Source organism: Mixophyes fleayi, chromosome 6, assembly GCF_038048845.1.
Source record: "Mixophyes fleayi isolate aMixFle1 chromosome 6, aMixFle1.hap1, whole genome shotgun sequence".
Lineage (NCBI taxonomy): Eukaryota > Metazoa > Chordata > Amphibia > Anura > Limnodynastidae > Mixophyes > Mixophyes fleayi.
Genome location: NC_134407.1, coordinates 11,459,308 through 11,561,007, shown reverse-complemented (window position 1 = coordinate 11,561,007; position 101,700 = coordinate 11,459,308). Strand labels below are relative to the sequence as shown.

Genomic DNA, 101,700 nt, shown 5'->3' with positions numbered 1-101,700 from the left:
AGAGGGCACAGCGGAAACAAGATGAGCAAGTGTGGCTTAGATTGAAGACTGGGTAGTTAGGGGTGCATTAGTGTGGTAGAAGGGTAAGCTCTAATAGAGAGATGGGTTATCAGAGAGCGTTTAAATATTTGAAGCCTGTGGGAGAGTCTGATCGGGTATGTTATGGAATCCTATAAGTGGGGAGCAACATGGCAGAAGTTTTGTAGGTGTGAGTGGGAGGTGGTTACCAGAAATGAGACAAGGCGCAGGGCAGTGGTAGATCTAAGAGGGTAGGAATGAGAGCATTTTAATATTAGATTTGAGATGTATGAAGGTGTTTTTGTTGTTGAGGGCTTTGTAGATAAGGGTGAGTAAATTGAATTGGATTCTGGAGGACACAGGAAGCCAAGGGATCTACAATGTGGAGGAGCGAGAGAGAAAGATGAAATTTAAGTGAGGAGAGATGGGTGAGGGAATGCTAGCAGGGGGTTGCTGTAGTTAACGTGGGATATGATTTTAAAATGGATAAAAGTTTTAGTATACAAAATTGGATAAGAAAAGGACGTGATCTGGCAATATTCTTAAAGTGTAGGTGACAGGTTGAAGATGTGAGCTAGAGGTGGTCATCCAGAGGAGGAGAGGGAGCGGAGAAGCTGGGAGGTAATAGGGTCAAGGGGGCAGGTTGTAGGGTGAGATGATGAGATGAGTGCAGAGACTTCATCTTCTATTATAAGCGAGAATGAACTGAGGGTGGATTCAGGGCCGGTGCTAGGGTCCACGGCACCCTAGGCATTTTTAAAAAAGCGGCGCCCTTCCCCCCCGCAAAAATCGCCGCCCTCCTCCCTCCTCTCCTTACCTTGTCTCACCACCGCCGCCTCTATGCTCCGTCTCCTCCCCTCCACTCACTGACACTAGTAAGTGGAGGGGCGGAGACGGAGCAGAGAGGCAGCGGTGGTGACAAAATAGCCTCTTCCCCCCCTCCCCGTGCATCTGAATGCTGTGCGGCGGCCGTGACAGGTATGGTCAGCGGTCGCCGCACAGTTTTAAAGTGTTTTAGTATTCTGTGGCGCCCTCCGGAGCCCGGCGCCCTAGGCAAGTGCCTAACCTTGCCTAATGGGAGCGCCGGGCCTGGGTGGATTGGGAAGTGTAAAAGGTGAGCGGGGTGTGCAGGAATTGCTATGAGGAACTATCTTGTTGTATGTGTTGATTGTGCCTTTGTAGTAGATGGAAAAATCATGGGCTGTGAGGGAGAAAGGAGGAGGAGGTGCAGGTGGGCAGAGAAGTGAGTTGAAGGTAGCAAATAGGTGACAGGGTTGAAGGACTGGGTGGATATTACAGAGTTGATGTATGTTTATTTGGCAAGTGATACAACGTTGACTCCAGATTTCTTGTTAGATACAAAACAGACCCAAGATTCCTGGTGCTAATATAATGCAGAACTCAGATCTCTGGTGGTCATACAATGCAGACCCCAGTCCTCTGGCAGGGATACAATGCAGACCCCAGTCCTCTGGTGGTGAAACAATAATTACTGAAGATCTTTGGAGGTTCTACAGTACAGATTCCTATCTCTGCATAACAGAGCAGTAATAAGTATGTGTTGCATGAGGTCATGTTTCCATCGAGACAAGGCAAAATCTCCACCAAGAAGGCTATTGTTTCACCCAGAATGCTTGTGGCATCATGCTAAAGTATGGTGTCTGGTTTGGCGGTGAGACTAGGTATTAACTTGTTTTTCTTTTATTATCTTTCTTCTTTTTAATAATAATTTTACTTTATTATACCAGGGGAGACCATTTAGAGACAAGCAACATTCTGAGAGATTTCTTTCAATAATCTAATACTGGCTGATGCAGCAATTATTTTGCCCCTTCTACCTTGCTGTGCTTTGGCAAAAGCGCATGGCATTATTGAGATTTTAATTATGCACAATTGAGCCAGTGAAAGCCATCCTTCTATGGGTGTGTCTATGTTATTCAGAAAATCTTCGTTAGAATGTTCATGACAGGGCTAATTGTGTTGCCTGATCAGCATGCAGAGAGCCAGAGTATGTGGAGTAAAGCCCCCAGTAACACCACTGAAGACAGTCTATCAATTTGCTGTGAACCAGTGACACCTCTGAGAAAGCAGTCTATCATTTCACTAGTTAACCAGTGGCATCTATGAGAGTACAGCCTATCAATTCACTAGGAACCAGTGACATCACTGAGAATGCAGCCTATCTGTTCCCTAAGAACTAGTGACATCACTGAGACATTCACCAGAAACCAGTGGCATCACCAGGAAGGCAGCCTAACAATTTAGTGTAAATGTGTGACATAGATGGGACATGAGGCACTTTGGAGTAAAAACAAATTATTGAACATATAACTATTAACAGCATTTCATGTTCTTGGTATTTTCCATGTGTGAGAACATGTGGGACAAGTTCTGACCATATCAAAAACATCAATTTTCCTATTGATCATAAAATCTTGAAAACATGGTTGGTGGAAGATAGCCGAGGAGAAGTTTGGGGCTTCTGTGCTAGACTCTGGATAATTCTGAGTTACTGGTACATTGCTGGCCATCTGCTTGACACAGTCATGCTCTACAGATCACCATCTCTGTGGAGCACTGCCAGTGTTATATTGTTATATATCTTATAAACAATAGAAGCAGTGAAGGGTAAGAGATTCTGTAGGCGCCTATCTGGTTTATAATGTGGCAGTATTCTGGATATAAACATGAGGGACAGGCTTCGGCTGGTTTTAGAAGGACATAAATAGGAACACTTGACACCAACGTTGAAACAGAAGATCTGACTAGTGGGAGGACTAAGCTGTAGGAGAGAGACGTTGTGGAATAGTGAATAGTGTCTGCAGACTGAGGAGAAGAGGTGACGTGTGTCAGATAGAAGAGGAAGATGCCCAGGCTCCTGGATTATCACATACACAGAGGTTGTACTCTGGGTCTACTTTTCCTACATTTTCTGCTAGGAGCATCAAATGCAGAGTCAAGCGCGTAAGTAACTCATGGGTACTGGATCTAGGGCGCTGTCTTGTACAGGATCTTTCCTGCCTCAGTGTTTAAGTTTTATATTGATTGTTATGAGTCCTAATTTTAATGAGTAACACGTTTGTCATATCTAACCTTTATCTCAATTCCTTACTTTAAATTTACACCATAATTTATTTTAAAAATGTTTAATACACCTATATTATTTAATGTAAATGTTCAGGTTACCCCACCACCTTAAATATGAGTGTGCGTCCCCATGGACCACCTCCTTTGCATTGTTGGGATCTATGATTTTATGGAAGTGATGGGCAACCTGATTGCACTTAAGGCAACATGTGCATCCCTTTAACATTCATAAGTGCCACAAATTACCCTTAATCTCAGAAATAAGTTAAGACAATGTATTTTTTCAAAGTGTTTCGAAGTGTTACAGTCAAGTTGTTATGAGTGTTACATTCTATAGCAAACAAGTCTTTAACATTCAAAGTAACTTCTGGGTGACCAGATTTTCTACCAGCTGTTAATTGTTAGGCTGGAACAGGCAGAATTCTACAGAGAGGTTTCAAACCATCATCAGGTTGTGATTGTTGTTCTCATTCTGCCCCATGACAGAGAATGTCTGTTCCTATGTGTAAGTGGCACCAAATATAGACAACTTTGCAGCAAACTGGTGAATAAAACTACTTACAAATTCTCCACCTTGATCTAATGCAATAGGAAGGAATCATGTAGCTCTTTCCTACAGATGAAGGAAGGAGACCATATTGTGCAGACTGCACAGCCCTCCTCCTCTAATGTCACATGTGCTGTTAGCGGGATAAGCCCCTCTAGCTACTCCTTGATTTAATATCTTATCATATATTTCAACAGTCATGCAATATATCACCTCTATTTTGTCAGTTAACTGCTTCTGACCCCTTTATCTGTCACAAACCACCCTCTGTGCATACGTGACTTGGAAGCTTACTGTAAGGGAACACACAGGATTTCAGTCCAAATCTCACACTCACCTCTTTCCCTAAGCCTACAGATTTGCTAAATCTCCCCAAACAGCCCTTACACAATCACACCCACTTCGGTCTTGCCACCATCTATTGAATACGGGCAATAAGACCCCAATATTCTGTTTCACTCTGGCACGCAATGAGCACTCCTTGTTACACACAGTAAGGCACCAGCAATCAAAGGGTTAACCCTTAACCCCTTCAGGCTCTATGACACAAATGTACATGCAGGCACACACTGGGCTTGGTATACAAATGTATTCGCAATTCACACCTCAGCAATGAAAGGTTTTAGCATGATCAAGCAATCTTTTGTCTTCTACACAGGCAATGGATTCGTTTAGAGCAATAAGGACAGAACTATTAAATTGTTTGATTTAATATACAAAAGGTACAATGCTTACAGATAATAAAAAAAAAATCCAATTAGATGAAGATTTGACATACAAATAAAAAATTGCAAACAGTTATAAAAACAAATGGGATGAAAGTACAGAGCATCACTTACATATAATAATCTGTATGCCTGGGAATAGGCAGAAAAAATGGAAAGTCCTTCAATTAGATTGACCTCCCTGCGTTGTGCAGAGGATGTTATGTGATGCAAATGAGGTCACATGATGGGGAAGATACGTGCTCCGGGTAAACAAAAAGATCAAGTTCAGTTTTCAGGCATATAGCAGAGAATAAGATTTGGGGCTCATGAAGAAAAGAGCAGAGAAAAAGACTGAGGGCAAAAAGTACAATGGAGCTGTGGGCTCCAGGTAAAGTCACAGTTAGCCACCTACACTTCCTCTCCATTCTGCTGATGACCTTCACCTCTCCTCCTCTCTTATAACCACCTCACACTCCTGACTGCAAGACTTTGTCTGTGCTACCTTTGATACCTGACCAGACTCACCCACCATCTAATCTTTCAAGCAACCCTTCAAAACTTACCTTTTCACACTTGACTGGCTCCTCACACTACACCTATCCATTCCACTAATTTTCCTCGCCCCTCTGCTCTCACAAGCAGGCAGTGTCGGACTGGCCTGCCGGGGAGCCGGGGTATCCCCCGGGAGGCCCTGTTGCCTGATAACCCCGCCCTCTTTGTTGGTGAGGCAGAGCAGAGAATTACCGAGTTGCGGTCAGTCTACATATGAAACGGAGACTGTCAAACTAATCCCTGCCTACAGCCAGCACGTGAGAACACTTCCTGCTCCTGAGACAGAGAGAGGCAGAAATGCTTCACAGTGACACAGATCTCAGATTACTCCTTCTGCTGTAGTTGCAGGCGTCCTGTAGTCATAAAGTTGCCATCCTAACTGCAGTGTGAGTCCGTGTAATCAGTAAGTAATAAATCGTGCAAACTTCTCTAGAGCTCTCCACTGTGTGACCTCGGAGGGAGGGAGATAAATTAGAATGGCTTCATTGCAATATACGTCTTCAGTGCCTCTATAAAAGGATCCTATTGCAGCTGACCAATGAATGGATTCCTAATAAACTAGTAACCAAATTCACTGTTTATATCATGTTCCATGTTTATTTGTTTTCAATCAATTGTGGGACTCTATTCCCTATAGAAGCATATCTTAATCAGAATAAAACACATTCAGACAGTTAGGTCCTTATAGGATTGCATCTGCTATATGCTTTAATATTAATGTTTTGCTTTTGTCCTTTGTAGTGGCATTGGATTATTATTGAGTGTACATTTTGTGGGTAGATCATTTTTTAGAGTCCTGTTTTTATTTGCCAGTGTCTAGAGTGTAATTAGATTTATGTAATATTTTAAATGTGCATATATTTTTATGCTAATAATTTTGTGGTCTCCATAGTGCTTCATGGATATATTAATTTTTAGTCTATACCCTTATATTGTGGTTTTCATATGATGAATGGTTGATCTCTAGTACTGTAGTATAGCATTTGTTTTCTGTGTACACTATGAGGGGAGAGAACACTAACCACAAAGAATGGACAGCACACAAATAGCTGATGATGATTGATTGTATTCAATTCATCCCTCCCCTTTCCCTGTCTCCCCTGTTTCACACAGTGCCCTCCATGCTGCATTTGCTCCCCTTCACTTACTTTCCTATTGACTTCTTTCTTCTCTTCTGTCTTTTCCTTCGCGGCTCCTCACTGCAAATGTCCTCTTTTTCTTTATGGACCATACTAAGGTGCTATACGTTGTCCTCCATGGCCTGACCCCATCCCCTTTAATGACTGACCACAACCCCTCTTACAGTTGGCCACACCCCATTGTAGTGGGCCCCTACCGCTGCATTTCCCCCGGTGGGCCCTTCATGTCCCAGTCCGACACTGCAAGCAGGTCCCTCTCTTCCTTCCGTCTATTGTCCTCTTCTCATTGTTCCATTGTAAAGATTTCTTCATGTTCTAAGTTTTGTCTTCTGCTATTGTTTGTTCTCTTGTTCCAATATTTATTTGTATTTTGTTCTATTTGTGTATTGCTGACTATATGACGCTGCAGAATCTGTGGTGCCTCATAAATAAATGATGGTGACGATCACTGTTATATCATGTCCCTACAATATAGGGCCTGATTCATGAATTAACTGTAAGCCAAACACTATGCTTGCACTTCCTTCCGCTCTCATCAACTTGCCAGTTTATGCTGATGACATTACAGGTCCCAACACCAATGGCATTATGCTGAGACATCAAACATTATTGTCATGAAGAGGAACCATGGTGAGGTCAGGAGGTAGAGCTGACATAGCCCTCAGGTTGCAGTATGCTTGTACATCTTGTTAATATGGAGCGCTATGCTCTGTCTCCTATCTTGGGAGTGATGTCTCCTGTGATCTAGTGAAAACTGGAAGTTGGGTAGCCTCCAGCCATCCGTATCTCTCTACTGAGCATCCAGTGACAGTTGAACTGTGAAAGACGTGATAACTGGAGCGGCATCCTTTTGTGTTCTCTTGCTTATATTTAGAGATATAAAGTGACCAGAGGCACAAAAATATATATGAACAACCTGTTCTCTGACAATGCCCACAATATAAGCTTACTACCATCTGTATACATTAATGCACTATAACAGCGTTAAGTACATTAACTGCATAAGCTTGTCATACTGCCTGTCTGTTACAGTCCGTGTCATCTATGAGAAACTGTATATATGAATATATATCGTCTGTTACAACTAGTTCTGAGTTCTAAAAACTTCTAGTGGTTTAACACCTACCACCAATGTCGCTGACACCTTTTACATATAACAGCACAAGTGCCCAGATAATAGGTTTCTGCTAATACATCTGGCACGCTGTTGCGGGGACCTAATAAAAACATGAACCCGTGACAGGGCAGATAAGAGGATGCTGGGGGAGGAACACTCATAATTCAGGTACGGGGGAGGAAGGGAAGTGGAGGGTATCTTTTCAAAACATATACTACCAACTACTATAAAGGGGTTATTAGTCTTTTGATTAATTTATGTATTTAAAAAATTCAGGTAAGAAGCAATTATTCTTTTCTTATTGTTCTACTAAATATGTACCAATAGTTTATTTTACATGCATCAGCTCAACAATGTCAGCTTGTGTTGAATGAGAAATCTCTCAATTACAGGGATACATTGTGCTCACCTCAACACTAGGGTGCAAGAAGGGTGTGATAACAAATGAAAACACGATGAAACGGATTCTCTGCGCTCACCTTTGGCAATATATAAAAAAACACTTGGATATATTTGTTGCTATATTACTAATTTAAAATCATCATCATCAGCGCTTATTTGAAAACTCCATAGCGCCCAACCATCACTTTAACAAATTATGCATAAATACAGAGCAAGAATATGTAAGATTGGTGGAGAAGATGCCGACATGAGGAAGCTGCTAGTGGGAGGTTACAGTCTAAGGAGAGAAGGCCATGCTGGGACAATAGGAGCTAGTGGGAAGGGTTGGTTGCTGGTAGAATCCTAAGAGCATAGTATCAGGTGAAAGATTTAAGGTTGGGGGAGGGTCTGGTCTGGCATCGTAGGGAGCTCTGGGGAGCAGCACAGGATATGTCTTGTTGGCAGGAGTGAGAGTAAGTATTTTGAGTAGGCGAAGAGCAGGTTAAAGACAGATCTAAGAGGGCGAGAGGGAATGTAAATCGTGATGAACTCGGAGATGTAGATGAGGGCTTTGAAGGTGAGGGGTGAATAGCTAGAATTGGATTTTGGAGGTTATGGGAAGATGTTGTAGGGATTTGCAGAGTGGTACAGATGTTGAGTGGCGAAAGGGGAAGATCAACTATGGCGATACATTAAGAATGGATTTTAGAGGTGATAGATGGGTAAGGGGAATGTCAGATAAAAGAAGATTACAGTAGTCATGGCAGTAAAGAATAAGAGCAGGGATAAAGGTTCTGGTAATGACCTGAGTGAGAAAGAAGCATATTCTAGCAATGGTTTGAAGGAGGAGGAGATAATACGGCGGAAGGAACTGGGTGTGTGGAGTGAAGCTGAGGGAGGAGTTACATTTTACACCATAGCAGCAGGCATGGGGGACTAGGGGTGGCATGATACTGGCCCCCCTCACCTCCGGTCCTCATAGTGGCCACACCCCCTGCTGTTGCACTGCCCTGATGTCTGTGCATGCTGAGAACAGCAGAGTGGGGTCCTCCGGAGGGACACTTTCACGGGGCCCACCAGAATGTTGATGTTGATGACTGGTTCACTCCTGATTCAACCTATCAGCTGACTAGGAACTAGTGGCATTACTGAGGTATGAGGCATTTTGTGCAATCAACCAATTGTAGGTCGCCTAAGGGGCTTAAAATCTACATATATTTAATGAGGAGCTTTGTATCCATATAGATATCCTGGATAATTTATACACCTCTCTCTCCTCTAGGAATTATATGGTGCTGATCCCAGCAGAGTTACACTTCCCTTCCACAGAAACGGTCTGCCTGCTGTGGGACTATAGCAACGAGTGTGACTGTTCTGTAACGGTGACCTTGGAGGTTCAAGGTCAGGTGATCAACTTGTTTCCTTTTGAAAACCAGCCAACGTCTGCCTTTTCCTGTCGTACGTTTATGGTGAGTCGACTGTTTTGTGTTGAGTTACCCCAAAAAGTGCAAAAACAGAGAAAATTATATTATTAGTATACAGAGGGGTTAGACATGTCAGCTTTATCTACAGCTTCAGCAGCAGCCAAATTGAGCAGGGTGTATGCCTGCACCTTCTTTGATTTGTCTGAGAGTCCAGCACACGCCATTTCTTCTTGAATTTGAGCCATGGCGTCATCAAAAACAAGTGGATCTACGTGTCAGAGACCTTGTGCCATCACAGCCAACCTTCTGACACCATGTAGAACTGTCTGAGTTCAAATCAAAAGCAGAGGCTGGAGAGCTGTGAGAACATAGCTTTACTGTGTAGTATATACGGAGAACTGAAGATGGCTGCCAGGTATTTCCTGTCAGCCAGCACTTGGATTGGCAAGTGTACGGCAGTGATGTCACTTCCAACAAACACACATAGCGTACATCTACACATATAATAAGTGGTGTCCCCGTGATAAATAATTTTTGCCCCGGTTAGCAATCAAATATCATTGCCCATTAATATAATTATATTTTCATATTGCCCTCATAATATAATGATACAATAATACTGCCAGGCTGTCAGGAAAAAAAGTCACACAAAATACAAACATAAAAACAGCACAAGGCCATACAGCAATGGCGATGAAGGTGCAGACATTAGACAATAGGTAGATAAGGTCCTGCTCATGAGAGCTTGCAGTCTAGAGGGAGAGGGCAATGCAGAGACAATAGGAGCTAGTGGAACTCAGAGTGAAGATTTAGAAGCTGAAAGAACTTGCAGAGGGAATAGTATCAGGTAGGGATAGAATAGGCTATAGTAAAGGAGGTGGGTTTTGAGAGAGGGCTTGAAAGGTTAGACGTTGAGGGAGAGTCTGGTCAGGCTGGGTAAGGAGTTCCATAAGTGGGGGGCAGCACAGGAGAAGTTTTGGAGGCAGGAGTGAGAGATGGCTATGAAAGAGAAGGCGAGGCACAGGTCAAATGCAAATCTAAGGGGGCGAGAGGGAAAGTATCTTGTGACGAGTACGGAGATGTATGGGGTGGGGTTGTTGTGATGGCTTTGAAGATGAGGGTTAACTAGATTGAATAGCATTCTGGAGGTAATAGATCCCACTGTAGGGATTTTCAGAGTGGTGCAGCGGATGTTGCAGTAGTCAAGGTGGGAGATAATAAGAGTTGGGTGTTGGAAAGCAGCAATGACATGACAGATCTTCTGAAATATTTAGTGACCATGAATCAAGGAACAATTCAGTATGCTGCTGACTTTATAGCAAAGTTCATGATCTCTACCCCCAGGTTCCACCTCCTTACCAGGGCGTCTCCGAAGTTGCAACAGTTAAAATTTCCATTCAAGGAAATATCAATTTTGAAGAAAGTAAAAACGTCCTAATCCAGAGAATACCACGTGGCGTTGTGATCCAGACGGATAAACCCACTTATCGGCCAAGCGATACTGGTGAGGTGGGGAATAAGACAGGGGGAGGTGGAATGGGATGAAACACTTATATCTTGTTCCTCTCTCTTCCCCAGTTCACTTCCGCATGGTGACATTGAATGAAAATTTTTTATGTGCAAAGACGAAGGTAAATATGGAGTTAATGTGAGTTAAAAGAGGCTCTCCACCTACAGATAACTGATTTATTTTACTTGCTCTTCTACATTGTAACTAAATACATTGATTTGTCTTTTTGGTGTTCTTTGGTGTTCTTACCAGCCAGGTCATTAAACCACCCGGCAGAGTTTTTGTTTGTTGCTACCCTGAGATACAAGACAAATCTGCACCTATGTTTATTCCAGGCCAACACAAACACCTCTGGTGATATATATATATATATATATATATATATACATACATACAAGTTAACCCGTGCATGATACTCATGCATTCTAGTCAAATCAAGCTACTTAAGGTGTTAAAAAGGTTCTTGTCATGCATTTGGGCCATAGCCCAGGCCTCAACCACCAACCACTCCCCACTGTCACCCCCTGCAACCACCAACCACTCCCAACTGTCACTTCTCCTTCAAGAAATATATATATATATTTTTTAAATCTTTATAAACACTTTTAACAATTAACAAATTAAATTAACAAATTAAAAACATCTTAGTATACCAAATTTCAGCCCTTTCTGATTTTTTTTTCCACACACACTAAGGATTTAGTAGGTCAGTGTATAACTCCGCCCAGCAGGTGGCGCTGCAGCTTGGTTTTATTTTTTCCACACACACACAGACAGACTAACACACGCCACTAGACATTTATATTATATATATATATATATATATATATATATATATATATGTAGCTGAGGAGCACCCCAGAACATTAAAGCAAAGTACTTATTAAAAGCTGCAAGTAGCCTCTTATAACCCCATGGTTATAGTCATGTGAAGATAGATACATTTAAGGTAGGTGAATGAGAAGCACTTGGATAAACCAGCACAATGGAAACCACTAATTATTTGTTTAGAGCAAAGAAAAATAGACATTTAAAATGAATACAGTTTTTGGTCTCCAGAACATGCACCACATACTAGATTCATGTTCATGTTCCATCCTGATATTATGGTTGACCAGTCTCATCTGTCCATTTCTTCAGTCAAAACAAAGCAGTAAAGGAGCGATCTCTGATTCCAGGTGTTTACCATCTAGGACAGCAAAACCCTTACATTTAGATCCGATTGACAATTGCTCTCAATGCAAATTTCAGTATCTGTTATTAAAATGTATGCACTGTATGGAGAACTGCACAGTGCCATTTCTCTTGTTTGTCCCCCCCGGTTACAATTCTCAGTATCTGCCCTAATTATGTTAATATAAAAAAATGTACAGTACCATCTCTCTTGCTCAGGTGCGTTTCTCGTTATCTATTCACATTATTTATTTAAGGAAACCTGCATAGCATAATTTTTCTTGTTCTGTATGTGGTTATTATTATCATTTATTTATAAGGAGCCACCTGTGGTCCACAAAACCGTACATAGATGGTTTGACCCAAAAAAAAATGACACAGATAAAAGGCAAAACAAAATTACATAACTACAAACATCAAAATTACATATTTGCAGCCCACCAAAATATAATATATAATTACGTAAAGAAAAAGGGCCCCGTTCATGAGTGCATACATTCAAAGGCAGGGGTGGGCACACAAAGGGTGAGAAGCTGAGTGGGGGCACAGGTGGTGAGTTAGGAGAAGGCCCGGTAGGTTTTGGTTTGGAGATTGGTGGGTAGTCTAATTGGACATGGGAGTGCGTTCCTGAGGTGCGGAGCAGTGCAGGAGAAGTCCTGAAGGCGGGAGTGGGAAGAGGTTATCAGTGGAGAGGCGGTGGTGATTGGCAGAGTGGAGTGGGAGAGAGTGTGTTTAGATATGAGGTTGGAGATGTAGGGTGAAGAGAAGCTGTTGAGGTCTTTGTAGGTGAGGAGTTTGACCTGGATTCTGTAGATCGGGTACAGGGAGCCAGTGTAGTGGCTGGAAATGGGGGGCGTTGAGAGAAGAAAAAGAGATGGACAGCAACGTTGAGGATGGATTAAAGTGGGGAGAGACGGGTGTAAGGGAAGCCAGAGAGTAGAAGGTTAGTCAAGGTGAGAGATAACGAGAGAGTGGATTAGAGTTTAGTTACTTCCAAGGTGAGAATGGGCCTGATCAAGAGATATTAGGAAGGTGGAAGGGACAGGATTGGGAGAGGGACTTAAACATGGGGAAGAAGGAGAAGAGAAGTCAAGAATGACAGGCAGAGGACTTGAGGGACAGTTCTCAGTATTTGTTCTTATTCATGTATTCTGCATCTGCACAGTGCAACTTTTTTCATCATCCTGGATATTATATGCGTCCACAATCATGCTTTCTGGTGGCCAAATGGGTGTGGTCTACCAGTAATGGGGTGTGGAGTTGCCTAAAATGGGTTCAGCTTGAGTGGATCAGGCCATGGTTAGGACAAGCCATGGGTGTAGCGATTTAGCATTCCGGAATGTTGGTGGATGTGTGATAAAATTCTCAGTATTCTCTAATTGAAATTTGAATTCTCTTATACTGTACATGTGCAAAACTGTGCCGTGCATCTTCCACTGTACATTATGCTGTAAGTAGAAATTATAAGATCAAATCTTGAATTTGTCTCTTTTATTTCTTGCAGTATTTTCTTGTTGAGTTAAAGGTAAGTGATGTGATTTCATACCTGCTTAGAAGGATGGCACAAGTTTGCAAAAGCATCTACAGCACAGCAGATAATGAGATATGGGAAGGGATGTACCCCAGGTTCAAGGAAATGCATAAAACTATAATTGCTCAATAGCAATCTGTCACCTGTCTTTATTAATGGCTGTTTAAAGAAGGACAGATAACCACTCATTATCTTAACTGTATATCGAGCAGCACACTCCCTCCGGCCCTGGGCTCTCACCTTCCTTGGAGGGGGGCAATAGTCAGCATTATTGCCATTCTAAAGGGGCAGCTTAGCATAATAATCACCTGACCCATCAAATCCTCTCCTGAGCTTTTTCTACGTGGTTTGAATAGTCTTCAATTAATAAAACATTACCTGTCACCGGTATTTAAACCTTTGCACCGTTATATTTTAAAATCATAAATGGTTTCATGTTAAAATGTAACTAAACCAAATCAGTTAGAATACAATATATGTATATAACAGATAAAGCTAAGTTATAAAAGCCTGTTGTTCAATGTACTGTTGTTATTGTGGCATTTAATCAATTGACCATAGTTAATGAGCATAGAGGTTTCTGCACAAACGCCACACACTGACTCCACTTAAGTTTTTTTCACAAGTGCAAGAGTTCACACCTGCAGCACAAATTCTCTCTTGTGACATCACTTGCTCACTTTGCACTAATGCACTCAAGTTACAGGTAAGTGCACGGATTTGTAGACAAAGATCCCTTTGTCTTCGGGGATGCAAAAGTTTGAACGGCCTGATAGGAGGATTTGGGTGGCTCAGGGGTGCAAACACAAGCTTTTTCTGGTGCACCCGTGAACCTACAAAGCAAAGCACAGATTGATCTTTCAGGGAAAGTTCCAAAGACCGTGAAGTGGGTGGAGAAGTAGGTGCAATTGCGCAAAATAAAAAGCAATGTGAGGCTTCATTTTTTTGTAGTTCCGAATTGAGCATCAGTATGTGGCATTAAGGCTTAACTTTTATTTCAGTGTCAAAATGTCAGGAAATGACTTTTCTGTGCACAAATATACCTATTTTTCCATGTTCACACACACACACACACACACACACACACACACACACACACACAGGTGCACAAGCCAAGTGCATTGTTTTTTTATTTTAATTATATATCGCCAGCATACTCCATAGCACTTTACAATTGGGAATTAGCACAGCTATAAAACAACACTGGGTAATACAGACAGACAGAGAGGTAAGGGGGCCCTGCTCACAAGCTTACAGTCTATAGGAAAATAGGTGTTATATACATGAGGATAGTGCTCTACATAATGCATATTGGTCCAGCCAGAGAAAAAGGTCTTAGTGGGGTTATGTGATGCAGTCACACACAATGTTGGCTTGGGGATCAGATAAATTACAAAACATTACTGAGATCTATCTGCGCTCCCTCCAAATGCAGCTATGCTAATCTATACAGGATATACACTTCCTATAAAATTATTATGAAATGAAAAATTTATAGAAACTTCAGACGTTCTTACTGTTCTAACATAGATGGAGATAAATGGAAGGTAAAAAAAAATATATTTAAGTTCGTTGAAGATCAAATTCTTCTTGAATGAAATTCATTCTCCACATAGGAATCAAATAGAAAACAAATGATAAAGAGACAACATAGCGTAATATTGTTTGATATGAGAATTGTAACAAATAATAAACAATAAATAAAGAAGACAAATAAATAATGTTCCACCCCAGAGGATTTTAAGGAACTTTATTTATTTGTCTTCTCTATTTATTGTTTATCATTTGTTACAATTCTCATATTAAACATAATAAACAATATTTATCATTTGCTTTCTATGTGCTTCCTATGTGGAGAATGAATTTCATTCAAGAAGAATTTGATCTTCAACGAACTTAAGTATAATTTTTTTTACCTTCCATTTATCTCCATCTATGTTAGAACACTAAGGGCTAGATTTACTAAACGGCGGATTTGAAAAAGTGGAGATATTGCCTATGGCAACCAATCAGATTCTAGCTTTCAATTATTTAGTACATTCTACAAAATGACAGCTACAATCTGATTGGTTGCTATAGACAACATCTCCACTTTTTCAAACTCGCAGTTTAGTAAATATACCCCTAAGAGCGCTTGAAGTTTCTATAAATAGTTCATTGCAGATCAGATAGTTGTTTGAATTTAGAAGGAGAATAAGGGGTAGATGTATCAAATCTTACAAAAAAATGAAATTAAAATGATGCAGATCACCCAGCCTTCATTTGTTGAAGCTTCTCAATTTAGAATTAAAAAACTCTACCCAAAACTAAAAATGATTATTGAGTGGAGTTCATTGAGTTCAATTACAAAAACAAAGTTGTACTTACTGGATACGCTCTGTTTGTTGGATTGACTGGTGTCTTCGATGTTGCCTTGCCAGACGAGCATCCATTCAGGGGCCCATGACTGCCCGCTGTGCCTTTAAACTCCGTTCAAAACTATAATTTCTTATTTTGGATGGGGTTATCCTTTAAATTGTTACATTTTATCTTAATTGATCGTAATGCAATACCCAAATTATTCTATGGTTATCAGTAATAGCAAGAACTTTGTGCATTTCCATAGCTCACTAGAGCTTTTAGAACTATTGCTGGGAATTGCAGTTTCTCCGCAGCTAGAAAGCAACAGGTTGTACACTAGTGTTTTACATGAGTATGGTGTTGGACTGTACATTTCTGCACAAGAGTAATGAATAGTAGCGGTGGTTGGACACTTGAAGTCAATAACTTACAGGACAATGGTGAATATAATCATGTTGCAGTGGGGCATCAAGATGGTACAGGAATTAATGCTCTATCTATATTTATTTCTTGTCATTAAGGATCCTAAAAATAACCGAATCAATCAATGGCTGGATGTGAAGACCACAAAGTGCATTGCGGATCTGAGCTTCCAACTAACCTCCGAACCCATTCTCGGCACTTACACCATCAATGTGGAGAATGGACAGGCGTTACAAACCTTCCTGGTTCAAGAGGAGGGTGAGAATATATTATCATGTGTAGAGTTCACACTCTGCCTCTGACTGATGTTAACTTTTTATGTGCAAATATATTTCAAGGCTTGTTCAGTTACATTACACATGTCATAAGACATTGGGTAGCAATTGGTAATTTGATGCATAAATAAACACCCCACAGAACCTCTTCTATATGTGAAAGAACAATTGATCACATATTACTATTGTCGCCCTACACACTTTGCATTTTTGTTGTGTCTGTTACATTTTCTGTACCACCATATAGGCAAAAGATAAGCCCAATGTTTTGTTCTGCAAAATCAGATGGGTCTATTTATGGGTGATGGCTGGTGTTTGAGCCATTGCATAATTCCAGCCTTTGCAGAGCTGCTATTCATCACCATCATCATCATTTATTTATATGCGCCACCAAATCCGCAGCGCTGTACAGAGATTATTTTGCCATTCACGTCGGTCCCTGCCCCAATGTAGCTTACAGCCTAAATTCCTGAACACACACACACACACACACACACACACACACACACACAGACTAGGGTAAATTTGTTAGCAGCCAATTAACCTACCAGCATGTTTTTGGAGTGTGGGAGGAAACCGGAGCACCCGGAGGAAACCCACGCAAACACGGAGAGAACATACAAACTCCACACAGACAAGGCCAAGTTGCTGCCCCATTAATCAAACATTCAGAAATATAAAGTCAGGTCAGAGCCCATATTGACTTTAATTATGAGATAGAGAGGGATTGATTGGGTCTTGGTCTTCTTAATCCGTATCAACACGTCTACAGAAGATCTTATGAAAAGTGAGCCAATCATTGATGCTGCCATTGCAGTAATGGGACTGTGAGAGAAGATCAGGTGATGGGAGAGTACCATAGTACAAGAAGGCAACCTGTGACTCTCCTGTTGTGGAACTATAAGTATCAGCATGCCTTAACATCCTCTGTCTGACAATCTTGCTGACTTGTAGCCCCCACAGAATCTGGAGAACCACAAGTTCCCTTCCCCTGATCTACAGTCACCATGTAGCAGCTGAGGTCTTATTCTGTTCTGACTCTTATCTCTTTCTTTCAGTGCTTCCCCGATTTGAAGTGACTATTGAGAGACCAACTAAAATATTTGCTGTGGATCCTTCATTTATGCTGAAAGTTTGTGCCAGGTGAGAGTCTGATGAAAGGTTCAGGTAGGTGGCTCACTGGCCCCCCCTACAGGGAAGATGTGTTATGATCACTGTGTTTTGGAAATAAAACTTAGGAGTCACAGGAAAATGGCAATTTTACAAAAAGGAGCTGGGCAAACACAGGATTTGTAGAGGGGTGTTTCCACACCACGCCACCTATCCCCATAAAATAACTTGAGCAATGCTGTGTGCACTGCTGTTAGGTGCACACAGCACTCCCATTTCAAGCAGAGCCATGTGAAGTGGGGGCAGGGTCCAGCCACCTCAATTATACAGTGCCCCAGTCTTGGAGGGGGGGTTCCAGCCACTAGGAAACCCCCCTCGGTTTGCCCATGTAAGGGCTTATTGTTCCTGCTTTCAGGGCTGTTTCTAGCAGTCGTTTGCTCTATGCAGAATACATAGTTGTAGAAATACAAAAGGGATTTGTACATGTGGAGTTATAAAAAGGAGGCTAGCATGTTGGGACTTGTAGTTCCACAACAGATGACCATGCACAGGTTGTTCTTCTGCTGATTACTTTTAATTTAAATTTATCAAAGCTTCTGAAAAGAGAAAAATGGAGGTGTTGCCCCTAGCAACCAATCAGGGTTTAGCTATCATTTTCTATAATGTACTAGATAAATGATAGCTAGAATCATATTGGTTGCTATCATCACCACCATTTATTTATATAGCGCCACTGATTCCGCAGCGCTGTACAGAGAACTCACTCACATCAGTCCCTGCCCCATTGGGGCTTACAGTCTATATTCCCTAACATACACACACACACAGACAGAGACAGAGAGAGAGAGAGAGAGAGGGAGAGAGAGATAGAGACTATGGTCAATTTTTGATAGCAGCCAATTAACCTACTAGTATGGTTTTTGGTTGCTATAGACAACATCTCCATTTTTCCCTTTTAGAAGACTTTACCCCTTTATTATTGTCTAATTCTAGACCTTTTCTGAGCCCTAAACTCCTTATCTTCTGCAGCTTAAAAGAGATCTCTGTTTCTGCACAGAATTACTGTCAGTTACTGTCAGTTCCAGTTTGTTACCCATTATTTGCACCACTGTCAGTTTTTGGGAGTTATTACCAAGGAGCAATCAGATCTTTGTATTTATCACTCCACATATTCAAATACATTTTTGTGTTTTATGAACAATAAAGTTTCGCTTTGTGCATTTAAAATATATGTCATCTCATCCATTTATGACAGCGGTGTCTAATAGAAAATAAGAGGGGGAATTTAATTCTCAGCAGTATTTTTTTTAACACCACGGTAAGTGATTTTAAGGCGGTTTTCAGTCATTCTGGAGAACGTTAAATTTACCCATTATTCAAATCTATTTTAACGCACCGTTTTGTTAGCGAAAACAGTGGCATCGCGGACAAATAGATGGTCCATTAAAAGTATAGGTAGGGAGGGGGGGGGAGGGAAGAAGCGTTATTCAATTCTTTATTAACGCGGCGCTGCAAACTGTCAAATCGCCAGTTTTATCTCACACCTCTCATTTAAATTTAAAACGTAAGAAAACTATTGAAATCATGTAATACTGTAAAAAAAAGAGAAACATGATGTTTCTCAGTAATGTATAGCATGGAAAAGGTGAATTTTTTTTATACAAAAAGCATGTAAAAATAAAAAATTAATAAACGCTATAATCACTAATTAATATTTGTATGTATGTATGTACTAATATGTATGTACTAATGTGTTTTGTCATAATATAGATAGTTGTATAGTAAAAAAAAAGAAAAAAAAAAGTATACGAAAAAAAGTACTGTATGTAGATATTATAAAATAGAAGGTTGTGTAATGCAATACAAATGTATGCCAATGCAGTTTTTTTTTATTATAGATGACCGCGTTAAACCCTCCCCTCCACTCCCCTAAAAATTTGCAAGCACCAATGGTTAATGCGTGGGGGCAACTTTACCTGTCTTTAAATTGAATGGCGCGATTTTTTCCGCTGCAGTACCTTAAAACCGTGGGTCAAAACCTGCACCGATAGTTTTAATTTTTTAACGCTGCAAAAAAAAAGAAATACCGTGGTCAACTGAATTCCCCCCATAGTGTCCTAAAAGTTTGTTTTGGTTGGAAAGTATATTAGTGCCCCAGTGTCCATTGGAATGATTTCCCATTCAAACTCAGAGATGCAAATATTACCTTAACAAAAGATAATGGCGTCTTCGGCTGAGGGGTTTAAAATATATTCCAGCAAACTTCCAGTAGATCTTCTTGCTTTTTACTCCAATTAATTGGCGTATAATGCCTGTTTGATCCATTAATAACTAATAATATTAAGATTTGTGGTGCTAAACTTTGGGGTAAATTTATCAAGCTGCGAGTTTTAAAAACTCAAGCGATTTCCTATAGCAACCAATCAAATTCTAGTTATCATTTATTTAGTACATTCTACAAAATGAAAGCTAGAATCTAAATTGGTTCCTATAGGCAACATCTCCACTTTTTCAAAACTGCAGCTTAATATATTTACACCTTGGAGTTAGTGGGTTATAGGTGTTTCAAGTATTTCATGAAAACCAATTGACACTTTAAAGGATAACAGATTTTAATTGGGTTGCGTTCATTAAGGAAAAATGATTACTCCACTTGGGTTTGGAATTCCTCCGATCTGATGGGCCCCCCAGTGTTTTTAACAATCCAGTGACGCTATTTTCGATTCTTCTGTCACTTGTCTGTTTCAAAGAGGAGGTGGTGTTGTCAAAGCCCCGCCTCCATGTATGACCCATTCATGCAAATTAGAAATTCATGGAGGAGGAGAATTGACAACACATCTATATGGAGAAAGGCCCTATATGAAGAAAGTTCTTACAGACATTGGGAGGACCTGTCAGATTGGGAGACATTATTTTTTTTACCTTTTTTAACTTATTTAAACCTACCCTTTAAAACATGCTTAAACAACATGTAGTCCCCATCTATTGCTGATCTACAACATCTTGATGGAGCATTTAGAGGTGTTTTGTGAAAATATTAATTCTCTGCTCTCTTCTGATAATAGATTTCCACTAAGATAATGGGGGAAGTTTGAGCAAACCATTTGTTAGATGTGTCCCAGCCCTGATAATACAGTGTTATACTAATAGCACATTGTTCCGTTGTTTATGTGTGGAGCCATGGGTGACCCACTGTTCCTGCAGATTGTAAGGTAGATTTTGCTCTATGGGTTTAATGCCTCTGGCTGTGTCAAGGTAGACAAGTCCCGGTAAGTCTCCTTCAGATTTGGTTACTTGAATGCACATTAATAAATCACTCAGTTCTCTAAGTCTCTGATAGCTTTTGTATGGTAATCTTGGAAAATCATCAATTCTTTTGAATAGTGCACTTTCTATTACATTACATAACATTCATCAAGTCTATCCCAGATCAGAGGCCAGACTCTGAGAAGTTTATATTGATCAACAGACTCATTTCTAAGCCATTTAATTAAGAGGTCTATCTCCTTACTATATGAAAGATCTAAGCCTCGGATTGCATTTTGGAAGGTGGATCGCCAAGCTCTAAAGCTCTCAGGGTTATCATTAATCTTTGAAAGTCTTTGTGTTACTAACTCTCTTCGTGCAAGAAATTTAGCAAAGTCTAGTGTGTCCTGGTTGGCTCTAGGATATGCTGTTGGTGCAGGAACATAGGTAGTAACTGGTGCATGGGTGTACCTGCTAGGATTGTCTGTTTCCAGCCGGCTCGTGTCAAACCACTTTTGTGTGCAGGAGGGGCTGCTTTTTTCGTAGTTTGCAGATGCAAACTCTTGGCGTTAGGGAGGGTTGTCTCTCGTGGATTCACCTTGTGTGGGGCTCTCTTGCTTGTAAATTTGCGGTTTGTCGTTGACCTGTGGTTTCACTGCACAGCGTGTTTGACGTTCTTCTCTTATAAAGTCTGGCTGTATACCTCGCACGTCTGGAGGGTTGCTACTCGTTTTGGTCACTTTATGGACGTATTCTGTTGTGCATTGCAGTGGATCTTGGGATCCAATCTCTGAGTCAAGTACATTGACTGTTCCTTTTATATTAGGGCAATCTGCAGCCTCCAAAAATTCTGCTTCAGTTATGGCAGCTGTGGTTTCCTTTTCTACCCTAGTAAAAAGTGAAAAAGATACATATAAATAAGTGTCTAATAATAATAAAACAAATGAAAATATGTAACAAAGATTAAATGGAAAAATGAGTCCAATCCCCACCCTTCCCCTGGTAAAAATGCATTAAAACGGTGTCCTCCCCTATCTGATAGTTCCAAGTTGCTTATGTAAGGAAAACATGGATTGATGTCTATATTGTATTTATATTATATTGTGCATATAATGGTCTATATTGTATTTATATTATATTGTGCATATAATGGTCTATATTGTATTTATATTACATTGTGCAAATAATGGTAATAGTGTTTATGCCAGGGTTTCCCAAATCCAGTCCTCAGAGCCCCCTAACCATGTGTTCCAGGTCACAAGTCAAATAATTATATTATATATTATTTTTTCTGTATAATGCATTTAATACTCAATGATTACCTCCTCTTTTTCAGCTTAAAAATCATGTGTAGGAGCTAAGAAATAAAAAGTGTTTCAGTGTCAGCGTTCGACCAGTCTGTCTGTGAAGTGACACACCGTGGTCATCTGTCAATAATACATTTAATTTATTTGACAGAACCTTAGTGTGTGGACATTGGTTTCTGTACTTTATATATATATTTCCATGGTAACTGATACACCTTAAAAATGTGGGCATGGGATTGGTCATTGTGGTGTAAAAACTTTTCCCAGATGGTTTGTGCAAATTCTCAAGTTTCCATAATGAGTTAATGGGGCACAATAATGGACTGGACATTATAATAACACAAAAGATGAACGTGTTTATATTATGATTGCAGATATACTTATGGGAGAGGCGTGCATGGACATGTGACTGTAACACTTTGTCGTAAGGCAGGACCGCAGACATTCATAGCAAAGCAAGTGATCTGCACCACAGTGGAAGGAGAGGTGAGTACAAGTTATTACAGTTCTTGGGTAAACATTCCACAGTTTCTATTATTTACATTCCCCTTTTAGTTGAACAGTAGTTACATCCACAAGGTGGCGCTGTCTGAGGCACAGTTCACTTTACATGTACAGTAGCTTCATGTTGCTCTATGAACCAATCAGAGTTCTGAGAGCCCTCCAGGTGGCACTTTCATCAACTAGCTGGGGCCAATAGTTAGTGCCAGATAATGTGCCTGCTTTATATATTCCTTTATATAATGTGCTTTATATTGTGTATTATATGTGTATTATATATCCCTTTATATAATGTGCTTTACATTGTGTGTTATATGTGTATTGTGTATTATATGTGTATTATATATCCCTTTATATAATGTGCCTGCTTTATATATTACTGTCCCTACTGGAAGCCTTCCAACTTCCTACTTTATTACTCACCAAACTGGGGATCTGCTTTATATATTAGCAACTAGATCAGTGGACTATTTTTTATACTTGCCACCAGATTAAGGAAACTGCTTTATCAACTAACCCTCAGATTGGGCAACTGCTTTGTAAACTAGCCACCATATTGGGGTACTGTATTGTGTACTTACTGCCATATTGCGAGACTGTTAAAATATATTAGCCGCCAGACTGGGGTCCATTGATATTGCAGCCACTAGAAGGGGTAATTTATTTACTACCATATTACACCATATTAGGAGTCTGCTTTACATATTAGCAACCAGATTAGGGATCGGCGTTATGTACTAGCCACCATATCAGAAGTCTGCTTTAAATGTGAGATACTGGATTAAGTGACTTTTTATATACCTGCCACCAGATTTGAGAACCGCTTTATATACTAGGCACTAGATTGGATAAATGTTTTACAGACTAGCCACCAGACTAGAGTTTTCTTTTGAAACTAGCTACCAGACTGGGGGACTGCTTTGGGTACTAGTTACCAGACTGTGATATCTTTGTGTACAATTTACCAGCTTGGGAACTGCTTTGTATACTAGCCACAAGATTGGAACTTGTTTTATATGATAGCCACCAGAAGGGGTTAATGTAAGTTTCTGGTATGTTTTAAACTCCTGGCCTGTACTTCAGTGTCTGCTCCTTAGCCTTGGGGCTGTCTCTCCCTATGTTCTATTGTGTTACTGTCTCTTCCTTCTGGTCTGTCATCTGCTCTCTAACAAGACAAGTTGTAGTGAATTCCATACAATTTTCAGGGCTATATAAGGCCTTCTTAAAAACTAGAGATTGCAGAAGGAAGGGGGCCTTACCATAATCTGTTAGAAGACAGGCTCACCAGAGAAAAGGGTTGATTGCTGCAGAAATAGGCTACATGACTCTTCCTTCACAAGAGAGTGAAAGAAGGGAGTGGGATTCAGGGGTCTGTCTACATACTGCAATATGATAGTGTATTTTTTTCAATGTTATATCTGTGAATACGTACCAAATATATAGTACAGTCATTGCCAAAAGTTTTGAGAATGACACAAATATTGAGTATTGACCACAAGTTCTCAATGGGATTAAGGTCTGGGGAGTTTCCTGGGCATGGACCCAAAATTTCGATGTTTTGATCCCCGAGATAATTGGTTATCATTTTTGCCTTACGGCAAGGTGCTCCATCAAGCTAGAAAAGGCATTGTTCGTCACCAAACTGTTCTTGAATGGTTGGGAGAAGTTGCTCTTGGAGGCTGTTTTATTACCATTCTTTATTCATGGCTGTGTTCTTAGGCAAAATTATGAGTGAGCCCACTCCCTTGGCTGAGAAGCAACCCCACACATGAATGGTCTCAGGATGCTTTACTGTTGGCATGACACAGGACTGATGGTAGCGCTCACCTTTCCTTCTACGGACAAAATTTTTTCCAGATGCCCCAAACAATCTAGTCTTCAGCAGTCCATTCCCTGTACCTTTTGCAGAATATCAGTCTGCCCCTGATGTTTTTCCTGGAGAGAAGTGGCTTCTTTGCTGGCCTTCTTGACACCAGACTATCCTCCAAAAGTCCCAAAAGTCTTTGCCTCACTGTGTGTGCAGATGTACTCACACCTGCCTGCTGCCATTCCTGAGCAAGCTCTGCACTGGTGGTGCCCCAATCCCGCAGCTGAATCATCTTTAGGAGATGGTCCTTGCACTTGCTGGACGTTCTTGGGTGCCCTGGAGCTTTCTTCACAACTATTAAACCTCTCTTCTTGAAGTTCTTGATGATTCCATAAATGGCTGATTTAGGTGCATTCTTACTAGCAGCAATATCCTTACCTGTGAAGCCCTATTTGTGCACAGCAATGATGACTGCACATGTTTCCTTTCAGGTAAACATGGTTAACAGAGGAAGAACAATTATTTCAAGAACCACCTCCTTTTAAAGCCTCCATTCTGTTATTCTAACTCAATCAGCACGACAGAGTGATCTCCAGCCTTGTCCTCGTCAACACTCTCACTGGTGTTAACGAGAGAATCCCTGACCTGATGTAAGATGGCCCCTTTGTGGCAGGGCTGAAATGCAGTGGAAATTTTGTTTTTGGGATGAAGTTCATGTCATGGCAAAGAGGGACATTGAAATTAATTGCAATTCATGTGATCACTCTTCATGACATTCTTACATTATGATGACATTGCCATCATAAAGACTGAGGCAGCAGACTTTGTGAAAAATAATATTTGTGTCATTCTCAATTTTTTTTGGCCACTACTGTATATCAGTGAAATTGATAGCAGACTTCCTGTTCGCAGGAATTACCATCATCCTAATTGAAGTCTCAAAGTGGATAAAAAATAAATAGTATATGGTCTACTATTGCTAAACAAATCAGTTTATTGATACAAAATATAGTAATGCGTACATTAAAATTATAGCAAAACGGCTCATTTATGGTGCTGAACACTGTTATGGCCACCAGTGCGGCATAAACTTGTAGAACTTTAGCAGAAGAGGTCTTCACCTATAGCAGCCGCTTTTCCCGTAGAGACTGGTTATGCTCACAGGTACTCGAATGCCCCCAGGACATACACTCAGTGTAGTACAAGTTTATGTTCACACGGCAGCGCACAGGTACAGGAGGTACTACACGGAGTAGGGACAGGCCAGAGATCTGCAGACTGGACAGAGCACAGGTGGAGATGTCAGGTGCAAGCTGGGTCAGGGCCACAGGCAAAGGTTCAGAGTCCAGGTACAGGCAGAAGATCAGGGTCACAGGCAAAGGTTCAGAGTCCAGGAACGGGCAGAGATCATACACGGGAAAGCAATTAAAGGTTTTTAAACACCAACACAGCAAAGAATTAGGCAGCAATACTGTAACAGAACGCTATAACTGGCAGTGAGGCTCAGTCTCAGTCTGCCTTAAATAGTACTAAGGGCCAATCAGGGCAAAGCCCTGCAAGTGCTCCCAGGGCTTGCTTAATTAATTACTGGCACTACGGGCCAAAGAAAAGAGCAGAGTGCCCAGCTCCATAATAATAATTGGCTGAGTCTAACCAGCCCTGCGCACGCGCTCCCGGCTCTTTGACAGCTGGCTGGGCGTGGCGACAGGAAGCCTGAAGCGTCCCGGTTGTTGCCTAGGCAACTGGGACGAGGGAGCCAGAATTGATGCCCCGTTCGTCATGGAGACGGTTAGGACGCCCACCAACAAAGGACAGAGAGTCGCGACTGTTGACAAATACACTGTCAGTTCACCTTTGGCATCCCATGCTTACAGACTTTATCAGGGTAATATGAGCGGCATGTCAGACAATAGTCCAAGTGCAATAAAGAAACTGTAGATGGCGCCAAAATGTCTGTCAATGAATAGAAATTATTACTATCAGCATCGATCAACAATTATATCAGGTTTCACATAATCATCACTGCCCTAGACAGAGCTGTACTGTGACTAATGTAAATGAGACATTTTGTGAAGGAAATGTATAATTCAAATGTTATTTTTTTCTATATTCTTTTAATTCTTGCATTTTCCTTTTATTTTACTAGACAGATGATACCGGCTGCCTGGACACATCGGTCAATGTGAATCTCTTGCAACTCACAGATTCTGGGCTTTTTAATTACATTGTGGAAATAACAGCAGAAGCCACAGAGAGCGGCACAGGTGAGAGGGTCACGTGGAAGAATTTCTGACTAGCTTTTAAGTAGGGATGTGCACCGGCCACTTTTGGTGTCTCGTGTTTTGTGTTTTGGATTCGGATTTGCTTGAGGTTTTGGGTTCGGATTTGTTTCGCAAAACACATGACGAAAGGTTTTGGTTTGGATTTAAGGTTTTGGATTCGGATTTATTTTGAAAAAAACATAAAAAGTGCTAAAAACCAGTTTTGTGTTTTTTTTCCCTCCTACGCTATTATTAACCTCAATAACATTCAATAACAATCATTTCCACTAATTTCCAGTCTATTCTGAACACCTCACAATATTGTTTTTAGGCCAAAAGTTTGCACCGAGGTAGCTTGAGCACATAATGCCAAAAAAAGAGGTAGAAGATGGAATTGTTCTGGGCCCTCCCTCCCACCCCTCGCGAGATTCGACGCGAGACTTGGACGACAGAGCCTCGTTTTCCATTTTTTGCCCGCCGGAAATATCCGAACAGTGCTCGGATCCCGTTCGGATCCGCACTGTTCGGGTGGGCTCGGATTAGCGGAATCCGAGCCCGCTCATCTCTACTTTTAAGGAACAAGTCCACTCTCAGACATAGGACTTTGACAAAATCTATTCTACACAAACATGTAACATGGGACCTGTGAGTTTTAGTTTACAAGATACATAACTGAATGATCTCATGCGGAGTAATTATGTTTCGTTTGGTTACTTGTGGTTATAATATCCTGCAGTATGTAGGGCACAGGAAGATAGTGTATGTTTATCATATCTCACGTTTTTCCGGGCAAAAACAGGATGGAATAAACCCAATCCCCATTAATGAAAAATTGTATTTATCCACATAATTTAATTAGAAATTTTGCCCCTTAATCCATAAATAATGATTACCTCCGTAATTTAAATGTCAATGGTGCCTCCTCTTATGTTCTGAATGGCAAGGTAGCTCAAACAGGATGCTTGAGCTATCAAGCCAACCAGAAGCAGGTATATAAAAACTTGTCTTTTCTGTGTTGGTTTTAATGGCTGTTTTGACCAAACTGACGCCGGTTTAGCTGTTTTGAACTAGCCACACATCGCCAGGCATTTTACGTCACAACCTCAAACCGCCCTATAGTAAATGTGGTAGTTTGAAGCACTAAACCGCCGTCGATGTGTGCCAGTTTACAACCATCACCAAACACGATTTTTGGTAAATCTACCCCCAAGTGTCAGAGAGTGCGCTATAGGAAGAAACGTTTTTCATCACATGCAGTGTTGTCTGAAAGTGACAACGCATCAGAATGTTTTATTTACATCATTCCTCAAGTAGTAAATGACAAGTTTGTCCAAAACCTGAAATCCCCATGAAATACATCCCTGTTGATTTTCTCATAGATTGAGGTGCATGATAAGTGATATCAAATTTGCATGAAAAACTGTTCTTAAAAAAAAGTAAGCGACTCCTTTCATTAATTAGGATCTTTTGATGTCAAGGTAAAAAGAAATGAAAAAATGATCATTTCCTCATTCTTTGTGCCCAAACGTGCAACCGGCAATCTCTTAGGATTTAACACTGCATCAGACTTCGGGGCAAATGTATCAAGCTGAGCGTTTTCCGGCTGGTTTGAAAAGTGGAGATGTTGCATATAGCGACCAATCAGATTCTAGCTATCATTTTGTAGAATGTACTAAATAAATGATAACTAGAATCGGATTTTTCAAACCCGCCGGAAAACTCTCAGCTTAATACATTTACCCCCTTGGTCTTTATACACTTCTACTACTTATGAAGAGAAATCAATTCAAAGTGACAGATGTCTTAGAAAATATGATAATATTTTTAAAAGACTTGGAAAATTAAAAGACTGTTAATTGCATCTTCATAATGATAAATCTTTTATAGCATTTGATTTGCTATAAATCAACATCATCATCACCATTTATTTATATAGCGCCACTAATTCCCCAGCGCTGTACAGAGAATTCACTTACATCAGTCCCTGCCCCATTGGAGCTTACAGTCTAAATTCCCTAACATACACACACACACACACACACACACAGACTAGGGTCAATTTGTTAGCAGCCAATTAATCTACCAGTATGCTTTCGGAGTGTGGGAGGAAAACAAAGCACCCGGAGGAAATCCACGCAAACACGGGGAGAACATACAAACTCCTCACAGATAAGGCCATGGTTGGGAATTGAACTCATGACCCCAGTGCTGTGAGGCAGAAGTGCTAACCATTTAGCCACTGTGCTGCCCACGGTGGTGTAACAAGCAATCAAGTGACTGTAGACCTGATTCATTAAGGAACATAAATGCCGATATGTGCAGTATTTTGCTCCAAATTTGCGTTAAAACTCAGAAAAGGATAATATACCAGTGAACGCAAGTACACCCAATTCATGCACATATTAAATATACAGTAAGTCCGTGCCAAAGTTGAGTGCGTGCGTGCTAGTGATTCAAGTTCTGTGCATCACCAAGTTGCATGTGTTTCAATTGTATCACTTGCACCAGCTACAGGTCAGGTTTAAGTGGCGAGTGATAGTGATGACGGCTGTGTATGCAGCTAGAACATGTGTTTGTAATCATGGACAACTGTAAAAATACATTTTATGTACAGTAGACATTAATAACACCCTGATAAATGTATTTCATGGAAAAAATAATGAAAAAACCCCCCATTAAAAACCGACCTATATCATTAACAGGTGTTTTTCTATTTCATTACATTTTTTTAATCTCTGCGTTCTGCTTGGACTATATTGTACACATATGTATTGTTCACATCCTGTAATGCAGATCTGGCCAAGCTGTGGGTCTCCAGATCTGGTGAAACTAAAAACCCTGGTATGCTTTGCCAGTAGATAGCCAGTCTATAGCTGGCAGTGCATGCTGGGACTTGTAGTTTTACAACACCTGGAGAGCCACCGGTTGGCCAGGCCTCCTGTAGTGTGTCTCAATACATCCAGTTCCATATTTGCAGAGCGTATCTGCGCCCATATTCAACAAGAGGCGCTTCTTCAGATGGGGTTGTAGTTGAATATGAATGCCCAATTGACATGCGTTTTTTTAAAAAAAACGTACATTGCATTCGTTTTGCAGACTTTAATGAATCATGGCCATAAACTCTTATGAAACCTAAAATATTCATTAGTTCAATGACTTTAATGAGGATAACTTGTTTGCTCATGCAGATGAACTTGTCCTACTCTTCGTTGTTGACCTGTTCTAGTCTTGTTCTGGGTAACAACCTCCCATGGTCCAAAGACATTGAGTTGGACATCAGTAAATGAAGTTTTTGTGCTTAGTCGAGCAATTTGCATGTCTGCCATCTGTTGGTCTTATTGCCTTCCCCTTATTCATTGACATTTAACACCCTTTTCATAGTATGGAGGCAATCGGACCTACTACAATTGTACCTACTATCCACAATGCCGCAGTAAAATGAGAACTTTGATGCTTGACTTGCTCAAGGTAGTTACAGATGAGCAAAGAGCCTACAAGCTAATGCTAAGGAATGATAATGTTTTTATTTTACTTTGTTTTGAGCTTGGCCACCTGTCCTCAGCATTGTGTTCAGCCTTTATAGTGCTCAAATATTTTTAGTGAGTTGTCTTTAGGAATATAACCTTTTTTAATGACGTCAAACTGTTTTATTTTATACCCATTGAAGGATGATTTTTTTTTCCACCCAGCTTTGGTAAGGTCTATCTGCTGTCAGATTTGTTTTGCACAAGTACCAGCTATAATAGTCTTGTGGTTGGTTTGGTGTGTAGTGGAAGCGATGAATAGTAGGGACACCGTACACTATACTGCACACAAATAACATCCATTTGGAAAATTGTTCAAAGTAATGAGAGCTGAACTCAGTTTGTAGCGCAACATTAGTGATGAGGGTGTTTCTTTCAAGATGCTAAAACTAGTCAAACATACTGAAGAATACCAGTCTTCAGGAAGTTGCAGTTCATGTCATGTGAGATTATAGACAAAAAAACAGCTTTGCACCTCTGTACAGTGGAGAGGCTTTTGGTGCCAGCATGTCTGCAGCCTGATGCAACCTTCTACCTGTCAAGGGGTGATTAGTTTGCCGTTTCTTTGCTTCCCTGCTCCAGCCTCTATATTTCCCCTCATTCTCTTCAGCAACCTCTCCCTCCCCCATTTTCTACAGCTCTCCTATCTCCCCTATGATGTTATGTTATTACCTATTCTTCTTTTATCTACTTGTCTGCTTCTTCTTTCTTCTTTCTGCCCTCCTGCCTTCTCGGCTCCTCTCCACTGACACCGTCATGATGTCACGATGCTGCAGGGAACCCGGAGCTCTTGCGTCTTTTGCAGTCAGGTGCTGAAATGTGGCGCAGCCCTGTGGCAGAACCACATTCATATCACTTAGAGTCTGGTCTATGGGCACATGATGGACATACGTTACACCCCCACTGGGATTGTGCCCTGGGCGGTCACACCGTCCGCACCATACTCCTTATGGCCCTGTAAGTGCCTGTATACAGGTCTACCTCAGTAGCAAATAGGTGAACATGCCCTTATTGTTCTTCACCTAAGCTTGTCTGCCCCATTCCTCCCAGTTCTTCCTCTCCAGTAAGTGTAAGGTGTGACAAAATCTGCACACGCTCATATACGTACACATTGTCACAGATCAATGTAAAAATACAGCTAAGGAGCCATGGATAGGTGAAAAAACAAACAATGTTTATTGCTGGAGAGTATGAACAGTTGATGACATAATAGCTTGCAGAATTTACCAGATATACAGCAGTTGCAGGTAAATGGGAGGTGAGGAAATATTCAAGGCAGTAAGTACAGGGAAATGCACAGATAAGTCCCAGGTTCACATAAGGAACAGGTCAGCAGGTTGTATGTTAAAATAGATCTCCAGCAGCATAAATCCAGGAGCACAAACAGGAGGAAGTGACCACAGAGAATAACCTCAGGATGTGACAACAGGATGGGACAACAATAACCAGCAATGACTGCTGGGAGGAACAGGTATATATATGGGAAAAGAAAACACACCCAGGTGCATGGGATAATTGGAGAAAGTGTTAACCCCTAATGCAAACATGAAAGGCAAGATAGCAGCACCTCTGGTTATCAGAGGTACTGCTGCAAATACACACTAATAAAGTCAAAAGGCAGGAGCTGCCAAGCAAAGCAGTATGTACTGCAAGGGGCTTGCAGGCAGATCCTGACACACATTTGGAAATGCGGATTTTTTACGCAAATAAATCAAATGTATGTTCAAGTCCTAATTAGTCCCATAGTTTATTATTACTTATTTATATAGCAACAATCATATTACGCAGCTCTGTGAAAAGGATATTTAATTAATCACATCAGTTTCATGCCCATTGAAGCTAACGTCTACATTCCCTACCACATACACCAGGGTCTATTTTGTCAGAAGCCAATTAACACACATTTTCGGACTGTGGGAGGAAATCCCAGCAAACAATGGAAAACATACAAACTTCACTCTCAGAGGACTATGGTTGGAAACAAACTTATGACCTCTGTGCCACTGTGCTGCCCATGCATATTGTATACAGACTACAAAGCGGTTAAGATTCAAGAGAGTTAGATTAGACTTTTCTTTCCTTTCCATACACATTACCCCTTGTTTTCTCTATCACTAATCCAAACTGTGCTTTGTTTTGGGTATGTTTAGGGGTGCTCTTTTCTACATCCAAAACAATTCCTGTTTCATTTGCCGCTGGGAGCCTACGATTTGAAAAAATGGACTCTTATTACAAAACCGGACATTTGTACAGCATAACGGTGAGAGACGGCAGATCGTTAACAACTACATGCAAAAACTCTCTACAAAACTTCATTGGGGTCAATTATGTGGCCTATTTAAGGGTTGTATGATATCTACCAGGTAAAGATGGTGGAATGAGGTCATGTGATTTGTTATGTATCGGTCCATAGTATGTTATTGGTTCATGTGATGTCTGTCATGTCTAGTATAAATGGTTATACAATCTCATGTGATGTGTTTTGTGTCTGACCAGATAATGGTAGCGGGTCATGTGATGTGTTATGTGTCTGCAGGGGAGAGGAGAGGGAGGGGAAAGCAGGAACAAAATACCGGGGCACGGCCTGCCTGTGTAGAGGGAAGAGCCCCTAACCTGGTGTGAACACACACCCTTCAGTGGCTATGGAAGGAGCCCCAAGAAGTTGCTCTATCGGGGCCAGAAATTTCTCTTGGTGACCCTGTGTGTTTGCCCAGATTATGGTACATGGACGCATCATCTCTATGATATCTGCCTGGCGGTCCTGGCCTGAGCGTGTAGTGGGAGGTCATGTGACCTATGCAGGGCCGGATTAACCCGAGGTCTAACTGGGCTATAGCCCAGGGGCCTCGGGCACCCAGGGGGCCCTTCAAAGTTCTCAGCAGCAGCAGCACCCCCATCCCGATCAATGCTGCTGAGCACTGTCAGTGCAGTCATCCATCCCCGCCGCCGCTCAGTAATCTGCGAACTCTCGCGAGATCTCCTCAGTGAGGAGCTTACAGCGCGCCGCGGAAGGAGGACTGCACTGACAGGTAAGTGCTTGGGGGGGGGGTGGTCCTCACAGGGGGGTCCTCACGGGGGGCGGCTCACATTGGGGGCCTCACGGGGGAATGGAGGCCACCTTAGCCTAGGGGCCTCCATTCCCTTAATCCGGCCCTAGACCTATGTGTCTGTCTAGATTATGATTCATGGTCATGTGATGTCTGGTATAGCTGGGGTGCAGGCATGTTATAGATTATATAATAAATGTACTTGGTACAGATGATGACAAAGGGTCATGTGATGTCTATCATAACTGGTATATATGGTGATACAGGTTCTTGTGTATGTGAGGATGTGTGTAACATGTTTTGTTGTGTCGTGTAATTAATATTGTGTCTGCCACAGCTGGTAGTGCAGGATCGGAATGAGAATCCACTCCAATTTCAAATGGTTTATATAGAAATTGGAATTGAAGGCAAGAAAAATAAAGTACAAGGAAAAACTGACAACAAGGGACAAGCGCGCTTCAGTTTGGAAACAACAGATTGGACAGGGGAAGTCAAAATCCAAGTGAGGGCTCATAATAAGTGTTCTGTTTTGTCTCTCATTCCTGTCTTTCCACCTTTATCTCTCAATTTATTATCCCTATATTCTCTCTCAACCCTTTGCTCTCCATATATTTTCACTGTCCCTTTGCTCCCACCTCTCTCTCTCTCTCTATTTACCTTTCTTGCTTTATGTTCTCTTACCCGCTTCTCTCTGTCCCTTTGCCCTGTCTCTCTATTTCCCTTACACTCTCTCTTTTTCACCATATCATTTCATACTATTCTCTTACCTCTCTACTTCTCCCTTTATCTCCCTCTTTGTCTGACACCTTCCCCTGCTCTCTCTCTCCTTAACCCCCTTTCCCTCTCTCCCCTTACCCCTCTCTCTTCTTTTAGTCTGTCCCCCTCTCCCTCTCTCTCAGTCCCCTTTACCCCTACTCTCTTCATACATTTGTGAAGGGTGCCCCTAGTGGCCCAAAGATGCAATAACAGTCAGTATTTTCTGTCCCGGCTAGCTAGTGAGTACGGGCAACAAATACCAGAGGACCCCGCCTGAATACACGGGCGCTTAACACCATTACACGTGGGCAGATACTAGTGCGGTGGTGTGGTGCAATGCAAATGAAACTGGGCGCCAGTCCATTTCTGTTCAAAAACATAAATTGCAATCTTTACTTAAACTCCTCTTCCTCCAGCACAGTAAAGCATAACGGTTGCAAGAATATTCACACTTTAAACGCCTTCTCCTCCTGCACATTTCATTCAGCAGATGTTACGGATATCTTCTCATCTCACACACCTGCACATTACTTATCAGATGTAAAACCATTTGTTGTTCAACTCACATGCCCGATGTTACAGTGTGTAGTAGTCCCCACATGTGGGGCTTACATCTGAGGATTTTTCTAGAGTATTTATTTCCCTTACTCCTCAGGACTCTTCCGTTGCGCACACACTACAGAATTTCGACCAACTTTTTATGCCGAGCGATTTTACATGCGATCGATGGTCCGATCGCTCGGCCCATGGACTGCATACACACTAGCCTTGTTTAGGACGATTAAGGGAAGAGTGGATGTCCCTTTATCGACTTTTTACAGCCATGTTGTCGTGAGCAATGACTGTAATTTCGTACTCACTGTTGTGGATTGGTCGGAAGTTTATACACACTGCACAGCGGAAACGAGATTGGACCGAAAATATTAATCGGTACGACCAACCAAATGAGGCGACAATTGTCCATTTGGGCAGACTTTCGACCATCGTGTCACTCCACACACTGGCCCGACTTTTGAACGAGCGGTCGTATGTCGGCTGTTTCAGCCGATTATTGGACGAAAACAGTGTAGTGTGTACCCAGCTTTACATACCAGTCACTGCTGCTCCTTTCTCAGCACCAGAGTCAACCAGGCTGCCTGAGCTGCTAGCAGAAGTCAGCGTTAAACATTACCGTACTAACGATAATAACGCGGCCAATTGAATTCTCCTCATAGAGTGGCGTTTTTATTCTATTTGAGCAATGGGATCAGTTCACAACTATACATAAATTATTACACTGTTATACAGCAATTCCAAAAAGAAGTTAATTATAATATGTAATAAGTGCTGTCTCTCTTGGTGGATGAAATGGCGTCTTTGTTGAGGTCCCTCAGGCAATGTTGACATCTGGCTCTTTGGTTAATGAAAAGCAGTTAAATATTAAAGAGAAATATTACAATTAGTGAAGTCCTATTTAGTCATAAATTAATAAGGATTTAACAACAGATAATATAGCCACATTTTCCAAGACTCTAAACCTTTTGCTTAATACTTATCTTATTATTAAGATATTGAATATAGATTCTAGACTTTTTCAGAACGTTAATCAGGGGCTGGTTCCTATAAAAAAATACATTCCACACCTCAATGTTTACATATGACTTGTAAGTACAACACTAGTATGTGTTTATACTATATATATGTACAAATCTAGTTTTGCATATAGATTAGTTTTCACAAGTAATACATAAGACTTCAAAGTAACTAGTTTAACACAGAGAAAGATTGTCAAAATGAAAGGTATTTTATTCAATGTAGGAATCATAGGTTTTTGTTATCTTAATTATTAAGGATGAATATAACTTCATAGTAAAATAAAATGAACTGACAATTAAAGGTACAATCATATCGATTTTTTAAAAATTACATTATGATAGGCCTGTGGTTGATGGAAAACAGATGTCCTTGAGGGGAATTGATATTATTTGTGATTGCCATCTAGCCTGCTTTCTGCCAGATATTTGAAGAGACAATTATAAAACAAGGGATGCTGAGGAGAGTTTTGGTTCAGGTATGTGGTAGCTGGGCTTAGAATAAAGTAGATGGAGAAAGTATATGTGCAGTGCTGGAGCAAGAGGGTACCTGCCACTTGGAGGAGGCACAGTGCAGGTAAGAATGCCACACTGGGTACCACAGATTAATCTGGAGGCTCCGATGGTACTTCCCTGGGGCTGGAGAAGGTTGAGTCAGTTTGTCTCTAGGAGGGATAGTTGTCCAAGCATCAGGCCACTGGTGAGGTGGGGCCAAGCTAAGAGTGAGATTTTGGTGTGGATTGCTCAAAATGAAGGCAGAAGTTGTAGTAGTGGTGGGTTGGAGATGCAGTGGGGCACAATAAATGCTGTCATAGGTGATGGACAGTGAAAATTCTTTGTCCCCTTATAGTCTATCTCTCTCTCTCCCCCTTTCTCTCTCTCATTTACTCTATCCTTTCAAGCATGTGTTTTTTTTTTCTTTTTCTCTTGTTTGGGAATTTGAGGGGGAAGTTAAATAGTTTCTATCTAACAATAATTATATGTTTGTCTCATGTATTCTGGAATTCATTAACTATGTGAGTCCAAGTCCCATCACGACTGCAGGGAAACTATTCTGTCCTCTTACCCTCTCTCTCTCGCTCTCTTTCTCTGTCCCTTAACTCCTCTCTCACTCCCTTTCTTTTCTCTCTCCATCATCTCCCTCCTCACCTTATTCATTTCTCCATCCCCCATTCTCCTCTCTCTCTGCTCCCTTAGCCTCTCTATCTCTCCTTTTCTCCTCTCTCTCTGTCCCTTTAACCCCTCTCTTTCAGTTTCACTTCCCTCTCTGCCTCCTTACATTTCCCTTTCTGTATATAACTCACCCACACTATTGCTCTCTTTCTCTTTACTGTCTATTTTACTCCTTGTTTTTCCTTTCAGGGCTATGTGGACACTATTGTCAGTGGTGGACCTGTGGCTCCAGTGTATCCAAATGTAATTCAAGAAGTGAACCCTTATTACAGTGAGGCTAAGAGCTTTTTACAACTGGTCCCCATATTTGAAGTTATTCCCTGCAAAAGACCAGTGAACATACGTGTGGTGTATGAAATAAACCAACAAGATCTGAATGCAGATGACAAAACTGTGAAGTTCTATTATGTTGTAAGTGTCATAGTTACATTATTGTATACTTCAGGTTATGTTGTGTCTCTATATGTACATACAAATATGTATATATGCCTGAGAAAGCCGTGTCATTTGCGTGTAGTCAGGGGCAGGCGCAAATAGCAGATAATGATCATGGCACTAGTAAACTGCTTGTCATTGGCTGTTTGTGATTGCACCGATTCTGATTGGGCTTTCTTTGTCCTTCAGGCATATATTATGCTTTAGTGTGTGTGCTTTTTTTTCTTCTGGACAGGAAAGGGAGAGTTGTTTCTGCTTTATTATACCCAATTTGTGACCAACTGTGCCTCAGCTCAGAGTAACATTGTTAAATGTATGAAATCCATATAAGTTGTAGGGTTCCATCTGCTGGTTCAAATGTGGATACTCTTATTGCCAAGGTGGGATCATTAAAAATCTAAGAAGCAGGAACAGGACGTTCCTGCTTCTGAGTAGGTACAGGTTTTGGTCAGTATCTAAATATGCCAGTCTTATAGAAGAGAATTGTGAAGATAACAGGTTTTCTGGCCAAATCCTACCCACTTGACTCTGGCTGGCCACACACGGGTGCCTTCTTATGCCAGGGAAGTCAGTCCCTTCTAAGGTTCTTATTAGTCACTTAGGCACATGAAATTAGAAAAGTACAACAGTACATTTGTTGTAATAAAAACAGCACAAGAATATTATGTACACACTTTAAATAAATGCCAGACAGGTTTATCACATCGTCTGTCCCTTACCCCACTAGCTTAAGGAGCTACAGTCACCTGGATGTACTGACTTAAAGGCCCCTGGATCTCTCTCAGCTGCATATGTAGACTCTGGTAGAGAACGACAACTCAAAACCAGACCTTGCACCTTTCAGTAATCAAATCACAGAATGAACACCACCTCCCCCCCTGGAGTGGCTCCTTATATCTAGGGTCAAATCTCCACAGTGCTTTCCCCTTCCTTGGAAAACCCCTGGGTCTCTCTCTCTTTAAACATTGGTAGGTCCTGGATCAGGGGGTTGAAGGGGGGAGTGGAGGTGAGCTGTGCTTCCACAGAAGCCTCCTGCTGGTGCTCAGACAAAATGTCTGAACTAGTCCTATGGAGAACAATGGAAACTAATTGGCTTGCCCCACCTCCAAAGATAGGGTAGGGTAAAATGAACCCCTTTCACTACTTTGTGATGTCACAGGGTCCCCAGCTGTTCCATGCTTCCTGTAGAGGAAGGAGGGGGGAGAATGAATGCAGCTCCAGCCCCCCTCAACTGCATCCTGGACATCACCTGATCTTTACCCATAACCCACCCAGTTTTACTTTAAGGACAATGAATAACAACCTCACTGCCACATCACCAATATACAATAAACAATATACATATTTACAATGAGCTACAAGGTCCCCTTATCCACATGTAATTAGACACTGCAGTTGTAGTCTGTTGCGCTGGGGTATAAAAGCAAGGGCTATAAAAAGTACTTGCTATAATCCAACATTATGTGAGAAACGACTGACAGGCTGTTTAGGGTGTTATTACACTCGTCTTGTCACAAGAATAGATTTCTGGGTAATTATATTTATATGTCAGCTCCATAGCTTACCCCTCTAAGATTTTAGAACGTGACACAAACCCTTCCTACCAACAGCCTGCTCCGCCCTTATTTGGCACAGTCAGTGCGGGAAAGGGCTTTCTGTACAGCATGTAAACTGGTCTGAAATTAAAAATCCTGAGAGCATAGAAAGATAGCAGCTGAAAAAGAGGAGAGATAACTTATCAAAACAGTAACTCAAAAGTGTATATATTAGTTTCTAGCGAAAAACATTGTAGTAAATGAGATGAGATTGTTTATCGAAAAGAGCCCAATCTTATATGTGTTTCTTTTCCAGATTATTGGTAAAGATGGGATTCTTCTTCAGGGTGACATAACAATTCAATTGACAGGTAAAGATTGCAAGTGCGGATGATAACTTTATATACACAGTTGGCACGATGCCATCATTACATCATTACAATTGGACTCTAATGTTTAGTAATACATGTTTAGTCATGTGACATAATTGGTCAGATCCTATGTGATTTTTCCATGTCCATAACTAATGAGCCATATGTGTTAGATATGTCATAAGCCTCATACGGAAGTATCTATAAGGTTCTTTTGTACTCATACACAGTACAAAAATGCATTTTTTCCCTGTAAATAAAACAGAAGTACAGGAGGCCCTATATGTAGTTTAGTCTTTTTCTTTTAGGTGTTTAACTTTTACTGATGTCTAATTTTTTCTTTCCTTGCCTATGAACACAATATTTACTTATTTGATTAAAACGGTAATTCTGTAAGTTTAAATTAAATCCAAAATATTACTTACTTGGGGTCTGGCTGTCTACTCGATCTGGCGAGTACCCCAATGTCTGCCCCGATCCGGTGATGCTCTCCATGCTCTTTCCGAGGCGGTTATTTCCATACAGGTATCATGATGTTGATCAACAACACGCTACCGGCAGGAACAAAGATAGCATCACCGGACCAAACATTGGGGGACATTTTGGGTCAGGTTGAATGACAGAAGTGATGTATTGAATTAATAATAAGCTTATGGTACTCCAATGGGCAACGTGAAACACTTCAAGAGGCTTGCACATTTTAGTTAGCCTCGCTACTAATATGAAACAATACATTTAATCAAAGAAGAGACACCTATGTGTAATGACATATCTGTAAGCATTTAAACAAGTGTTAAAATCTATAACACACACATCTGACTATAAATCAGGAAGCTGGGGGCCACAGGTGAAGGCTCAGGGGCCGCATGTGGCCCCAGGGCCGACTGTTTTCCATCACTGCTTTAAGGTCTCTTAATAAAGACAGACAGTTACACTAATGGTTATGTTACATGTGGCTATTATATGATGCCTCAAAAACTCTCACACTTCCTCCCTTTACCCAGCTCTAAATGGAGCCCTAACAATCCCTATCACTTTCACACCCGAGTTTGGGATAGCTCCCAAGATGATTGGGTTTCTCATACTGAAGGGTGGAACCGTGGCTGCGGACAGACTGCTCTTCAACGTGGAAATGTGCTTTCCGAACAAGGTGAGACGTGACACATAAAGAGAATGCGAGAAGGCAGCTCAACAAAGGGTTAAAAGATTGATCCTTCGGCACAGAACTCACCTGCAATGCACCTGCTGTATGGCCGCATTGGATTTCATCCTGATATATGTTACATGACTGCAATTGATACTTTATTCATGCAGCAGCCACTTAGAAAGTAGACTAGCCGTGAAAAATAAAAATGTACCAGAGATTTACTAGAAAAAAAAAGATCCAAAAAATACCTTTAGCATTTTAATTAATAGCATATTTCATTTCGAATATTTATTATTTACATATTTATTTTGTGCTTTTTCTAAAGAAATAATGTTACAATTATTTATGTTACCTTTTATTAACTATTGCTGCAAATGCAACAGTTGTTTGTCTTTGTTAGCTGCTCATTTGATTTTAGCCGCACATAATTTTCTATTATGGTTTTTATTTTATTCAATTGCAAGTTAAGTACCTTTTAAGCATGTAACTGTGATTTTCGTTACCTATTCTCCTACAAATTATTTCTGTTTTACAAACAGAAATGGTTAGTCAGACACAGGCTCACAGACTCTCAGCATGTCATGTGATGGCAGACAGAGCTCAGAGGGGTGTTCCAAAGCCTCCATGCTCACTGCATCATGTGCATATGTCACAAAACTTACGTGCTCCAATTTGTGCTGCGGTTTTGCATGTTTGTTCAGCAGAAATGACTCTTTGAATCCTTAACCTGTAGGCCGGCTCCTTAGCCAGTCGTTGAATAATGATTTCATACTTGCCTACTTTCGGGCAGTGCAGTCCGGGAGAGGGGCGTGACTAGAGGGCGGGAGGGGGTGGGCAGCGGACAATCACATAATTTTGGCCCCGCCCACACAATCTAAATGGTGTTTTGCAGGCCAAAATGACGCGATTTACCGCAAATCGCGTTATTTTGCTATTTTTGGATTATGGGACTTACAATTATGCCCATTGGGTGACCTGGACTAATCGTTCACGATGGATTGGCATTCATAAGATGTCTGCTTGATACTTTGATTAACTTCAAGCAGATGAAGAATAAAATATTATTACCCATTAGTAGCACTAATCGCGGCAGGATAACAATGACTTTTCTTCATAGAAGCTCTTACTGCTATATTATTCGCTTTGTCTGCCATCTGTTGTGATTTTATGTATTATTGTTGTGAGTATTACTTAAACTTCCGGTTTCGGTTCATGAATTATGCCTCTCATGAAACGGCGAGTTTTATGCCGAGAAACGCGTTTGGATCATTTTAAACCCCGGGGTTATCTCTATTCTGCACAGTTCCAGGTGCTTTAGGTTCACTTGCTGGTTCATGGACGGATTGCCATTTCCTTTATTCAACAAACAGGTTTGAGGAACTGATCAACACCATACTCATTGTATCGAAATACTTCTCATTTATATCCTGTTTCAATAATATTTGAAAGTTGTTATGGACACAGAGCTGTGCTCATTGTCACCTGAGCCAATGGTTATATAATTATTATTGGACTATCTACATACTAGCTATGTGACATATGGACTTTGTCATATGGTATATAGATTCCTAACCAGCAACACTAGGAATTTGGACTGTGCTTATTTGTTTTCAAACTGTGATCCTTCACCCAATATTTCAACTGCTGCTAATTGATTCTATGATATAATATTTTTTATTTATGTATTAAATTGTATTATATTGGTTTTAAGTTTGCGCTCTTTTCATTTTCTTTATATTACCTCTGCCTTCCTATCACAGTAAATGTTCCACTCCCCCTCACAGAAAATGCTCTTCTCTCCCCACCTCCCTATCACAGTAAATGTTCCGCTCCCCCCTCACAGGAAACGCTCTGTTCTTCCCGCCTCCCTATCACAGCAAAATGCTCCTCTTCCCCCCCTCCCCATCACAGTAAATGCTCTGCTCCCCCCTCCCTATCACAGTAAATGCTCTGCTCCCCTACACCATCCCAGTAAATACTCTGCTCCCCCTCCCCATCACAGTAAATGCTCTGCTCCCCCTCCCCTTCACAGTAAATGCTCTGCTCCTCCTCCCCATCACAGTAAATGCTCTGCTCCCCCTCCCCATCACAGTAAATGCTCTGCTCACCCCTCCCTATCACAGTAAAATCTCCACTCCCCCCCCCTCACCATCCCAGTAAATGCTCTGCACCCCCCCATCAAAGTAAATGTTCCGCTCCCCCTTTCTCCTATTATATAAATGCCCAATAAGCTTACCTTGTTCTTAAAGCGATGCAGCAACTCCCAGGCACTGATAGACTGGGGGTGATGATGTCACCGCACCCCGCACTCCGGCCAGCGAGTCATCGTGCTTGGCAGAGCCTGGGAGTTGACGCATTGCGAGGGACAGTAAGGCAGTCGGTCACACTAATGGTCCCGGACAGTCTAGGGGGCCCGAACAGACGGAGGTGTGTGTCCAGGCCCCTCAGTCAGTCTGGGCCTCTTACAGCTGAACTGGCTGTACTGCCCTGATCGTGGCTTTGTCCAAGTCCTCGTCCCTCCAGGTCTTCAGCAACTTTCCCAGGAAGAAGTTTGTTATCTGATATTGCAAAGAGAATAATAAGGGATGTTTTTAAAGTCCAGCTGCCGCAGAGAAACAGTTGTTTGTATAGAGGATTCTTAGATGTACTGGTAATATATTCACACAAAACTCACAGTTTATTGATCTAGAAAGCTAGGGCCCAGTGAGGATTGAATGGCTTGCTCAAGGTCACAGGGAGATGAGGATTAGAACATGTATCTTCAGGAAGACTAACAGGGTTTTATTTGGCACAAAATTACTTCACCTGTAAGTTGGCTTCTTTGTCGTTCTCCCTTTGCAAGCCTTTGGGTAATGAGTATTAATTTCTGCTGTTGGACAGATGAATCATTTACGCTTCATAAAACAAATAAGAATTGGACCAGGAGTTGGCTAACTGTCTAGCATCTCAATCTATGTATCGGTGGCCCTAGTACACTCAATGGAGACCTTCGTGTGTGACCTGTTTTATAAATGGCTAAATAAAAATGTGTTTAAAAAAATCTTCCACATGGAGACATGTTTATATAAAATACCCTTATAATGTCTTGTAATATATTCACACTTAGCACTCAAATTGTACACAGGACGTTTGGAAAGCCGGGGCACAGGGGATCAAGTGACTTGTCCAAGGTCAATAGGAGCCAACACTGGGATTAGATTCCATGTCTTCAGGATACCTCTGTTAACCATGATTATCTGCAAGGAAACACGTGCAGTCATCGTTGCTTTGCACGAAAAGGGCTTCACAGGCAAGAATATTGCTGCTAATAAGATTGCACCTAAATCAACCATTTATCGGATTATAAGAACTTCAAAGACAGAGGTTCAATAATTGCGAAGAAGGCTTCAGGGAGCCAAGGAACATCCAGCAAGCTCCAGGACCATCTCCTAAAGATGATTCAGCTGCGGGATCGGGGCACCACCAGTGCAGAGCTTGCTCAGGAATGGCAGCAGGCAGGTGTGAGTGCATCTGCACGCACAGTGAGGCGAAGACTTTTGAAGGATGGCCCGGTGTCAAGAAGGCCAGCAAAGAAGGCATTTCTCACCAGGAAACCATAAGGGACAGACTGATAATCTGCATAAGGTACAGGGATTGGACTGCTGAGGACTGGGGTAAAGTCATTTTCTCTGATGAATCCCCTTTCAGATTGTTTGGGGCATCTGGAAAAACTCTTGTCCGGAGAAGAAGAGGTGAGCGCTACCATCAGTCCTGTGTCATTCCAACAGTAAAGCATCCTGAGACCATATATGTGTGGTTGCTTCTCGGCCAAGGGAGTGGACTCACTTACAATTTTGTCTAAGAACACAGCCATGAATAAAGAATGGTACCAAAACATCCTCCAAGAGCAACTTCTCCCAACCATCCAAGAACAGTTTGGTGATGAACAATGCCATTTCCAGCTTGATGGAGCTCCTTGCCATAAGGCAAAAGTGATAACTAAGTGGCTCGGGGATCAAAACATTGAAATTTTGGGTCCATGGCCAGGAACCTCCCCAGACCTTAATCCCATTGAGAACTTGTGGTCAATCCTCAAGACGTGGGTGGACAGACAAAAACCCACAAACTCTGATAAACTCCAAGCATTGATTAGGCAAGAATGGGCGGCCATCAGTCAGTATGTGGCCCAGAAGTTGATTGACAGCATGCCAGAGGTGAATTGTAGAGGTATTAAAAAAGAAGGGTCAGCACTGCAAATATTGACTCTTTGCATAAACTTAATGTAATTGTCAATAAAAGCCTTTGACACTTATGAAATGCTTATAATTTTACTTCAGTATAACATAACAACATCTGACAAAAAGATCTAAAAACACTGAAGCAGCAAACTTTGTGAAAACCAATATTTGTGTAGTTCTCAAAACTTTTGACCATGACTGTATGTGAACATATTTTCCGTTAAGCTCATTCTCTTCATTGAAGTCACGTTCACTTATTTTTCTGTAGGCTTCTCTGAAATTTTCAGCTTCAGAAGCCAGCCCAAAAGATCACATTAATCTCTACTTGGAATCCTCTGCTGGGTCTATGTGTGCCCTCCGTGCTGTGGATAAGAGTGTCCAGATCTCCTATGAGGATAAGGAGTTGACTACAGAATCTGTGAGTAGAACGTTTAGATGGAAGCAGTATGTGGGCGAGGATTAGGAGATTGATGTGCAAAATGTTGCGAGCTATAAACATGGAAGGAATTCGAGCTATATACTTCTTACTAAACTCCCTTTAATGCACAAAACAGAAATAGGTGCACAAATTCTGAGAACCTTTGATGGAAAAGTAATGACATTGGCCAATGCAAGGAGAAAATATGTCAAGAATGCCATGGTGGGTATGAGTTTAAGCAAAATATTGTTTAGATACTTGACACACTCTTTAATTTTTCCAGGTGTTTAAATTGTTCAAATACTCTACAAGAGGTGGCTATCCGGATAGTGTGCAGGAGCCGATATCAAACCCTTGTTGGTGGCCTAGGCCTTGGATATTAGACCAAGCTAGAATAATTGGACCAATTTACAGACCAGTGCAGGATGCTTTTGTGGATGTGTTCAGTTTATTCAAGGTATGTCCCAAACACAGTCTGTACCAATAGTATTCACTTGTCTGTTTCCACCACCCTCTCTTGCACTGCTCTGCCTTTCTTCTAGTTTTATCTACTTTCTGCACATTTTCCCCCAGTTTTCCTGTTTTTATGAACTTTCTTTTGATTTCTACTAAACAGGAAGTCGGTTTGAAGATCCTAACAAATACTCAAATAATGAAGCCACGGCTTGAGCGATTGTTTTGTCCCCTTATTCTTCATAGTAAGTGACCTTATCTGACCTTTCCTGGGAAAAGTGGGAGATGTGAGTACATCAGAGTGTAGTAGGCAATTGGGTTGGCTGATTTTTTCATGATGAGGGTGAGAATGGGCTGTTTATCAGTGTTCATGGAATGCTACAATATCAGGGAATTGTTCTTGGGAGTTGCTTTTCAATAGTGATGATAGTCTCCTGCAATTCAATTCACCGAACAAATCGTTCTGCCCATCAAAATTGTTGTGTCTGCCCAAAGTAACCCCCATACCCTTGGAGGCATAGTGTAATATTAAACACCTACCCATGTCCTTAGCTCCCCCCCCATCCTAATTGCAACTGGTACTGTGTAAGACCAAAGTATTAGTAAACATCCTCCCCCATCATGTGCTTGGAGGCCCCAGTTATCTCACCTCCAGCCATTGAAAGATGGGGCAGAGTACTGAAGGCATTTATGGACTGGGAAAAACATGGGCATTTCTGTGCTGGGCAGGGGACCCTCTGTTGCTGTGTGTGTGGGGCAAAGTTATGAACAGCAGTGGTGCCATTAGGGAATAGTGTGCTTTGGCAAACTGTAGCTCTTCAGTGTTTATGGAACTATCTGCTTGTATGCTGAGAATTGCAGTTCCACAACAGTTGGAGAGTGACATGTTACTATCCTGTAATGTGTGCTGGAATTGAGGAAAGGCTCTTAAAGAGACTCTATAATCTACTATATAAATGCCTAGTGGCGTGTGTGAAAAAAAAACAAAACAAGCTGCAGCGCCACCTGCTGGGCAGAGTTATACACTGACCTATATATTTCTTGAAGGAGAAGTGACAGGTGGGAGTGGTTGGTGGTTGCCGGGGGTGACAGTGGGGAGTTTTTAACACCTTAAGTAGCTTGATGAAGGATGTGGCGATGAAGATGAAGGATGAGGTGATGGAGAAAAATTATGAGGTGGTGACATGTGGGCAAAACCACGTTAAAAAAGGGCGCTTGCGTCGGGAAGTAACGCTCTTCCCCTGAGGAGGCCTGGCCTAGCCCCAAATGCATGACAAGAACCTTTTTAACACCTTAAGTAGCTTGATTTGACTAGAATGCATGAGTATCATGCACGGGTTAACTTGTGAAATAATTCAGTTATCGGTGAGTGGCACAAAAGCCCTCTAAAATGTTGTGATAAAAATAAGAATGTTTAGAAATGTAATTGTCCAAGTCTGATCTTCTGTTACTTGAAAACAATTGTATCACAATGTATATGAACGGATGAAATGAACATAATTGAACAATCTTTGCTGTGAATTCTCAATTACTCCAACACGCATTTAGAACATTTAGGGTATAGATTATTCTATAAAAAAAAATCTTTTAGAATTAGATTGGCTAAAATTCTTAAATGGATGCATTAATGGCCATTGAGATTTTAGATCTTATGAGAATTTTTTATTTGTTCTTTTTATTTTTAGAAGGTATGATACTAGAACCTGTCGGGGTAGCGGACAGGATTCCGATGGAAATACTACCTGAAGCTAAATCTCCCGTGTCAGCCAGCAATGATGTGGTTAGAAAGTTTTTCCCTGATACTTGGCTCTGGACTCTCATACTCATTGAGTAAGTAGAATCAAGGCACCTATAGCCTTCACTGCTAGAGTTATACCACGCGTTGAGCAATGGAAGCACAGATTTGTGTGATACAAGAGATTTCCCTCTTGTATAGTCCGTGATCATGACTGAACACAAGGTAGGTTCCTGGCCTTCTGCCCCAATTGAACACCCACACTTTGCAGTGATAATAATTTCGCCACAGCTTTTATTTAACAATTTTACAAACGTAACGGGAGGGGCTTTCCAAAGGGTCATGGATACCATGCCTAAACACCATCTTCCAGGATACAAATACCATATATTTCCACCTGTTCACCTGCCATTCAGTTCCGGTGGCAACCACACAAGTGCTAGTCCTGAGGCCCCACCCTCCTCTCAGCTCCTTCCCATTAGGAGCAAGTAATGTCTGTGACAGGATGGACCGCCTATACCACCCTGTCTGCTGTTGCTGAGAAGCAGCTAGGCTTACTTTGCCACTGTTTCCTTTCATTATCCCAAATGCGCCCTCTCACCACAGTAGGAGGGGTTTGCAAGTGCTGCCACCACTGGACTCCTTTACCGGCATCCAGTACTGGGTTTTTTCTGGGTAACTGTTGCTGCGAGTGTACCCCGTTATTGGTGTACCTGGGCTGGTACTCCTGACCTCTTCCTATGATCAGGGTTGCTGTGAATGGATCCCCCCTGGCCTATCACACTGACCAGAGCTGCTGGGTAGTGGGCAGAGTGATGGTGCTGAATGCTGGGTCCAAACCCCAGAAACAACTGAGAACGGCTTAGATTTTGGGTCTAATCTGTAGGTCACAGGATTTTCAGCATGGAAGATGTTCTCAAGCAGGTCTTTGAAGCAAGTGATGTTTATTAGCAGTTACACTGATTGAAGGTATCAGTGCTCAGGTCAGATGGAATCTGAAGAACAATCTCCAATAGAAGACAGGGCTTTTTATACAAATTTGGACACAGTCACACAGGCTGTTTTTAGAATAAGGATGCAATTTGTTTACCCAAACATGGATTTACATGCAATGCAAAGCTAACAATGTTTACAATTCTCTATTATGTGCTAAAACTTGATGCTTGCATTATCTGAGATATACAGGCTAAACAGGTGTTTGTCACTTCAGATAAAGACTTACTTAACATTTATTGCTATCAGCAAACAGACTTCCTATAGCAAACTTACAAAACCAAACAATGACATTTGCATGCAAAACACATCCCAATGTAACACGATAAGCATTTAAAATTATACATTGGTGCCTGTACCTCTGATTGAAATACATTTCTACAATAAATTATTTCTACATGATCCAGCCACAAATAAGTTATTTATCAGTGATCCAGTCACAATGACTTTATGTTATGGTTTTATATTTTGAATCTATATGCTGATAGATTGTTAGTGTGCAGGCAAGGCCTTCTTACCTCTCTGTCTGTTATACCCAGTATTGTTTTATTATTGTGTTTGTTCCCAATTGTAAAGAGTTACGAAACTTGCTGGTGTTATATAAATAAATGATAATGATGATGATGATGATTGATTTCTTCAAAAAGAAAAGAAGGTTCCATATGGATTTAGGAGTGGAATTAAATGGTAATGAGGGGTTTGGATAGTGGGTGTGTGTTTATTTTCCCCATCTTACATGCTGTTATGGATGTTCCCCTGGGCCCTGGCTGCCAAGGCATGCTGGCACTTGTAGTTCCACAGGTGTCAGCATGCTCTGGCACCCATGTGCATTCTGGTGCTTTTAGTTCCACAGCACTTAATTCATTTTTTACATTAGACTATGGCTCTGGCACCCTCCACCACAGGAGTGCCAGATTGAGATCCCATGCTCGTTGTTCTCCTGCTGAAATAATATGCAAGGCTATATAAGAGGGGGGTCTAGGGGAAACGCAGGATTTCTAAAGGGAGTTTTCCAAAAGTTGTATTTTGTAACAAAGCAAAATAACATACATAACACTTTCCACAATAAGCCTCCACCTACTACACATTATAAATGCCGCTGTGCCTTCTGAAAACTTATATCATTGCCAAATTTGCAGATACCGATCAGCCACAAGATTAAACCACTGACAAGTAAAGTGCATAACATTGATTATCTCATTACATTGGCATTTATCAAGGGGTGGCATATATTAGGCAACTACTAAAAAGTCAGTTCTTGACGTTAATGTGTTGGAAGCAGGAAACATGGCCGCCTCCAATGCAGGGTATCGCTTACGCAGCCTATGTAGCAAACTAATAACTGGGGGGGGGGGGGGCGCACACAGCAGATTAATGATCTGAACGACACCTAGGTTATCACACCAGAAGAAGGACTGCTTGCTGAAACCTAGGTGTCCACAACTCAACCACCACCACCACCAAATTGTCTCTCTCTTTCCTTCGGAACGGGAGATATGGCATTGAGGCCTGGGAAAACCTGCAGTTGTCCATTAAAATTTATGGCAAAATCCTAGAAATAGGGATAACCCAAAAGGCTGCAACAATCAGGCATAGTGCACCGCCCTTGTCGGCAGACAGCCGACAGAGCCTCAAAATCGTGTCATCCACTATGCCCAAGTAAAACAGATGAGTATAGAGACCCTTGGTCCTATAACGCGCAATTGCAACCCCCAGGGAGCAAAAATGTGCAATAACAGAAAACAAGGTGTCGGAACAGGCTAATCTATACTTACCACCAGAAAAATAGTCCAAGTAATGTGCGATTCCACAATGACCCGTCCTGAGCACGAAGGAACTGAAGCATTCGAAAATCAGGCAAGAAACGACACATCTCATGGGGAGACACTAGTCCACGTAGAACCCAACATCTAATGTAAAACCCAAGAACGGTAACGACTCGTGGTGCGGTGGAAGTAGATGAAAAGCAAAGTAAATCTCCACCTTAGCTAGCAAGACCCCCCAACCAAAACCCTTTAACCATCTCCAAGATGGACATAAATGACTGATAAGATACAGTACAGAACCATTCAGTAATAGCATTGTTAACTGAGGCACCCGTTAGAAATGACATGTTTCGTATCAACAGGAACGTCACCACCACTCTCTTAGGGACCAGTCATATGGGGCAAATTACAACATCCCAAAAAAGCGGATTCTAGGAAGAGCCACACCTGCGCCCAAATTATATCGCCCTGGTAACTTCCTCCACCAGCACCATCAGGAAACAAAGACAGCAAATATCAAATTCACACTGACAAGGTCTGAACTGACCCTGTGGTTGACAGGCGAAAACCATAACAAATCCCGGATACAAAATTTCAGCATATGCCTTATTGGAGTATTGGTCAAGCCATCTACCTAGACTGGCCAATCGACCTGGGGAACCCTCTTCACTAACCACGTAAGTGCTCCTGTCACTACTGCTTCTAGCAAGTTTGTCACAGGATTTGGCTGCATGATCCCTGCCACATTGCAGACATGCATGCAAGAACTTCTAGGCCGTCCCCGAAGACAGCGGGCATTGTTGCAGGTGTAGTACTAACCGCCCAAGAAAAATGGCTCGTCAGGCCTCCCTTGCACAGCTGGCCTACAAGTCGGGGCACCCGAGGCCTCAATCCACCCTCCAGGAAAACTGGCAGCCAAACCTCAACGTCCTCGAAGCCGAGAAGAAGATTCCGTTGCTCATCATATTTGGCCCAGAATTCATCCTCTTAATATAGCTATGTCCCAGGCCTGGACATCATGTACATGTCATGGATAATGTGTATATATGTGTATATATGTATACACAGCCATGTACTCATGAGGCCATGTTATAAATAACAGGCTGCAGAATGTAAATGTCGCTTAACTGGTTATGACAGGTCTTGAATCTGGACTTGCCAGTGCCCCCTCGTGCGAGCGCACGTGGACACAACTTACTGAGCACTCCCTGTAATGATAGAATCCAGAAGCAACCGCCAGATCCATTACACCACACGACGGCCGAGCCCGGACCATGGGACCAAGAAACCCTGCAATGGCGTGGTCATGCACAGCGGAGACACCTGCTGGAAGAGGAAACTTACCATACCAAATAAAACAAAGCATTGAAAATTAGTAAGCTAGGCACTTGCCAGGGGCAGGACAGTGTAGGACAGTGTAGGGGGAAGCAAAGGAAATAGATGTATGTAATCATTGTATGTTCATCCATGCTGCTACTACTACTCTGATCATTATTCTGTGAATTTCATCCCTGCAATCTGTGTTTAAAGTATGTTATAGGAAACTGTTATCTGTTTAAACTTAGGTTGGCACAGTCTTTTATTGCTGCCTAATTTATGATAGGTATCTGGCCTCCTCTATCCTTTCCCACAAATGTTTTCTTTTCCTTTGATTAGCTGACCAATTAGCACATCTGTAGTGTATTCCTAAATTAGACTGACTACATCTTAGCTTCATTCTATGGGGAGACGTATGTGGGGTTAGACGTGTGTGATTTCTACACTAAGTGGACGAAAATGCACAGTTAGACAACACAGTTGGACAAACATTGGACTACATTTGACTTGCTTTTACTCCCAGCAATAAGCAACATCTGCCACAGCCTATTTCTGCACTACTTGTCTATTTATATGGAATACTGCTAAGAGGTAATTCTTAAAATACCCTTGCTTTTTGCTTTTACCCCTTTTATCACAATGTTTCACAAATTGCTTTTCTTAGTCTCATTTCATGGCATGATCTTTAGGACTGTGTCATCTTTCACCCCTCCACCAACACACAAATTTGTTCATATTGCACCTGCATTACTCCACTCACCTCTATTTAACACCCATGAACTGTTGTCCTATTTATTATCTCTAACAAGTACAGCCTCCACCTGTCGCCAGAAAATAAAAGGCCACACATCTTACAATCCCCTTGCTTATCTTTCGCTCACTCTGCTTCTATTAGCTGGTGATATATCACCTAATCCAGGTCCCCCACACTCCTCACACACACATACATCAGAACACTACCGTTCTATAGCAAACCTCAAACACATCACCTGTCTCCCCTCTCTTCCCAAGTCCTTTAAATGTGCCCTTTGGAATGCACGCTCTGTTTGTAACAAACTTACCTCCGTTCATGATCTCTTCCTCTCAAAAAACCTCAACCTTCTGGCAATAACAGAAACATGGCTCATGCAATCAGACACTGCCTCACCTGCAGCACTTTCACATGGTGGCCTCCATCTCACCCACACCTCCAGACCTGAAGGCAGACAAGGAGGTGGGGTTGGACTACTTCTCTCCCCACAGTGCACATACACAGTTCTACCAAATGTGCCATCACTCACGTTCACATCTTTTGAAGTACATGCTATTCGCATTTTTAATCCATTCTCCCTACGTGTTGCGGTGATCTATCGTCCCCCTGGAGCACACCAACAATTTATTGAGGATTTCTCTGCATGGCTCCCTCACTTCTTATCTTCAGACATCCCCACCATCATCATGGGTGACTTCAACATCCCCATTGATAACCCACCTTCCAAAGCTGCTTCCAAACTACTCTCTCTAACATCCTCACTTGACCTCTCCCAGTGGATTGAATCATCTACTCATAAGGATGGCCACTGCCTTGATCTTGTTTTCTCTAGACTATGCTCAGTTTCTAATTTTATTAATACACCCTTCCCCCTCTCGGATCATCACCTTATCAGCTACACTCTCACCCCCACTGCTCTAACCTCTCTACTGTCTAACTCAACCAAGCCTCCTCATACTCGTAGAAATCTTAATTCTATTAATCTTCAACAATTTTCCACCTCTCTCCAACACCTTCTCTCCCCTATCTCTACATTCTCATCCCCTGAGATGGCAGTACCTCATTTTCACCTAACCTTAGCAATGGCCCTTGATCAAGTGGCTCCAGCGACACTTCATACTACACGTCGACTTCGATTTCAACCGTGGCACACCAAAGCAACACGAAATCTTCAAAAACTGTCCCGTAAAGCAGAACGTCACTGGCGTAAATCTCGAAGCTCTAATGACTTCTTCACATATACTTCTGTCTACCACTCCTATCGAAATGCTCTGGACACTGCAAAACAAACATACTTTCAATCTCTTATCTATGCTCAGGCTTCTAACCCCAAACGCCTTTTCAATACATTTAATCATCTTCTCAATCCTCCCACCCCGAACCCTCCATCTACTATCAGTGCTCAGGACCTTGCTTCCTACTTCAAGGACAAGATTGACAAGATCAGACTAGAAATGGTATCCTCTTCCTCAACAAGCCATCAGCTCATTTCCTTCCCTCTACCCTCTGACACCCTTTCTTCATTTGACCCCACAAATGAAGATGAAATTTCTACGCTCTTCTTATCTTCCTACTCTACCTCCTGTCCTCTTGATCCTATTCCCTCGCAAATTGGTAGATCCCTGTCTTCTGTGCTCATTTCACCTCTAACTCAAATCTGTAATCTCTCACTCTCTACTGGCATCTTTCCATCACTATACAAGCATGCAGTGATTACTCCTATTCTAAAAAAACAAAACTCCGACCCAAACTCTCTCTCAAATTACCGTCCCATCTCTCAGCTCCCTTGCCCCTCCAAGCTTCTAGAGAGACTTGCCTACACTCGCCTCACACGCTTTCTTTCCGCAAACAACCTGTTGGATCCTCTTCAGTCTGGCTTTCGTTCTCAACACTCCACAGAGACTGCGCTGACCAAGGTTGTTAATGATCTGATCACTGCTAAGACTGAACGCCATTACTCTCTCCTAATTCTCCTTGATCTCTCGGCTGCATTTGACACCGTTGACCACTCTCTTCTCATACAAACGCTGCAATCCCTAGGTCTTCAAGACACAGTTCTATCCTGGTTCTCATCTTACCTCTCTAATCGCTCTTTCACTGTTAATTTCTCTGGAGCCACCTCTGCTCCGCTTCCCCTATCAGTTGGAGTACCACAAGGCTCGGTGCTAGGTCCTCTGCTGTTCTCTATCTATACCGCTTCTCTTGGAAATCTAATAAGTTCCTTTGGCTTTCAGTATCATCTCTATGTGGATGATACCCAAATCTATCTATCCTCTCCTGATATCTCGACATCTGTGTTGTCCCGTGTAACTGACTGTCTTTCTGCCATTTCATCTTGGATGTCCTCTCGTCAACTCAAACTTAATCTTTCTAAAACAGAGTTAATAATATTCCCACCCGCCAACAAGAGCATACCTGACATTTCTATCTCTGTTGATAACATGACCATAAATCCCACCCCACAAGCTCGCTGCCTAGGTGTAATCCTTGATTCACGCCTATCCTTTGTTCCCCACATTGACTCTATATCTAAATCATGTTACATACATCTAAAGAACATTTCCAGAATCCGCACATATCTCACACAAGACACTGCTAAAACCTAAATTCATGCACTAATCATCTCCCGCATTGACTATTGCAATTCCCTCCTTACTGGTCTTCCCAAAAACAGACTCAAAATCAAAATAAAATCTATTTTGCATGCTTCGGCAAGACTGATTTTCCTTGCAAATAGCTATTCCTCTGTTGAATCACTCTGTATGTCTCTACACTGGCTGCCTGTCTTCTACCGAATCCAATATAAAATACTTTTACTAACCTACAAGGCCATCAACAAAGCTGCACCAACATACATCTCCTCTCTTGTCTCAAAATATCTCCCAACTCGGCAACTCCGTTCTGCAAAAGATCTGCGTCTCTCATCCACCCTCATTACATGCTCCCATTCCCGGTTACAGGACTTTTTTCGGGCTGCACCCACTCTATGGAACTCTCTCCCTCGCACAATAAGACTCTCCTCTGGTCTACAAACTTTCAAGCGTTCTCTGAAAACCTACCTATTCAGACAAGCTTATAATATTCCTCAACCACCATCTTAACCTCACTACCTTTAGCCTGTTACACAATTTCACACAAGACAACTACCCCCGGACCAACATTGTTGTGTGACAGGATCATTTAGCTTATGAGTCACCCTACCTTTGCAGTCTGGCTGGGCCAAGATGCAAAATGTATACTTAACCTCATGTGTCAATCTCCCATTGTCCCATAGATTGTAAGCTTGCGAGCAGGGCCTTCTCACCTCTTTGTCTGTTTTACCCAGTTTGTTTATTAGTTTATTACGTTTGTCCCCAATTGTAAAGCGCTACGGAATATGTTGGCGCTATATAAATAAATGATGATGATAAATGATGATGAATGGGTCAAAAACCTACACATAATCTGTGCAACCAGTGATTTGCAACAGAAAATAATAGCGCAGATGGAGGAGCATAGTGTAGAGGCGGAATAGGCAGGTAGTGTGCAAAATAGCCCAAGCAGGGAGTATCCAGTTGACCACACCAAATGTAAGTATAGTCCCAATGATGGCACACCCAGGTAGGCCTCAATAACACTGCAATTAATTAATTATGCAAAATGCTAGCTGTGTAATAGAACAGTCATAAAAGACTGCATCCAAACAGGCTGAGTCCAATTCAGTACCCAACCATATACGCACAAAATATACCAACTATGCAGTTCCCTTGGGATTTGTTGTATCATGGCATATATTTCCATTCACTGATACAAAGGTCCTCTGGCCGCACCATGCCACCAAGCATGGCCACAGTTGTGGGCCTCTACAGTTTGTGTATTTTATAATTTTATTATATATGTATTAATTTTTTTCTGTTCTGTTTTTAAAATCAGTATATTTTAATTGGCTTAAACTGTAATGCCCCACACCATGACACCAAACATTCGTGGCCATGAACCATCTGAGCCATCTCACCACAACAATGCCCCCCCAGCTAGGGGAGCAGAGGGAGCTGCACCATGCCCCATTGCCAAATAATGAGGCTAAAAAGGGGGTCCCTCATGAGAATACCAACTGTAGCTGGTGGAGCAGTGAGGGGCCTATACTCTGGCCCCCAGTCGCAAACGCAGGGAAACTAAATTGCTAATGCAACTCAGCGCAGTGGAGGTCCCTTGCCGCAGTTTAGGTAGTCTGGGCATAGCGGCTGACATGCACGCTGGTCGAAGGGTAACCTTCCACTCAGACCGCACCGTTGGGTAGGAGACATGACCACACGCTCGACTGGGATCAAAATTGTGGCCACAAGGAGACACCAACACCAGGTAAGTGTGGGGGGGCATGGGCAGTTACAGGGCATAAACGTGAGAGGGGCGAATGAGCAGGGGCTAGCAGGGTGGGAAAAGAAGTAAACACCCAGGGACAACAAAGGAAAAGAAAACGAAAAAGGGGTCGAAAAAGCCAAGGAAATCAAAAAGTGCAGAAGGAAGGAAACCATAAAAATTTATTTTGATGCGTCTGCATATATACATTGAATTTTGACCAACCTGTTTCTTAAGGCATGTGCTCCCTCAAAGATAAACACAAAGCCACAATTTTGCAGCCATAGGCTTTACGCCTGTGGCTGCAAAATTTGTGGCCTACTGCACTATATGTAGCTTATAGGATCCAGCCGTCACTACCCCCGAGTGACTATGTGGTAAAATCTGATATAAATCTGGTTGCTCGGCCCTTGGGCTGAGCGATTAAACTTGTTTGTGTTTTGGTACTTTTACATGTTAGAAAGCATTTTTCTCAGTGATTATGATTATTATGTCGTATTAGTATCTCATCCTCTTGTGTCTTCTTGTGTCTGCATGGCCATCTCCTAAAGTAACTCTGGTACTTTAACCACCCCGGTGACCGTCCCAGACACCATCACGCAGTTTAATGCCAGAGTCTTCTGCATGGGGGACATTGGTTTTGGGCTCTCCCCACAAGTGTCCCTGACTGTCTTCAAGTCGTTCTTTGTGGAGCTTTCCCTGCCTTACTCCATCGTCCAAGGAGAGACGTTCAACCTTAAGGCCTCCGTCTTCAATTATCTGAAGCAGTGTTTGAAGGTGATTATCAAAAAAAGAGTTTTGAACCAAAATATTCAAGAGAATTCCATGTGTGCAAAGGTTTGTTCTGATTGGCTGTTTTTCAGTAAAGAGTTTAATTTTAGGGTGTTTTCTTATAATACATTTAATACACACACTACTATTTGAAACAAAGTGAGCTGCTTGTATGAAGTGATCCGTATACCTGGGTTTTTTTAATCACCTTCACTGATAATTATCCATTCCATCGCAATGACTCATCGGACATAAGTGACATCACTTATCACCAAATATAAGTAATGACATCACTAGTCACCAAGATATGTTTAATTGGATATTTGACCTATATTCATATATCTTGTATATTATATATATTTGACTCACGTCTTCCATGCAATTTTTGAAAAAGCACTTTCTGCGGGTTAACTGGTTCATATGTCACCCAGGTCCAGGTAACACTGCTCAAGTCTCCGGATTTCACAGTGGAATTGTGCCAGGGCTGTCAGTATTCCTTGTGTGTCTGTGCCAATCAAGTAGTGACCTTTAACTGGAAATTCACAGCCAAAAGAATAGGTAATCATTTTTGTATTTGTACACCTGGGGACACCCTTTAAGGTAATTTACTCCATTGCTATTTAAGAAAAGGGATGTCTCCACAGACAGAGGGCCTGATTCATTAAGGAAAGTAAAGCAAAAAAATGAGTAGCTTTGAACCTTGTCAAAAACATGTTGCATTGGAGAGGGAGGTGAATTTTAAAATGCGATGGCAGATGTATAGTTGGGGTAGAGCATGTCCTAGATCAACCTTAAATTTCAGTGTAGAAATAAAGCTATCAAGTATTTGTGTGCTACATGAAAAAACAGACAGTATTTTACTTATTTACAAAATAATAAACTAATTTGCACCCCTTGTATTGTAACATGGTTTTGTCCAGAAGAAAACTTTCTAATTTTTTTGCCTTACTTTTCTTAATGATTCAGGTCCAGAAAGAGCAGATCTCTGAGGGCATTATCCTATTCAATGTTATATTGACTTTGCAGAGCTACTGTATTGTCTTATCTTCAATAGTTATAATTCTGTTGTGGCTCATTGTAGATCCTGACAATTGACCAGCAACTCTGTGTGAATTTTTTTGCTTCTGTTGTGTGAACTCTGTGTTATGTGTTTGTCCCAGGCTTGGTGGAAATCACTGTGAGAGCCGAAGCAGTGACCAGCCAAGATCTCTGCGAAGGAAAGAAACCATACGTGCCCCTTAATGGAAAGTTAGACATATTCCAAAAAAAACTTTTAGTCAAAGTAAGTTTTTTAATCGTCGATGTCTGTTGGTCATTGTCACACAGTTATTTATGCAACATACATTCTAATATTTACAGCATTAGCCATTGTTTCACTTTGAAAATATGTGCAGGGTGAAATGTTTTTAAACGTCAATCCAGTTCTTTTAATAGGGTCCCAGTAAATTATGATCTGATTTGCAAAACAGTAACTGTAGAACGAAAAGGTGGCAGCCAACTATCGGAAGAGCATCGGAGAAGCCACCATTGGAGAAGCCATCTTTATTCAAGCTAAGAGGATACATGATGTTCCATGACCTCAGAGATATCTGCAGAGGACATAAGTCCTGAAAGCAATGGAAGGAGTTTGTGCTTAATAATAATAATAATAATAATAATAATAATAATAGTAAAGTAACATAATGAAGCAAAAGACAGAGCAAGGAACTTCTATTAAAATCTTTGTTCATCCCCAAACTCATGACACTCCTATAATGAACACATACAGAGTCTTATGTAGCGTCGTACAGGCAAGATGCCACTGATTCTTTGCTGTACAAATAGTCGTGCTTCCAACTTTACATGAGATCCACAGTGAGTTATTGGCAGGATTTGGAGAGGAAACAAAGAACCAGAGGTTGTAGTAATTGTAAGATGAAATTTGGTAGTTACAGTGAATTCGGCAATCTAAACCACTAAAATATGCTGCTTATTTGTATATTTAGTTAAAAACAACATTTGTCTGTTTCTAACACGGACTCCCTTATTTATTTTTCCCAGCCTAGCGGTATCAGGAAGGAAATTACACAAAATTTGTTCTCCTGTCTGAAAGGTAAAAACACAGGTCATTTTCATGGGTGGGTGGGGGGGTGATTGTGCCCTATCTACAATCAACACCATTTCTTGCAGAAGATATGTCTCCCAAACAGGAGATATTAAATGAGGCAAAGTTGAGAAATAAGAAATGTTACTTATCCTATGGTTTGGGAGCGGCCATACAACTACTGAGATTGTTTAACTGAATTCCCTCTTTTTCCATTCTAGCTTCCAATAACATCATATACAAACCATTCTCAGTGAAAATTCCAACCGCGTGGGTGGAACAATCGGAGAGCGCCTATATTTCCGTGATGGGTGAGATTCTACTGTACACGTTTCAGTGATCCATTTTCATGGATGTTATATCAATGTGGCTGCAGTTCAAGACGCACTATTTCTGATTCCTGCTAAATGTATCTATTCCACAGAACTTTTTTAATTGGGGGTATTACTGATTTTCATTTTTGTATATGGAATATGATGGTACAATGCTATTGTCAATCTTTCTCTAATACTCGGCAGGCTCGGTGTAACTCTGCAGTCACATTGTACTGTGTTATATAGGTTACACACAAAGAGGAGAGCTCCATTGCTATTGTCATTGCTGAAATAGAAATACTAGGGCTGGCAGGATTGGTCTTCTGAATTTGCAATCAAAGTGTACGGTGTTATATAGGTTACACACAAAGAGGAGAGCTCCATTGCTAATTGTCATTGCTGAAATAGAAATACTAGGGCTGGCAGGCTTGGTCTTCTGAATTTGCAATCAAAGTGTATGGTGTTATATAGGTTACAACAAAGAGGAGAGCTCCATTGCTCCATTGCTAATTGTCATTGCTGAAATAGAAATACTAAGGCTGGCAGACTTGTTCTTTTGAATTTGCAGTCAAATTGTACGGTGTTATATAGGTTACACACAAAGAGGAGAGCTCCATTGCTCCATTGCCAATTGTCATTGCTGAAATAGAAATACTAGGGCTGGCATGCTTGGTCTTCTGAATTTGCAGTCAAAATGTACTGTGTTATATAGGTTACACACAGAGAGGAGAGCTCCATTGCTCCATTGCCAATTGTCATTGCTGAAATAGAATACTAGGGCTGGCAGGCTTGGACTTCTGAATTTGCAGTCAAATTGTACGGTGTTATCAAAATGGATTCACAGCAGTACACAGAAGAGCAGGAGCATCAAGCAGCTGCTGGCACCAGTCATGATGATAGTAATCCCTCTTCGTGATCTGGTAAAGCCTATGTTAAAATGCATAGTGTTTGTAAATCAGGGAAAGCAAAATGGATAAAAGCACCTTTCACCTTGGTCAAGAAAATAGACCTGTAATCTAGGCAAAGTTATCTGCAGAAACAAAATTTGCTAACATGCCGTTCTACACACGCAGTGGCAAGGAATGTATGAGGCCTGCGCCATTCTCTATGAGTGCTAGTTCTGCATCTGTCACTGAGGCATCTTCTTGTAAGTTTAGTCGTGACCAAGCATAACATTGTCATTCGGACTCTAAAAGTGGTGTCCAAATTATTTTATGTGTAAAAGCCGAGCGGGAACAAAACAGTAAGGCATTAGAGGAAAATGTATGTTCAGATTAATTAATGACACAAATCCCTGAGAAGAGTCTATCCATGAGTGCTATGTGTAATCCTGACCATTCTGATAGTGTACCCATAAAGAAGGCCCCTTGCAGCATTTCTGCAGATGTGTGCATGTACAGCCCAAGTGTAGCTGGTGATACACAAATTGAGGATGCCACTTTGGAATTGCAAAAGGATGAGGGGGATATTTGTGTAGCCGACCAGGGCGCTAATGAGGATGTTGATGAGGATGATGTTGTTTGTGTAAGTCCTGCATCAGTGGAAGCAGTTCTTGCATGTGATAAGAAGAAGGCCATTGTCATGCCTGGACATAAGACAAAAAAATCCACCTCTTATGTGTGGAATTATTTTTACCCAAATCCTGACAACAGTTGTCTAGCCATTTGTAGCGTTTGTAACGCCACAGTCAGTAGAGGGAGGAACCTTAACCGTCTAGGAACCTCATCCATGTTACGCCATTTGAAGCGAGTTCATGGCAAGTTTTTGGGATAATCCGAAACTTATGCTAAAAAATAACAACAAGCAGTCCATCATCGGTTAGGTCCCTTCTCTCAGCTACATGCCTGCAATCTACACCCACAACACCGTACTCATCAACTTCCTCAGTAGCGATCGGAATTAGTCCTGCATCCAAGTTGCTAAGGCTAGATGACTCCTCCACTATCCTGGATTCCTTAGAAGAATTCTTGAGCGTTAGTCCCACCGCTGCTGTCACCCAGTCGCAAAGCGGATCACAGACGCCATGGCGACTATGCTAGTAGTAGATCTACGTCCAATATCCACTATTAATGCAGCTGGTTTTAGACAGTTACTTGAGGTCTTGTGTCCCCATTACCAAATTCCATCACGACACCATTTCACTAGAAAAGCTATTCCTCATCTCTACCAGAAGGATCGTATAAATGTAATTATTGGGCTACAAAATGTCATTCTACCCACTGTACACTTAACCACAGATATGTGGACAAGCGGAACTGGGCAAACTAAAGATTATATGACTGTGACGGCCAATTGGGTTGGTGAGTCGCCTTCACCAGCAGGAACAGCAGCAGCATGTACCCAAGTACGTCACATTTGTCAGAGGCAGGCTACTCTGTGTAACACTGACTTCACTAAGAGGCATACAGCTGACAATCTATTACAAAAACTAAGGGATGTCATTGCAACATGGCTTATCCCGCTTGGAATCTCCTCCGGATATGTCATATATGATAACGCCACCAATATTGTGAGAGCATTACAGCTGGGTGAAATCCATCACATTCCCTGTTTTGCTCACACAATAAACTTGGTGGTGCAGAGCTTTTTAAAAAATGACAGGGATGTGCAAGAGATGCTGTCTGTGTCCCGTAAAAATATCTGGACATTTCCGGCATTCGGCAACAAAATGTAGGAGATTGCAGCAGCTACAAGAGCAATTTAATTTGCCCTGCCACCAACTGAAGCTAAGGGTGGTGACAAGGTGGAATTCCATCCTGTATATGCTTCTGCGGATGGAGGAACAGTGAAAAGCCATCCACGCTTACTCCACAAGCCATGACATTGGGAAAGGAGCGGGGATGTATTTTAATCAAGCGAAGTGGAGAATGCTTTCCGTGTTGTGCAAGGTGCTGAAACCATTCGAAGTAGTCACCTGTGAAGTGAGTTCAGACACTGCTAGCTTGAGTCAAGTGAATCTCTTAATTAGACTTTTGGAAAAGCAGCTTGAGAAACTGAAGGAGGAGATGAAACAAAGCAATTACGCTAAGTATGTCGGACTTGAAGATCAAGTACTTTTTTCGCTTCAACAGGATCCAAGAGTTATCAAAATCTTGAAATCGGGTCACTACATTTTGGTGACTGTGCTTGGTCCTCAGTTTAAGAGCTATGTCTTCTCTTTGTTTCCAACTAACCCAGATCTGAAAAGATGCAAGAAGCTCCTGTTGAGCGAGATGACAGCTCAAGTGTTCTGTGACAGGACGGCGTCTCCTTAAGTTTCTCACTCAACTGCTGCTAGGAAAAAACGTAGCTTTCCCAAGAGACCCAGAGATGATGCGGATGATTCAGCACAACATTTTGACATCTGGTCTGGTCTAAAAGAATTGACCAAAAAACGTGACATCTCTGCCGTAGCTCCACCTGATCCTACTATCAACATCCAAAGGATGGTGGAGGATTATTTGCACGACAGCATAGAAATAGACACATCAGACAGTCCCTGTACATATTGGGAGAAAAAAAAAGGGAATTTGGAGACCCATGTACCAACTCGCTTTGCACTGCCTAAGCTGTCCACTCTCCTGTGTGTCCTCGGAAAGAGTTTTCAGCACAGCCTGGAACCTTGTTAGCGATCGGCGTAGGAGGCTACTTCCTCAAAATGTGGAAAGATGATGCTCATAAAAATGAACTTCAAGTTCCACTAGGGAAGGCTTTTTCCGCCAATTACATTAAAATACTTAGACTTCTGTAATGGTGGATTCCAGCGGTGATGAATTAATAATGTGTATGGATGATGTACAAACTGATGAGGGTGAGGGTGAGGGTGAGGCTGAGGATGATGACAACAACATCTTGCCACAGTAGAGTTTGTTAACAGCACTGTTACCTTAGGTGCCTTAAGCCCATTGTTACATTGTTTTGTGGGGGCTCAAACAAACCAAGCACTTCAGCCATAATGAGTGGCACTTTTGTGACTGAAGTGCTTGGTTTGTTAAAGTGTGCATGTCCTTTTTAAGATCCAACATAAGGTTGGGTGGGAAGCCGCAAGGATAAATCCATCTTGCACCACTTTAAATTTCAGCTACCGCTGTGAGCCAATACTACCTACATGTGCTATATACTGTTGTGTGCTTAACAAAATCTTAGACACTCATTGATGATGCAGATGACTCAGCACATTTTGACATCTGGGGGTAAATGTATCAAGGTGCGATTTTGCAAATCCAGCAATTTTCTCGGGAGAGTTGAAACTCGCAGATGTATGAAGCTGAGAGTTTATGTAAAATCACCAGAGATGTACTTCTGTCAAAATCGCTATTTCCAAAATCGATAGAGATCAAACTCTAAACTGTTTGCCACTTTGGCCATACAAGTCTCAAATGTATGCAGCTGCAATTTAGCAAACTCTCCTGAGTTTGCTTTAAAACACGCCAGATACTTGCTAGCAGCGTGATCTGTAAACACATCACTGTTACACTGCCTGTCATACAGCCGGAGGTCCCGGCAGCTGTCAAAACTGAGAAAAATAAATAAAAGTAGAAAAAAACAAAAACGTGGGGTCCCTCCTCTATTCACTATTAACCCTAGTGCTGTAAGACTACTGTTGGTTCTGTGAAAATCAGAGAAAAAACTTGCATGTGGTCCCCCTGATTTTCACTGAACTAGCACTAGGCAAACCAGCCGGGGTTGGTGACACTATAGCAGGGGAACACACGGCAGGGGTCCCCCTGCCATAATGACAACCAACCTCAGGCTGTTCAGTGCTGGGCTGGATTCCCTAGGGAGTGGGGTCCTCTGAAAAAATCGAGCGGGCCCCCCTCTAGGGACAACCATCCCAGTGCTGAAAGCACTACTAGGGCTCTTCATAAACCCCTGGGCATTGGGTGTAGGGTAATAAACGATGATATCAGTGTAAAAAAATAAACATGCAACATTTTGTTTTGTGGAACTACAAGTCCCAGCTAGCCAGGGTGCCATAAACAGTGTGGGCATGCTGATACTTGTGGAACTACAGGTCCCAGCCTACCCATGGCAGCCAGAGCACATTGGCACTTGGAGAATCACAAGTGCCAACATGCCCTGACACCCATGGCTGGCTGGGACCTGTAGTTCCACCAAAGAAAATGTTAAATCAACCACCACTCCCTCATTAAAAACACATACATTTAATAAAAATAATAAACCAACAATAAAGACATTAAACACTCTCATTTATACCACATATTTTTATTAAAAATAATAAATGCCCTTATACTCACCACTGTTGTCAGCAGCTTTTAATCCTAAAATGGTTGTCAACCAAGTCCCAAATAAATTTGCATCCAATAGTCCGGTTTGAACAAGTCCAAAATAAATCTGTAATTACCAAAGTCCGGCTTGAAATGTCCAAAACGTATTTGAATCCAAAAGTCCCTGTTTGTAATGTCTTCTTTTTTCTTGGGCAAAAAGCCCCCCTTGTTGCTTGCAGTCTTCATTTCTTCTTGGCAAGGGGGGTCCCCTTGTTGCTTGAAGTCTTCTTCTCTTCAGCCAGGAGGGCCCCAGATTTGTAAGATCCACGGTGGAACATGCTTGTTTAAAAAAAAAATATTGAAGAGACGCCGCAAACAGCTTCTACAGTGTAGAAGCTCCGATACGCAATGAACCTAGTTCATTGCGTTAGGTCTATTTGTAGTATTAGGGGTTTTCCATGACAAAGAACAACGTTCACCACCATCACCATTTATTTATATAGCGCCACTAATTCCACAGAGAACTCACTCACATCAGTCCCTGCCCCATTGGGGCTTACAGTCTTAATTCCCTAACACACACACACACACACACACACAAGGAGTGTGGGAGGAAACCGGAGCACCCGGAAGAAACCTACGCAAACACGGGGAGAATGTACAAACTCTTCACAGATAAGGCCATGGTCGGGAATTAAACTCATGACCCCAGTGTTGTAAGGCAGAAGTGCTAACCACTAAGCCACCGTGCTGCCCTAACGTTGCTTGCAGAAGTAATGTAAGCAAGGACGTCTAAATAGATGTGTATATGTATTACCTTCCACTTTGCTGCTGTTTCATCAAGTGTTTGTAATCTGCACTTTACTTCAAAGGTACCTTACTATATTATAATTTTGTGGGAATTGGGGCTGATTTGAAGCTCAGTGATGAACTTGATTTTTGCTGGGAATTACAGTGGCTCTTTTTAGTGCATTTTCTGGCACCTTGGATTGGTCTGGGTCTGATAAAAGAACGCATCCCGGGGGATCAGCGCTCATTGCCATGTATTAGCTGTAGAATTACGACAGTTATCCAAGATACACGTGGAGCAATCAAATGAACCATAACTGGTTTCATGATCCAAGGACAATTCCATCTTACACCACTTTTCTTTTCTGCCACTGCTGAGTGCCAGTGTTGCCGTGTGTTTGAGTCATTGCTCTGTCGCTTAGCATCCGGCCAGGTCGCTGCAGTATTTGTCCGAAAGTGTATGAAAATAATATTGTGACCTGTGAGGTGGTCCAAATTTACTGCAAATGACTTGAAATAAGTGTTAATGAGGTTAATATTAATGTAGAAATAAAAAAAGAGCAAAATTATGTGATTTTAGCAATTTTTCTAAAACATACAGATCCAAAACCAAAACCAAAACACACAAGGGCACTTTGCCAAAACCAAAACCTAAACACGCAGTTAACCCAGATCCAAATCCAAAGCCAAAACCAGAACACGGGGGTCAGTGAACATCTCTAATTTTCATTAATAGCTATGGCAAGAATGATCATGAAACAAGGCTAAATAAAAGTACTAATAAAAGAACAAAGCACCATAATGAAACAATACATAGAGTAACAACAATGTAAATCCTTTGACTGTTTTGCCCTTTGAAGATAATTATGTCCTTATTGTGTGTGTAATTTTGTTTCAGGTGACATCCTGGGATCAACACTGCAAAACCTTGATCAGCTCATCACCATGCCTTATGGGTGCGGAGAGCAGAACATGCTGACCATGGCGCCCATCGTATATGTGCTGGATTATCTAAAGTCCACAGGGCAACTAACCCTGGCACAAAAAGAAAAGGCCATAAGCTACCTGCAGAGCGGTGAGATGTATCTGTAGACACGTATGGGTTATATTGGTGGTGGAACTTATCTCTGGGGACTTTTAAACATATCTGGAGATACCTTTTCTGGTCACCTGGACTAGTCAAATGTCCATATACCTACACCTTCAATAAAAAGAACAATATTCAAACTTGAGGAATGCTGTAGGTGATGGAATGGAGGTTATTATAAAGAAAAAGAAAAGAAAAATTGAACATAAAATGTGATTGAGGTCTGGTCAATTACTTACTCGTTGACTAACTGGATCTGAATCACTATAATTTTAGTTTGCGATAAGACCAGAATAAGTTGGTCTTTATATCAAGCTAAATAACTGTAAATGATAATATAAATGTATTGGCATATAACATGTCTCTTGGCCCCAACAATGGTTCTGGTCAGCATGATGTGGTCAGGGCCCCAGTGTGGTGTGATCAGGCACCTTTCTGTCCGAGCACCACTGTGAAGTGCATGCAAACCCAATTTGCTCAGTGGCAGTGTTAGTAAGTAGCTTTAAACTGTGCTACTTTATATTTTCTTTCTAATTGAAGCCGGATGGGTTCCTCTTCCACTGTCAAAGCCTCATGTCTATAAGTGTCTATTTTACCATTGGGTGGTTCATGGGGACCCTAACAATATTTTACTATAGGGTCCATAAATATCAAGTTCAGCCACTGCTTCCAGTTCTCCAGAAAAACTTCTGATTTGTGGATTTTCAGAGCCAGACTCTTGTCACTCCACACTAGATCTTCTGTTCACACCGACAGATAATTTAAATAACTCTATTATTGCAATGATAACCAGATAGAGAGATGGAAGATTAATTTTGAAACATATTTGAGTGCTATTTATTGTACATTACAATTAGCTGTTTATTCAGGCTGTACTCTGGATTAATTTTCACAACCGGGAGGGTTAGTGGCAGTTGTGATTGTAAGTGTAAGTTGTCTTTTAACAAAAAACATACTCTGTGTCACTAGGATATCAGAAGGAGCTCACCTACAAACACTCTGATGGATCGTTCAGTGCCTTTGGAGAATCGGATGGTATAGGGAGTACTTGGTAAGATTTATACCTGGAACTAATACTTGGATCACTCTTGTTCTTACCTGACTTTTCCATTTTTCCCTCTCTGTCAAACATGAATTCCTACATTCACAATGTCTGCTTATTGTGGTTTAGTTCCCTACTGTAGACATCCTCACCACTGCTCATTATCTTCCACATTACCGCTGTAAAAAAACAGTGATTTCTCCAGCAAGCAATAAAGGAGAGGCTTTTTGCCCAGCAAACCATGGTCCATATTGTTCTTTCCATCCATTGCCTATATAATATTCTGCATTACAATACCATCACAATATTGCAAAAATGTGAGGACTCATCACCACCAAATTGCAAAAAGGGATTATTCATGTACTAATTTGTAGCTATTTTTGGCTAACATCAATGGTTTCTAAGTTCCAATTGTCTTTACATTCTCTTGCACACTCTCCCACTCTATTGTTCTTGAAGTATTACATTTGAGGGTCTCAGTGCACACTATATCCATTGCACTTTCTACACCTCTCATGGAAGTCTCCTTGTCCCCAGGCTCACTGCATTCGTGATGAAGTGTTTCTACCAGGCTAAATATTACATATATATCGATGAAGACATCCTGAAGCAGACAGTGACTTGGCTTGGTAACCAGCAGCAGTCTGACGGCTGTTTTACTAGCAGCGGGAAACTCTTTCACACACTCATGAAGGTACATGACATGGGGGTCTCAAGGTATGAAGCCTGGAGCCTATTGAGTGACACAAATACAAGCTACTCGTAGTATATGTTCCTCAGATGTCACAAAGCTGAAACTTGATCATGGTTCTATCATGTCCAACGCTTCTAAAAAAATATATTTTTAAGCATTGAAAAATGCTGCATTCTGACGCACAAAAGGGAATGGGAAAACAGTTTTTCCGCTCACACACAAAAAAAAACAACGTAAAGGAACCGGCTGATGTAGTCCATAGTAACCAATCAGATGTTTGTTAATTTTCAAGCGCGGTTTAGAAAATAAAAGCAATCTATTTGGCTTGGCAACAACATCTCTTACCATTGCACCAGTTTTCAAAAATGTCTCCCCACCACCCCTATGTTTTTTGCATCAGCAGATTAACACACACAAAAGAATATACAGGTGCATGTTTCCATAAAACCCAATACTTCAGGCTTGGCTATCCTGTGGCTCTCACAACACCTGGATAGACACAGGTTGGCGAGACCTGCTCTAATTGCACCCACAAGTAGATAAGTGCAAGGTTCAGGAGTTGAAAAGGGGAAATACACTATGTGCCACATTGGGAAGTGCTGCCGTTTCAACATCGCTATTAAAAATACAGCGCATTTATACTGCAAATTCAGATATATTTTATATTTAATACACAGAGAGAAATAAAGTCAGCAACAAACTCGTTACTTAACAGCTATGAATGTGCTTTGTGTGCCACATGAGCTAGCTTTATTAAATCAGTGATGTCTGCCATTTTGCAGTAGCCTTTTATTCACTGGACTGAAGAGTCAGTTGATCATTAGAAGAAAATATTGGCAGATGCCTATTAGATTGTAACAGGTGTCAGTAGATGTGAGCAAGGCGGCTAATCCTCACCTCTTTTAACCAGAAGGTTGGGTTAGGTTTATTATTTCTAGTAAACAAGCTTGTGGAATCAGGATAGTACACAAAGGGGGGAATTCAATTGGTTGTGTTACTTGAAAAAGTAACGCGGCCTGCCCACTATCACTGTTATTATGGTAATACTGCACGTAAATACCGTTATTGCAGTAGTTTTAACGCTGGCTTTTTGCTCGCAGCTCCCTGAGCTGCAAGCAGAAAGCCGGGTTAATATTACCGTAATAACGGTAATCTGTTTAACGCGGCGGTACTTCGGGGGGAATTGAATTCCCCCCAAGGAGTTATGTACTACACGTCCATGCAGCACTGCGGCACTCATACACAGTAAAGAACAAGCAAGTTTATATGCACTAGTCTTTTTGGCAGACCACATTGCGCATGAACACTAAACACCTTAGACGGAACGGATGGCCCTGCCTATCCGGTACCCAACCACCGGAGACAGCCTGCATTGCCTATCTGTCTCAAAAGACATCCTCTATAACAGGTCTGAAAAACTGGTGGCTCCCCTGGTTTTGTGAAACTACAAGCCCCAGCATACTTTGCCTGTCGATAGCTGGCATGGAATGCTGGTACTTGTAGTTTCACAACACCTGGAGAGCTACAGGTTTTATTATATTTGCATATTTTGTGACTGCCTTCCCCTTACCTGGTGTTATATTTGTAGAATTTTTGGAATCGATAAAGGGTTTATGGGACAGATACAGAGCGAATGGTTCTCTTGTTGCAGAATTTACTTACCAAGAGTTAGTAACAACTGGAAGCTATTTAAAGTGGTGCAATAAAAATATAATTTTACATTCATCTCTTAATATTAACACTAAATACATATAAATGAAAAAAATAAAGATTGGGTTATTGCTACTTTAATAACAATGTGACACATAATAATAGGTTTAACATGTCCGTGTGGTTTTTCCTCAGGGTGGTGTGGAGGACGACCTGTCGCTTTCTGCCTACATCACTTCCGCCCTACTTGAAGGTGGGGCCCCTGGGATTGTGAGTACATTACAACCCCCTATTTATGGCTCTTGCTCTGTTGTTTATTATATAATACATACAATCACTCCTACACTGATTTAAAGACTGAGCGGTAGTTTTATTAATGCTTCTAAAATGGAAAGTGGAGGTGTTGGCTATAACAACCAATCAGATTACAGCAATCATTTTCTAGAATATACTAGATAAATGATAGCGAGAATCTGATTGGTTGCTATGGGCAACACATCTTCTTTTCCGTTTTAGAAGCTTTGATAAGTTTTCACCTTAGTTTAAAAGTCAGTGAAGACTCTCTTTAGTTATTTAGCATTGCCATTGATGGTCAGTGCCAAAACCCAAATTACTGACTTGAATCATGAAATAACCACCACTAACCGTGCAGCTGACCATGGTTTTCCAATATTGACTTCTCTGTATAACACTACTAATAAGCTTAATTGGCTGAAGGATATCACAGTGAATCGGCAACCAATACCTTGTGTCCTACGATTAAACCTATTTGTCTGAATCTTCTCCCTCTCTCGAGCAGGGTTCTTAATTATCATCTAATTATTTTTCAAACAGTAGCCTGACTAATATAATCACCTTCATTTTATTTATACGGCGCCACAGAATCCCCAATGTCGCGGCAAAAAATAAACACAACAAAATAGAGATAAGTAAGAGACAAGACACACAATAGAAGCCGTAAAAATCAATGCAAGATACTATAGAGAAATCAACTACATGTTATGAGTCGCGGCGGTGCCCGAGCCGCCAAGGCTCATTGTTTAGATTCTGGGAGCGTCTGGGTCATAATTGTTAATTTTGGATACTCCACCCTTGTGTTTCTCGCCTACACTTTTGTTTTGGTGTTTTACAGATTGGCTATTTTAGACTTGGATGTTGTTGATGTTTTCATTTAATTCATTTTGTTTCATGTTACTTTTATGCACATATTCATGGTTTTATGCTTTTAATATTTTTATTTGGTATGTATTTATGTATATGTAATCATATATTTGTCTGTTTTCTTCAAGTCCACAAAATTAAAAAACTAAATATAAAAAGAATGCCCGACAACACAATATTATTGGACTTCTTTGCCGATATGATCCACTGTGAAATTATACTATGTAGGGAACGTGACTGAATATATATTTCTGAACCTAACAGGAGCTCATTCAGAGTAGTGCCTTATCCTGTTTGAAAGGTAAAGTGAGTTCGTCGTCGAACCCCTACACCATGGCTCTCCTGGCATACACCTTCGCACTGGCCAATGACGCTCCAACCAGGCAGATGCTTCTGGACAAGCTGTTCCCACTGGCAGTTTCCTCCGGTAATGTAAATCAGGGGGAGGGCGGGATACAGGAAAGGAAAAAAAAATGAATTAATAACAAAGGTTTCTAATTCACAATTACAGAGATTTCAATGGAAAGATAATTTAGGTTGTCCGAGATAATCTGCTGTTCCTTGAATAATGTCAAAAGCAACAAATCTTGTGTTTTACATTAGGCATGAATGTGGGGGGTAAAGGTAAATTTTACCCACTGTCGTGTTAATGGCTATTTGTAATTTTACAGTGTCTATAAAATTAAAATAGGAGAAATATTACAGCTAATCAGGGAGCTGTTCAGGGTAAAATAATTATATAATAGTATCCGCTATACAGCAGCAATAAAAGGAGGAGGGAAAGTATGGTACAGAGAACTCACTCACATCAGTCCCTGCCCCATTTGGGCTTACAGTCTAAATTCCCCAATGCACACACACAGACAGACAGACACACAGAGACAAACAGACACAGACTAGGGTCAATTTGTTAGCAGCCAATTAACCTATCAGTATGTTTTTGAAGTGTGGGAGGAAACCGGAGCACCCGGAGGAAACCCACGCAAACACGTGGAGAACATACAAACTCCTCACAGATAAGGTCATGGTCGGGAATTGAACTCATAACCCAAGTGCTGCAAGGCAGAAGTGCTAACCACAAAGCCTCCGTGAGGTTTACCTTAAGCTAAGCCTGTGGGACCCCTTCTCCTCCTGGCTCAAAATTTACCAGCCTGGCTCACTGAGAGTACAGTACAGAAGAAACCTGGAGGATGGAGGAAGGACCTTATGTAGCTTCCAGTGGTGTCTTCTTTTCTGCCCTGATTGGAGTGGAAGGCTGGATTAACCCCATGGTATCTGGTGTCATGGAGGAGACGATGGAAATCTAATTTTCTGCATGTTAAATGCAATTCCTACCATCTATTCTTATTCTCTGGACATTATAAATTAATATTTCTTAACTCTGTGGGACACACCCATAAAGAAAACAACCACAAGTATATTCACTTTGCTACCTCCTCTTTTGTTTTCGTAAAAGGCACATGACATCATTAATACCACATAATCACGTTCATGTAGAATTTAAATAAGGAAAAGTTAAATAACACATGAAACCTAAAAGTGTACCCGTGGCCTTTTTGCAGTGGTGGCATTAACTTTGTGAGTGGGACCAATATTTATCTGAATGCAGCCTATCAATGTACTGTAAACTGGGGGTGGAACTATCATGGTAACCGTAGGGGCTCCTAGCTAGGGAGGAATGCAGAAGGGATGCAGAAAATTCCTTCTACTCTAGCTTTCTGAAACACCCACTAGTGTTTCATAAAAAAAATCTAAAAAAAATCTCTGTGGCTGTTTTTTTAGTAACCAAATGGATGCTTATAGTTAGTTGACTATATAGCCTGCTTCTTAGAGGTGACTATAACAGCAGTCACAGTCGTATAATCATCATCATCATCATCATCCTCCTCTTATCAGTAGAGGGAGCATCAGTAAGCCGGAGGAGGTGAGACTTTGTCTGCTTCAGTAGCACTAGCAAAATTTTGGACTGGGGCTCACAAACATCTACTTGACACCCTGCTAGGGCCAGTGATATCACTGAATGATGAAGGATGAGGCATTAGTGAGTTGATAGTTAAACATTTGCTCACATGACAAAATGGCTTCCTCCACTGTGTGTAGGGGAAAGGTTCACTTCAACGCAAATGTCAGAAGTCATTTTCTGGAGTGAAAGAGTACTCATGAAAATGAAGTCTATTAATTCAATAGGAATCAGTGACAGCCCTAAGGCACAAAATGGAGACAGGCATTTTATAAGTTGAACTAACATTGCCTCAGTGATATTTCTGGTCCCTAGTGAAATGATCGGCTATGTTCTCAGTGATGTCACTGGTCCCTAGTGAAATGATCGGCTACTTTCTCAGTGATGTCACTAGTCCTGTGTGGAATAATAGACTGTGTTCAAATTAATATGTTATGTAGTCTACAAAATGGCTGCCTCTACTATGTGTAGATCAGAATTTCTCAACTTGTGGCATTTGTACATCAACGGCTACCTCAAATAGGGGGTAATCCAGCTTATTAAATATAAGTCAAAGTACCTATTTGCTGTGATGCAGGAAAGCAGAAAAAAAACATATCTCCCCACTGTCTCTGTATAGACAGTCCCAAAGGTACCTTTTTTACTGACTGCTGGAAAATTGGGACCTATGTTCCAGTGCAATTCAAAGATCTTTTTACATTAGTGGAGGAGGGTAGTGTTAGACTAGAGCTTCGGACGCACTAGGCACGTCCCTCACATGGTGTGACCACATGACCTTTTAGTGTACATCTGCCAGATATAATTGTTGCTGATTGTTTATTATCAGGGATACTTGGAAAGATAAAGGCAGAGCGCTCCTGGTTAAATAATAGGAACACACATTATTGACAGTGTTGATTGTAGATTAAACCTCAGGTTCCATTCTTCTGACATCCAGTTGATACTTTTTCTCCTAGGAGGTGACCTATACTGGACGTACAACCTGCAATCCTCTGGTCAATATCAGCCAGTGTCAGCCGCTATTGAGATGTCCTCTTACGTTTTGCTGGCACTGATCACAAGCCAGTCATTGAAAGCAGAAGAGATTCTTAAAGCCTCTCAGATTGTCAGCTGGCTGATTAAACAGCAGAATTCCAATGGTGGTTTCGCATCCACCCAGGTACCGCCATCGGCAGTGTGTACAGATTACAAACTTGTCAACATGCACTTTACACAGATTAATCTGCACATTTTTATCTTCCCTGCTTAGGATACAGTTGTGGCTATTCAAGCACTAGCCAAATACACCAGAATCACCTTCGTCCCTGAATCCATCTTGTCAGTGACGGTCTCAGCAGGACAAGTGTCTCTGAAACAGTTTGCAGTGGATAAAACCAACCGGCTCCTTTTCCAGACAGCACAGCTGCCAAATATCCCTGGGGAATACACTCTACGCATTACTGGAACTGGCTGTGTCTACATCCAGGTTACAGAATCTCTCCCCTCTTCCCTGTCTGCCTGTCAGTCACACTGCTGTTGTTTTTAAATACGCCTTAGAATTCTCATCATGTCAGTCAATTGAATTGGTCTCCGACAAAATGGTCACCACTCTACCTAATATTATACTTTTAGCCACACCCTGTACATTTAATCCATCTCTGACCTCATTCGGCAAAGGATTTTGTTGGTTGTACATAACAGAGCTCCGCAGTGATGTTTGCAAATGTAGCAGTGGTTCCAGGAGTAGTTAAAATCACTCTACTTGACAATACAAACACATAGCAGAAGAAGGAAGCCGGAATGATACCTTTTGGAGGCAAACACGTACTAACCAGTAAAATATTGTCATGTCCAAGTGGAAAACTGATTTAGTGATCTTGGGCCTGATTCATTAGTGATCTTATCTTTTGCAAAAGTTAAGATGCTTATTTTTAAGAAGAAACGGGGAGATAAGAGTGAAGTTAAGATGGATTTTCATCTTACCTTAAGAAATTCTTCACTTACGCAGTGGATTTTGCTTCTTATCTCCCTTTTCTGAGCATGCACAGAGTGGATTTGCTTAAGATAAGCAAAAAACGGAAGATAAGATCACTAATGAATCAGGCCCCGTAATTGGTAGATTATATATTTTCTAAATATACATATATACAATATATACAAAATGGAAGAGTCCCTCAAAAGTTCTCCATCCATCTCAAACAGCTGCACTTGAGCCTGAGACAAGGACACCGTTCAAACATACGCACATGCAAGATGTCACCAACAGGAGACTGGTTGCCTGTGTGTCCAAAATATTAAAAAAAATTGACTAATATAATGGTTTAACTGGGTTATCACATAGTTAATTACTAGCCAGCAGAAACAATGAGTGCAGCACGTTAATAGCTACTGAAAGTAATAATCGTAATTGTTGGATACAAAAAGCTAAATCATCAAGAACAACCACATATATACCTACAAACTTTTCATGCTGGGAATATGGGAGAAGGGGTCATGGTCATGTGTTATGGGGCGTGGCCACCACCCCCCCTCCATCTTCTCGAGGCATGCCATTGGTTCCCTTCCCCTTCACTAAAACCACCCCACCTAAATGCGAGAAAATCATGCTGGGTTGTAGGAACAACATATAGATAAAAGAAAAACACAGGCAAAATATTATAAAGAAAAGTGAAAGAAATCCCATAGGATATTTACACTGTAACCATATTCACAGAAATGTATTTTTTTTCAGTAGTACAGCCCAGAGAACTACTAAACAAGAATGACAGGTGTCAGGTCTTTGTGTTATTCTTGTATTAGATTTATATTTTTAGTAACAGAACAAAACAGCCCAAAAGAACCAACAACCCATAATAAGCAACATTTTCCCTTTTTTACAAAGTTCTCTCATCTTTCCTTCCGCAGTTCATTGGCACTTTCAGATGTTGTTGAATCTTCTAACTTCAGACCCTTCTTCCTAACAGATCGTCTTAAAATACAACGAGATGCCGGTTGGCAATCTGGCGGCTTTTAGTATTTCAGCCAAGATCGAGAATTGCGGCGAGGACAGCGCACAGAGACTTGTCATAACCGCCAGGTACTGCTAAGAAGGACATTTTTGTAAACGTCTGCAAATAGCAGCAAAATGTCTATTGTTGTTTCCAATAATGTTTAAATAAGGCACCTTTTATTCAAGATGATAAATAGTTGTTTTTTTCTGGCTTTAAACGAAGTAGAAATACATTTTATTATGAACATATTTAGTGTAGTATTAGGTGGTTGAGAGCCACAGGGTTTTCCCTCAATATGTGGGAGGTTTATGATGGATAATGTTTTATGCTTTGTAATAGGAATGGGTTCAAACAGTGTTTCTAAATGTTTTGTTAAATGTTAGTTAATTAAATAGCCCCTTAAATGTGTGTACCATTTCATTTTTACCAAGTAATACTTAATGTGTATACATTTATATCAAGTATGCCCGAATGTTTTTAAGTTTAAGTTAATAAAGTTGATACCAAACCACTCCTTATGCATTTAACGGTTTCAATAATACCCTTTGATTAATGTTGTTGTTTATTATTTAATGACTAATGTATTCTTATATTGAGCCATGTTTAACTGAAGAACCTCTTGAATCTATCTGAGGGTACACCTTGGGATACATGAATCACAGGCTGAATCACTAGGGTTTAAAATTATTCTCATTTTGAATACTCACTTGGGGCCTGATTCATTAAGGATCTTAACTTAAGAAACTTCTTATTTCAGTCTCCTGGACAAAACCATGTTACAATGCAAGGGGTGCAAATACTTGATAGCTTATTTGTACACTGAAATTTAAAGTTGATATTTGTGTGCTACATGAAAAAACAGTCAGTATTTAACTTATGTGCAAAACAGAATACTAATTTGCACCCCTTGCATTGTAACATGGTTTTGTCCAGGAGACTGAAATAAGAAGTTTCTTAAGTTAAGATCCTTAATGAATCAGGCCCCTAGTTATAAAAGCTATAATTAATCGGTTATACTCTATATATGGACCAAGCATTGTGTTCTCTTAAATTATGTCAGGTTATCTTTAACCAAAGTCAATAAATGAACATCAAGGAATGCAGTTTTTTTATATGGTATTACAGATAACTATATCAGAAAAGCTGAGTATATCAACTTGGGATAACTAGTGCTCCATTTATAATTGAATAGAAGTATTATACAACTAAAGAGAAAACATATATTTAGTTGGTACATTTGATGCTCACCAGGTTTCATGTTCCGTTTTCACCTGTGTAAAAATTAGAGTAGATTAATATTATTAAATAAATATAATGATTTGACAGCTCCATTAATTTTTATGTGGACAGGCTGCTAAATAACTCTAAATTGCCTTGGGGGGGGGGGGGGGGGGACCAATATAGACGGGTCTACAGGAAGCAGTGATAATTGCCACACTGTCATTTAAAAATGTCTTATGTTCTCCAGTAGACCCAACCCCCACATGAAGCAGATGACCTTGTCTATATAAATAATAAATAAAGGAAAATATTAAGTTGGAAACCACAAATGGGTACTTAAGATAAAAAGTGTGCAAGAACAGCTTGCTGTTCTATTGCTGGGTCTATGTGGCTACTGGGGATTGCTTCTAGAGCAAGGAGATGACAATTCATCATCATCATCATCATTTATTTATATAGCGCCACTAATTCCGCAGCGCTGTACAGAAAACTCATTCACATCAGTCCCTGCCCCATTGGAGCTTACAGTCTAAATTCCCTAACACACACACACACACAGACAGACAGAGAGGGGGACAGACAGACAGAGAGGGAGAGACTAGGGTCAATTTAGATAGCAGCCAATTAACCTACCAGTATGTTTTTGGAGTGTGGGAGGAAACCGAAGCACCCGGAGGAAACCCACGCAAACACAGGGAGAACATGCAAACTCCTCACAGATAAGGCCATGGTCGGGAATCGAACTCATGACCCCAGTGCTGTGAGGCAGAAGTGCTAACCACTAGGCCACTGTGCTGCCCAATTAATCCATTTCGATTGACCTTCGCATATAAAGTCTTGTGATCTTTCTATCTAACACAATTTTTGAATAATTTTTCACCTGCTAGTGATAGACATGCCGGCAACTGTCGCCAACAATGAATTAAGCTAATAAACTTATCCGTTTGGGTTTTCAAGTGTTTTTTATATTTCATTTATGATTACGATTTATGATTTTCATCTCGGTTTTTGCTTGTGTGAACTCTTTAGAATGCTGATTAAAAACTCACATGAAAAGTACAAACAGCAGACCAGAATATTCCCCACGTAACTGCGGATCTCTAAGATTTCTGCAGTACTTGGATTTCCTAACTGAAATTCTGGGAGTTTTCTTTAAATACATCAATAATATATGCTGAACGGGGCAGTTTTAATACATTGGCAAACAGGCCAATTGTCCTATCCCCTCCATTAAATATCCTAGTTATAGATCCTGGATAGGGGAAGATCATAAAATATGTTCTACCTCAACCCCATGGTGTCCTAGAAACCAGGATATCCCATGTTTAAAAGCGACAAAAGTACATGCTTAGAAAAATTATTCGACTAAGGCAATCCTAAAATTTCCTGGGTGAAATAACATTCTAATCTGAAAATGTCTCACCAGTCTTAATCCTTACCCATATGGTCTTAAAATGAACCTAATTCCCACATCTGTATCTACTCCAAGTATTAACCTTAAACCCAATTTAAGTGCAGCCCTAATCCGAGCATAGTTCCTAACACTGCAAATATAAAATTATCCTAAGACCTAAAAGTTCTTGAAACAGTTGTTTCTTAATTTTCATGCATCACAAATGGTCATGCGACTACCAAAGTGAGCTATTCTCAGAACCCACTAACGTATTAAAGTGGTCCTAAAACTGTTTATATTATTAGTAGCTGACTGTTTATTGGATCTTCCTACAGTTACATCGGGAGCCGGACTCTCTCCAACATGGTCCTTATTGAAGTTGAAATGCTGTCAGGATTCCAACCATCTGACAATACAGCCGAAAAGGTAAAAGATTCCAGATGAGCCACTGTGTGGATTTGGCCCATGTTCTCCAGACTAAGGGCTAGATTTACTAAGCTGCGTGTTTGAAAAAGTGGGGATGTTGCCTATAGCAACCAATCAGATTCTAGCTTTCATTTATTTAGTGCTTTCTACAAAATAACAGCTAGAATCTGATTGGTTGCTATAGGCAACATCCCCACTTTTTCAAACACGCAGCTTAGTAAATCTAGCCCTTAATGTCTTTTTACGTAATCCAGGACATTCTGAAATAAGGAGGTGCAATGATTTTAGGCCTGATTCCTTTTCGGACACAACATGCGCGCAAGTTTCTTTTTAAAAAAAGTGCCAAATATATTAATATTCAAGATACTTTTCAATTTGAATCTGGGTGTAATTACGCTCTGACTAAACACTACTTGCCGTATGCAGACAGACAGAACCGACTGCAGTATACGTACAAGTGTCTGTTCAAATGAAGTAACAAAACATAATAAAAAAAAATTAAAAACATTAATAAAAATATGGATTTTAAATAACAACTTTTTTTGTACATTTAATACATTAAACAAGATGCTTTTAATGCGTACTGTACATATAATGTGCATCTTACTTGCAGAAACAGGTTCTGTGCTAGTTAGGGGCACACATACGTATAGTATCCAAGCACAAATTGAATGCAATTCCGTTCATTGGCGTAAAATACGCTTCAGAGCCTGCATAGAGCAATTTCAAGCAAGATCCAAATTCGACTCCATGGAAGCCACTCAGAAATGGAAAAAACTAAGCAAAATGTAAAAAAAGATGAAAAGTCCACCTTTTGTAAATCACCTTCCACATCCATTCCCTTTTTATTCTAGAGAAAAGTGGGTTAGTGGTTAGAACTTTTGCCCTATAGCGCTGGGGTCATCTGTATGGAGTTTATATGTTCTCCCAGAGTTTCTGTGGGTCTGCTCCCCAGTTTCCTCCTTCACTCCGAAATCATACTGATAGGTTCATTGGCTGCTGAAAAATCTGGGGGGGGGGGGGGGGGGGGGGGAAGTAGCTTAATTTAGGCATTGTCAATTCTTTATCAATTTTTTTTACCTGTTTAAGGTTTTTCCATAGATAACTACAGGATTTGCAAATACAATAATTTTATATATTATACCAGGCCTGGCCAACCTGTGGCTCTCCAGGTGTTGTGAAACTACAAGTTCCAGCATGCCCTGCCAGCTGTTAGCTAGCTATTTACTGGCAAAACTTGTAGTTTCACAGCAGAGCCACTGGTTGACCAGGCCTGCAGTAGACACTCAGTGGCTACTTTATTAGGTACACCTGTGCACCGGCCTGTTATTGCAAATAAATAATCATGTAGCAACAAACTCAAAGTATAAAAATATGCAGTTACAGTCAAAAGGTTTAGTTGTTGTACAGAACAAACACCAGAATCAGGGGCGCATGCAGGGGGGGTTTCTGGTTCTCCAGAAACCCCTCCCCTCTGCAGACGAACGGGAGCTAAACACTGCCCCTACCAGCAGTAGTGTACTGTACAGCAGCCGCGGCGCTGTCTAAGAAGAGTCCACGCTGTACTACAATACAGAACTGCCGCGGGCCCTTCTTTGACAGCGCCGCGGCTGCTGTACAGTACAGCATCGCCAAAATGCTCTCTCTTTCTCTATATTTTTTTTTGGGGGGGGAGGAGAATGGGGAAGAAATGTGATCTAAGTGACTTAGATTATGGAATGATTGTTGGTTCCAGAGTATGGTTAGTATTTCTCAGAAACTGCTGCTCTCCTGGGATTTTCATGCACAACAGTCTATAGAGTTTACAGAGAATAGTGCACAAAACGAAAATCATCCAGTGAGCAGCTCTGTGTATCAAAATACTTTGTTAATGAGAGAGGTGCGAGGAGAATGGCCAGACTGGTTAAAGTTGACAGGAAGGCAATAGTAACTCTCATAACCATGAGTTACAAAAGTGGTATGCAGGAGAGCATCTGGATGCACAGCATGTCAATCTTTGAAATGGATGGGCAAGAGCAGCAATAGACCACATCCGGTCCACTCCTCTCAGTTAAGAATATGAAACTGATGCTACAGTGGGCACACTGACATATGAACATTGGGAAAAACATTGCCTGGGCTGACAAATCTCAATTTCTGCTACGACATGCAGATGGGAGGGTCAGAATTTGGTATAAACAACATGAATCCATGGATCCATTGTGCTTTGTGTCAACAATGCTGGCTGGTTGAGGTGGTGTAATGGTGTGAGGAATGCCTTCTTGGCACATTAGGGCCTAGATTTACTAAGCTGCGGGTTTGAAAAAGTGGGGATGTTGCCTATAGCAACCAATCAGATTCTAGCTGTCATTTTGTAGAAGGTACTAAATATATGAAAGCTAGAATCTGATTGGTTGCTATAGGCAACATCCACACTTTTTCAAACCCGCAGCTTAGTAAATCTAGGCCTAGGTCTTTTAGTACCTATTGGGAATTGATTGAATGCCACAGGCTACCTGAATATTGTTGCTCACCAAGTGCATCCTTTTATTGCCACAGACTACTCATCTTCTACAGGCTATATCCAGCAGGATAACTCTTCATGCCAAAAAACACACGTCATCTCCCACTGGTTCCACGAACATGACAATAAGTTGAATGTGATCCAATGGCCTCCACAGTCACCAATCTGAATTCAATAGAGCACTTTTGGATGTGGTGAAATGGGAGAGTCACAGCTTGAATTAATTTCCAAATCAGTTTAATTTCAGAATCGGCAAAATCAATTCACCCATCTCTAGTTATAACAGAGAGAAAAGGGCACCATTTTATTTTCTTACTGGGAGGTTCTTTGGCATTTTGGTGCTTATCTCTTCTGTTTACCTAGACTACCAGCTCACAGTGTTTGGGTCGCTATGCACAAGTACACACAACAATGACCACAGCATGAATCAATTTGACAGAACACCCCCAGAAAATAAGGCTTGGATATGGGGCCTATGCATTAAAAGGGGGCTATGCAATCCAGTGAATTCAGACTTTTGTGGTTTATATATAACTTTGTGGATAGCACGAGAGATGGGAGCCAGAAATAATAAAGGCACATTGTATTGAAATCCATGAGGAAAATCACATTGACGTTAAGTGAATTAAATTGAGGCTCAAGTGCCCTTACTCTCATGTATTAGTCTGCAGCCCAATATATTTACTCAAGTCACATTCCCTCCTGTTTGCTGTGATTCATTCAGTGCAACAGAGATAGGCAATCAGCCACAGTTGTAAAATAAGATATATTGTCAGGAACTGATTCAATCCAATTCTTCTTGTATGGGGGCTGCTTGTGCTTGAATCCCACTGCTCCTGAATCTACCCTGAATATTCAGGTGAGAACAATTAACTGCAAGTGTGAAAGAGTAACATATGCCAATTCAATAAATGAATTGAGTCAAGCAGAAGGCCTAATGTCTGCTCCAGCAAAATAAAAAGTCAGTCAATTGAATATGGAGAAAGCAAAAGCATTTCGGTTGTGCACATGAAAACCAATTTTTCCATTATGTTTTTCCCCCCATCCAGTTTTTACTTATGGGTGAGCATAATTATTATTATTATTATTATTATTATTATTATTATTATTATCATTATTAATATTATCTTTTACTGATAAGGCTCCACAAAAATTCTGCAGCACCATATATGAAACTTACAGTAGACATTTACTAATTTGCAAAAACTAGCTATCAAAATGAAAGGAATAAATAAGAAAATAAAACAAGTGGTCCATGAAAATGTCTCCCAGAATTTATGGTAGGGGTGTGTACAGGGAATGAATTCAAGAACTCAAGAATGTGTGAAGCAAACCAGGTCTTTAAAATAGCACCATAAAAAAAAAACTAGCACAATTAAAATAAAAAACAAAACAAAAATCAAAATCCAAGCCATTGTTAGGAACCCCTCCAGTCAGCACGACAAAACCCGGAGTCTGCTCCGAAAGTCTGGTGTTCGCTGGAGCCCCTAGTGGTGGGGACAGACTTGGCTGCAGACGAACGGAGGGTCGGGAAATGTGCACTGACTGGGGAGAACCCAGGGGTAGCGTGAAGTAGTACACAGCAGAGTGAAATCCGAGCAAGGGTCAAGGGCCGGCAGCAGACAGCGATACCAGATAACAAGCCGAGGTCAGGGGTCACGGGCAATACAGCAAGGTCCAGAAACAAGCCAGGGGTCATACACGGGAAATCCAAACTAGAATACAGCACAGGAGCAGGGAAACAAGGAATAGGAGCCTAGCTACACTGGGAGCTATAACTGGCAGTGAGGCTCGGTCCTCACTGCCTTAAGTAGCGAGAGGAACTAATAGGAGCCGTGAGCAGCGGGACTCCTCCCAGTAACCTAATCACAGTATGCAATGCCGACCAGCAATAATGCCCAGAATACACAGCAATTACAAGCATATAACTTCAGTGCCACAAGAGAGACCCTCAAAGGGTCAAAACAATAATAAAGTTACCTTTTCAGCCTTTTCCTTATGCGCGCATGCGCCCGGCTGTAGGACAGCTGGCCGGGCACTGCGGCAGGCGAAGCAGAGCGTCCCGGTTGTTGCCCAGGCAACCGGGACGTGTGGGGCGGAAGTGGCGTCCCGGCCGTCACCATGACGACCGGGACGTTCGAGGACACAGGAAGTGAGTCACTGCGGGCGGTCGGGGAACCGCGACTCGTAACAGCCATGGAAAAAGCATGCTAGGGTCTCAAAAAATATAAATTCGTTATGGGGGTCAAATTCTTTTTCCTTAACAATGTTGTCTATATATCTTGCCTCAGACTTGAGTCATTGTTTCATATGTTTCATTGTTTCTCTGCAGCTTCTGCAATTGCCTCTCGTCAAGAAAGTAACAGTCCAGATCGATTCTGTCATTATTTACCTAGAGGAGGTCAGTACGCACATAAGTTTATGTTATGGTGTTGAAGCAAAGCTTGCTCCAAAATGGCATTTATAACTCAACATGTAGCACTCAAGGATTCTCTGATGATGAGGACAGGTGGCTCTATCCAGATATGTATTATTTATAGAATAAAGGTCTAATATGGGGCAAATAGATTAACACAAGACAGTATAATTCCTAAAACAGTGATTCTCGAACTATGTATGGGACTCACTGGTGAGTCTTCTTAGAGGCTCATTGTTCTCACCATGGTAGTGAGTAGCATTAAGAGGAATTTTATTGGGTGAGTAGGGAGGAAGAAATGTAGTTGAAGAACATTATGTCAGGTGCCAAAGTAAACAAAGGAAAGGGAGGGGTGGTGGAAAACAAAGATCATGGACCAGGCTCCATGTTTTCCAAGAGCCACAGAATAGAATGTTGAGGACAAAACAGAGAAGCTAAAAGATCTAGCGGTTGGACGAGGGTCAGGCCACAATGAACCTGTGAGTGTTTATGGAAGAGCTTTATATAGACCTAGAGGCTGCTGGGAAAACTGTGTAATGGAGGGAACCTTGGCTCACTAGCAGCGAGAAGCTAACCACCAGCTGATAGAATAGACACAACTGAAAGGTAGGTGGACGCAGGAACAGACATATATTGCTTGGGCATATTATATAGCCTCATGTTAGCGGAACAGTCCCCCTTTCTCCCATTCAAAATCTTAGCCACAATATTTATTTTACTGTCTCTTTAGTTTTACGTGTATCTGTTTTGACTTTCCCTTGTCATCTGTCAGTATCTCATGTCTGTTTAACTCATGTCTATCTTGAGTCTATCTGCCTCACATATCCCGACCTGCTGGGAAGCATTGGACCTTTGCTTCAGAGCCTCACAATTATATTAGGACACCCTTTATATTATTTACACAAAAGAGCTCTGCTGAGCCTGCACCAGTGTCCCTGCACCAGTGTCCCTGCACCAGTATCCCTGCACCAGTGTCCCTGCACCAGTATCCCTGCACCAGTGTCCCTGCACCAGTATTCCTGCACCAGTATCCCTGCACCAGTGTCCCTGCACAAGTATCCCTGCACCAGTGTCCCTGCACCAGTGTCCCTGCACCAGTCCTCCAGGATCTGCAAATTATACACCTCCTAAAAGGCACATCTGTGGTTACATCCACATCTAATTATAAGCTGAAACTTACTAAGGAGGAGTATTTAAATGGAAAAGAAGTATGTTATAATCAAATTGATGAATCATAGCACAATAGGGATTGTCGTGCCAAAAGTCTGCCGAGGCAGTAATTGTACATGAACCGCTTAGATGCAGCAGCCAAGTGCCCCTGGTAACTATTATAAAGTGTTGGCATCTATCATAATAGTCCAATTGTTATCACCCATTTTCTCTCTTATCCTTCAGCTTGGCCAAGAATCACAGGATTACTACATTGATATACAGCAACAAATTGTGGTCAGTGATCTGCAACCAGCAAATGTCAAAATATATGACTTTTATGAGCCAGGTAAGAAATGGGTCAACATTCAGTTTTATTATTAGAATGATCTAATTTGGTTATTAACATGATAACTGTAGACAATGACTATCCGATACTGCTAAAGATTAAGCTACACTCAGATTTGAATACTAGTAGAGTATAAGCAAGTGAACTTGGTGTACACAGGCTGCTTGTGTACTATGATAAAAGTGGGGGGAAAACAATGTACAAATATAGAAAGCCAGACATAGGTAATTATCTGACATTGACCCACAAGGAAACAGAAAGTGATAAATGACTCACACCAGTTCTTTGTGCTTTGGACTGATGAAGCGACCACTTGCGATTTATCAAACCTTTTAAAAAGGAAAAGTGGAGGTGTTGCCCATAGCAACCAATCAGATTCTAGCTATCATTTCTCTAGTACATCATGGTAAATGATAACTAGAGTCCGATCGGTTGCTATGGGCAACACCTCCACTTTTCCTTTTTAGCGGTTATAGTATATCTGCCCCTTAACTGGCTACAAGAAATGTTTGCAAGCTGTTATTTCTGCCAAAGGAGGAATTAACATGTACGGACTAAAAGGGTCATCAATCCTCTCCACATGCCACATTCACTGTTTTTTTTCCCAATCTAATATATAAATGTCTAGTGGCGTGTGTTAGTCTGTCTGTCTGTGTGTGTGTGGAAAAAATAAAACCGAGCTGCAGCGCCACCTGCTGGGCAGAGTTATACACTGACCTACTAAATTCTTAGTGTGTGTGGAAAAAAAATTCAGAAAGGGCTGAAATTTGGTATACTAAGATGTTTTTAATTTGTTAATTTAATTTGTTAATTGTTAAAAGAGTTTATAAAGATTTAAAAATATATATATATATATATATATATATATATATATTTCTTGAAGGAGAAGTGACAGTTGGGAGTGGTTGGTGGTTGCCGGGGGTGACAGTGGGGAGTGGTTGGTGGTTGCTGGGGGTGACAGTGGGGAGTGGTTGGTGGTTGAGGCCTGGGCTATGGCCCAAATGCATGACAAGAACCTTTTTAACACCTTTAGTAGCTTGATTTGACTAGAATGCATGAGTATCATGCACGGGTTAACTTGTTAGTTATATTCTGCAAATAAATAGTAATTTTGCATTAAAATGTGCAGAAATATATCATATATTTAAAAGCGTAAATTACAGAAGTTGTGATTATCACGCTTCACTTATATTCAAATAATTTCTCTAATGTTACCCAAACATACAAAAACAACTGTAATAGAAAATATATATACGATATCTATGCTTAGAATGCTCTCACTACTGAATATACTACAATTGGGCAGAGACTGTTAAGTGAAGTGCATTAGTGTTGGGCTATTAAGAGACATGGAACAATGGTACAATGATATTTATGATAACATCATCTAATTAGTGTTTCCTAAAACTGGTCCTCAGGACCCCTAACAGTGCATATCTTCCAGATCTCCTTGTACAGGTGTATTCATTACTGACTGACACATTGTAACAGATCCACAGGTGCTGTAATTATTTCCCTTGCACTGTTAGGGTTCCTGAGCTGAAGCTGGATCAATTTTGCATTATATATATATATATATTTGCTGTGTCATACATCCTACAGTTTGTTTTTATATTTATTTTACCACAGAGGAAAATGCGGCAATCACCTACAGCCCATGTCCCTAAGGTAATAATTATTTCCTGCAGACACAGAAGAAGATTTAATTATTGTACATAAGGGAAAAGTGTAGAGATAGGACAGTGCATAAGGTAGGGAGGCTGCAGTGATGGTAATTTGAAACAGGGGAATAGTAGTAACGGTAATTGGTAGATGGGGCATAGTGGTGATAGTGATTGATAGGTAGGGCATAGAAGTTATGGGAGTTTGGAGGTGGGGCAAAGTAGTTATGGTAATTGGAGGTGTGACTTAGTAATTATGCTAATTGGGGGTGGGTCATATTAGTTATGGTAAGTGGGGGTGGGCCATTTTAGTTATGGTATTTGGGAGGTGGGGCTTAGTAGTTATGGTAATTGAGGATGGGGCATGTTAGTTATAGTAATGGCATGTGAGGCATAGTAGTTCTGATAAATGAGAGATGGGGCATAATATAATGCTAATTTGGTGGTGGGCTATATTATTAATAGTAATTTGGAGGTGAGTCATTGCAGTTATGGTATATGGGAGGTGGGGCATCACAGTTGTGGTAATTGGGAGGTGTAACATAAAAGTAATGGTAAATGGAAGGTGGGGCTTAGTAGTAATAGATTTTTGGAAGTGGAGAGAAACATTGTTATATTGTTATAAGGTAAAATCATTATTATATAATGATATACAACTATAGTTTGTCCATATTAGCACAACGGATAGGAGATTTTTTAAGTATAAAATTGTATTTTTAAACCATGCAGGTTACCATGGGTAGTATGAGATTACTATATAAAAGCATGATATATGGGGTTTACATATTTTCCCTCTGTCATTCATATTTCTTACATTCACACTAGGTTATTTAATTGTGCTTCTCCCAGATAACGGTGTCTAGAAGACGATCCCTGTAGCCGATGTTGTTTTCCGCTTATTTGCTTGTAGCCCTATAAAACACAAGTAGAATGTTAACATTCCGCAACAAATATCCGGAGTACTGTGAACATTCCGTGAGACATTGTGACAATGACCCAGGACCTGTGCATTAATCCTGTGACTCTAGTGGAGAAAGCTGTATTTAGATATGTGTGGTTTGTCGGCTTTATGCATATGTACTATGCAATGTTGTGAGCAGAGGTCACAGTTAACACTAGCATGTTCCCAGTGTCTTATATGTTTAATTAAAACATTTCAATTTCATCCATTGTAAAGATTTGCTTTTGATTGAAAAAAGTTTGAAAACTTGTTGAAAAGTTGAAAATATAAAAAATGGCGGTTTATTCATTTGCGATTGACCATAATGGGTAATGCCTAAGACAATAAAGACTTAGGCCCTGATTCATTAAGAAATGTAAATGCCGATACGTGCCGTATTTTGCATAAAGTTGCTCTGCACATCAGAAACTGGCTATAAGCCAGTGAACGCAAGTGGATCCTATTCACGTTGAAGCGCAAACTATACATTTGACAACCTACGATTTCATGGGTGAAACGGGGGTGGAAGGGGACTATGCACATAGTCAATGTAGAGTAAGCACGAGCCAAGGTCAAGCACACGTAGCAACATTGGATTCCAGCTCTGGGCATCTCTCAGGTACGTGATTTTCAGCAGTATCATTTGTACCAGCTACTGGGCAGGTGTAAGTGCCAAGTGATAGTGATGACGCTAATGTTTGCATGCCAGAACATGTGTTTGTAATCAAAAGCAAGTGCATAATATAGGCCTTAATAACATAACATTTATTATTTCATGTAAAAAAAAAATGCAAAAAAAAGTTGGAATGGTTTTTCATGAACAGGTGTATTTTATAATTTTATATTTTATCTGTGCGGTCTCATGGGACTTTTTATACACATATGCAATGATTGTATCTTGCAGTATGTTGTGTCTTTCTGTATACAACAAGTGCCATATAGACAGAGCATTCTCAGACCTTTATTCAACTAGAAACGGTTACTTGAGATCCTCTTCTTGTTGAATACGGGCGTGTCTGCTTATATTTTTCGGCCATTTTAAAGAAACGCACATTGAGTTCACTTTGTATTCCTTAATGAATCAGGCCTTCAGTCTAGATAAATCACTTACCTGTCCAGAAGCTCCTGCCATTTTCAGAAAGCCATCCATAATGAGCTCTCAGTCTCTGGCAGGCCTCCTAATCACGTCGTCTTGCCAATGTCATCACACTTGAACAGAGGTCGGCCATAGATGAAGGACTCTCTTCAGTCGCCCCCCTTGAAGATGACAGGACAAGTAAATTCTATATCCTATCCATTAGAAAGTGTACATGGAAAACAGTTAAAAATGGGATGGGGATTAACAGCACATAAAACCCTTATAAAGTAGAATTTAAAACCCCTATAAAACAGCATATAAAACCCCTATAAATCAGCACATAAAACCCTTATAAAGTAGCACATATAACACCAAAATTTCATACCCCTCAAAAAAAATTCCTACAATTTTATAAGGCGTCTGAATTCATTTCAATGCATCCGAGGTCATTTACAAAACACAACACAAAGCACCTTCGTTTTGATTTTGGCATCCTCCTTCCGCTGCATCTCAGTTGTCCTCCCAGCACCTTAAGGTGCACACCTCCACAAACTAAACAAAAAGTGGGCCTCAATGTGCAAGGAGGCGGCAAAAACATAAGAGGTGAAGAAGTTTAATCTTCACATCAGAGTCCATCAAAGTCCAAACTCCTACCCCAAATAAACTTTTCACTTTTGCTCCATGTTAATGATGATAGTGTGGGTACATGGTGACTGTTTTTATAACATGTGTAGGTACTATCAATATCTAAAAGTGAGAAACACACACTTAATTTCTATTTACAGTCACCTAGTCTTTTACATTCAAGGGTCTTATGTTATGTTATGTTGATACAGCAAACTGTAATTGTATAATAAATTATAGTTTAGCTTACAATTTAGCTGTCCGGTTAAATTAAGTGAACTTATATAGAAGAAGGTGCCAAGGGGATGCACCTACACTGCTAGTGATCAGAGGGCTACACGTGGAATGCAGAAGCAAAGGCTTAAACTCAAAGATTGTATCACCGGAACTTCGAACTTCGCTTGTCCTGTTGCAACTTTATTCATTTCTGCTTCTTACTCTGAAGGTTCCAAAATAATATTGTTAAGACACATTATTATCCTTTAACAATTAAATAAAATATTTTTTAATATTTAATTTAATTATTATTATTAGCAGCAATATCTATCTTCCACATCACACAGGAGGATTCAACACTAGAGATTAATCTATAAATAAGATCTCAGGTGATTCATTAACAGTTGTGTAATGAAACTACACTTCCTAAAAGAGAAATTAAGGTTCTAGCTACAGCAGCTCATAAGATTTAATTATAACAAACAAAACAGACACAAGGAAATAAGTATCAGAACAAGTGAACCTTTCTTTCTTTTTTGATGAAAATCATACTGGTGTCTAGAAATGTTCTGAATTCTACATATTTATGAATATTTTGGGGGTCTTAAAGCTGCAAAACAAAACAAACATTTTTACAGTTTGTTAAAAAAGAAACACCATGAACAGCACTGTAAAAAATAGCTTTCCATTGTTTTTTTGAACCAGAAATAAAGACAAACGACTGTCCCAATGTAACAAATATGTCAAATTGCAGCAAAGTACTTCATCTGAAATTGTGTCTTTAAACATCGGATAAGGATTTGTTTAAAACGGAGGTGCACATCTTGTCGGCCTGGAACCAAAGCAGGGTCTCAAAATCTTTTTTGGGTGCAGTTATCAGGTATGCAATACATTCAATTGGGAACCACCTCTATTTGAGCCCCAAATTAAAAGGGAGAAGGAACAACAACAGACACAAAGGTATGATGAAAAAAATGTGTTTACTTTATTTCGATTACAGGTTAGCATATAGGTAAGGCATTTGAAGCCATGCAGGAAATCCAACTTCAATGCATTCAGATCATGCACCTAACATTCAAGACATCGGTTCAGTAGAAGAATGCTAGGGCGTTTGATACTTCAAAGTCCACTGGAGAACTTTACAGTAGATAACAGCATGTAATAAATGCACATACATTTAAAAAGAAGTAAATAGGCTTATCTGGAATAATCAGCGTGGAATCCCAGAACTACAAGCTTTTCAGGGAGTGACTCTCACAAGTGACGATGTAATCCAATTCTATCCAATTGTCCTTAGATGGGCATTATACATTTCATCCTATTCAAGGAGTTCATAGCAACATAGTGACATAGTTGATGAGGTTGAAAAAAGACACCAGTCCATCAAGTTCAACCTATTTTGGATCTCTTATATTTGAAATGACTACAGTCCTATTTCTCCCTGGATCCACTTCTATCCTTCATTTTAATTAACGGTCATAACCCTGGATACCTTTTTCTACTAAAAATTTGTCTAACCCTTTCTTGAACATATCAATTGAATCTGCCATCACAAAGTTCCCTGGTAGTGAATTCCATATCTTGACTGCTCTTACTATAAAGAACCCTTTCCTTTGCGGGTTGTGAAACTTCCTCTCCTCTAAAATTGTCCTGTGTGCAGTCCTTGGGGTAAAAATTTTCCATGAAAGTTCTCTATATTGCCCTTAATGTATTTGTACAATGTAATCATATCCCCTTTTGGATGCCTCTTTTATAAAGTAAACATGCCTAAACTGGAAAACCTTTCCTCAGGGGAACTTTAGACCTAGATCTTTTTAGTCCTTAATTTGCGCTTTATATAACGTAGCCGGATATGTTAATATGATGTCTTAATCTGAACTACGCATGTAACTAATTAGTATCGGAGTTCTGGAACTCTATGTCAATAATTCCAAATAAGCCCATTTACTTCTGTATCCATGCATGTGCATTTTTATATAATATTGCATTTTATGGTTAAATTATACTATATTGTTGCTATTTTTCTCTTTGTTCTGCAAAATACATCTATTGAGTTGCTGCAAACAAGGCAGGAGCAACACTGAAAGCCTACTGACCATGAGGGTTTCCCAACAAGCTTGCCAGCTCTATCCTATGAAGAAGTGACTGCATGTGCCAATTATGAGGCTTATATATTGTCACGTGTCTGACCCTCAGGATTGCTTGCTGTGGTCGGGTTCACTTACCTCTGTGCCCCTGTCACTTCCTCTGGTGCTGAGACGCCACATCTTGACCAATGGCGGGCACCTTCCAGTCTTTTATCTGTTTATTCTTTCACCCATAGGCTGATTAATCCTTCTACTCTCCCAGCTATATAACACACCTGTGCCTTTGCAATGGTGCCAGATCTGCTTGTCCAGCAGCCTACTCAGTTGTGGATTATTTGACTCCCTGCAGTTATCCTACTGTGCTTAGTATCCAGCGTCTCCAGCTTTCCAGCTAAACCTGATTATCCTGACAACATGTATCTGCATTTACCCTATTGTGCCTGGTATCTGGCATCTCAAGTTACGCTGCTAAACCTGGCAATCCTGAAAACCTGTTGCTGCAATTATCCTATTGTGCTTGGTATACAGCATCTCCAGCTTCCTAGCTAAACCTGGTTATCCTGACACCCTATAACTGCAGTTATCCTACTGTACCTGTTATCCAGTACTCCTGCTTTTTAACCTGGACAGCTTGGTATCCTGTACCCGCAGTCTCTAACTGCACCTGATATCCAGTATTTCTGCATCTCAGCTAAACCTGGAAAATCCATCATCCTGTACCTGCAATTCTCTAACGTCTAATTCTGTCTCCAACCAGATCTCATTTGGGCCCGCCCAGAGAACAGCGACATGTTGGGTGGAAGCACCTATGGCCAATCATCCTTGTGGGGTTCTCTGGTGAACACCTTCACCTCGTTATATTCCACCACTCCATGGTGGACAGAGTCAAACCACGCAGACCATGAAGAATGCAAAGGACCCGTCTTGTGACGTGATATATATCTTTAAGATTGTCAGCTTTCATGTATACAAATTTAACCTTTTCCCAAATTTATGTAGCTAAATTCAGGTCTGTTAATAATGTCATCTAATTTTTGCGGATATTTCTTATTCCTATTTGTCTGTACTGTTTGTTAAAACTAGGACTAAGACTATAATCTTGGTGTTTATTCATTTGTATTTCTTTGCTATTACTTTTTAGGAGTGGATCTATTTTTCCGTTCTCCCTTTTGAGATAATGTTTTAAAAAGATGGAAAAACAGTCTTTTCTATAAAATGCACTAACTAAGGAGTCATTAAAAGCTGCTAACATTGACCACACCCCTTGTGGGAGCAACCACACCACCAACAATTTTCATTGGCCATGTCTTTGATCCACTAACCACACCCTTTTTGGCCATGAACAATCAAGATTGTCACACAATATACAGGACTGTTGAAAGGAGTTTACTATAGATTGCAACACATTTATCCTATGTACAGCATGTTAAATACAGTGCACTGCATTTCCCTAGAATTGATTCTGCAGTGAAGTGAAATATTTATTTTTCAAAGTCAAATCTTGATAAATCTTGAGTTTAATTAAATACTCTCAGAGGCGCTCCAATGCAATTGTGCATCTTATCTACAGAAGGATTGGGAATAACCCCCAGAGGTGACATAACATATAAAAAAGCTCTGATGACCTAAAATACAGACACTCATTTTAAATCACTGCTATGAACAGCAGTAGAGTAAGTTCAACATTTCAATTCATTACATGTAATGTCTTCGTACAGTTATATGTGTAAGGATAATTATTATTAATTTCATATTATTTAAAAGGGACTGTCTATTAAAATGTTTGCTGCAACCATTTCCATTTGGTAAAACTTATTGCCATAACATTAGTATTACATGTTATTTATAAACAGAGCAGTGCATACAAAGAAATTCTTAGGTCTTGTTGTAGAGTGGAGCTGAGCCTTAGAAATAAAAACACTTATTTTAAAACACTATATAATAAACATCTATGTATACCTGTGAAAGTAGAAATGGGTATTTTATAATGATTTGATTCAGTTCTAAAATGTGATCCTTCATCACTGGAAGCAATAATGATGACTCTCACAGTGGGTGGTACTGTGCTATATTTAATGTATTGTGATAAAGAGGGTTATTTTCCACACCTCTCCTGCAGGTACAGGCTGCAGACTGGATTAAATTCCCACTCATGCTTTCATACAGCACACAGACACACAGGTGCACCAAATGAGTGTAATTAATTTGGTATTTTCTTTACTGGTTAATTAGTGCTTGGGAGGAAAATAAAAGACTGCTTGTTTGTTGTGGGCGGAGCGACCAAAACCAGTTAGTTGGCGAGTGAGTAGACAGAAGATGCATGTCTAGAGAGAGACAGAATGGCTACAGGTGTTATTATATGCTGAATAAACTGCTGTCCTTACCATCATGACAATAAATTTGAAAACTTGATCTTCTGTAGCGACAAGTCGGAAAATATCAACTTCGTAACAATGGGCCTGATTTATTAGGGTACATATCTGCAGATTTTGTGCGTTAACGCACAAGTAAGCAAAGCACTTGCGAAAAGGAACGTAAGGACTACTTATGATACCCTACCACTTTGGGAGTATAAAGGGGCATGCGATGGGCGGACACCACTAGGAAATACTCAAATTAGGCTTTTACCCCAGGATACGTCTGATTCATACTGTACTGTGCTGAACGTAGAAATTTAAGTAATACCACATGTAACATTTGCACCAGCTCAGGGTCATATCTAAGTCCAAGGCAACATTGGCAGGGCTGAAAAACACAGCCCTGTGACTCTCGTCCCCTGATCCCACAGCTGACCATACACCTGCATACACTTCTCTCATTACACACCATTATACAACATTTACTGATGTGCATTAACAATTGTTGGGAGTTTAAAGTGGTTGTTGTGATAGATTATATATATATATATATATATATATATATATATATATATATATATATACACAAGTTAACCCGTGCATGATACTCATGCATTCTAGTCAAATCAAGCTACTTAAGGTGTTAAAAAGGTTCTTGTCATGCATTTGGGCCATAGCCCAGGCCTCCTCAGGGGAAGAGCGTTACTTCCCGACGTAAGCGCCCTTTTTTAACGTGGTTTTGTCCACATGTCACCACCTCATCATTCTTCTCCATCACTTCATTCTTCATTTTCATCGCCACATCTATCCAGATGTCTATCCAGACACAGGGATCTCTCTCAGCGGTCCTGAGTATCACACTCCTCTCACTCTGTCACCCCCGGCAACCACCAACCACTCCCAACTGTCACTTCTCCTTCAAGAAATATATATATATTTTTTTTTTTTTAAATCTTTATAAACACTTTTAACAATTAACAAATTAAACTAACAAATTAAAAACATCTTAGTATACCAAATTTCAGCCCTTTCTGAATTTTTTTTTCCACACACACTAAGAATTTAGTAGGTCAGTGTATAACTCCGCCCAGCAGGTGGCGCTGCAGCTTGGTTTTATTTTTCCCACACACACACAGACAGACTAACACACGCCACTAGACATTTATATTATATATATATATATATATATTAGCAAATGAATTAATGTACCTGCTTTTTTTTCTCTTGCGAGGTATGCTTTATCTGTCTTATGCAAGGTTTTTTTATAATGTCTAAATGGTATGGAATCTCTTATGAGCCACATTTACAATGCTTCTCTAGTTTAAAATGTTATGTACCTGCCGTGTGGTTTTTCACATGCTTCATTGCGTTTTCTTTTAACTTTATTTTGTGTTTTCCTTTGTGACTTGCCTGTGTATCTCTTATCTACTTTTTTAATGAAACTTTTTTTTGTAAGATGCTTGTGTGTGTGTCTGTTGTAACTCCCCAAAAATAAATATTTTTTTTTTCTTATCCCCTTCCCCCTTCAAACAGATTAGCCTATTTGAGTTTCCTTTTTTTCAGGAGACAGATTTTTATGTTCTCTTTTTGCCCCCCCTTCCATTGTTTTTTGTCAGGTATGTTTGCTCTGTGTACTGATTTTTAAGGAATGTAATTGTAACAATCTGTTGTAAATGTCACTATTTTAAGTCTGTTAGATGAAAAATAGAGACTTGGGGCTAGATTTACTAACCTGCGGGTTTGAAAAAGTGGGGATGTTGCCTATAGCAACCAATCAGATTCTAGTTTTCATTTATTTAGTACCTTCTACAAAATGACAGCTGGATTCTGATTGGTTGCTATAGGCAACATCCCCACTTTTTCAAACCCGCAGCTTAGTAAATCTAGCCCTTGGTTTTGTTAATAATTCCAATAAGTGTATTATTTTTTTAAACAAAAGAAAAACATTAAATACCACACATCAAATGTAATAAAAAAAATAAGTCCCATCACTTTTTTTTCACTTTCAAATGTGGTTGTGTGGGTTTTTCACCTGGCTTCTGGTCACCCGTGATGTGGAAGGCTCGGGAGAAGTAGAGGTCATAGGATCAACAGGTTGTGACTGAGGTTGTGCTGAAGGGGCTGGAATGTGTGCTGGAGGGTAGTCCGGAGGGTATGCAGTAGGGTAGGCCGGAGGAGCTGGAGGTTGAGATGTGGTGAGAGGGCAGGCAGGAGGGGCTGGAGACTGAGATGTGGCAAGAGGGGCTGGAGGCTTAAATGTGGCAGAAGAGCAGGCAGGAGGGGCTGGACGCTGGGATGTGGCAGGAGGGTAGGCAGGAGGGGCTTGAGGCTGAGATGTGGCAAGAGGGTAGGCAGGAGGGGCTGGAGGCTGAGATGTGGAAAGAGGGTAGGCAGGAGGGGCTGGAGGCTAAGATGTGGCAGGAGAGCAGGCAGGAGGGGCTGGAGGCTTTGATGTGGCAGGAGAGTGGGCAAGAGGGGCTGGCGGCTGGGATGTCTCAGGAGGGGCTGGAGGCTGGGATGTCTCAGGAGGAGCTGGAAGCTGAAATGTATCGGGAGGGTCTGGAAGCTGAGATGTTTCAGGAGGGGTTGGAGGCTGAGATGTTTTGGAGACAGATTGTTGGTTTTGGTTTGGCTAGGGGCACCAGGGGAAAAGTGGGGACTATAAAGGGGGTAAAATGGAGCATGATGGGACAGAGGGTCTGGCATCGGTAAATTAGGCTGGCGGATTGTATTGAACATTTGGGATAATGAGGAAGGAGTGAACATTTGGTACATTGGTGTAGGAAGGTGGGAAGTATGGTGCAGGACTATTAAGTTTGAGAAGAGGTTGCAAATGTCTGTGAGGGTAGAACTAATGGTTTGAAGGTTTGTTTCCAAATTGTGCTTGAGACGATGAGGGTAGTTTTGATTTCCTGGGTATTGTTTCTAATTTGGTCGTTGGATAACTTCTCTCTTATAGGAGTTTTTATCCTGGTTAAGTTTATTTTATCTTGTATCTCTAATCCCATCTGTAAAAGAAAAGTGGAGACACTCCTATGTTCTCATGTTAGCAATTGGCACAAATACCAGATGTTATACACACAAATATTTTATTATGACCCATAAGACGATGAAACTTTCAATAAAGTACATATAGTTAGTGTTTCTGTAAATGTTATAGAATTCACAGAATAAAATAATGGGTATATATTGTGGATTGAATTAATGTTGTGAAGGTATCCATGGGAAGAATAACTATGATACCAAATGAAAGCCTGATCTGTCCAATCAAAAAAGTAATATACAATTTGCTCATGTATTGTAAAAAAAATTGTGCATCTACAGTAAGTACTTTCCACGTGTAAGTACTAATCTCACCTACCTTCAACAAGTTACTGTAAGGAAAACACATTCTTCCATAATTTTGTCCAGAGCTCAAACTCCTTAGAGTCCAATGACTCCAGTGTCAGAACCAGAACCCATTCGTGATTCATAAACCTGAACTTATAAGTATGATAAAAAAAATCACAAACATTCATACTAAAGTTTTTTGATATGAACTGAGTAAACTGAGGAAATTGTAATAACCATATTTTCTTGTGTAATTACTGCTAAGAGGTACAAGTATTGCACACTGATAATGTATTAACAGTCACAGTGCAGTAGGGCTTAAAGCCAACAGGAGTCAAGACTAGAAGGGGGAGGAGTCTGGACTAGAAAGGGGGAGGGTCAGGACTAGAAAGATGAGTCTTTGATTTTATGCTTGTTTGTATGTTCCTCTCTTATGTTTTCTCTGTTTTCCCCTCTGTCCAGAACTGCTGAGCCTTACAAATTATTATTATTATTATTATTATTATTATTATTAATAATAATAAAACCCTGCAGTAACCTTCTTAAATTAAAGTGAAATGTAATGACTAAATTACTTTATTAACAGAATTCACTAACTTTTTTATGCACTACATTACATGTAGAAATTTTATTAATGAAACATAATGAATAAATAACTACATTATCAATCACTATATTAAAGAATTAAATCATTTATTTATACACTACAATATATGTATAAGTTCTTCCATTGAAGTTAGATTGCTGGGCATGGTTCCCGCAAGATGCGCCGATCTATGTGGCTTCAAATAACTGTCACAATTTCCAGACCACCTAGCAGGTCACGTGTTCCAGGTCACCCAGCAGGTGCACAGGGAGAGTTCACTAACTGTCACAGTTTCCAGAACAACCAGCAGGTGCACAGGTGCATTGCCAACTTTCATATTTTCCAGAGGATAATGGTAATGCCTTGTTGCAACTGATGTTTGGCACAATAACTACAAAATGATGCAACCAATTACAACACTAATATTTTTCTACAAATCTACAGAACAAGACCTTTAATTTGGTTAATGATGTGCTCTACTCAGACAAGGGCATCATAGAAATAAGTCACTCATAAAAGTTGTACTTATGCTATTAATATATAGATAAAATAATAAATATATCCACCAGGGGGCAGACCAAGCCTGAGTAATACTTGCATTTGTCCCATGAGTATTGGTGCACATACAATAAAAGTCTATTACCTGCATCAATCATCATCATCATCATCATCATTTATTTATATAGCGCCACTAATTCCGCAGCGCTGTACAGAGAACTCATTCACATCAGTCCCTGCCCCATTGGAGCTTACAGTCTAAATTCCCTAATATATACACACACTCACACAAAGACAGACAGAGAGGGAGACTAGGGTCAATTTTTGATTGCAGCCAATTAACCTACCAGTATGTTTTTGGAGTGTGGGAGGAAACCGGAGCACCCGGAGGAAACCCACACAAACACAGGGAGAACATACAAACTCCACACAGATAAGGCCATGGTCGGGAATTGAACTCATGACCCCAGTGCTGTGAGGCAGATGTGCTAACCACTAGGCCACTGTGCTGCAATGTATAGATGGATTGTTAAAGAAAAAACCCATCACACTGAAAATATAGAAAGACTACTGATTGCTACCACCATAATCCCCCCATTCAGACCAGGAATACAGTTTACAACATCACAGTCAGTTCTAGCACTAGAAAGTTGCAGACACACCCAATATAAATAATGGTTGCTTTACGTGGTGTATATGGAATTTACAGGATATACATAATAATATAAATATACATATATTATACATATACATACAGACAGACAGACAGACAGACAAAAATTTTCTCTGTGAAAATCCTGCTCTTGTCCTTGTAACATAGCTTAAAAGGTACAAATATTCAGTAAACTGCAACAACCAATGAGCAAGTAGCTTCTATTTATCTAGTCAAGTTTGATCATGAAAGCAAGCATCTGATTGGTTGTTGTGATTTATTGCACATTTGCACCTATGAGCAGTGCTAGCAAATGATGCTCTTAACGCTCTCTCTGTCTCTCTCTTTGTGTGGTTATATAGTAGACAACAATAAAATGATGGATCTGTCTCTTGTGCAAAGTACATAGCTCTGGTTGTATGTATGTATCAGACAACATATGTACATAATCCTGAACATACTAGCTGCACAGTTTACAGTAAGTACAGTGTGTAATTGACTGTACAAGTCCCTGATCAGGTCTCACCGCATTCCTGAGCACACACAAGACAATGGTTCCTCCCCACCAGGAGATTAGGATCTATTTAGACAGAGCAGTGGATCCTGTACTGGAATAAAGTTCGGATCTAAATCATTCAACACGTGGTGCTAAAACAACACTGACACCTCAAGTCATATGTCCACTTATATCATCTCATAGAGGTATGACTGGAGAACCTTGGACTGGGACAAGGGACCCCACTATCTAGACACATATTTTATGTTACAAGAAGAAAGTGATCATTATTATCAATATCTACTGACAGAGGACTCCGCAAACGTAAGTGTGTCTTATCTGTGGTTGTCATCCTTGCAGACAGTTTATTTAATGAGAACTTGATAAGCATTTCTGGATGGATAGCATTAGCAGTAGAGGCGTTTGCAGGTGAATTGGGGTCAGAATTTAAAAGTGACGGGGTTCAGCATCTTACACACCCTCCAAAATTATTGATGTGAAGCCTGTTGTTTACAGTAAATATCATCTTTTTTAGGACGGTGAAAACAATGTGCAGCTGTACATTAAGGTGTACATTAAGCCCTTTTTATGATAATAGCCCAGTGCATATAATCACTAAACATTTACTAAGTGCAGATGTAGGACTATTCTATAGATTGTAAGCAGAGCCTCTTACCACCTTGAGAATAACTAGTCTTGATTTATCATATCTGTAAAATGAATACAGAAAGAGGTGTCAACGAAAGTCTAGTAATTAGTGCACATGTAATCAGTGCTAGAACGAAGTATGAGATCTAAATAGGAATGAGCTTATCTATATAACAATTATCAGCACTGGATATCCTTGTGTGGATACTGCAGTTCTGTAATACTTTTAGCAGATCTGCATTTCTTAGAGTCACATTAAGCGGTGGAGCAGGAAATACGAGCTTATATAGTTTAGTATTACAAGTCTCAAGTGCCATTTCTTCCCCAATTAAATGACGTACACACACCCTGCCGACCACGTGATGTAAAAGAAAATGTGAGTCTTCAGACCAGGGAACCTTTTTCCATTGCTCCATGATCCAGGTCTGGCGCTCATGTGCCCATTATAGGAGTTTTCGGAGTTTTCGGCAGTGGACAAGGGTCAGCATGAGCACTCTAAATGGTCTGCTGCTACATGGCCCCTCTAAGAAGCAAGCTGTGATGCACTGTGTGTTCTGATATCATTATACCATGGCATGAATTAACTTTTTCAACATTTTGTGCAACAGTACTTCTTCCGTGGGTTTGGACCGGAGAGGATAGTCTTTGCTCCCCACGTACATCAATGATCCTCAGGCACCCATACCCCTGTCCTCGGTTCATCAGTTGTCTTTCCTTAGACCACAATTGGTAGGTACTAACCACTACATACTGGGAACACCCAACAAGACCTGTTGTTTTGGAAATGCTCTGACCCAGTTGTCTAGCCATCACAATTTGGCCCTTGCAAAGTTGCTCAGATCCTTACGTTTGCCCATTTTTCCTGCTTCCAACAGATCATCTTCAAGAACTGACTGTGCTGCCTAATATATCCCACTCTTTGACAGGTACCATTGTAACAAGATAATCAATATTATTCTGTTAAATTTATCAATGGTTTTATGTTGTGGCTGATCGGTGTATATAGAGACTAGAGAACTCCTCTTTTATGTTTTAGATAGGACACAATGCTGAGGACGCTCACTCAAGGACTATGTTATTGTGTTGGCGGATTAGGATGGAAGGAGGAAGAGGTCAATACAGACCTTCTACAACAAAGAAGGTAACATCTTCTCCTTGCCAAACATTTGTGTAAAGGGGACATTTTGCATTTATTCACTGATCTTAAGGGCTCATCCAGACAAGTGCATTGGGAGAAATGATTTACTGTTTGTTTGTAATGAGCAAAATAAAAATGCTCTGAAGATATAGCAGGTCCGGGGATAATTCATATAGTTGAGTTGTGCTGTGACCTGTGAATT

General features: G+C 40.8%; 2 protein-coding genes and 2 long non-coding RNA genes across 4 annotated transcripts; all 4 read left to right on the top strand.

Moving 5' to 3' along the window:
- The first annotated feature begins 36,733 nt into the window (after window positions 1-36,733).
- LOC142160795 (uncharacterized) lies at window positions 36,734-39,952 on the top strand. Its single transcript, XR_012693309.1, has 3 exons — window positions 36,734-36,938; window positions 38,814-38,868; window positions 39,873-39,952. It is a non-coding gene; the product is annotated as an uncharacterized LOC142160795 (long non-coding RNA).
- Window positions 39,953-40,000: 48 nt separating this feature from the next.
- On the top strand, window positions 40,001-70,448 carry LOC142160598 (alpha-2-macroglobulin-like protein 1). Its single transcript, XM_075215466.1, has 14 exons — window positions 40,001-40,018; window positions 44,501-44,650; window positions 45,267-45,348; window positions 46,789-46,933; window positions 56,555-56,780; window positions 57,206-57,332; window positions 57,935-58,056; window positions 58,815-58,866; window positions 59,079-59,168; window positions 66,066-66,242; window positions 67,224-67,305; window positions 67,834-67,990; window positions 69,836-69,910; window positions 70,440-70,448. Exons 1-14 carry the CDS (start codon window positions 40,001-40,003, stop codon window positions 70,446-70,448), a joined length of 1,512 nt encoding a protein of 503 aa, XP_075071567.1.
- A 628-nt stretch (window positions 70,449-71,076) lies between these two features.
- LOC142160597 (alpha-2-macroglobulin-like protein 1) lies at window positions 71,077-78,788 on the top strand. The gene is made up of 5 exons (XM_075215465.1): window positions 71,077-71,228; window positions 73,718-73,920; window positions 74,011-74,226; window positions 75,704-75,816; window positions 78,680-78,788. Exons 1-5 carry the CDS (start codon window positions 71,135-71,137, stop codon window positions 78,786-78,788), a joined length of 735 nt encoding a protein of 244 aa, XP_075071566.1. The 5' UTR covers window positions 71,077-71,134.
- A 4,815-nt stretch (window positions 78,789-83,603) lies between these two features.
- Window positions 83,604-88,013, top strand: LOC142160794 (uncharacterized). The gene is made up of 4 exons (XR_012693308.1): window positions 83,604-83,674; window positions 85,085-85,187; window positions 86,817-86,855; window positions 87,698-88,013. It is a non-coding gene; the product is annotated as an uncharacterized LOC142160794 (long non-coding RNA).
- The last annotated feature ends 13,687 nt before the right edge of the window (window positions 88,014-101,700 follow it).

What these genes read in the sequence shown, in the direction of transcription:
- LOC142160598 (XM_075215466.1), top strand. An exon ending in TTGTCCCCTTATTCTTCATA is followed by an intron (nt 45,349 to 46,788) that starts GTAAGTGACCTT and finishes TTTTATTTTTAG; the next exon opens with AAGGTATGATACTAGAACCT. An exon ending in GATGGTATAGGGAGTACTTG is followed by an intron (nt 67,306 to 67,833) that starts GTAAGATTTATA and finishes CCTTGTCCCCAG; the next exon opens with GCTCACTGCATTCGTGATGA.
- LOC142160597 (XM_075215465.1), top strand. Translation starts at nt 71,135, where the DNA reads ATGGCTCTCCTGGCATACACCTTCGCACTGGCCAATGACGCTCCAACC. An exon ending in CCCACTGGCAGTTTCCTCCG is followed by an intron (nt 71,229 to 73,717) that starts GTAATGTAAATC and finishes TTTTTCTCCTAG; the next exon opens with GAGGTGACCTATACTGGACG. An exon ending in GTGGTTTCGCATCCACCCAG is followed by an intron (nt 73,921 to 74,010) that starts GTACCGCCATCG and finishes TTCCCTGCTTAG; the next exon opens with GATACAGTTGTGGCTATTCA.